We start from the raw sequence: 144,179 nt of genomic DNA, 5'->3' as shown, positions 1-144,179 counted from the left end.
ATTATGGCCGCAGCATATGCAAAGATGTTTACAAAATCATGTAGTTACAATCATGCATGGAGCTTACAATAATCAGCAATTAAATACATTACTTGATCTTCTATCTAGAGCATTTTGGACTGGGTGGGGATGGGATGACTTCCCTATGAGGAAAAGCTAAAGCAGCTAGGGCTCTTCAATTTAGAGAAAAGGCGGCTGAGGGGAGATATGATAGAGGTCTATAAAATAATGAGTGGAGTTGAACGGGTAGACGTGAAGCGTCTGTTTACGCTTTCCAAAAATACTAGGACTAGGGGGCATGCGATGAAGCTACAATGTAGTAAATTTAAAATGAATCGGAGAAAATTTTTCTTCACTCAACGTGTAATTAAACTCTGGAATTCATTGCCAGAGAATGTGGTAAAGGCGGTTAACTTAGCGGAGTTTTAAAAAGGTTTGGACGGCCTCCTAAAGCAAAAGTCCATAGACCGTTATTAAATGGACTTGGGGAAAATCCACTGTTTCTGGGATAAGCAGTATAAAATGTTTTGTACATTTTTGGGATCTTGCTGGGTATTTGTGACCTGGATTGGCCACTGTTGGAAACAGGATGCTGGGCTCGATGGACCTTTGGTCTTTCCCGGTATGGCAATACTTATGTACTTATGTCTTTGAGTCACACAGCTCCCACCTTACTTACAAAGTAGATTTCCTGCTCTGCCTGGTGCACATACCGCAGATATGCCTGGGCGCTACCATCACTGCTTATGTTCAGGGGTTGCCATAAAAGCATATTCCCCTTCACAACCATTGACGCTCTTTCTTGATGCCTTAGGCCTCTCCATTCTGTTCAAGACTGAAGTAGGGCACCGCTGGCACTCTAGCACTGGCCCCTCCCACCCTCATACAAGAGGGGGGCTTGCCCCTGGTCTTAGACGTCATCCAAGCCACTGCTGGCATGTGACCAAAACACTTCACATTTGACTTAACTTGGTCTAAGGTATACTGCTGTGCACTCTATTAGGCTAGGACCCCATCCGTTGAATGCTGAGAAGTGATCGTAGCCTATCTGAAATTTATTTATTTATTTCAGTGCATTTATACCCCACTTTTTGCCACAGTGTTGCGGTCCCAAAGCTGCTTACAATGAACTAATTGAAAATAAATAAAAACAAATACATTTCAGCTACATTTTAGTAAATTAGAGTTGGAAAACAGGGAAGGAAGGGAAAAGAAAGGGAAAAGAGAAAGGGAGACAGAGATGACCGACGAAAGTCCAGCAAAATGGTCCCCATTCCGGACTGCTGCAGGGCCCAGGTGTTACAAATGAAGCTGGAGACAAGCATCCACAGCGATGGAGTCATCAGAGCAGGGAACAAGATGGCGGACCAACGGTCATCCTCCACAGCCTCAACTGTCGGGGCACTCCAGCCAGGGACCACCACCACTGCAATTCCATCAATTCGGCCGAAGAAGAAGAGCCAGGAAATTAATCCAGCCGGCTGCCAAAAGATCACGAAGGCAGCAAACAGGGTGAAATGGGGTGAGAAGAGTGGGAGATCCAAATTGGCAAATGCACCCTGGCAAACACTGCACTTAATGCCTCCTGTGACCACCCCCCTTTTCCCCACCTCCTGGACATCCCCTCTTGCTACCTGCCTCTCCTTCCCCTACCCTCCCCCCACCGTTACCCTATCCTCGCTTCCCACTTCTAGCCTGATATCCCTGATCTATCCTGCTTAGGCCTGCCTGTTCGCCCTTCCCTAATCACCTAACCCCCTTCCCTTCCCCTCCCTTCCCATGACCTCATCTCTGACCGTGCCGAGCCGCCGCCCGTTTGTGCGTCTGACCTACACGGCTAGTTCAGCTTCGTTTACATACTTTGTGAGCTTGGGTTGTTTCTGAGGTCTTTTTTTCTCCAGTTTATATTATGTTGCTGCAGTTATGGTGCTTTGTCATACAGAGTTGCTTCTGCCATGCTTCTATATGGAAACCTGTTCTAAGCTAAATTAAAATAACACATGATTTTACCATTTAGGAAGGAATTCAATAAATGGCACCAAAAATTTGGCTCCGAAAAACTTGAGCACTAAGGGCTATTCTCTAAAGGGAGATCACTCTTTAGAGAAAAGTGTTCAGGTCAGATCCCATGCTTAGCGTTTAGGTGCTGTACTTACGTCTGCTAAAAGCAGTTGTAAGTGCTGGCACCCAACTTAAGCGCGCTTTAGGCGAATTCTATAAATCCATGTGCAATTTCTTGACCACACTCCCTTTTCAGAAATGCGCAATTGAAGTTAGGCGCTGTGCTTTATAAAATAGTGAGCAGCGAGATGCGTGCGCTAATTTTTAAGACTGCCAATTAACATCAATAATTGACAGCACCTAATTCTTGATGCTTCTGAGCTCATTAGTCAATTTAATTGCTTGCGCATCTCTGAGGCACACACAATGTTGGGCATGGAAATTTGTGTATGATTTACAGAATCTGGGAGTTAATGCCTTAACGCACAACAGTCACTAACCCCCTAAATTGTTTTAAACTAATGTACCTACCACTGTGATGATCATCAATTCCTGACAAGATAAATGCAATGGGAGAAAAGGCAGATTATCCTATATAATAATACACACCTCCAACGTTCTAACCTGCCTGGGACCGTGGCTCCCTCGGAGGTGGTCTGCTAGGCAGGCTAGAACGCACTGGTATCAGTGACATCAGTGACAGCTGATTCCAGGGGAAGGGGAGGAGTAGGAAAACATGTGGATCGTGTTTCCCTACTCCTTTCTTCTGCCTGGGAATCAGCTGTCAGTGCGCTTCACCCTGCCACTTCAGAGCAAGTGGCAGGGAGCGGGGCAACACAGACACCCCCCCTCGCCGCATCACCAAACCACTCCCCACCCGACGAACATCAACACCCCGGCCAGGCAGGGGGAGGAGTAGGGATACTCCTCTCCCTGCCTACAAAACAGCTCTCAGTGCCCCCCCCCTCGGTGCAACACCCAAGCCCCTATGCATCACCCAAGCCCCCACCCCCCCCTTCGGCGCATCACCCAAGCCCCTCCCCCCCGGTGCATCACACAAGCCCATACCCCCCCCCCCCTCAGCCACACCAACCCCCTCGCCACCCGCAGCCACCAATACTAACGCTGTCCGGCCTGTTGAGCAGCAGCAGCCTGGACAAAACGAAAAAAGCTAAAAAACATTTCAAACCTCAAACAGTGCTCCGTAGACAGCCAGCTGGCATTGGCTGTCTTCTCTGCAACCGCTCCTCCTCTCCCCTGTGACGTCGCTGCGCTCCTCCGGGGTCTTCCTCCAGGGGCAGTGACGTGCAGGGGAGAGGAGGAGCGGCTGCAGAGACGACAGCCAAAGCCAGCTGGCTGTCTACGGAGCACTGTTTGAGGTTTGAAATGTTTTTTAGCTTTTTTCATTTTGTCCAGGCCGCTGCTGCTCAACAGTAGAAGCAGCAGCGGCCGGACAGCATTAGTATTGGCGGCTGCGGGTGGCGAGGGGGTTTATGTGCCCGATGGGGGTGGGGGAGTAGGGGCTTCGGTGATGCACCGAGGGGGGGGGGGGGTTATCTTGCTAGCGCCCGTTTCATCTGTTTCGGAAACGGGCCTTTTTTACTAGTTGCATTATAAAGCTGCAACAGCTGGGAGCATGGTCAAAGAACTTATAGTCCAAACCAGTGGCGTAGCCAAGGGTGGGCCTGGGTGGGCCCAGGCCCACCCAGTAGCAGCACACCTATGATGTGGCTGGCAGAGATCCCCAAGCCCCATCAGCCGAAAACTCCCAACAACTGTTCCTCCTGCATACCTTGTAAATAGCAGATCTTTGCCTGCAGCGACTGTTACATACTGCTCGCACTGGCCTCACAGCCTTCCCTCTGAGGTATTCCCACCTATGCGGATACAGGAAGTTGTATCGGAGGGAAGGCTGTGGGGCCAACATGAGCGGTGTGTATTTGCTGCTGCTCGCTGAAAGTGAAAATCTGCTATTTAAAAGGTATACAGGGGAGAGGGGGATGTTTGAGAGACCATATGGCATGCAGGCGAGAGAGGGAGAGACCAAATCATTTGTGGGACAAGGTGGAGTTCTTCTGCCCACCCATCTTGGGCCCAGGCCCACCCAAAATTAGGTGTCTGGCTACGCCCCTGGTCCAAACAAAAAAAAAACAGCAACCACGGGCCTTTAAAAATGGAACACAGTTCTTTAATGAATGAGCCTTGACAAAAAGACCCGACACGGGCCGTGTTTCGGTGACTAGCACCTGCGTCAGGGGTCCCTACGTCTCATATAGTAAAAGCTACAAAGCACCAAGGCACTTTCACTTTCTGTGTTCCATTTTTAAAGGCCCGTGGTGCTGTTTTTTTTTTGTTTGGACTTTAGTTTGTACTTCGTTCCCTCTCTTTTGTTATATCCAAAGAACTTATAGTGACACAACCCAAACACGTATAACACTCGTGGTCAGACCTTCCACTTACTGTAGAGATCGAAGCTGATACATAACCTGCGGTATAATCAGACATTCCTTTGAAGAGTAGAAATAAAAATAGTTAAACATCTGCTGTTCTTCAAGGGAACGAGGTGGTCCCCGTGTGGTCCAACCATCCCCAACATTTTGGAGAAATTATAATAATCTGTAAATGTTTATAATATGGATGGTTTACATGTTCACTGTATTTTCAATTTCGGTCTTGTCTGTATATTTTTGGAATAAAAGATCAATAAACCTGTCTAGTCAGAATCAGCTGCCATTGCAGCCAAAGAGGTGGGATTCAGTAGTAACAGATGTTTCTTGGAGGTTGTTGTCCCTTCTATTTTAATCAACGTTCAGTTTAAAGCAGCAGGTACCTCTTAGAAACATATACAAAATGAATTGCTCAAAATCTACCCTTCTGTCATTAGGGAAAAAAAAAAAGATGATGTCTGTGTATCTTTTCCATTACTTTTTTTCCTTCATTTTATAGCATTTTTTTTTAAACATAGTAACATGGTAACATAGTAGATGATGGCAGAAAAAGACCTGCACGGTCCGTCCAGTCTGCCCAACAAGATAAACTCATATGTGCTACTTTTTGTGTATACCTGACCTTGATTTGTTTCTGCCATTTTCAGGGCACAGACCGTACAAGTCTGCCCAGCACTAGCCCCGCCTCCCAACCACTAGCCCCGCCTCCCACCATGTGGCTCTTAAAGTATAAGATGGACAAATTTCTTTTTCCAGGTCAATGTTCAAACCCCATAATTAATGTTGTTTTATAATGCTGAACAGCAAAAGTAGAGGCTGACAAATGCGCAAACCAATAGGGAGATAATCTCAAAAAAACAGTTTATTCAGAATATTCTCAGAGGTTTGACATTATTTCATTGAATTATATTTATAATTAATATGTAAATGTAATGTAGTTTTAAATGGTGTCGGATCATGATGTCTTAAAGCATTTTACTTGTTCAAGTTGTATGAATGTATTTTTTACTATTAGATCAGGATAAATATATATGTAGATATGTTGATGTTTCATCAGCCTGACCTATGCCTTTCATTTATCAGTTCATTTATTTGATAGTTATCACTTTTCATTGTTTGGTGTTTCTCTGTCCACAATATCTGCTCACATAATTATAATATATTAACATTTTTTTACATAATTTATCAGTATACATTTACAAATTTGCAATACCATTATGAATGTCCATATATGTTTGGCTACATATTTTATTAAGGCGGATATATTTTATTTGAAATCTCTTAATATTATGTTTTTAATTTGGCCTGTTTTTTTGTAGAAAGTTGATTGTGACCCCTGAGGCAGGCGCTTTGGCGCCGAAACACGGACCGTGTCGGGTCCTTGATATTGATATGAATATTCTGAATAAACTGTTTTTTGAGATTATCTCCCTATTGGTTTGCGCATTTGTCAGCCTCTACTTTTGCTGTTTTGCTTTGACTTTCCGTGGAGGCTCCTCCTGTCTTCTTGGATTTGTTTTATATTGCTGGCCACGTTGTTTAAATATTTTATGTAAATTCAGTGCCACTATCTATAGTAGTAATGGCACTGAAAATACCTACAGACCACAGTAGAGAATGACACGGGGACAAAGTTTGTCCCCATCCCCATGGGTTCTGTCTCCGTCCCCACCCCATCCCCGTAGGCCCTGTCTCTGTCCCCGCCCCGTTCCCGCAGGTTCTGTCCCTGTCCCTGCCCCATCCCTATGGGCTCTGTCCTCATCTGCAGAAGCCTCGAACAATTATGATTTTATATTTAAATCTTTTTATTAAAGTAAAAAAAGGAACAATATGCTGTGCAACCGTAGTGTATAATTTACAAATAGAAAACAATAATAACAGCGAGCAGCTATAATAACCTTCCTCACCACCACCCTCTACCCTTCCAACCCCAAGAGTAGCTAATTTTTATTACCCCCAAGGAATCCTAATCCACCTTGTTAAAATATCCAGGGGTACAAATTACAACCTGTTTTGCATGCCCTAGAGGGGACAAATATGCCTTATGAAGCACTGTTATGATTTTTTAATCTGTGGATGAATAAGAAGTCAACAATCTCAGGATTCAGTCTGGCTCTCCTGTCTTCCACAGTCCTTCCTGCAATACAAGATGTCTTCTTAGAAGATGTGCTGGTAGCAGGAATATACAGGATCCCCCATGCAAATGTGGATAGTTGTGGCCAGCTTGTTTGCTTGTTTTTCCCCCCCAAAATCAAAATATCATTGTCTGCATCACTCAAACATAAATAACAGTCCAGTTTATTAACAGGCTTCAAAGTAGAAAATGACACGGGAACAAAGTTTGTTCCCGTATGCTTTGCCTCCATCCTTGCCATGTCCCCGTGGGATCTGTCCCCGAAGGCTCTGTCCCTGTCCCCATCTCCATGGTTACTATGGGTCCCCGTCCCAGTGTTATTTTCTAGACCACAGTTGCCACTCTAGGGGGTCCTTTTACAAAGGCGCACTAGTGTTTTTAGCACGAGCTAAAAATAAGGATGCACTACATGCTAGAGACACCCACAGGGGTATATGGGTGTCTCTAGCGTTTAGTGCAGTGGTGTGCTGGAGCAGGCTCTCACAGGCTCGCAAGAGCCGGTTGTTAAGTTTTTAAGAATTTTGGGAGCCGGTTGTTAAAGTAGGGCCCTCCATGGCTACTTTAACAACTGGCTCCCAAAATGTGGGCTTGGGCCCCCTGCTGAATTCTTTTATTTTGCTGGTGGGGATGCTGAGCCCCGCCAGCCAAGTAAATAGACTACTGCTGCTCCCCGCTCTTTGTTTCCAGCTCTGCGCAGCAGGCTGGGACTTCTCGAGCATGTGAGAGAAGTTCCAGCATGCTGCTCAGAGCAAGACGTTGGGAGTGGTGGCAGTCCATTTATTGGCTACCAGCAAAGGTATGCCTAGTGTGCCCGCACGGAGGGATGGAGGAGAGAGAGGCAAATGTTGCTCCCCCCCCCCCCCCCCCCCCGGCCACCCCTGGCCCTTCCAACTGCAGAGCTGGCTACATCCGGAGAAAGAGCCTGTTGTTAAAAATTTACCAGCACACCCCTGGTTTAGTGCATACTAAAACTTAGCACAAGAGAACTAGAAGACATGAATTGAGGTTGAAGGGAGGCAGACTCAGGAGTAATGTCAGGAACTATTTTTTCACAGAGAGGGTGGTGGATATGTGGAATGCCCTCCCATGGGAGGTGGTGGAGATGAAACGGTAATGGAATTCAAACTGGGGTTCTGGGAGAGGAGGTCCACCCAAAAGAAGGACATTTGATGATGTTGGATTTGCTTCATGGGAAGTTCTAGAAATGGAGTTCAAGGAGCTACTGAGAAGGGAGGACTGTGTTTGGAGAAGAAGAAAGTTGATCGAAGACCGCCTATAGACCAGGAGAGACGCAGCAAAGGCTACAAGACCTTTTGCGCTGACTGCTCTTGTCCACAGGAATGTGGTCACTATGGAGAAAGAATTGCTGAAAGATCCCAAGAATTCAATAGACTCTAGTTGCTTGTCCTCTTTCTTGGATAATTGAATCCAAATTGTCTTTTGGGAAATCCAGACTGACTAGTGTAAGCCTTCTACTGCTGAAATTGTCTTTCAAGAAATTCATCAGTAAATTAGTTTCTGTTTGAACAGCCAAAACATCTGGATCTGAGATTTCTTTTGGCGTGACTATGTTGTCTCTGGAAGTTGGTTTGGTGTGTTCCACGGTGGAGGGCCCTGGAACGGTTATTTCCCCACTCCACCCCCTGCTCCCCCATGTCTGTAGGGATATAGGAGGTAGGATGCTTGCCCCACACCTATCCATTAGTGTGCTATGGAGATAAGATACCCCAGAGTTATGCTTGCAATTTAAGATATTTCCATATAAAGCAAACTAAACTGGGAATTGAACTGAAATAAATTTGAGGATAAAATCCGAGCGAACCAACAGTCTCTTACTTTGGTAAACATCTGCAGTATACAAAATGCTAGGGAAGGTTTCAGTATTTTAGCAGTTTCTTAATTTTAAGTATTAGGCATCCTGCAGGGTAGTATCTAAAGAATGAAACAGTAATTTCTTTAAATGCAGCATGGTGGAATGAAAGACATGGGTTAGTGTCTCTTTTCTTCCTGTATTCTGCTTTAATCCCTGTGCAATCCCGGCAGGATGATATGAGTCAGCGTCCTGCTTCTGGTGTCAGCGCTGCTTCAGCACTTTCTCCTGAATAGGAGGAGAGACATCCATCACAAAATCTCTCAGCTGGCTTAAAAAGCAAAAACCGCCAGGAAAGAAATGGGAGAAAAAGCTTCTTATTGCCAAACACTGAAGCAATTAATTAACACTGCAGAGTCTTTCCTCCCTGGATACCATAAGGTACAGCTTGAAGTACATAAATTTGTTTATTTATTTATTGGGATTTATTAACTGCCTTTATGCAGAGATTCACCCAAGGTGATGTACAGCAGGTCCAGTTTATGAGAAAATCCTCCGCGAGGCAGAGAACTCAAGACTCCCCACGGAAAACAACAACGTAGAATAAAAGTGGGAGGGCAACCAAGGATACCCGCAGCGCTTAGGCATTCAAAGCGCCCAAATTCAAACAGAATTTCTATAAATTCAAAGAGAAAAAGTAGTGGGCTCCACACAATCATCTCAGCAAGACGCCATCTTGCCCCTCACTTCCCATTTTGTAGGCAGGAAGGGCTCACGTGGTAATCCTGCACTAACCAGTATGATACTGGTTGGTGGTTGGGAGGCGGGGATAGTGCTGGGCAGACTTATACGGTCTGTGCCAGAGCCGGTGGTGGGTGGCAGGGATAGTGCTGGGCAGACTTATACGGTCTGTGCCAGAGCTGGTGGTTGGGAGGCGGGGATAGGGCTGGCCAGACTTATACGGTCTGTGCACTGAAGAGGACAGTACAAATAAAAAAAAGTAGCACATATGAATTTATCTTCTTGGGCAGACTGGATGGACCGTGCAGGTCTTTTTCTGCCGTCATCTACTATGTTACTATGTTATACTTCAATAAATTTCTCTTTTGTTCTACATCTTATCAGTCTTTGGTATCCTTGGTCGCCCTCCCACTTTGATTTTACAGCAGGTCCAGTTTAACATAAAACTTAAAATTTTGTTACCAGCATAACAATAGTAAAATGACCAACTATAAACATAAATACAATAAATGAGGTAAACGTCAAAACAGCAAATTGAAACCTAATAATAGGACAACCTTGAAACAGGATCAAAAATAAACACATTTAACAGCACTGAAATTCAAATAACAGAGATATATAATATGATGTCAGCATAATACGGGAAAATGCAGGATACAAATGTAACAAATAAAATAAAATAAAAAAATAAATACTAATGAAACTTTTAGGGCTTCTTTTACTAAGTAGGGGTAAGCCCAGTGGCGTACCAAGGGGGGGTGGTCTGCTCTGGGTGCACGCTGCTGGGGGGGGTGCCACGGCGCGCGCCTGTGGGCTCCGAGTTCGCTACGCTAACTTCGCTGGTTCGCTGCAGCTCCCTCCCTCTGCCCCGGAACAGGTTCCTTCCTGTTCCGGGGCAGAGGGAGGGAGCTGCAGCGAACCAGCGAAGTTAGCGTAGCGAACCCGGAGCCCACAGGCGCGTGCCGCGGCACCCCCCCAGCAGCGTGCACCCGGGGGGGGGTGTCATTTCGCCAGGGGGGAGGTGTCATTTCACGGGGGGGGGGGGGGGGTGCTGCACCCATGGGGGGGGCGCATCAGCGATCCGCCCCGGGTGTCATCAAGGGTAGGAACGCCACTGGGTAAGCCCAATGCAGGCATACCGCTCGCTATACAGGAAGAACCACCAGGCTACCGCAGCAGCCCGGAGGTACTTCCCACCCCTAGCGTGCCAGGGTGTACCCAGCGGTAATTGGGCAGTGCCGCACGCTGCCCAGTTACCGCTGGGTTAACACGAGAGCCTTTACCGCCACCTCTATGGGTGGTGGTAAGGGCTCCCCACCAAAATGGCTGGTTGGCAAGTGCTTTCCGTGCTGCGCTTCCATTTTCTGCAGGAAGGCGAGACTTCCCTTTTACCAGCTGCTGTAAAAGGGGGCCTCGACGCACGTGTAAAACACATGTTGACGCCAGCACCGGCCCCCTTTTGCCACAGCTTGGTAAAAGGGGCCCTCAATAAGCACACATTAGAACATTCAAATAACATAGATATGATGCTAATGCTTTTCCACAATATAGCTTACCATATAGCTGAGGGACCAAGAGCAGATATATAGATGGGTACAAGATGGGTGGTACAGAATCAGTTGGGATAAATAGATGGGTGGCTAAATTCAAGGCAAATTCTTTGTACAGTTAAAGAAGATATAAGGAACTGATCTACGTTACAGTGTGTGTAGCAAGCTAGTCCAGGTGCAGAATGAGTGTATAGTCAGTCACCCTATGTACTAAAGGCTTGGGAAAGAGCCAGGCTTTGAAATGGAGGTTGAAGGGAGGAGGAGCCATCAAATCTGAACCGTCAGGGGCAGACAGGGTAGAATACAGAACACCCAGGACCAAACTGACAAAGAAGGGCATTTTCAATATGACGTCCAAGTCCAATTGTAGATGTTTTGGTGAAAACGTCTAAAATTCTCATCCTGAACATAGCAATTTTCGAACCGGAAAACCATCTATTTTTTTTGTTTTGTTTTGAAAATCGCTTGTCAGAATCTTTATGTTTCAGTTTTAGTATGGAAAAAAGACATTATTTCTAACACATGGTTACCCCGAATAGGGATAGGGGGAGTGGCCTAATGGTTAGTGCAGCAGGCTTTGATCTTGGCAATCTGGGTTCAATTCCCACTGCAGCTCCTTGTGACCTTGGGTAAGTCACTTAACCCTCCATTGCCCCAGGTACAAAAACTTAGATTGTGAGCCCTCTAGGGAGAGAGAAAGTACCTGCATAAATTGTGTACAGTGCTGCGTACATCTAGTAGCACTATAGAAATTATTAATAGTAGAATTCTATAAAAAGCACTAATAATTGTGTGCCCAAATTGGGGCACATGCTAATTAGTGCCAATAATTGACTTTTTAAACAAACAAGTATTGGCACTGATTAGAATGAATTAAAATATACATGTTTAAATTTAGACGCAGGCTATGCGCCTAAATTTTACACATGAGTCAAAAAAGGGGGCACGGAAATGGAGGGTCATGGGTGAATCATGGGCATTCCTTTCAGTTACATGCGTAATCATAGAATAAGGCGGGATCCTTGCCTAATTTAGGTGCGAACATTTGCACCACGTTTCCATTGATGTAAATGGCCACGCCTAAAGGTATTAGATTAGTAACTACAAACACACTTGGAGGTGATTTCCCTTGGTACAAATGCACAATAACTAGAAAAGGAGGGAAGCTTCCTTGCTAAAGTATATTTCTGTCAAGTTGAAACGATTTTTACTTAAGCGCTAGACGTGTTTTAAGAGGAAAAGGCCTCGAGAAGCCCCCGGTTCAATTATAGCTTCAGGGGCTGGACCTCTTCATCATCGGCCCAAAACCTCTAGCTTGGCAGCAGTTGCGAAAGTGAGCATGCAATCTTAACAAGTCTTATAGATCACTTAGCTTGTATTGTAGCTCGCTTATTCTCTGCTCATTTCGCTTCTTATATGAATCTTGCAGTCTTTCCACCACCGTTTCGCTTCTTATGTGAATCTTGCAGTTTTTCCACAACCCGAAGTTCTAGTCAGACATGTCTAGCGTTTAAGTTAAAATCGTTTCAACTTGACAGAAGTATTTATTTATTTATGGGTTGCTTATATCCCACATTTTCCCACTCATGCAGGCGCAATGTGGCTTACAGAAAGTTAAGTAAAAATTACAAAGTGGAAAGCTTAGGAAAGTATACAAGAAGCAAATAGGGGGAGGAGAATATAACAGTATGAACTAGGCAGGGTAAGGGACAAGGGGGGGGGGGTGCATCAATCAGCGGCATAAAGTGGGGAGTAAGTCTTAGCAAAGAAGTAGGTCTTTAACAACTTCTTGAAGAGGGCATGGTCCGCTTGAGTTTTAAGGTGGTGCGGTAGAGCATTCCAGAGTTTGGGACTCCAGTAGCGGAAGGACGAGGTGAAGATCTTCTTGTACTTGACACCCTTACAATTCGGGAAGTGGAGGTGGAGATAGGACCGAGCAGCAGGGTTGGCATTTCTAGGCGGAAGGTTGATCAAGAAGAAAGTTTCCCTACTTTTCTAGATATCACGCCTAAATGTAGTCATGGTTCTTGGGCATAACCACTATTCTTAAAACTGCACCTAACTTTCAGCACTGTTTATAGAATAGCATTTAGCGCTTTTTTTCAGCGCTGATTTTATAGGCACCATTTATATAATTTAGTCTTAACTGGTTAGTGCAGGATTACCACGTGAACCCTTCCTGCCTACAAAATGGGAAGTGAGGGGCAAGATGGCGTCTTGCTGAGATGATTGTGTGGAGCCCACTACTTTTTCTCTTTGAATTTATAGAAATTCTGTTTGAACTTGGGCGCTTTGAATGCCTAAGCGCTGTAGGGAGGTAAAATATCCTCCCGCTCACCTGCTGCCTCTTCTTTAAAGCAGAAGGAGATTTCAGCATTCAAGCAGCCTGCATCTAAGTTGGGTGGACCGACTGATCCAGGTGACAGGAAGGGAAAGGGAAATGGGACTTGATATACCACCTTTCTGTGGTATTTTGCAACTACATTCAAAGCAGTTTACATATTGTAAAAAGGACACACAGGAGACCTCGTAGCACTCTGCTGACTTGCCTCCGGAACTCGACCGCTCCCACTATCCCCCACACAGGAGACCTCCTCTGGAGACTGATGCCTTTTCCACTCGGCTTTACTTTGAGTTCTCTAGTCCCCCAGAACCCCGCCGGTAGTCAGTAGGCCTTTCTGCACACTTCCCTGGGGATAAAATTATTGCCTGGGTCCCACCAACCCTCTGCTCTTCCCTTGGTTTCAACTTCCAGCCACTGTTATTCAACGGTCAAGGGTAGCAGGGATTCTCTGATGTCCTTGTCTTCAGGGGGTTATTCAACCACAAGGTTCCATCTGGGATAGTGCCCTTTGTAACTCCCACAGGGGTGCTCTGGTGTGCAGTGGCCCTCTAGTGGCTCCGGCCCGGCCTCACCAGCCTTTTACCTCAGGGAACCACCTTGAAACCAGACTTCTCTGTGACTGCATTGACTCAGGCCTCTAGGTTTGGTCCTCCCCTTTCCCTCAGGGTGACCTCTTCCTTAACCTGCAGTCCTGGCCCGGCCTCCCCGCTGTATCATCTGGTAACCGACCCACCTTACCAGTTCTTCTGGTGGGGCCCCAGGTCACCCTTCTCTGGAAGATAGCCCAGCTTCCTCTGCTTGCAAAAATATGCAAATTAGCTGGTTGTATGTAAATTCAGTTTATTAGCTAGGTTACAGTCTTGTGGGCCTGGCTTGCCCACTATTAATCTGTTACTGCGATTCACCCCCCCCTGAGACCATTTACTGGGGACATCTGGGTCTCAGGGTATAACAGCCTCCTCCCCTGGATAGGACCTTCTTTATTCACATTAACCTTACGGTCCTATCCTCCACCCCACGGCTGTTTGTTCTTTTTAAACATTTCACAGTTGCCATTGTTCATAACACTAGTACCCAGGGCCTGGTCCCCACCAGGTAAGTACCTCTTTGGGTTTGGAGGGAACCTTCCCCTGACCTTTCTCTTGAGCTCTACTTCAGCAGGCCTCTTTCTTCAGTCTTCCTGCTAGTAATCCTCAGGCTCTGGGTGTTGCAGGTTCCCCCATCTTCTCTCCCTCGGGCAAAAACTCCTCTTTTTCGGGCAAACCTCCTCCCTCTACTGAGAGGAAGCTATTTATGAGGTGTCCAATTATCCACTCCACCTTTCTTTAGGCCTCTCCCCCTGCTTCCAGAAAGGTCTGCACCCAGAACTTTCTCCACCTATCCAGCTTCCACTCAGAGAGTCCCCCTGGTGGCCTCCCCGGGAAGTACAAGTCCTATGCCAGGAGCACCCCCTAGCTGTTCCTTCTGGTCACTACCATGGACTATACTCTTTGGCTCCCTCTAGTGGCCAGATCAGGACATTTTAGGTTATCAATGGGAGAGCGCCCTCTGGCGGCCTCCTCATGTAAGGGCAGACACTGTGGTTATCACAATATATACAGGTACTTATTTTGTAGCTGGGGCAATGGAGGGTTAAGTGACTTGTCCAGAGTCACAAGGAGCTGCAGTGGGAATCAAACTCAGTTCCCCAGGATCAAAGTCCGCTGCACTAACCACTAGGCTACTACTCCACTCATTCCACCAATAAGAGCCAACCTCATCAGTGATGTCACAATGGCTTGATAACCCGATACTTGGCTCACTTCTGATATTGTGATGTCATAAGGGAAAGGGGGAAAGGGAAAATGGGACTTGATATACTGCCTTTCTGAGGTTTTTGCAACTACATTCAAAGCAGTTTACATATATACAGGTACTTATTTTGTAGCTGGGGCAATGGAGGGTTAAGTGACTTGTCCAGAGTCACAAGGAGCTGCAGTGGGAATCGAACCCAGTTCCCCAGGATCAAAGTCCGTTGCACTAACCACTAGGCTACTCCTCTACTCAAGGAAGAGCTCAGAGCTGAGGAGCGAGCCTTCACTCAGCCTTTAAAGTCCTATTATCCCTCCAGCTCCTTGGCATGATGTAGCATCACAATTGCAGCCGCTGTAACAGATGCCGTCGGCAGGTTCTGCAGGAGAAATGTCATTGGGTCATGCCCCAGAAGAGAAACTATCTGTGGCCGGTGGGGTTTTGGCTTCAGCTCCTGGAGAGGCAGAGGAAATTTGGGGAGTAACGAAAAATCCCCTGTTGGTGAGACCCTCTGAAGTTATTGTAGAGTCACTGTGGTTAGCCATGAAGTCTCTCTATACTTTGTGCTCTGGCGTGCATCCAGTAGTGGCAGAAAGTTCACAACTGCATAAAGAAACTTGACGATTTAGCTGTACAACGCACATTGAAACTGGGGGGATTGGATGTTAAGGTATCTCAGCTGCAACAAGTCCTGACTTCCTTTGATCGGGCAAAACTGATCACTCAGCTTAAGCTTGAAAATTTTGAAAATTATATTAAGCATTTAAATCTTTGAATTTTGATTTTCCCTCAGACATTGACATCCACTCCTTGGAGGAAGAACTTATATAAAGAACAGAAACTATCTCCTTTACAAATCCTAAGAAATCATCTACACCTGAGTGGCACCCTTTGGAGGTCTTATCTTAAGAGTATTATTATTATTAGCATTTGTATAGCGCTACCAGACGCACGCAGCACTGAACTCCTGACACAGAGAGACAGTCCCTGCTCAATAGAGCTTACAATCCTATATAATAAAACGCGCCTCCAACATTCTGAAGCTGACTGCATGGCTGAGCTATTCCTGCTCTCTGTATCCATCTCCTGAATTGACATCACGTACTTCCGGGTTCATCACAAGCAGAAGTGACCAACCACACGAGGTTTCTCGGCTTCAGAATGTTGGAGATGCATTCTATTAAATAGGATTGGTCAGTTCCTTGAAGCACAGCCAGAGCTCAGCGTCTTGCACAGTAACGCTCAGACACCAGAGAGAGAGGGGGGGGGGGGGGGCTGACACCAGAGAGGGGGGGGGGAGGTATCTCTGCCACATACACACTGTCTCTCTCACACACTCTCTCTCTCTCACAGTCAATGTCTTTCTCTCTCTCACTCTCACACACTGTCTCTCACACACTCTATGTCTCACACTGTATCACATTCACTCTCTATGTGTCACACAGTCACTCACACACTCTCTTGGTTTCATACACTCAGTCTCACAGAGTCTGTGTCTCACACACACACTCTCTCTCTCTCTCTCTCTCTCTCTCTCTCTCGCACACACTGTATCTGTGTGAAACACACTCTCTCTCTCTCTCACTGTGTCTCACATATGCACTTGCACACACTCTCATTCTCACACACACACCCGCTACCCCCCACCCCCATCCCCGCGACAGCCCCGTGCACATGGTCAGTTACTTTAGTTTGGTCTTTCTGGATATCTTCCGTTTTTGTTGTTTTCTTGTGTTTTTTATGGGAGATTTGGACTCTCTTTGTTGGGCATGGTCAGTTCTGGTCATTTTTACTGACCTGAAGCGCCGTTCTCCCTCCAGCACCAGTGATTCCCATAGCCAGCCTTCTGCCAGCGCGCGTCGTCGGGGCCTCTTCTCAGGCGCGTCCTGCCTACTCTGCAACTTCCTGTTTTCCACAAAGGTGGGACACAGGAAGTTGCAGAGTAGGCAGGATGTGCCTGAGAAGAGGCCCCGACGACGCGCGCTGGCAGAAGGCTGGCTATGGGAATCGCCGGTGCTGGAGGGAGAACGGTGCTTCAGGGCAGTAAAAGTCAGCAGACCACGCAGACAGGGAGAGCGGGCAGAAGACGCTGGGTGGGCCTGGAGCAAACGTGGCTGGGCCTGGGCCCGTCCAGGCCCACCCATGGCTACACCCCTGCGTCTCCTGTAAAAACGGCCTCGGTGTGCAGCAAAAGCATGAACTGCCACTAGCGCAGGGCCCCTTGTACCGCACCTTGGTAAAAATGGCCCCTAAAATGGCTGCATGCTAATGGCATTATAAACACAGGGTCATAAATAGAAAGAATAGGAAATTGGAAGACTGAGCATCCAAATGGCAGGTGAAATTTAATGTGGACAAATGCAAGGTGATGCACATTGGATAGAATAATCTGATTCATAGTTACCTGATGCCAGGGTCCACCTTAGGGGTCAGCACTCAAGAAAAAGACCTAGGTGTTGTGTGCGGTGGTAGCCAAAAAAGCAAACAGGATGCTAGAAATCTTTAGGAAAGGGATGGTGAATAAGGCTGAAAATACTATAATGCCTTTGTATCACTCCATGGTGCGACCGCACCTTGAGTATTGCGTTCAGTTCTGGTCGCCGTATCTCAAAATGATATTACGGAATTGGAAAAGGTTCAAAGAGCAGCAACCAAAATGATAAAGGGGATGGAACTCGTATGTGGAAAGGCTAAAGAGGTTAGGGCTCTTCAGCTTGGTAAAGAGAAAAATGAGGGGGGATATAATTGAGGTCTACAAAATCCTGAGTGGTGTAGAATGAGTAGAAGTGAATCCATTTTTTACCCGTTCTAAAAGTACTAAGACTAGGGGGCACTTAAAGAAGTTACATGGAAATACTTTTAAAACAAATAGGAGGAAATTTTTTTTCACTCAACGAATAGTTAAGCTCTGGAACTCTTTGCCAGAGGATGTGGTAACAGCGGTTAGCGTATCTGGGTTTAAAAAGGTTTGGACAAATTCCTGGAGGAAAAGTCCATAGTCTGCTATTGAGACAGACATGGGAAGCAAAGGCTTGCCCTGGGATTTGTAGTATGGAGTGTTGCCACGATTTGGGTTTCTGCCAGGTACTTGTGACCTGGCTTGGCCACTGTTTGGAAAACAGGATATTAGGCTAAATGGACCATTGGTTTGACCCAGGGGCGTATCTGCGTGGGGCCACAGGGGCCTGGGCCCCCGCAGATTTCGCCCTGGACCCCCCTACCATCGACCCTCTCCACCTCCCCCTCCCTCCCGCATGCCCGCCACCAACCCGTCGCCGATCTTTGCTGGCGGGGGACCCCAAGCCCCCGCCAGCCGAAGTCCTCTCTTCCGTGCAGGATGCAAGTTGCAACGCTTCCTGTTCTTCTGAGTCTGACGTCCTGCACGTACAACGTGCAGGACGTCAGACTCAGAATTTGGAACTCAGTCTGACGTCCTGTGCGTTGTACGTGCAGGACGTCAGACTCAGAAGAACAGGAAGCATTGCAACTTGCAGCCTGCATGGAAGAGAGGACCTCGGCTGGCGGGGGGTTGGGGTCCCCCGCCAGCAAAGGTAAGTGACAGCAGCGGGGGAGGGTTGGCGGCGGCGGGAGGGGCTGGAGAGTGTCATTGGTGGCGAGGGGGGGGTCCGGAAATGGCGGGGGGGGGGGGCTAAAATGTGCCCCCTCCCTCTGGCTCTGGCCCCCCCTACCGCCAGAGTCCAGATACGCCCCTGGTTTGACCCAGTATGGCTACTCTTATGTTCTTAATCAGCCATTTTACAGCTGCAGTAAAAACAGCCTTAGCAGGCAGGAAAGACACACATAAGCTTGATAGTTTGATCACGGAAGGAAATAAATCAAATGCTATAGCTAAACAGACAAAATGTACTCATTTGATCTGTTAACACAGATCATGGAGTGTGAGCTCTCGGGTGAGATGGTATTATCATCTTTATAGGATGTTCAGAAAGGATTTGACTTTAAAAATGTGCTCTATAAAACTTTGGGGGCCCTTTGCTAGTGGCGGTGGCCATTTTTGCCGTGGGCCAAGGCCCTTTAAACTGCAACAGGTAAAAAGGCCAAAAAATGAAATGGCTGTGTGGTAAGTTCGCATTTGCCGAGCAGCCATTTTGGGGAGAGCACTTACCACCACCCATTGAGGTGACAGTAAGGGCTCCCACACTAACCCAGTGGGAAACCCCTGTGGAAATATTTTTTAAATATTTCTGCTAGTGCCAGAAATGGAGTGCGCTGGGGCTGAAACCACCTCTTGCACCCAGGGCCGTGCCAACACAGTAAGTGCGGTAAGCACCGCAGGGGGGCGCCTGCCTTCAAGGGTGCCGCGCCATCGACCTGTTTTTTAAAAAACAACCTTACTCCTCCACTCCATCCCCGATTCCCCGGCGCTTTAAATTTACCTCGCTCTGCCTCCGACGTCTGTGCAGCGTCAGTGTAAGCGCTGCCTGTCTGACTTCTCTCTACCAGCCTTCCCTTCGCTCGTTTGTTCCCTCTGTGTCCCGCCCTCAAGGAAATGACGTCAGAAGAAGGCGGGACACAGAAGGAACGAACAAGCGAAGGGAAGGCTGGTGGAGAGACGTCAGACAGGCAGCGCTTTTCACTGACGCTGCGCAGACGTCGGAGCCGGAGGCGGAGAGAGGTAAATTTAAAGTGCTGGGGAATCTGGGATGGAGCGGAGGAGGCTCAGGCCAAACCCAGCCATTTCCTCCATCGCGCCCCAGACGGCAGCTTGGGGGAGCACCGCCCAGCTCTTCACGTGCCTTGGAGCCAGGCAGGTCCGGGGGGGGGGGGGCAGGTGCGTGCGCGCCAACTGATAGTCTGCAGGGGGGCGCCAACTGATGGTCTGCAGGAGGCGCCAGAGACACTAGGCATGGCCCTGCTGGCACCTGTGTTGGGCCGGCAGTAGTTCTGGGTTACCACGTGTCAACCCTTTAGTAAAAGGGTCCCTTGGTGAGAAAATATAGAAACAGAGAAAAAGATGGCAGATGAATACCATACGGCCTATCCAGTCTGCCCATCTATACCATTCATACTGTCTCTTCCTCTTCCTTGGAAATCCTATGTGCTTGTCCCATACAGTGGCGTAGCCAAGGGTGGGCCTGGGTGGGCCCAGGCCCACCCAGTAGCAGCACACCTATGATGTGGCTGGCAGAGATCCCCAAGCCCCATCAGCCGAAAACTCCCAACAACTGTTCCTCCTGCATACCTTGTAAATAGCAGATCTTTGCCTGCAGCGACTGTTACATACTGCTCGCACTGGCCCCACAGCCTTCCCTCTGAGGTATTCCCACCTATGCGGATACAGGAAGTTGTATCGGAGGGAAGGCTGTGGGGCCAACATGAGCGGTGTGTATTTGTTGCTGCTCGCCGAAAGTGAAAATCTGCTATGTAAAAGGTATACAGGGGAGGGGGGATGTTTGAGAGACCATATGGCATGCAGGCGAGAGAGGGAGAGACCAAATCATTTGTGGGACAAGGTAGAGTTCTTCTGCCCACCCATCTTGGGCTCAGGCCCACCCAAAATTAGGTGTCTGGCTACGCCCCTGGTCCCATACTTTCTTGAATTCAGATAAAGTCCTTGTCTCTAGCACCTCCCCTGAGAGGCTGTTCCATGCATCCTCCACCCTTTCTGTAATAAAGTGTTTCCTTAAATTACTCCCGAGTCTCTCCTCTTTCATTTTCATCCTGTGCCACCTCATTCCAGAGCTTCCTTTCATTTGAAAGAGACTCACCTCCTGTGCCTTTATGCCATGGACTTAAAAAAATATATATCTATCATATCTCCCCTTTCCCATCTTTCTTCCAAAGTATACACAGTGGGATCTTCAAATCTTTAAAATGTGCTAGTATATTAATTCAACATTTGCTTTTAGTTGTTGAAATAGGAAACATATGTCCCTTCTCTTTACTTAAAAGAAAATTAAAAACGAGACGCCTTCCACTAAATCTACCCACTTAATTAACTATTAACCAACATGTTTCAGATGTTGGTAGATTGCTATGCGCTTAATGTAAACTATACAACATATCGAAGATACTACAGTGTTAGGGGTCCTTCCCTACACCCCTTCCCGTGCACTCCGCTCCATGGATAAATCCTTCTTATCTGTTCCCTTCTCCACTACTGCCAACTCCAGACTTCGCGCCTTCTGTCTCGCTGCACCCTACGCCTGGAATAAACTTCCTGAGCCCCTACGTCTTGCCCCATCCTTGGCCACCTTTAAATCTAGACTGAAAGCCCACCTCTTTAACATTGCTTTTGACTCGTAACCACTTGTAACCACTCGCCTCCACCTACCCTCCTCTCTTCCTTCCCGTTCACATTAATTGATTTGATCTGCTTACTTCATTTATTTTTTGTCTATTAGATTGTAAGCTCTTTGAGCAGGGACTGTCTTTCTTCTATGTTTGTGCAGCGCTGCGTACGCCTTGTAGCGCTATAGAAATGCTAAATAGTAGTAGTAATAGTAGTACCTTTAACTAAAGGGTTGGACTGCATCAACAGGCTTGCCGTGTGCCGATCTGGCAGTAGTTCCCACCCCCAGCACGCGCCATTTCCGGCGCTACAAAAATATTTTCTATTTTTGTAGCGCCAGTGCTTACCAGGTGATAATTGGGCAGCGCCGCGCACTGCCTGGTTACCGCCAGGTTAGCGCAGGAGCCCTTACCGCCACCCCATTGAGGTGGCGGTAAGGACTCCCTTCTGAATTGTGGTTCACTTACCGAATGGCCATTTCTTTTCCAGAAAAAAAGACAGCCTTTTTACTCGCTGCGGCAAAAGGGGGCCTCAGCGTACGGCAAAAACACGCGCTGACGCTAGCGCAGGCCCCCTTGTACCGCAGCTTAGTGAAAGGACCCTATAGTGCACTGTTAGAACTGAGCCTATAAATAGAGATTCAGCTCAAATAAAAGCTGTTCAAATCGCAGCCCAAGTTATAAATCACTGGTTAGTATGTTTTGCTGTGGTTTGACTAACATCCAAGCAATGGTCAAATAATCAAATTACAGATGTGGGGACAGCAAATCTGCTTAAATTTAACTGGTGGCAAATACCCAAACTCAGAAGTGAACTTTGGAGAATACTGATATTTTTTTCCTCTTCTTCTTAACTAGTTCTACAAACGAGACAGACTTTCTAACTGCTTTTGGCAGAACATTATGGGCCTCTTGGATTTTGATTGGGTAGGGGGAGGGGGTTTATAGGACTATTGTGTGATGTAAACTGTGCTATGCTATATGATTCTTATATTCCGCTAAGTTCAAAAGAGATTCTAAGCAGATTACAAACAGTAAGTCCTTCTTCGGGAGAATTTACAATTGCATATCTAATACATTGGGGGCCACTTTTACTAAGCCACGTAAGCGTCTGCGTCAGTGGCGTAGCTACGTGGGGCCATGTGGGCCTGATCCCCTGTAGATTTGGCCCTGGATCCCCCTGCCAACGACCCTCTCAACCCCCATCCCGCCGCCAGCCCTTCCCCGCTGTCGCCATGGGCTACCTTTGCTGGCGGGGGACCCCAATCCCCGCCAGCCGAGGAGGTCCTCTTCTTCCCGCGAAGGCTTCGTTCTGTTTCTGATGTCATGCACGTACGTGCATGACGTCAGAAACAGAACGAAGCCTTCGCGGGAAGAAGAGGACCTCCTCGGCTGGTGTGGATTGAGGTCCCCCGCCAGCAAAGGTAGGCGGCGGCGGCAGGGGAGGGTTGACGGCGGGAGGGGGGGGTCGAGAGGGTCATTGGCGGGGGTCATCAAAGTTGGTGGTGGTGGCAGCAGCAGCGGGGGGGGTTGGTAATGTTGAGGGTGTTTGTCGTCAGCGGGGGGGTCGGTAATGGCGGGGGGGGGGGGGGGTCGGTGGCGTCGGGGGGGGGCTAAAATGTGCCCCTCACCTCAAGCTCTGGATCCCCCTCCCGCCGAAGTTTGGCTATGCCCCTGGTCTACGTGCGCCCAACGTGGGCCAGTTCTGACTTACCACCCAGCTACCACGTGGCCCGTTTGTTCATTTCTTTTTTGGCGTGCGTCGGACACGTGCATCTGAAAATATTTTTATTTTGGTGGTAATCGGCCTTTGGGCATGCGTAGACCATTACCGCTCGGTTACCGTATGAGCCTTTACTGCTAAGCCAATGGCTGGTGTTATGGTCTCAGACCCAAAACGGACGTGCGCCAATTTTCATTTTGCCGTACGTCCATTTTCGGCAACAAATTTTAAAAAGGCATTTTTATAGGTGCGCTGAGAAACGATTCTGAGCGTGCCCAATACACGCGCCTACATTACCGCAGCCCATTTTTCAGCACACCTTAGTAAAAGGACCCCTGAAACTTAAAAAAAAACCCATCTTTCTCATCCATTGCATACCTAAAACATTAATTACAGTTGTATATCAAATACATTGAAACTAAAAAAACACCTTTCTCATCTTATTGTTTGTTTTTCATTGTTGTAACCTGCTATGTACAGTCTTAGGGCTGAAAGCATGGGCAACGAAAACTTAAATTAAATTGATAGATATAATCCTGAGGCACAAGAATGGGCTAAGTTGAATGATGTTTTAAATAAGGGAATCGAAGAAGGGAACTAATTAGCATCCTGAAGGGTAGGGGGATGAGAGGGGGGATGGAAGAGGGAAGGGAGGAGGGAGGGGAACAGATGGAGTGGGGGTTAGGGTGGGGAAGGGGGAGGAGGTATAGAGGGTAGAAGGGGGGGGGGAAGAGTTTAAAATTGCCGAGAGGTATGTTATGTTACAAGTTGTAATGTTTTGCACAGATATGGATAAATGTAATTGTGGTAAACGTTTCTTCAATAAAAATTTATAAATATAAAAAATAAAATTTTCGGGGTCAATATTCAAAGGGGTTTAACCAGACTACAGAGGCTCCTGTCCAGTTAAGCTGGCCTGGCTGCTGATATTCAGTGGTTCTTAACCGGGCAATGCTGTTGAATATCAGCTCTAACCAGTAGTTCCTTAACCAGTTTAGAAACCCTTTTACAAAGGTGTGTAGGCACCTAAGCGCATCCGACACGTGTCAAATTGGCGCTACCACCTGGCTACCACGTGCCCTGGGTGGTAATTCCATTTTTGGTGCATGCCCAAGACATGCAGTAGAAAATATTTTCTATTTTCTACTGCGGGGCCCTTACCTGGCGGCAGTCGGCAGTTGGCATGCGCTGCATGCTCACCACCTGGTTAGCGCGTGAGACCTTACCGCTAAGTCAATGGATGGTATTAAGGTCTCAGGCTGAAAATGGACGCGTGCTGGTTTTCATTTTGCCGCGTTTCCATTTTCCGGCACCTTAACAAATCCCCTTTTTTTTTCCAGGCGCGCTCTGGAAATGGACCAGCATGCATCTCAAACACGCACCGACACTAGCGCAGGCCGCTTTTGGGCATGCCTTAGTAAACGGGCCCCTTAGTGAGAGTAGAACTCAAAAATGGAAATGAACTGAAATTCTATATCAAAGGTAATCCAAAGACTATAGTGAAGAGTTCAGTGATATATATACACTAGGAAAAAGGCCCGTTTCTGTAACCAATGAAACGGGCGGTAGGCAGGCAATCCCCCACCGTCCCTCGGTGTTCCACAGTCTGCCCTCCCTTCGTTTTCAACCACCCCCCGCGCCCACGTTATGGCCCCGTGGACCCCCCCTTCCGCGACCCTGTCGACCCCCCCTTGCCGCCGAAAACCGCCCCCCGCCGCCGTTGTCGACTACCTGTGCTGACGGGGGATTCAAACCCCCGACAGCCGAAGTGCTGTTCTGCTCTTTGCGGATCTTCTCTTCAAGTTTCTGTGCGTGCGTCTGACGTCAGACGTTCTGTCTGACGTTCTGTCGCACGCACAGAAACTTGAAGAGAAGATCATTGAGGAACCAACGCCGCGAAGGGCAGAACAGGACTTCGGCTGTTGGGGGTTTGGGTCCCCCGTCAGCACAGGTAGTCGACAACGGTGGCGGGGGGGGTGGTTTTTGGCGGGAAGGGGGGGTCGACAGGTTGCGGAAGGGGGATCCAGGGGGCCGTAATGCGGGGGTGACAGCTGATTGCCTCAGAATCAGTGCGTGCCTGCCTAGCAGACCACCTCCGAAGGAGGCACGGTCCCAGGCACATTCGAACATTGGAGGTGAGAATTATTATATAGGATAGTTTTTTTATTATTTTATTTATTACATTTACATTTTATTTCAAGTACAATTCTTGAAACCGAAAAGATGATTATAAGTCATTATTAATTCTTAGGAAAATTAGTTGTTACAATCTTATTTGCAAAAACTTGATCTATTTACTCATCTTTAGTCCACAATTTAGAGGCAATACACAATACTAAGGAAAATATAAACCTTCATTAAAGAAAAAGGCGGCTGAGAAGAGGGCCCTGTGACGTTAATACTTATTACGGAGTTGAAGTTGTTATGTTCCTTGGTTGCGGCATAAGTGATTCAGCTAGCTTAGTTTCCAGAAAAGAGTTTAACTGTTTAGAGTCAAAAAATACATATTTGATAGAATTTAACTTTAAGACACATTTACAGGGAAAGTTCAGCCAAAATAATGCGCCTAATTGCAAAGCTTTCGGACGCAATTTAAGAAACTCTTGTCTTTTCGGTGATTTTTTTTTTAACAGTACGAAATACTTCTTTAAAAACAAGGAAAAGACCTCAAAACACCCAAACGCTTAACTTTCAATTTTCAGTGTCTTTGGCTGAAAATTGAAAGTAAGCGTTTGGGTGTTTTGAGGTCTTTTCCTCGTTTTTAAAGAAGTATTTTGTACTGTTAAAAGATTATCACTGGACTCTTCACTATAGTGTTTGGGTTACCCCTTAGTGAGAAGACATTTGGGGGCGGAGTTTGGGTGCAACCACTACTTAGCCAGTTAGGGGTAAATTCTAAAATGGCACCTAAAAAATCAGCGCTGAAACCCCCCCCACTTAAACAGTATTCTATAAACAGCTCCTAAAGTTCAGCGCAGTTTATAGAATACAGGCTTAAGTAGAAAGTCACGTGTAAATTTAGGCATGGCCATTTGGACCAATAAAAGCAAGGTGCAAAAGCCCTTGCCTAAATTTACATGTGGAGCACCATTATTCTAACGTAACTCAAAGCCATACCCACGTTCCATGCCAAAATGCCCATGTCCCTCCAACTTCTGCACCCCCTTTTTTGGAATGTGTGTAAAGTTTAGGCGCAGATCCCACATCTAACTTTACGCATGTTGGTCTCAATTAAATCTTATTAGTGCCAATAACTGCTTGTTAAAAAGCCAATTATTGGCACTAATTGGCTTGTTATCCAATTAAATTGCGCCCACAAATTGGGATGCACCTAAATTTGCAAATGCAATTTTGACAACCTTTACAGAATTAGGTGTTAGCGGAAATATTCAGAGGACCTTTTACAAAGGCGTGCAAAAAAAGTGACCTGCTGTAGCATGGGCATGTATTTTGGATGCACACTGGACCATATCTCTACCGCATCTGGAAAAAAGACGTTTTTTGGGGGACCGGGAAATGGTCGTGTAGCAAAACTAAAACCAGTGCGCATCTATTTATGTCCTCAACGCCACCCATTGACTTAGCAGTAAAGGCTCATGCATTACCATCATGGTAACCTTCTAGCGCGCGCCAGCTGCCGATTTCCACTGGGAACGCCCCCACAGTAGAAAGTGGAAAAATATTTTCTATTGCGGGTTTTTGGTGTGCACCAAACTCAGAATTACTGCCAGGCGCACACGCTAGCCAGGTGGTAATGCCAATTTGACATGTGCTGCACATGTGTAGGCCCTTTCATGCCTTTGTAAAAGGGCCCGTCAGTTATCTAACTGGCCAAGTATGTGGATTTTTTTAATTTTATTTTTATTTATTTATTTATTTGTATCCCACATTTTCCTACCTATTTGCAGGCTCAGTGGCTAACATAGTACCGTAAAGGCATTCACCAATTCTGGTATGAACAAATACAGTAATGTTGTGGTAGAATAAGGTTCATGTGTACAGACACATTAGGGAATCGTAGACAGGAAGAGTTATTATATGTCCATTACAAGCTTTGGTTTCGTTGTGTTGCAGGGTACAGGCATTTAAATTGGGTCGGTAGGGTATGCCTTTTTGAACAGGTAAGTTTTTAATGATTTCCGGAAGTTTCGGTGATCATACGTTGCTTTCACGGCTTTTGGTAATGCGTTCCATAGTTGTGTGCTTATGTAGGAAAAACTGGACACGTAAGTTGATTTATATTTGAGTCCTTTGCAGCTTGGGTAGTGGAGATTTAGGTATGTTCGTGTTAATCCTGTTGTGTTTCTGGTTGGTAGGTCTATGAGGTCTGTCATGTATCCCGGGGCTTCGCCGTAGATAATTTTATGAACCAGGGTGTTGATTTTGAAAACAATACGTTCTTTGATTTGGTCTAAGATAAAGTTAGGACAGCAAAAAGACTGTCTTAACTTTATCCATAGAGTTAACTGGGCACCGGTCTAAATATCAGCCAGTGGCCGGTTAACTTCCAAGTTGGATATTCAGTGGCACATTCCAGGCATGCCCCAGCATTAAATATCCGCGATTAATTCAAGCCACAGCTGTGAGTGACTTACACACTGTTTACCACTGCGGGGAAAACATCATGCCCTCTGCTTATTGGACTTGGAGACGAGTCTGATCTCTTGAGCTGAAACTAATCCTTAAACCAAAACGTATAACACTTCTTAATATTAATCATGACTAGTTCTTAAGATTTATCAACTGACTAGGTCTTTGAAATCAGCAGATGCTTGTTTATTATCTGTTCCAGCGCTGCAGAAAATCCATTTTGACGAAACATGACAAAAGACCTTTTTTAATTGCAGACCCAAGATTGTGGAATCCTTTGCCATTACAGATTAGACTAATGACTGATACTATTCAATTTAAGAAACTGCTTAAAACATATTTATTCTGTGCAGCATATCAGAACTGAGGGCTATATTTTTTGCTTCAGTCAGATTAAGGGGTCCTTTTACTAAGGTGTGCTGAAAAATGGCCTGCACTGGAGTAGATGCATGTACTGGAAGTGTGCAGGTCCATTTTTCAGCGCACCTTCAAAAAAGGCCTTTTTTGGCCGAAAATGGATGTGTGGCAAAATAAAAATTGGCGCACGTCCATTTTGGGCCTGAGACCTTACCGCCGCCCATTGACCTAGTGGTAAAGTCTCATGCGTTAACTAGGCGGCAATGGTCTACGCACATACAATGCTGATTACTGCCTGGTTAGTGCTGTGCACCGAAAATTTTCTGGCACGCTTAGTGGACGCGCGTAAAAAATGAAATTACTGCCTGGACCGCATGGTAGCTGGGTGGTAGTTCAAAATTGACGCATTTAGTACGTGGGTAGGCACCTATGCGGCTTAGTAAAAAGGCCCCATAGAGACTAATCCTCCTGCAGGAGATCGTCTGAAAGGAGTTCTGTTTTTGTTGTTGTTGTTTTTAACGTATTAATTTGTTTTGGATTAAGTATGTGATAGTTTGTTATCCACTTAGTTAATTAGGTGGAATATAAATGAATAAACTAAACTAATTTATATTCCACTCTCACCAAAATTTTAGTTCTGAGCGAATTACAACCAGATTAATCAGTAAACATAAACTGGGAAGTACAAAATAAAATAATACCACAATCATTAGACCAGAATTAAAACAAATTATCTTGTAAGAACAAATTTCCTAAATAGAATAGTCCTAACCAACCTTCAAAAAGGATAATAAAGCTGAGCTTATAAACTAATGTTGGCAAGGTATTCCAATGTTTAGCTGTTTGATAGGAAAACAGATGAGAAAAATGTGTTTCGACCACAAACTCTTAAACGTTGGAAATGATAACGTTAAAATGTTATGAGTATTAATTCCTGAGTCCAAAACTTTGATCAGAGGGAACGTATAAGCTGATGCATATCCCTGAACTATTTTATAACAAAACAACACAATTTAAAAATTATTCTGCCCTCTACTGATAGGGGTCTTTTACAAAGCCACGCTAGCATTTTTAGCTGGCGGTAAAAATCAGTTTGCGGTAAATGCTGAGATGCCCATATGGGTGTCTCAGCAGCTGATGTTTACCGCAAACTAAAAATGCTAGCGTGGCTTTGTACGAGGCCCCCATAATGAGATGAATTCAAAAGCTACCCAGAACTACCTAAACTTTAGGAAGTCATTGAAAACAGTATTGATCAAGAAGGCTTATTCCCCAGGTTCAACATAATCAGAATTATCCCTTACTATTATAAGATCCAATAGACTCTAATTACATCTTGAGGGGCATAATCGAACAGAAACGCCTATCTCCATGGGCGTTTATCTCCGAGAACGGGTCCGTGAAGGGGCGGACCCAAGCGTATTTTCGAAAAAATTAGACATCCATGTTTTATTCGCCAAGTTGTGAGCTGGGCGTTTTTGCTTTTCAGCGATAATGGACAATGAAATCGCCCAGCTCAAAAACGAATAAATCCAAGGCATTTGTTCGTGGGAGGGGCCAGGATTCGTAGTGCACTGGTCCCCCTAACATGCCAGGACACCAACCAGGCACCCTAGGGGGCACTTTTACAAAAACAGAACAAAAGGTAAAAGAGCTCCCAGGTGCATAGCACCCTTCCCTTTTGTGTTGAACCCCCCAAATCCCCCTCAAAACCCACTGCCCACAAGTCTACATCATTACTATAGCCCTAAGGGGTGAAGGGGGGCACCTACATGTGGGTACAGTGGGTTTGGGGGGGTTGGACGACTAAGCATTAAGCAGCACAATTGTAACAGGTAGGGGGGGATGGGCCTGGGTCCACCTGCCTGAAGTCCACTGCACCCCCTAACAACTGCTCCAGGGACCTGCATACTGCTGCCAGGGAGGTGGGTATGACATTTGAGGGTCAAAATAAAAAGTTGTGAAACATCATTTTTTGTGGTGGGAGGGGGTTTATGACCACTGGGGGAGTCAGGGGAGGTCATCCCCGATTCCCTCCAGTGGTCATCTGGTCATTTAGGGCACTTTTTGGGGCCTTATTCGTGAAAAAACAGGGTCCAGGAAAAGTGCCCTAAATTCTAGCTAAAAAACGCATACTTTTGTCCCATTATCTGTGAAATGCGCCCATCTCTGTTCGGCAGATAACCACGCCCCAGTTCCGCCTTCGCCACACCTCTGACACGCCCCCATCAACTTTGTCCGCATCCGCGACGGAGTGCAGTTGAAAACGTCCAAAATCGGCTTTCGATTATACCGCTTTATTCGTTTTTGTGAGATAAACGCCCATCTCCCGATTTAGGTCGGAACTTGGGCGTTTTTCTCGTTCGATTATAAGCTGGCTTATCTTTCATATTTACTACTGATTGTTATCTATATCCTACCTCGATACCCATCGTTGTTTAACTGTTATTTTTCTTATTCTGCTAAATTTGATAAATTGTACTTCTTGCATTGCAACTTACTATAATATTTTTGTAAGCCACTTTGAGCCTGCTATCAGTGGGAAAAGGTGGGATACAAATGTGATAAATACATTTTTATTACATTTGTACCCCGCGCTTTCCCACTCATGGCAGGCTCAATGCGGCTTATATGGGGCAATGGAGGGTTAAGTGACTTGCCCAGAGTCACAAAGAGCTGCCTGTGCCTGAAGTGGGAATCGAACTCAGTTCCTCAGGACCAAAGTCCACCACCCTAACCACTAGGCCACTCCTCCACTGTTGCTACTATTTGAGATTCTACATGGAATGTTGCTATTCCACTAGCAACATTCCATGTAGAAGTCGGCCCTTGCAGATCACCAATGTGGCCGCGCAGGCTTCTGCTTCTGTGAGTCTGACGTCCTGCACGTAGGTGCAGGAGGACGTCAGACTCACAGAAACAGAAGCCTGCGCAGCCTTCTACATGGAATGTTGCTAGTGGAATAGCAACATTCCATGTAGAATCTCCAATAGTAGCAACATTCCATGTAGAATCTCCAATAGTATCTATTTTATTTTTGTTATATTTGTACCCCGCGCTTTCCCACTCATGGCAGGCTCAATGCGGCTTACATGGGGCAATGGAGGGTTAAGTGACTTGCCCAGAGTCACAAGGAGCTGCCTGTGCCTGAAGTGGGAATCAAACTCAGTTCCTCAGTTCCCCAGGACCAAAGTCCACCACCCTAACCACTAGGCCACTCCTCCACTGTTACTACTATTTGAGATTCTACATGGAATGTTGCTACGATTGGAGATTCTAGATGAAATGTTGCTACTATTGAGATTCTGTTGCTACTATTTGAGATTCTACATGGAATGTTGCTATTCAACTAGCAACATTCCATGTAGAGGTCGGACCTTGCAGATCACCAATGTGGCCACGCAGGCTTCTGCTTCTGTGAGTCTGACGTCCTGCACGTGCAGGATGTCAGACTCACAGAAACAGAAGCCTGTGCAGCCTTCTACATGGAATGTTGCTAGTGGAATAGCACCATTCCATGTAGAATCTCCAATAGTAGCAACATTCCATGTAGAATCTCCAATAGTATCTATTTTATTTTTGTTACGTTTGTACCCTGCGCTTTCCCACTCATGGCAGGCTCAATGCGGCTTACATGGGGCAATGGAGGGTTAAGTGACTTGCCCAGAGTCACAAGGAGCTGCCTGTGCCTGGTGGGAATTGAACTCAGTTCCTCAGGACCAAAGTCCACCACCCTAACCACTAGGCCACATAAATAAATGAAACACTGTCAAATTTCTTTAAAGAGCAGATAAGCCATATCACAGCTTTCTCAGTATGTTTTTAGTCCAACCTTCTTTTATGTTTGGGTTTCTGCCATGTACTTGTGACCTGGCTTGGCCACTGTTTGGAAAACAGGATACTGAGCTAGATGGACCATTGATGTGACCCAGTAGGGCTACTCTTATGTTTTTATGTTGCTCCCTTTCTCTGGAATTCCCATCCTACAGTGCTCCTACCCTGGCTTTAAGGCACTCATAACATAGTAACATAGTAGATGACGACAGAAAAAGACCTGCACGGTCCATCCAGTCTGCCCAACAAGATAAACTCATATGTGCTACTTTTTGTGTATACCTTACCTTGATTTATATCTTCTTTTTCAGGGCACAGACCGTATAAGTCTGCCCAGCACTAGCCCCGCCTCCCAACCACCAACCCCTTGATTTGTATCTGTCATTTTCAGGTCACAGACCGTATAAGTCTGCCCAGCACTAACCCCGCCTCCCAACCACCAGCCCCGCCTCATAAAGACCCACCTTTTCTACCTGGCCTTCTGTGGTGGTTTGTAGGACTGGATCCAGCGGGTGGTCTACAAACCTCCTTTCCTCTTTCCTTCCTGACCCTCTACCCCCCCCCCCCCTTTTCCTTTTTCATCTAAGCTATTGATTTTGTTACTCCTTTTCATTTCTAGATTTGTAAACCTCTTTGATTTTGAATATTCATGAGATAGATTCATATGCAGTGGAGGCAGTGCATGCAAATCTCTCTCATGAATATTCATTGTGGATATCCTGAAAGCCTGACTGGCTGGGGTGCCTCCAGGACCAGTTTTGGAACCACTGCTCTACCTTATAGAATTGCCCAATAGTGTGTAATTCGGAGGAGAAACCATTCTAAAATCGACTTTTTTTTCTGAGATATGCAAGGCCTGTGAGCCACGTCATTAATTTTTGTTTGCCTAAGGCAGCAAATGATTCTCTGCCAGAGAATTTTCTAAAGGTGAATGCTTGCCCTGTATACATGAAAGTTAAGCTGCCTGTCTGTCCTTAATTATAGGGTCAAATAGTAATTTAATAGGACAGTGTCTAGGAACATAATATGAAACAAACTCTTCCAAGAAACCTTGCAGTCATTTAGGGGGTCTTTTGCTAAGGAGCGCTAGCATTTTTAGCTCGTGCTGAAAATCAGCTAGTGCTAAACGCTGAGATGCCCAATAGGCGTCTCAGCATTTAGCACCAGCTGATTTCTAGCACGAGCTAAAAATGCTAGCGCTCCTTAGTAAATGACTCCCTTAGCTATTTTATCTATGATTTCTTCTCAAATTTGTCTTAAAGTAGAGTGACGACAGCTGCAAGAATATCTTTTGGACAAATTTTTGAAAATGTCAGGTTCAATCAGGTGTTTTACGAAAGATGGGGGCAATGAAAACCTGTTTTTTTTAATTGTTACAGTTATATTTTGTTTGAACGAGATTTGTTTGGGTGGCATTATAAGGCTCATCCATAATTTTGAAAATTTCTATTGGGGAAACTCTGGTCGCCGCATCTCAAAAAAGATTTAGAGGGGCATAATCGAACAGAAACGCCTATCTCCATGGGCGTTTATCTCCGAGAATGGGTCCGTGAAGGGGCGGACCCAAGCGTATTTTCGAAAAAATTAGACGTCCATGTTTTATTCGCCAAGTTGTGAGCTGGGCGTTTTTGCTTTTCAGCGATAATGGACAATGAAATCGCCCAGCTCAAAAACGAATAAATCCAAGGCATTTGTTCGTGGGAGGGGCCAGGATTCGTAGTGCACTGGTCCCCCTAACATGCCAGGACACCAACCAGGCACCCTAGGGGGCACTTTTACAAAAACAGAACAAAAGGTAAAAGAGCTCCCAGGTGCATAGCACCCTTCCCTTTTGTGTTGAACCCCCCAAATCCCCCTCAAAACCCACTGCCCACAAGTCTACATCATTACTATAGCCCTAAGGGGTGAAGGGGGGCACCTACATGTGGGTACAGTGGGTTTGGGGGGGTTGGACGACTAAGCATTAAGCAGCACAATTGTAACAGGTAGGGGGGGATGGGCCTGGGTCCACCTGCCTGAAGTCCACTGCACCCCCTAACAACTGCTCCAGGGACCTGCATACTGCTGCCAGGGAGGTGGGTATGACATTTGAGGGTCAAAATAAAAAGTTGTGAAACATCATTTTTTGTGGTGGGAGGGGGTTTATGACCACTGGGGGAGTCAGGGGAGGTCATCCCCGATTCCCTCCAGTGGTCATCTGGTCATTTAGGGCACTTTTTGGGGCCTTATTCGTGAAAAAACAGGGTCCAGGAAAAGTGCCCTAAATTCTAGCTAAAAACGCATACTTTTGTCCCATTATCTGTGAAATGCGCCCATCTCTGTTCGGCAGATAACCACGCCCCAGTTCCGCCTTCGCCACACCTCTGACACGCCCCCATCAACTTTGTCCGCATCCGCGACGGAGTGCAGTTGAAAACGTCCAAAATTGGCTTTCGATTATACCGCTTTATTCGTTTTTGTGAGATAAACACCCATCTCCCGATTTAGGTCGGAACTTGGGCGTTTTTCTCGTTCGATTATAAGCTGGATAGTGGAATTAGAAAAGGTGCAGAGAAGGGCGACGAAAATGATAAAGGGGATGGGACGACTTCCCTATGAGGAAAGGCTAAAGCGGCTAGGGCTCTTCAGCTTGGAGAAAAGGTGGCTGAGGGGAGATATGATAGAGGTCTATAAAATAATGAGTGGAGTTGAACGGGTAGATGTGACGCGTCTGTTCACGCTTTCCAAAAATACTAGGACTAGGGGGTATGCGATGAAGCTACAATATAGTAAATTTAAAATGAATCGGAGAAAATGTTTCTTCACTCAACGTGTAATTAAAGTCTGGAATTTGTTGCCAGAGAATGTGGTAAAGGCGGTTAGCTTAGCGGAGTTTTAATAAGGTTTGGACGGCTTCCTAAAGGTAAAGTCCATAGACTGTTATTAAATGGACTTGGGGAAAATCCACTATTTCTGGGATAAGCAGTATAAAATGTTTTGTACATTTTTGGGATCTTGACGGGTATTTGTGACCTGGATTGGTGGTCACTGGATTGGTCTTTCCCAGTATGGCAATACTTTTGTACTTATGTTAAATAACAGGTTTTTATCATATACCATGATAAATTTTGATCAACAGTTTATCCGTGGGATGTTGTTATGTACACTTAACAGATCAGATACAACGTGCTCTTAAAAGCATGCACACACACACGGGACACTCTGCGGCAGCCATGAGGAAGACTTACAAACTTCTTGTGCAAAACTTTAGGCAGAAAGCACTTTTCGTGACTGTAAACCAGGGCTCCCTTTCCAGTGTAGTTTTTTTTTACTAGTACTGGCTTGTGCCTTTAAATATTTACAGAAGAAAAGTCCTTAAAAGCCTTTTATTGATTGCCACAGTCTGTGACAGTCTATAAATAAAAATGAATGAGCGTGTCACCAGGAATGCCAGCTCTTAGTTTACTTTTGATACAATAACAGGGCTCTATTTGCTCAAGTGCTAATTGTGCGGAGCTGAACTTAGAAAACAAGAAGCCGTCACAAGAAAGAAAATCAAAGCTCATTCAACATGGGAGCTACTGTATAAAGACAAAAATTCTAGCTCCCCTTCTCTTCTGAACAGTGTCGCAGATGTTTTCGGTTTAGGCCAACCTGGAAATAAAGATGCATTTTTTCATTTTTCACTCAGGGCCAGAATCTCAACCAGTAGTATATAAACAAATGAAGCATGTTTTCCTTTGGAAAATACACAAGCCACTAACATTCTCTGTGACATTTGAAATGATATTGTAAACTTTCTCTAAGGAGCTACATTTCTTTCGGTTTCTTTGACAACAGGAAGCAAACACAATTGATGAATTTCAGTTGCTCTGTTTAAAACCCTCGAAGATCACCGTGCTGTCATGGTGATGGGACTTCAACATATGGGAAGCTTTCAGACATTTCTGAAAACTAAAAGAATCTTTTGGAACGATTTTGGTTTTGACATGGCACACTGCAACCCTGTGGTCTGGGTTTGTACTGTGTGTGGAGCTGGCAGAAGCCTTTGAATGGAAGCTTTTAGCAGAATGAGTTTGTTTAAGCTGGGCAGCTAATGAAGATTAATATGCCATAGGGCTATGTGTTGGGACCTGAGCTATGAAAGACCTGCACGGGCTGGTTATGTTGTCTGGCTGAACAGGTGATTCCTTTGTTTTTACAATAAGCCTTGCATTCCCTGAAGATTTACAGTTCTTCTCACCTCTGGAAGAGAAAAGGGGATTTTTTTTTTTCTAAAGTATTGGCTACAAATGTGGGACATGATTTGTCCAACCTAAATACACTTATTTGATTTTTTTATACACAATTTTCATGATACAGTTAAAAAAAAAGCCCACCTTTTTGAGGCTGCTTTTAACTCCTTACCCCTATTCACTTGTTCAGCACCCATGTCTGTTTTATCACTCCCACCTTAAGTAATTCCCTTATACCTTATTTATCCTGTGTTTTGATGAGATTGTAAGCCCTGTCAAGCAGGGACCGTCTCTTACATGTTTAGTGTACAGCGCTGCATACGTCTAATAGCGCTATAGAAAAGATAAATAGTAGTAGTAGCAGTAGTCTTTGGAATTCCGGAATCTTGCTACTCTTTGGGATTCTGCATAGAATCTTGCTACTCTTTGGGATTCCGGAATCTTGCTACTCTTTGTCCTTATCCCTTATTTGTCCTGTCTGTCTGTTATAATTAGATAGTAAGCTCTGTCGAGCAGGGACTGTCTCTTACATGTTTAGTGTACAGTGCTGCACGTGTTTTGTAGCGTTATAGAAAAGATAAGTAGTAGTAGTAGTAGTCTTTGGAATTCCGGAATCTTGCTACACTTTGGTATTCTGGAATCTTGCTGCTCTTTGGGATTCCGGAATCTTGCTACTCTTTGGGATTCTAAACAGAATCTTGTTACTCTTTGGGATTCTGGAATCTTGCTACTCTTTGGGATTCTGCACAGACTCTTGCTACTCTTTGGGATTCTGAAATCTTGCTACTCTTTGGGATTCTGCACAGAATCTTGTTACTTTTTGGGATTCCGGAATCTTGCTATTCTTTGTCCTTATCCCTTATTGTCTGTTATAATTAGATAGTAAGCTCTGTCGAGCAGGGACTGTCTCTTACATGTTCAAGTGTATAGTGTTGCATACATCTAGTAGCACTATAGAAATGATAAGTAGTAGTAATATTTCTTACAGTGATAGGGGAATAGGTCTGTATCTACAAACTGAGGGCCCCTTTTACTAAGCAGTGGTAAGCCCAATGCAGGCTTACAGCTCGCTGAACAGGAAGTACCGCAGGGCTACCGCAGCTTGTTATTCAGTTAAATGGCACGTGCCCAAATTTGCATATGAAATTTAAATCACTATTTATAGAATTCAGGGGAAATGGGCATCTCAGCATTTAGTGCACGTTCAGTGGCATATCAAGGGTGGGGTGGTGGGAATGGTCCGCCCCGGGTGCACGCTGCAAGGGGGTGCAGGGAGCAGACATGTGGCTGTCGGCTCCGTCAGTTTGCTGCTCCCTCTGACGTTATTTCCTCTTCCAGGGCAGGGAACCGGCAGAGCCGACAGCTGCGTGACTGCTCCTTGCACACCTAGGAGGTAAGAACGATGTGCTTGGGGGAGTGGAGGTGATGCGCCGAGGGGGGATTTGCAGGGGGTGCAGTGATAATCTGCCCCGGGTGGTAGCCTGCCTAGGAATACCACTGTGCACGTTAATTCTATTAGCGTGTGATAAGTTTTAGTAAACAGCTGCTGAACCAGCTACGGTGTAGCCAGCTCCTGAAATCCGGAAATTCAGTGGCGAAGCTTGGACATAGCTTGGTATTCATTTTCTGGGTAGAACACCAAAAGCGGTCAGCAAATTGCTGATTGCCACCAGCTGAATATCGACCCCCTAAATCTTAATGCTAGGAGCATAAATCCTTTGAGTTGTGGGCCTCAGCTGTTCATTTTTCTTAACTGCTCATTGAATTGCGTTTGCTTTACAGTACTAAACTATCTAAAAAAAAAGTGTTTTTACTCACCTTTCTTGATTGAAAATTTTGCAAACCAAAATATATGAAGCATTTCCAAGTGTCAGAAAAGCCCGGTCTGCTGATTAGCAGAACTGTTCTGGAAAGGCGACTCAACATACCTTCCTCTGATTGTGTCAGCATTGAATCAAAAGATAAAAATAGTACAGCCTTCTGATGTGTATGAAGGTCGGTACGGTGTACTGCATCTTTTATTTCAGCTATGAGTATGTGCCTTATTGTGGTGTCAATCCCAGACTAACAAAGAATTCAGAGGTCACCATGATCTAAAGAAGAAGGAATTTGTGGAAGAACTCTTTTCGAATAAGGCATTAGTGGGTAAAATTAGATCATGCTCACAAGTCAACTAGACCAAAAGTCAATTAGCTGCCTATGTTCATGCGTAGGTTTTAGAGACTAATCCTTAAGTACTGAGAGAATTCTTAATCTTTCAGTTTACTTGTTGGAATGTCCTGAGTGGATAGATATAGAGATTTGATACACATATCATTTATAAATATTAATTCCTCGATGCACCTGTACAAAATCAATGAGACACCATGTGTTTTGCCATTTATTATTTATTAACATTGATGGTTTATTTCAAGCATGTTAGACTGTCTTATTTGCAATAGAAATCAAAGTGGTTTACAAAATTAATATAAAGAGAGGAAAAGAACTCCAATGGGCATGAAAATCAGCCGGTGGTGACCAGATTTTGTTGACTGCTGCAGGGGTTAAACCTGAAAATTCAATGCCGGCACTTCACTGGTTATGGGTTAGTGCATAAAGATAGGACTGACTTTTATGCAGTTACCTTGGCTACTTAAATGTTAATGTTGGCACTTAACCGGACAAGTGCTGACTCCGCCCTTGGAACACCCCCAAAATAGACAGGTTTCAGTTTGGCGCTAATCAGTTAAACGCACCTGAAAATTAGCAGTTCAAACTGAATAGGTGATTTAACCAGCCAGGAGCTGTTTCTAGCCGGTTAAATTGCTTTGAATATCAATCCCTAATAATAATAATAATAATAATAATAATAATGACGACACAACAGACATACAACTTGTGCTTTCAAAATCTGAGACAGAGATCCCAGTTCCTTTCTCCAAATATGGGCCTCCTGAAGAGGACATAGAGTGACATGCAGCAGACTGTACCACCGATCTAGGCCCCCCATGAACCTCCAAAAGCGATACCTTAGTTGTTCTGAATTCCTTGTAAGAAGCCTCTACACTGCCCCCACTCACCAGAATGGCCACTGTCTTGATCTTATCTTCTTCTCAAACTGCTCACTCTCCAGTGTCTGTGCCTCAACTCTTCCCCTCTCTGACCATCATTTGATAACTTTCACACTTAAACACCCTCCTCCCCAGTCCCGTCCAATCTTAACCAATACATTTAGGAATCTTCAGTCTATTGACCCTTCTACTCTGTCCTCCAATGTTTCAAATCTCCTCTCTACCACTATGTTATCCAAGTCTGTCAATGAGGTTGTCTCTTCCTATAATACTAGTCTGTCCTCTGCTCTGGATACTCTCGCTCCTCCCATTCCATGTTCTGTAAAATGTACCAAACCCCAGCCTTGGCTGACCTCTAGAATTCGCTACCTACGTTCCTGTGCCCGCTCTGCAGAACGCCTTTGGCTGAAATCCCGTGCCCATGCTGACTTCAAACATTTCAAATTCTTGCTGACCTCCTTCTAGTCTGCTCTTTTACTTGCCAAACAGGATTATTACATCCAGTTGACAAATTCTCTTGGCTCAAACCCTCGACGTCTCTTTGCCACATTGAACTCTCTCCTCAAAGTGCCTTCACCTCCAACTCCCCCTTCACTTTCTCCCCAGACTCTGGCTGAGTACTTTCATGATAAGGTTCACAAGATTAAACTTGAATTCTCAACCAGGTCACCTCCAACTCTTCTTCCCTTAGTCCAGTCTCTCAACCCTCCCACCCCTGCCTCCTTTTCTTCCTTTTCTGAAATCACTGAAGAGGAAACTACACATCTTCTTTCCTCCTCAAAACTAACTACCTGTTCCTCTGATCCTATTCCCACCCATCTACTTAACACTATCTCCTACTGTCATCCCTTTTATCTGTCATATCCTCAATCTTTCACTGTCCACTGCGACTGTTCCTGATGCCTTCAAACATGCTGTAGTCACACCACTCCTTAAAAAATCTTCATTGGACCCTACCTGTCCTTCCAACTATCGCCCCATCTCCCTCCTCCCTTTCCTATCCAAGATACTTGAACGTGCTGTTCATCGCCGTTGCCTTGACTTTCTTTCATCTCAAGCTATCCTTGATCCACTTCAATCTGGCTTTCGCCCCCTTCATTCAACTGAAACAGCGCTTGCTAAAGTCTCCAATGATCTGTTCCTGGCCAGATCCAAAGGTCTCTATTCTATCCTGATCCTTCTCGATCTCTCTGCTGCTTTTGACACTGTTGATCACAACTTACTCCTTGATACTCTATCCTCACTTGGATTTCAGGGCTCTATTCTTTCCTGGTTTTCTTCTTATCTCTCCCAGCGTACCTTTAGTGTATACTCTAGTGGATCCTCCTCTACTTCTATCCCACTGTCAGTTGGTGTACCTCAGGGATCCGTCCTGGGACCCCTTCTTTTCTCCATCTATACTTCTTCCCTTGGTACTCTGATCTCATCCCATGGTTTTCAATATCATCTTTACGCTGATGACTCCCAAATCAAGGGCTTTTTTTGAGGGGGTACTCGGGGGGTACTGAGTACTGGCACCTTTTCCAGTGTCTGTTAAAATTGACCCATGGAACACAAGTTTTAATGAAAGAGCTCAGGCTCAACACATCAATTCTGCCTTGTCATAGATTCTGTGACTGGTTGCAGGGGACCTGGCTATTGTGGGGTGAGTCCCTCAGTGATCACCCCACCCCTGAAGGGTGGCCTGGCATTTGAGTACCGACACCTTTTTTGCTAGAAAAATTGCACTGCCCAAATCTATCTCTCCACACCAGAAATCTCAGCCGGAATCCAGGCCAAAGTATCAGCTTGCCTGTCTGACATTGCTGCCTGGATGTCTCAGCGTCATCTGAAACATGAACAAGACTGAGCTTTTCATCTTTCCCCCTAAACCAACCTCTCCTCCTTCCCCATTCTCTATTTCTGTGGATAACAATCTTATCCTTCCTGTCTCATCAGCTCGTAACCTTGGGGTTATCTTCGACTCCTCCCTCTCCTTCTCTGCACAAATTCAGCAGACTGCTAAAACCTGTTGTTTCTTTCTCTATAATATCAGCAAAATTCTCCCTTTCCTTTCTGAGCACACTACCAGAACCCTCATCCACACTCTTATCACCTCTCGCTTAGACTATTGCAACTTGCTTCTCACAGGTCTCCCACTTAGCCATCTCTCTCCTCTTCAATCTGTTCAAAAATCTGCTCCACGACTAATATTCTGCCAGTGTCGTTATGCTCTTCTTAGTCCTCTCCTCAAGTCACTTCACTGGCTTCCTATCCGTTTCCGCATACAGTTCAAACTCCTCTTATTGACCTATAAGTGCATTCACTCTGCAGCTCCTCACTATCTCTCCACTCTCATCTCTCCCTACATTCCTCCCCGGGAACTCCGTTCACTGGGTAAATCTCTCTTATCTGCACCCTTCTCTTCCACTGCTAACTCCAGACTCCGTTCCTTTTATCTTGCTGCACCATATGCTTGGAATAGACTTCCTGAGCTGGTACGTCAAGCCCACCTTTTTGATTCTGCTTTCAACTCCTAACCCTTGTTCAGAACCCTTATTTTATCATCCTCACTTTAATATTCCTTATCTCTTGTTTGTTCTATCTGTCTGTCTGTCCTAATTAGATTGTAAGCTCTGTCGAGCAGGGACTGTCTCTTCATGTTCAAGTGTACAGCGCTGCGTACGTCTAGTAGCGCTTTAGAAATGATAAGTAGTAGTAGAGTTCCAAAGGGAAGGTGCCACGAAAAAAAAAACACTATGTCTGGTGGATTCTCAGCTAGCGCAGGAAGCCTATGGTTATTCAGGGAGTGGAGATAACATGTAGAGATGTAGGAGATTGCAAGGGAGGCCAACCAGCATAAAGAACTCCGAGTATTAGTGCCAGTACCTTAAATGTAATCATATATTCAATGTGCAACCAATGTAATTGTAAAAGTAAACGGGTAACTGCAATCTTGCCTTTTTGCTCAAGATAAAGCATAGGCAGCTGTATTTTGTAAAGTTTGTAATCTCTTCAATTTGGTTTTAGAGATAACATTATAGTAATTGTAACGAAAGCCAACAAGTGCATGAAAGAGTGTGTGCAGTGAATCATTATCCAAGTAATTAGTACCAACCTTAGTTGGCATAGCGCCAAGAACCCGGACCGAATAACCAAAGAAATCTTTTGAGAGAAAGAGGGCTGAGGGTTTTATTCCCCCCTAGTCCAATATATTTATTTGAAAAGATAAAGAGAACAAAGTCGGCAATGCTTGTGATAGTCCACATAAATCAGAAAAGTGAAGGTGTTTTATTGTGTATTGTATTGACACTGTAAGTAGCGATACTAGGTCGTAATGTGTCTAGTTATTGGAACATGATGCTATAGCATTGTAATTGTCTATTGCCTGTGTCCGACTTATTCTTGCTGTACACACCTTGGGTGGATTTCTTCAAAAAGGTGGTAAATAAATCCTAAGAAATCAATTAAGTCAATGGACAATGGAATATGTCTTTTAAAAGAGCTATATCCAGTCGATATTCAGTCTGCTGTGATCAGAAGTTTTTTAAACGCTAACCACTGTGTCTGAGCATCAGCACCGAATATACAGAGCAATTGAGCATGCAGTGGCCACCAGGGCCTGAATAACATAAAAACGTGCCCTTTGCTCCTCCAGTCCTCCACCTTCCCACTGCTCCGGTCTGATCCCGCCTGGTGAGACCCAGACCACCTCCCTCAAGATCCACACGCCCCTCCACAAGTCCATACCCTCTCCCAACCCCCCCCAATCAGGAAGCCCCCTCCCCCAGGCCTACATAAATCCCCTGGTGGTCCACCAGTTCAATGGGGGCAGGTGCAAACCCCAATCCCTGCCAGCCGAAGTTCTCTCCTCGGCCGCACGGCGTTGCTTGCTGAATGATCTGATCAAGTTTCTGTGCATGCGTCTGATGTCCTGCATGCACAGAAACAGATTCAAACTTGATCATTCGGCAACACCGCGCGGCCGAGAAGAGGACTTCGGCTGGCGGGGGTTGGGGTCCCTCGCCAGCAAAGGTACGTGGAGGGAGAGGGTTGGCAGCGGGAAGGGGGGGATCAAGAGGGTTGCGGTGGCGGGGTGTGTGTGTGTAAAAGTTGGCGGCGGCGGGGGGGGGGGGGCTAAAATGCGCCCCTCACCTCGGGCTCTGGACCCCCCTCCCGTCGAAGTCTGGCTACGCCCCTGGTGAGCGCTATGTGTATTCTATAAACCACACCTAACTTTAAGCTATTTTTCAGCGCTGATTACTTAGACGCCATATATAGAATTTGGACTAAATAGTCTGTACTGTTAACAACACTTGTTTCGAAATGAAAAAGAAAAAGGAAAACAATAAAACAAAAATGTTCTGGCTGCCTAATCCCTGCCGACGAATTCCTGTTCTGGTGCTTGATCTCATCAGGATCACTCAAGGAAGTATAAAGCCTTATTCACAATTGACCATGAATAACCACTAATGTAAATAAACTATTATTAAAAGGAATGCAGAATATGTTGAAACATGTCATCAGGAGTGTTTGTACTGATAGATCCATAAATCCTCTTTTGGTTACACATATACCGTTCTTTTCATCAAGACAAAACTAGTTTAGAATTTATCAAGGCTCATCGGCATAGATCTTGCTAGAGCAAACAAGTTATCACTACCCTTGTGAGTAAGCAGCTACCATATCTGTGCCCCGCAGACAAGGCTGTAAAAGGTACCAGAAGACTATGGGGCTCACTTTCTTAAGAGAAAAATGTCCCAAAACTGTCATAAAGCACCATTGATTGCAATTGATTTAATCTGCCTGCGACTGTTTTATTAGCCTGTTGATTGTATTTTAAATATTTTGTTTGTGAACCACTTCGGATCCTGTTGGGAATTTAGCGATGTGGAAAACTCAGAATAGATTAGATTTCTTCTCAAAACGTCCAAATCAGTATTTTCGAAACACTGTTTATCTATTCATTTCATCTGCAGTGTGTCCAAATCACAAGGGGGGGGGGGTGTCAGGGCATTTCAAAGGGCGAGCTTATGGCATGCCTAACTCTTGGACATTTTACAGCCGTAATGGAACAAAACGAAAATGTCATACTGGGAAAGGCCAAAGGTCCATCGAGCCCAGCATCCTGTTTCCAACAGTGGCCAATCCAGGTCGCAAGTACCTGGCAAGATCCCAAAAAAATACAAAACATTTTATACTGCTTATCCCAGAAATAGTGGATTTCCCCCCCAAGTCCATTTAATAATGGTCTATGGACTTTTCCTTTAGGAAGCCGTTCAAACCTTTTTTAAAACTCTGCTAAGCTAACCACCTTTACTACATTCTCTGGCAACGAATTCCAGAGTTTAATTATGCGTTGAGTGAAGAAAATTTGTCTCTGATTCGTTTTAAATTTACTACATTGTAGCTTCATCGCGTGCCCCCTAGTCCTAGTATTTTTGGAAAGCATAGACAGACACTTCACATCTACCCGTTCAACTCCACTCTTTATTTTATAGACCTCTATCATATCTCCCCTCAGCAGCCTTTTCTCCAAGCTGGCGAAAACTTCTTGGTCAAGACCTGTTTTCAGAAAGAATAAGGAACAAAAAGGTGCCCTAAATGACCAGATGACCACTAGAGGGAATCAGGGATGACCCCCCCTTACTCTTCCAGTGGTCTCTGACCCCCTTCCACCCTCACCCCTCCAAAAAAATGTAAATAAAAATAGTACTCACCAGCCTCTATAACAGTCTCAGATATTATAGCCAAGTCCATTAGAGCAGCATTCACGTCCCTGGAGTAGTGTAGTGGTGCGTGCAGTGCACTATAGACAGGTTGACCTAGGTCCATACCTCCCCCTACCTGTTACACTTGTGATAGAATCTGTGAGCCCTCCAACATTCACCCGAAACCCACTGCACCCACATATAGGGCTATTGTAGTGGTGTACAGTTGGGGGTAGTGGGTTTTGGAGGGCTCAGCAGACAAGATAAGGGAGCAAGGATGAAATGTGTACCTGGAAGCATTTACATAAAGTCCACAGCAGTGCCCCCTAGGGTGCCCATTGCTCTCCTTGGATGTCTGAGGGACCAGTCCGCTAAAAATGCTTGCCCCTCCTACAACCCAATGGCTTGATTTTCCATGTTTTTCACTTGTACGTTTTTTTCCCCCAAAAAACGGCCTGAAAAGAGAAATGCACAGAGTACAAAAACTTGTTATAAATGGTATTTTTGTAAAAAAAAAAAAAAAAAAGAAGAAAGAAAGACATTTTGCGGTTTCAAAAATAGTCATGTTTTCTATTCAGATTTGGGACGTTTAGCGCAAAACACCTAAAGTTCGAATTAGACGTCGCATCGAAAATGCCCCTCTATGAGTTTTGTGGCAAGCTCTGTCCCTCAGACTGCAAATGTGCATAGATGGTGTCACCAGTAGGAAAGTCACTGGGGATAGGAGACCTGAAAAGTCCTTAAACTTCAGCTTCTTTTAAATTAAACAAGGGCAAAGGCTGAGTTAATATTTTCTCTCATTTAAACAAAACCAAGTGTTTGCTTGAGCTGGGTTGAGGAGGGGGAGAACGTGTTAAAGTCCACCTAGACTAATGTTTCCTAATGCAGGTGTAATCACACCTGCTGTAAAACAAAATGTGAACAAAGGTTGATTCTGGGCTAAAATAACGTTAGCTTGTTGCTTAGATTAAAATAAGATCAGAGGTCCACTGAATAAATCACATCAGATTAAGAAATAAAGGGCAGTGGCCCATGGAGGAATAGGCTAATGGTTAGAGCAGTGGGCTGAGAATCTGGGGAACTGTGCTCAATTCCAGAAACATAGCCAGGTTGTGACGTTGGAGGGAGTGGAGAGCTGATTGCAAAGGCGCGTACACATCCATGCAGGCATGATGGACCATGTGAAAAATAGGCACTGGCACTGTAGAAGTCCGTTTGGGGGAGCGGTTGCTCCCCTGGCGATCCACCTAGCTATGCCACTGCTCAGTTCCCACTGTGGCTTCTTGTGACCCTGAGAAAGTCACTCAACCTAGAGAGCTGCATGGAGACAGAAATTTCATCCCATCCCCCACTGGATTCTAACCCGTCCCCACCCACCCCACTGGAATCTCCTCCATCCCCACCCATCCCCGCAAGCAATCTCCTCCATCCCCGCCCGTCCCCACAAATAATCCTTTCCATCCCCTGTACTAAAATAACCCAACTTGTGTTAAAATAACCCAATTTAACAGTGGTGGTGGGGGGGGGGGGGGGGGGGGGGGGGGGGGGGAGGGTCAGTGAGCATTGGAAGAGAGTTTCTTGAGGCAACTCTGGGTTGACTCCCTTGTACCCAGATGCATCCTTCCTCCTTCCCTCACACAGTGTAATCCCTCCAACTCCTCCCAAGCTCAAGATATGCTTTTCTTCCTCTTGTGATTCTTCTACTTCTGAGCTCTATCCCTGTCATTACCACCTCATTTCCTTGCACTCATCAGACCAGGATTCCTTAACTCCATGTCTTCCTTCTGCCCCTCCCTCCCCCTTTGCCCTGTTAATCCCCTGGAGTTAACCCTGCTCTTTGTGTTTCTTATCAGCTGCAGGAATGTCCAAAATTTTGGCCCTTCAGCTGCCCTGTTTTGTTGTCTTGTACACCATATAGTAATATAGATCTGTTAAGAATTTTAAGGGAATGCTATCATTATTTGGATTTATCTTGGATCTCTGTATTGGTAGCTGAAGATATTTCACATATTTCCCCGTCCCCAAAGGGCCTACAATTTAAGGGGATTATTTAGTATAATGTTTTCTCCAATTTTGTTTTTGTGAGGAGGGGATATGTTTAATAAGAGTGTATGAAGGGAGCCTGAGAGAGAGAGAGTGGCTGGGCATGGGGTGGGAATTAAGAAAGGGACTCTGCCCTTGAAATGCCCGGCTTCAAGTCCAAAAGCTACAAAAGTGGTGTATATTCAGGTACAGTAGATATTTTTCTGACTCTGGATGGCACATAATTAGTTTATACTGGAGGCAATGGGGGGTTAAGGGCCACTTTTACCAAGCTGCGGCAAAAGGGTGGCCTGCGCTGACATCAGCCTGTGTTTTTGGTGCTTACCAAGCAGGGCTGTGCCAAGGGTCTGTGGCGCCCCCCTGCAAGGGATCGGGTGCCGCCCCCCCGCAGGGGATCGGGTGCCGCTGCCCCCCCCACAGACAAGCGGTTGGAGCGCGCCCCCCCCCCCCGTGAAGACGGGACGGGGCAACACTATAAAAAGCAGATTGTCTGGTAGACTCTAATCTCGCGGTGTATGGTGAGGGGATGTGTAATCGACGATCGTTTGAGGAGCTGAGAAGTCTAGGGGGCGCATATAGGGTTATTGCTAGCTCAGAGCTGGCTTTAGGATGTTTGAAGAGAGGATTTCCCTTGATTTTCTTTAAAACCTGCTAGTTTCGATTGAATTTGGAAGCAGAAGGAAAACCCTGGAAGCCTCTAAGTGCTGGGAGTGAGAAACACATGTGTGCAAATCCGAGCAAAGCCAAAAATGAAAGCACACCTTGGTGCCTGTTTTCTGCACTTAAAAACAAGCCTTCCAGTGAAAAGATATTTAAAAGGCTTATATTTAAAGGTGCAGAGGAACAGGGCCGCTGAGAGGGGGGGCAGGGGGTTCATAATTCCCTGGGCCTGGGCCTCCAAGGGGGGCCCGGCGCCAGGCTCAGGCCACCGGCGCTGCAGTCCCCGGTCTCACGTGCCTGCCTCCTCAGCTCTGGGCCCCCTGCATTCAAAGCGGCAGTCACAAATCACCTCCCTTTGGGCCTTCCCTCCCTGTGACCCGCCCTCGCGGAAACCGGAAGTTACATCAGATGAGGGCGGGACACAGGGAGGGAAGGCCAGAAGAGAGGCGATCTGCGACTGCCGCTTTGAGTGCAGGGGCCCGGAGCCGTGGAGGCAGGCAGGTGAGACCGCGGACTGCAGTGGTGGCGGGGGGCAACGGGGGCGGCAGTGACGGGGGGGAGCAACAGGGGCGGCAGGGGGGTGGAGGCGGGGCGGCCTTGCCCCGGGCCCGGCCTAGTCTCTCGGCGGCCCTGCAGAGGAATGGCACCAATGTATGCTTCACTTCCAAGTTTGCATGGGCATGCATACAAGAACCGTGCTTACCGCAAAACTCTTGCGCGCATGTGCCAGGCACATTCCTCCTCCTAACTTTCAATCTTATAGTACGCATATTATTTACATACACTAAGTGTTGAGCTTTGGGGAGTTATTTTTTTGCGCTGTTCCTGTGCTATTCCCAGGCGCTGTTTGCTATTGTGCCTGAGTTCTTAGCAAACAGCCTTTCAGTAATGTAGCAGGAAATATATAGGTGGGTGGGTGGGTGGGACAGTGATATAGGGGCAAACAAACCTACATGTACTGATGAATGTATGAACAGACAGAGCGACAAATTCGTCCTAATAGCCCTTAAGTGAAGCATGACATCCTGGGATAGACAGCATTTTCTATTTATCACAAAAAAGACTTACAATTAAAATTCTTTCCCAACAGGAGATCTATAAATGCTTTTTGGATAGGCCTAGAAGATTAATTTTGGAATCCCTCCCTCCTTCCCACCCCCAAAAGCAAACAACGATAACCTTTTCAATAGCACAGGCTTGACTTAAAGTGCAGGCTTTGTGTTTCAGAAGCTTGCTGAAATTCAGTTCAGAGGTCAAACCCACCCTGCCAACCTTGCAATGGGGACCTTATTGAAGAGCGTCTGACATCTCGCATGCCTCTGACACACAGCATTAGGCAAATGCAGAGGTTTTTTTTTGCACATACGCAAACATGTTTATCTAATTTGCACAGACGTGTAATTGAATTGTGATTTCACTAGTTATTAAGATCCCTTCTGAAAGCTTTCTTGCTTTCATCTTTATTCAGGGTGCAGCAACAGCTAAGAAATGCAAAACCAAAACGAGAGGCCTGGACTATTCCGATATTCCACTAAAATGTTAGAATTCCAAACAGATGTCTGTTATTGGTCAAATTTCTGTCAAAATGAATGGGAAGCAAAGCAACAAGGAAAGACAAAAGACATTAATAAAATGATGCCAAAATACTACTGAGGCCATTTTTATTTTTAAATGCTACTATATCATCTTTGACAGTATTTCCCTATAAAAGAAGTTTTGCTTAAATAAAACCAGAAAGCAGTATTATTACTACTTATCATTTCTATAGCGCAACTGAACATATGCAGTACTTAAGTATTTACAATAAGAGACCTTGGAGCTCACAAACTAGTCAAGGCACATAAGAGGTTTCAGAAAATGTGGAGGCAGATTCTGGAAAGGTCGAGACCATAGGAGCTGGCTTCCTGGGTGCTGTGGGTGCTTGAGTACGCCCAATATTGAGAAAATTCCTTGTATGTATCCAGGGAGGGGTTATTTCCATTGGGCTTAGCACCCCCAATAATTTTGAAAAGTTGGCTCCTATGGTCAAGACATCTCAGGGTCAACTAGTATTTTAGTAGTTTATTAGACGGGGATCCTCAGATTTTTTAACCGCCTCCACCATCCGGGAACTGTGCCCCAATGTATTAATGGTGTTGCTCACATCGTCATCGATCGACCCGTGTTCCTTCCTCTATCATAGGTCTTTTTTTTTCTTTTTTTTAAACATTTTTTTACTTTTACTTTTTCAAAAAATCTTCTCATATAATTCACTTTAAATATTCTTCTTCAATCAATATCTTCAAGTTCATTGCAAGCTTTTGTATACAAACTATATTTTATAATGTTACTACTACTACTATTTAGCATTTCTATAGCGCTACAAGGCATACGCAGCGCTGCACAAACATAGAAGAAAGACAGTCCCTGCTCAAAGAGCTTACAATCTAATAGACAAAAAATAAATAAAGTAAGCACATCAAATCAATTAATGTGATCGGGAAGGAAGAGAGGAGGGTAGGTGGAGGCGAGTGGTTACGAGTCAAAAGCAATATTAAAGAGGTGGGCTTTCAGTCTAGATTTAAAGGTGGCCAAGGATGGGGCAAGACGTAGGGGCTCAGGAAGTTTATTCCAGGCGTAGGGTGCAGCGAGACAGAAGGCGCGAAGTCTGGAGTTGGCAGTAGTGGAGAAGGGAACAGATAAGAAGGATTTATCCATGGAGCGGAGTGCACGGGAAGGGGTGTAGGGAAGGACGAGTGTGGAGAGATACTGGGGAGCAGCAGAGTGAATACATTATAGGTTAGTAGAAGAAGTTTGAACAGGATGCGAAAACGGATAGGGAGCCAGTGAAGGGTCTTGAGGAGAGGGGTAGTATGAGTAAAGCGACCCTGGCGGAAGATGAGACGGGCAGCAGAGTTTTGAACCGACTGGAGAGGGGAGAGGTGACTAAGTGGGAGGCCAGCAGAAGCAGATTGCAGTAGTCTAAACGAGAGGTGACAAGGGTGTGGATGAGGGTTTTGGTAGAGTGCTCGGAAAGAAAGGGGCGGATTTTACGGATGTTGTAAAGAAAGAAACGACAGGTCTTGGCGGTCTGCTGGATATGAGCAGAGAAGGAGAGAGAAGAGTCAAAGATGACCCCAAGGTTTCGAGCTGAGGAGACAGGGAGAATGAGAGAGCCATCAACAGAAATAGAAAACGGGGGGAGCGGGGAGGTGGGTTACTTAGCTTTAAACGACTTTCAGCAGCGATTTTTCTCCCAGCTCAAACCTCTGCCTATGGCCAGGTTTCAATATTCTTCTTCAGGGAAGAGACACGCATCACTGTATTCGCTCCTGCATATAGAGAAAATGGCTGCCAAAATGACTAGGCCAACATGGGCTCAGATATGTGTTATGTGTAGAAACAGAGAAAAATGAAGGCAGATAAAGACCACCTGGCCTATCCAGTCTGCCCATCCACGCCATCTATTTTCCCTATCACTCCCTTAGAGATACTTATCCCAAGTTTTCTTAAATTCAGATACAGTTTTCTTCTCCACCACATCCACTGAGCAGCTGTTCTCACAAATTTAATTACCACCCTTCCATGAGGGTGCCGGTTCAAATCCCACTGCTGCTCCTTGTGATCTTGGGCAAGTCACTTAACCCTCCATTGCCTCAGATACAAAATTAGATTGTAAGCCCTCCAGGGACAGGGAAATACCCAGTTTACCTGAATGTAACTCATCTTTCACCATGAGCTAATACTGAAAAAGGTGTGAGCAAAATCCAAATCCTATATAATAAAATGCACCTCCAACATTCTGAAGCTGACTGCATGGCTGAGGCATTCCTGCTCTCTGTATCCATCTCCTGAATTGACATCACGTACTTCCGGGTTCGTCACAAGCAGAAGTGACCAACCACACGAGGCTTCTCGGCTTCAGAATGTTGGAGGTGCATTCTATTAAATAGGATTGGTCAGTTCCTTGAAGCACAGCCAGAGCTCAGCGTCCTGCACAATAACGCTCAGACACCAGAGAGAGAGAGGGGGGGGGGGGGGGGGGGGCTGACACCAGAGGGGAGGGGGAGGTATCTCTGTCACACACGCAGTCTCTCTCTCACGCACTCTTTCTCACACACACAGTCTCTCTCACAGTCAATGTCTTTCTCTCTCTCACTCTCACACACTGTATGTCTCACACTGTATCACATTCACTCTCTATGTGTCACACAGTCACTCACACACTCTCTTGGTCTCATACACTCACAGAGAGTCTGTATCTCACACACACTCTCTCTCGCACACACTGTATCTGTGTGAAACACACACTCTCTCTCTCTCTCTCACACTGTGTCTCACATACGCACTTGCACATACTCTCATTCTCATACACACACTCTCACAGACACACTCGCACCCAGACTCACTCTCTCTCTCACACACACACACACTCGCACATTCACTCTCTCTCTCACACACAGTCACTGTCACATACACCCTCTCAAACATACAGACTCCGAGGAAAACCTTGCTAGCACCAGTTTCATTTGTGTCAGAAATGGGCCTTTTTTACTAGTAAATAAATATTGTTGTGCTGTTAACACAATTTACATCAAGCTATACCAATTGCACATTACCTTGAGTGAAACTCTTCATAAAGATGGTTAATAAATCACGATAAATAAATAAACAAACTATGTTATAATTGGGGCCTCACTAATTAATTGGGGGAGGGGGAAACAACAACATCCCTACCAACTAACCGAAAAGTACCCCTGGGTGCCTGCAGTCCTGCATTGCTCTTGCTCCCCACACAATGCCTGCTGCTAACCTGAAGCCTCCACTCTACTGTGTCCCACCCCTCTATGTTGCAACTTCCTTTTTCAGCCTCAGTGGGATGTGGCAGAGGGGAGGCTTCCAAGTTAGCAGCAGGCAATGCGTGAGAATCACTGTCCCTGCAGGGGACCCATTGAAGCAAGATGGAGAGTTGTGGGTGGGGTGGAGTAGGGGAGGAAAGGAGAGATGCTGTATGGCAGGGGTGAGAGAGGGAGAATTGTTGGACATGGGGTGGAGGGCGAGAGGGAGGAAGGGAGAGATGCAGCGAAGGGGTAGAGAAGAGTCTGAAAGGTAAAAATCTTGTATATGGGGTGGGGAGGGAAAGAGAGATACTTCAAGAGGGAGAGAGATGAGGGAGGGAGAATTGCTGGACATGGGGTGGAGGGGAGGAAGGGAGAGATGCAGCAAAGGGGTGGAGAGGTGCGAGAAAGGGAGAAATCTTGCACATGGAAGTGGAAGGGATGCAGAAATGCTGCATGGAGAGGGGTGAGAGAGGGAGAAATGTTGGACATAGGGGTGGAAGGGACAGAGAAATGGTGCATGAGGGAGAGAGCAGCAAAAAGACAGTGGGAAGTAGGCCAATGACTCAAGGGTCAGGTCAACAGTCTGTTGTCTAAAACAATTTATTAAGGACTTGACACAGATCTGTGTTTTGGCCACAGGCCTGCCTCAAGAGTCTTGTTGGTCACGTGGATAGGTAAATCTCCAAAGAACAATATTCCTACCATGCTGTAGTACAAAGTTGGTCTTAGAAAAGACCTTTGGTGAGAATCAGCATAAGTGCTGAAACAGTGTATTCTCGTGAAGGCCCGCTTCCCACTGTCTTTTTGATGTTATTTTCTTCGTGGGATTTCGGCGTTCATCCATGCTGAGGGAGAAAGGCAGAAACGTTGGATGGCAGTGGAAGGGAGGAAGGAAGAGAATGTTGCATGGAGGAGGGGAAAGGGAGATATTGGATCAGGGACACATGGGAGGGAGAGAGAAATGGTTGACAATGGAGAAAGGGAGAGATATTGGACATAGGGGTGGGTAAGAGGGAGGAAGAGATACACAGGGAGAAAGAGGGAGATTTTGGATCTAGGAGCAGAAGGGAGTGATGCCAGACAATGGCAGTGAGGGAAGAGAGAGGGAGAAATGCTGGACCATGGGGGAGAGGGCAGGAGGAAAGAGAGAAGGGACAGGGAGATGTCAGGCTATGAGAGTGGGGAGGAGAGAAAAAGGGAGCAGATTCTGGGCTAGAAGTGTGGAGGGAAGAAGACACTGGGAATGGTGGAACCATGTGAGAGGCCAGGGCTGCTGAGATACTGGGCCGGGCCCGAGGCAAGGCTACCCCCGTGGCCACGCCGCCGCTGCCCCCGAGGCCACCACGCCGCAGTCCCAGTCTCCACCCACCCACCCCCATCGACAGCCCCCCTCCATCCACCACCAGGCCCCCTGCATTCAAATCACAGCGCCTCACCTCCATGTGAAAGCGCAGTGGCAGATCGCCTCCGTTCGGGCCTTCCCTCCCTGTGTTCCATCCTCAACTGATGTAACTTCCTGTTTCCACCAGGGCGGAACACAGGGAGTGAAGGCTCGAAGGAAGGTGATCTGCCACTGCGCTTTCACACGGAGGTGAGGCGCTGTGATTTGAATGCAGGGGGGGCCCTGTAGCAGACGGAGGGGGGCTGTCGACGGAGCCGAGGGCAGGTGGGTGAGACTGGGACTTCAGCGCCAGGCCCCCCCCTTGGTGGCCCTGGCCTGGGGAATTTTGTCCCCCCTGCCCCCCCTCTCGGCGGCCCTGTGAGAGGCCAGGAGGGGGTGTCAAGGAAATGAATGAGAGGACAGTGATTATAGAGGGTAAAAATATGGTAATGGGGAGTACAGATGAAAGGGAATGGAGGGCTGGAGCAGGAGTGAGATGGGAAATGGGAGAGCTAGTGGGTGGGAAAAGAAGATGCAAGTTTGATAGGTGGCTGAAAAATAAAAAGGAGGAGAAGGGTGAGAGAGGGTGAAATTTGAGTTAAAAGTAGGTAGAAAAGAAAAAAAGAGAGGAAAGAGCTAAAAAGGAATAATCAATATGTCAGAGGCAGGTGTACTGAGGGAATATGCAGGAGAGAGAAGAAAACACAAAGGGACGGCAGCTGCTTGAAGGAGAATTAGCAGATGAAAGAAAGGAAAGCAGAAAAAAAAAAGAAACTGGAGCCAACATGATGGAAAAATAAAATGTCCAGACCACAAATGTAGAAAAAAAGAATTTATTTTGAACGTTGTAAAAGGAGTATGTTAGCTTTGGGAAATGTGCATGGCAAATGTCTTTGTGTTGTGTTCGGTAGAAAAGGAAGTATTTTCATTTCTCCTGTGTTGCAGTACATGCTAAGTTTAACTTCTTGGATTCACAGTTCAATTTTTTTGTCTAAATATCTTTATTTCTAATTTGCGATCCCTTGTTCTGTATTTGGTGAGGGTCTGTCAGTGTGATAGTAATGGCAGGTGGGAAAACCAGAAGGGAGGCAGGGAGAGGAGGGGGTTCAGGGCAGGGGCGTATCTGCATGGGGCCACGGGGGCCTGGGCCCCCGCAGATTTCGCCCTGGACCCCCCTACCACCGACCCTCTCCACCTCCCCCGCCCGCCCGCCACCAACCCGTCGCCGATCTTTGCTGGCGGGGGACCCCAAGCCCCCGCCAGCCGAAGTCCTCTCTTCCGTGCAGGATGCAAGTTGCAACGCTTCCTGTTCTTCTGAGTCTGACGTCCTGCACTTACAACGTGCAGGACGTCAGACTCAGAATTTGGAACTCAGTCTGACGTCCTGCGCATTGTACGTGCAGGACGTCAGACTCAGAAGAACAGGAAGCATTGAAACTTGCAGCCTGCATGGAAGAGAGGACCTTGGCTGGCGGGGTTTGGGGTCCCCCGCCAGCAAAGGTAAGTGACAGCAGCGGGGGAGGGTTGGCGGCGGCGGGAGGGGGTGGAGAGTGTCATTAGTGGCGAGGGGGGGTCTGGCAGTGTCGGGGGGGGGGGGTCCGGAAATGGCGGGGGGGGGGGGCGATCGGTGGCGCCGGGGGGGGGGGGCTAAATGTGCCCCTCCACTCTGGCTCTGGCCCCCCTACCGCCAGAGTCCAGATACGCCCCTGGTTCAGGGAGGGGCCTGCCTTCTTTTTCTGATCTGGCCCCTAGCATATCTAACACCAGTCCTGACCCTTGTTGTAGAGCTGGTGGGGATCCCCAAGCATCCCCAGCTGAGGAACTCCTCCAAAGATGGCCAGAACTGCCTTCTTCCCAGCTCTGCAGTCGACGACATAGTCTGACAACTATGCACGTCTGGGGTGCCAGCATCAGTGGCTTAGGGACATTTCTGCTGCCAGCCAAGCTGGCAAAAGGAAGTTCTGGCCACCTTCAGAGAAAGCGTATTTATATTTTGAGGTGGGGGGGGGGAGGACAGGGCAGAGAAAATCAAGGCGCAGTGCCCCCGGGTGTACGGAGCCACCACTAACATGGCGCCGTGCCCCGACAGGCGTGCGCGAAGGTGCCTGCGGGGTGCCAGCTGGGCGCGGTGGGAATTTTCCCGCTGCACAGCAACACCCCGCTGAGGTGGGCGGGAAGCCAAAAAGGGGTTTATAACCCCGGGGTGGAGCCCGGACGTCCTCTTCTGGCGTCTGGGCATCTGTTTGATTGGCTTGGGTATACTCAGTGTATTGGTGTTTGTATTTAAAATAAAGCAGCGGCCAAGTTGTGCCATGTTAAGAAATACTGTGAGTCCTGTTATTATTTCATCATCACAAATTCCCGGCAGGCCCGAGGGGTCTCAGCTGCCTATGTTAAATCAAGGCGCAGTGCCCCCGGGTGCAAGGAGCCGCCACTAACATGGCGCCGTACCCCGACGGGCATGGGCGAAGGTGCCAGCTGGGCGCGGTGGGAATTTTCCCACCGCACAGCAACATCCCGCTGAGGTAGGTGGGGAGCCAAAAAGGGGTTTATAACCCCGGGGTGGAGCCCAGACGTCCTCTTCTGGTGTCTGGGCATCTGCCTGCACCCAGCCACCCCCCCCCTCCCGAAATAATGTGGACCTGAGCATATCTGTATTATGTCGCAGCTTTGGCGGGGTACCCAAGCCTGAGGGAGTAAGCTAGGCGGCTGGGACAGCTGCGCTTACAGTTGAGCTCCCTTGCTGTGCGGCGGGGAGCTCTGTATATGATTGGTCAGTCTTGCTAATGGCGGCGGACTGTGTTGGCTAGTAAGCTGGAAGGTTTGATTGGCTTGGGTATACCCAGTGTATTGGTGTTTGTATTTAAAATAAAGCTGCGGCCAAGTTGTGCCATGTTAAGAAATACTGTGAGTCCTGTTATTATTTCATCATCACAAATTGCCGGCAGGCCCGAGGGGTCTCGGCTGCCTATGTTAAGTTTTGTGCCCAACTTTGGGCTCAGGACCACCCAAAATTGTCTGTCTGGCTACCTCACTGGACCCTCGAAGACTGACACTGAGCCACCCCTGCCCTACGTGAACAGTGACAAAAAGACTGCTGTGTGTCTTTCTGTGAAATGACCTCCAAGTTTACAGTTGGCCTCCATTTCCCAGCCCACATTTCTTTCTGCCTCTGGCCTGTGCGACAGCACTTTCCCCTTTCCCCCGATCACCTGTGGGAGCTCAGTCTAATGAGGGACAAAAATGCAGACTCTCCCTTCCCCATGTTAGTGACTGTTCAGAGAAACTATGTGGTCAGATGCCAAGGGATGGGATTTTGTTTCCCACAAATGTGTTGATTAAAACAGAAGCCACAGCAATAAACTGTCAGGCAATGAGTCAATTGTTTGTTTAGTCAGTAGCTGGTAATAGAATTGTACAATAAAAATAAAATCACAGTGTGTGTACCACTCATTCAATGGGACTCTTTTTTCAAAACAAGGCTTCTTTTTGTACCCACAGCAATAAAACTTCTGAAAACAGGGCCTAATTGCATTCCAACAATTTCATTCCATCCCTTAAGAATCAGTGCTATAAAATCAGGCTCTTCCTGCCTTTTATTACTTATTATCTTTTACTGTTGCAACTAGACTGGAGTTTTCGGAGGATCTAGCGTGCCCTTTGGTCTGTGTTCTTCCTATATGTATCCAGGGTGTATAATTATGGTACCAAACTGGAATGGGGGCGGTTAGATCAGGAATTGGATTAGCAGTCTTCAGTCAACCTACAAGGGGAAGAGGACCCTCCCTCCTTGAAGGTCTGATCCGCACTGTGTTTCTGAAAGGAAGACGCCTTCCATGGGAAGTCTTTGAGATGTGGTCTGTTCTCTAACCAACATCATTTTACTGTAAATGTGACATGCCCTTTTCCAGTCAGTTTTTGGTTACAGTAGCATCCTTTTGTCATGTACACATCCACTTCTGGCTGCAACGTTGTATTTATGGTTGACTTTACCACGGGGTCCACTTAGGAACCCGGTTTATCGTTCATTTCAAAAGAACTTGAAGTCATTTTTGTTTGAGGAGGAGTTTGATGATGTTTAGTTTTATCATTTGATTTTTTTTTTTATGTGGCTGCACAGTATTGTTTTATGTTTTTAATGTTGGGATTCTCAGAGAGGGGTGGAGGCAGGGTTGTCCAACCTCGGTCCTCAAGGGCCACAATCCAGTCGGGTTTTCAGGATCTTCCCAATGACTATTGTAACCAGGTACCTCTAGGTGCAGCCAAGGATAGAACAATCTCCTCCAGCCACAGGCTCCCGGTACAGTCACGAAATAAATGTCCACCAGCAACTTCAATCTTAAGGACTTTATTCCATGCAGGTTTCTAGTAGACCTGATACACAGTTCCAACAGCAGCATTCACCATCAATCTTATGCACCTTTAAGCTACCTGAAAGTGTGTGGCAAATAGTCCCCTTTAAGCAGTAGGCTATCAGCACATATCAGGATTCAATACAGGCTCACAGTCAGCTCCAGTCTGGGCTCTTTATCCAGTGCACAATAAGCAGTAGTTCAATTCCAAATAGAAGCAGTTCATTCAGTTCATCATCATAGTTAAATCACAAAGCAGCAGTTTCTACCTTCTACTCTCTTTACCTTCTGGAGGGGTTCCATACTTTAGGGATTTCTCATACCCCAAGGGATTCCCCTTTACATCGGCTTCACTGGTAGATTCAATACTTTAGGGATCTCTCTTACCCAAGGGTTTTCAGCCTGCAACTGCTTCTCTCTTCCCTGGGACTCCTTCCCACCTGCCTAATCAATCCCTGGCTTCTGCTACCACAACCAATCATTCTTCTTCCATTAGCTTCCCCAACACCCATACCAGCTGAGTTAAGCATTAGACTAATGATGAGCACAGGGTTTCCTAACTCTCTTTCCCCTAGTGGTAGCCAATCTACATGTCCTGCCAGCTTACACCCATATCTTCCCCTATTGCTGCTAGGAGTCCAGTCGGGTTCTTCATCTCAGCCCCTGGCTCCTTGCCTGCAATGCCTTCTGGGACTTGTATTTCAGTCTAAAACTGCCTTAACCCAACTATCCTGGATGTGACTCTGTCACACTATGCATGAGATCTATTTGCATGCACTGCTTCCATTGTATGCAAATAGATCTCAAGCATAGTCATTGGGGAAATCCTGAGAACCTGACCTGGTGAGGGCTGAGGTTGAACACCCCTGAGTGAAGGAGTAGCCTATGGTACTGGAAGGCCTGGGGTTTAAATCCCACAACATTCATTATAACCTTGGCAAGCCTCTCAATTCTCCATTGCCTTGGGATGATCAGAGGTGGTAGGATGGTGCTGACACTCACCCCACTTAGGGCCTGCTATGGAAACTGTCGCACTTGTGGCAGCCCCCATAAGCCATTCATGGCTTGGTATACGTGTGTACAGGGATCAAAGAGAGATCCTCAGAGAATTGTTGTGATTGACTTTAGAGAACATAAATGACTAGATAATAGTCAGGTCAATATTCAGGGGTCCTTTTACTAAGGTGCGCTGAAAAATGGCCTGCACTGTTGTAGACCCGTGTATTGGACACGCAAAGGCCCATTTTTCAGCACGCCTGCAAAAGGCCTTTTTTTAACTGAAATGGACGTGCGGCAAAATAAAAAATTGGCGTGCATCCATTTTGGGCCTGAGACCTTACTGCCACGCATTGACCTAGTGGTAAGGTCTCACATGTTAACCAGGTGGTAATGGTCTACCCACGTACAATGCCAATTACGCCCGGTTAGCACTGCGCATTGGAAATTTCTGGCGCGCTTAGTGGCGTGAATAAAAAATGAAATGACCGCCCAGGCACGCAGTAGCTGGGTAGTAGTTCAATATTGACTCACGTAGAACACACGTACGTGCCTATGTGGCTTAGTAAGGGTCCCTGCCAGCCAGCAGTGAACATTTTTTAAGCTCTGACCCAGGGGGCTAAGCTACGTGGGGTCATGGAGGCCTGGGCCCCCCAGATTTGGCCCTGGCTCCCGCCCAACCCTTTCTACCCCCTTCCCGCTGCCGCTAACCCTCCCCCCACCATCGGGTACCTGTGCTGGCAGGGGTCCCCAACCCCCGCCAGCTGAAGTCCTCTTCAGCCGGTCTCCGGGCCGGCACGTTGCGTATGTTTTCTACAAATTTTCTTTCTGTAAGCCACAAGCTATCCAAGTGGTGTACATTCAGACTACCATAGGTATTTTTTCTGTCGCTGGAGGGCTCACAATCTTAGTTTGTACCTGAGGTAATGGAGGGTTAAGTGACTTGTCCCAAGATCACAAGGAACTGCATTAGGATTTGAACCTGACCTCTTCTGATCTGAGCCCACTGATGTAGCCATAGGCTCTTGGCAATAAGGTTACAGAGGGAAGAGGATGTGTGACCTTGCATGTGCACAACTTAAAGTGAATACTGGTTCAACTGACCAAGTTGGTGGGCGATGACAGGAACCATAATCTGCACACGAGAGAACCCACGAGTGGTCACAAGACTCTGGTTGGTAATCCCTATCCTAAGTATCGAGGAAGGCTCTCCACAGAGTGGCGTGACCATGAAATCCCCCGGTACAAATACAAAAAAACAAAGTGGGAAGTGATTTAATTATCTTATTTTCAGTTAAGCTGTTCATTTTTTTATGCATTGATGTCACTTCATATGTTCTTTAATGTTTTTTAATGTATTTATGTCACATGTATTTTATATAAAATTTCTTCTTTTAATATGTTTTTTAGACTCCTGAGGCAGGCCTGTGGCCGAAACACAGTACTGTGTCGAGTCTACAATAAAGTTTATTCTACTTTATATTACTTTAGTCTTAGTGTCCTGAAGTCATTGGTCTACTTCTCACTTTGTTTTTCTGAATCCCTATCCTAAGCCATTCTTCCCTTTGTCTTATCCTAATGATTAACCTCTAGTGAACAGACAAATTACTTCTCTGTCCTCAGCTTCCATATTATTACTTCATGCTTCCAGAAGGTCTCCTTTGTGTTGTACATCCCCTGATGCAGGCATGAGAGGTGCCGAAACACTGATTTCTTTTTTGACATTCATACCGAACATACTCGAGTTCAATGTGGCTAACTATAAATAAACAACAGACAAGGTTTACAAAGCCATAAACAAAATATCAAATATAACCCATTGAGGCCAGTTGCATTCTACGATACTCCATCACATGGTAGAAACCTCAGTTTTACATATACTTAAATTAGTTCAGTGGGTTCCCAAACCTGGTCCTAGAGGGCACCTCAGCCAGTCAGGTTTTCAGGATATCCACGTGAATATCATGAGCGCAAAATCTCTCAGGTATGTGATTAAACTAAGTGTGCTTATTTGGGGCCAGTCTGACATTGACAATTTAAGTTACATTATATGGCACTAAGATATTTTGAAATACATGAGACCTTGAATTAAACTGGGTATTTTTAAAGGGCTACTCTTTATTAGTTCTGTGGAATTCTATTTGTTTCTCTGTAAGCTGTAATCTCTACTGGAAAAGTTTGAGGCTTAGTTGAGATGCTTCCTCACAGCATGAGTTATTGCACACAGCTCCCCTACATTCATGAGAACATGGAACTGCTGAAATAATTAAAAAGAAAAACTAAACCAAGCTATGAGTTGCATTAGCTAGATAGGTGAAATATTCCTCTTGCTTTCAACCCCATGGAGGGCCTCCTTGTCAGGCCTTGATTACTGTACGTGCTTGTTTGAGAAAGGCTGTCATGTTATCACCTGCACTGCACCTGGCCCACAGATTCAATTAATCTCTTAAATAAATAAATATTCAGCCTTTCTTAGTTAGTCTTCTGTGAGATATTTGACGAGGCTGATGAGAAACTTGGCTGCCCTCCCTGCCAACAATTTCTCCCTGCATGCACGGTCTTATTGGCCAACCCAACATCATAGTGCAATACAAAAAAGGGCAGATGCAATCATTGGATGCACCAGCTCGACATGTCTCGCAGGTACGCTTACGAGTGTATTTCATTGAAATGGCTCCAGATCTGACTTAGAGCCAGATTTAAGGATTTTGCAGGTGCTGTTCAAAATTTAAAACAAGAACAATGTTTATTACTCTTGCGGGGAAAGTCCAGTCTTGCACAACCAAAGCCTCCCTCCCTCTCCCATCCCACCTCCTCCCCCCCCCCCCCCCCAGAACTGTGGAAAAATGTGACAAAAATGTGTAGAGAATCTTCAAGCAAAGCTTTCTGTAAAAGTGCTGAAAGGGAAGAGGGACCTATCGAACACAAACGGGTAATTCTATAGAGAACCTGCCAACCTGTAAGCATCAAGAATGCATGTAAATGACCAGAATACTGGCATATATGCACATATGTATCCATGTCTAAGAACTCTTAATCAAACAAAAGGACGAACTTCGATTCAACACATAGGAGCCCTTTTACTAAGCTGCGTAAGTGCCTACGTGCATCCAACGTGCACCGATTCCAAGTTACCGCCTAGCTACCATGTGGCCCGGGTGGTAATTTCATTTTTCATGCACGCCTACTATGTGTGCCAGAAAATAATTTTTATTTTTCGGTGCACAGCTCTACCGGGCAGTAAAAGGCATTTGACGCGCATAGACCATTACCGCCTGGTTAACACATGAGACCTTACCGCTAAAGCAATGGCTGGCGGTAAGGTCTCAGACCCAAAATGGATGCACATCAATTTTCATTTTGCCGTACGTCCATTTTCAGTCAAAATTTAAAAAAGGCATTTATACAGGTGCACTGAAAAATGGATCTGCGCGCGTCCAAAACATGCGCCTAACACTACCGCAGGCCATTTTTCAGCACACCTTAGTAAAAGGACCCCTACGAAATGTGTCGACACAACTACAAAGTGTGAAGAATCCTGTACCTCAATGTCACAAATCATCATTTATTTTTAATCTTGTTTTTAATACACTTTTTTCTTCTTTATATTTGTTTTCTATAAACTTTGTTATGGGTAGAGAAAAGACCTCAGATTCCCAGAAGCATTTAAAGTGCCACAGATTATTTTACTGGCTGAAGAACACTGCAAATATATTGGTAAGATATAATCATTGGTCTAAAAATACCACCACCACCATTATTGAAAGTGCAAAACACACAAATGCTGAGTAAAAATTCTGGTGTGGAATACTCAGTAATTCTGTTCAATATTCAAAAGGCAAAACTAGCACATCGCTTTAGTTTCCGACAGGACCTGTTTCGCAGCAGTTTTGTCCAGGGATCATCATATGTGAGGTGCTGTATATCAGGGTTCTGTTCTTGGTCCCCTCCTCTTTTCTATCTACACTTCTTCCCTTGGTTCATTAATCTCATCCCATGGCTTTTCCTACCATCCCTATGCTGATGACTCCCAAATCTACCTTTCTACCCTGAAATCTCACCTTGCATCCAAACCAAAGTTTCAGCGTGCTTGTCTGACATTGCTGTCTGGATGTCTCAACGCCACCTGAAATTAAATATGACCAAAACCGAGCTTCTCATTTTCCCCCCCAAACCCACCTCCCCGCTCCCCCCATTTTCTATTTCTGTTGATGGCTCTCTCCTTCTCCCTGTCTCCTCCGCTCGAAACCTTGGGGTCATCTTTGACTCCTCTCTCTCCTTCTCTGCTCATATCCAGCAGATTGCCAAGACCTGTCGTTTCTTTCTTTACAACATCCGTAAAATCTGCCCCTTTCTTTCCGAGCACTCTACCAAAACCCTCATCCACACCCTTGTCACCTCTCGTTTAGACTACTGCAATCTGCTTCTTGCTGGCCTCCCACTTAGTCAACTCCCCTCTCGTCGGTTCAAAACTCTGCTGCCCGTCTCGTCTTCCGCCAGGGTCGCTTTACTCATACTACCCTCTCCTCAAGACCCTTCACTGACTCCCTATCCGTTTTCGCATCCTGTTCAAACTTCTTCTACTAACCTATAATGTACTCACTCTGCTGCGTACGCCTTGTAGCACTATAGAAATGCTAAATAGTAGTAGTAGTAGTAATTTGTAGGGGGCTTGCTATAGAAAACTTTATAGAAAACAAGTATACAAGTACTCAAAGTGACCAGTAACTTACCAGGTTAAATTTAAAACAAGTATGTTTATCCACTCCTACTCTAGCTGAGATAACATTTAACCATTTCTCTGACCTCATGTGCAACTTTCTTTAAATCAATCACCTTACTTTCTAACTCTTCCTACTTTCTTACCCTTCGATATGTTACATCTTTGCTTTACCCTTCGCTATCACCTATATTGTTCTATTACGTATTGTGTTGACATTGTAAATAGTAAACCATATCGTACTTTGTATTGTTTTTGAATATTTTTACTGCTGTAATTGTCTATTGCTCATGCTTGATCTATTCTTATTGTACACCGCCTTGAGTGAACTCCTTCAAAAAGGCGGCAAATAAATCCTAATAAATAAATAAATATATGTATAAATACTCACAAATATGCCAATATTCCGGTTACATGCCATTCTATAACACAGCACCTAAATGTGATGGTGTGTAGTTTGATGATAGGCACATGCGTGGATGGAGTCCTTTAATAATAATCAGTGAGTGGATCAGAATGTTGAGTGCTAGGGGGTGTAGTGGGGATTGTACAGATCAATCATAGCTTGTAAAAAGAACGCTGTACTATTAAAGACACTTGAGGCTAGATTCTGTGTATGGCGCCAAAAAATCAGCGCTGAAAAAAATGAGTGCCAATCATTGTTCTATAAACTGCACTCCAAGTTGGGCATCATTTATAGAACAATGCGGAGTGCCAGGATCTGTGCACAATTTTGGGCTTGAGGATTTACATCAACTGAAACCTGGTGTAAATTTTCACACCTAAATTAGATGCCGATCTGACTTATTCAATAAAACTGCGTGCAAATTCTAGAAACACCCTGACCTGCCCATGCCCCCAACCCCTTTGGGATTTGCATGTAAAATTTACATGCACATCTTTATAGAAAGCTGACTATAAAAATGTGCACATGAATTCCAATGATTGCCAATTAGTACCAATAATTGACTGATCGCTCCCAATTATTGGTGCTAATTAGCTCTTTATGCAATTAAATTGCATACACAAATTGTGCATGCACCCAAATTTGCATTTGCAATTTTCAGCATCATATATAGAATTAGGACGTTGAGGTCTAAACGAGAGCGTGCTGTCTAGAGTCACCCCAAGAATTCTTGTAGTATGGACTAATGGAACTGGAGTATTGCAAAGAAGAATAGGTGTGGCACTTTAACCCTTAACTTACAGTATTCTGTATGCTACGTGCATAAGTAGGAGACACGCCCATACCCTACCCCTGCTCCTCCCCCTGCGAACAACCCCTTGAATTCACATGCTAATATCGCTGAGTGTGTGACTAGCACTTACCATGCATAACTGTAACAGTCATGTGTGTTGTCAGTATTCTCCAGCTTTATATGCGCAATTGGCGCCTAACTTTGGGCGTCTTGTTATAGAATGAGAGGGAAAATGCTTTAACTCTGCTTTGTTTGTTGTTCAATCCAAGCCAGCAAGATTGTTAGCAATTTTTATTAGCACTTTTCATATCTATATGTGCTTATGGGTTGGTTCAATCTATCCATCTGAAGGCACGATAAGATCTGTGAAAATTCTACTACTACTACTACTACTACTATTTAGCATTTTTATAGTGCTACAAAGCGTACACAGCGCTGCACAAACAAAATTCTCTGTTTATGTCCACAGTTGAAGTGGTTGAGGTTACCTGTTTGAGAGTCTGCCTACCTTGGTTGCTTGAATCCTATTGAAAAATGTGCCTCAATACGTCTGAATTGGACTCCGCGACATTTATGGCTTTTTCAGAGCCTTTGGCTATTGGATTGAACATCTGTGTTGTTACCGTACCAGAGGACCCCTGACGAAGACCTTATCGTTGAAACACGGCCTGTGTTGGGTCCAGCATATTTGCCTACACTTGTTTACCACCATTTTGAATAAAGGCTCTAGTTAATCATCCTGGTTCATCTGTCTTTGTGGTTATTCCCACCCTTTGTGTTGTTGTTGTTGGTTTACCTGTGGGAGTGAACTGACCCTTCTCTCTTGGGTTGTTCTTTTCTTCTCTGGCATTTGTCTGTATTTGATATTATGAGATGTTTTTACTTGTTTATGAATCCCCTACCCTTTTGTAAACCAGTTAGACAACCTTGGATATATAGGCAGCATATCAAATAAGTTGAACTTGAAAAATACCACTGAGACCTGGATTGTTCAGTATAACAAATACAAAACATGGTGGATTTTACGTTGTTCTGGTGTCAAGGTGGAAAGCACTGGAAAATCTACGAATAGGCATGACATTGACTTCTCTGCTTCCAGAATATAATAAAGTTCTTCTTTCAGTTATAACCTGACACTATAACAGGATATTTAAATGACTCCACATTAGGACATTGATTTCTTCGTACAACTTTCATTCTAAGCTTTTCAGGGGCCTTTTCCTTTAGCAGAACCTGCATGACTAGAAATCTTATTAACATTTCACGTTGAGGGCAACATTTGAAAAACAGGAGGTTCAAACACTTTTTATTGGGTCCTTCGGTTTTCTTCTGTTCCTTCAGTTGGAGCCAGGAATGGGATCCAGTACCATGAATCTTCATTAACAACCACCTGAGGATTTTCCCTATTATATGTAACACTCTGATCCCAGCTAGTTCAGCTACTGACAGCCATGGACTGTGGCTTCATACAGAATTCCAGTTCGCATGCACCAAGTCTGTCCAATTGGTGTCGCTATTCTTCAATAGCTGAGACTCCCAATGTCTGTGAGCAGTGCAATTCATCCCAACCCCAGGTGAAGCATAGGCTAGCCTCAGAATCAAACCCAGGTCCTCCCGAAGAAAAGATGGTTAAAAAGCGTCACATAGTGGCCCTTTTACTAAAGCTTTGAGCGTGCCGACAGTGCGCGCAAAATGCTGCACATCCTATTTTACACCAATGGGCCACGTGACAATGTCTATTAGCGTGCACTAAGCTTTAATAAAAGGGCTCCATAGTCCACAAAAGAATTTCTCCATCTCTAACGGATACTTCATAGAAAGTAGATAGGTTGGTTTCAGCTAGCTCAGCCATTGACAACCACTAGATGTCACTGTTCTGCAATGGCTGAGATGCCCAATGGTTGTGAGTACTGTATGCATCATAATCCCAGTTGAATCTGGGAAGCATAAGCAAGCCTCAGGATCGAATCCAGGTTCTTCCACATGACAATTGCTCCAGAAGAAAAGATGGTTAAAAGCTTCATATAGTCAACAAAAGAATTTCTCCATCTCTAGCTCATACTTCACAGGATATAGATTATTAGATTAGTTGGGTTGAGGCAAGAGACACATGTGCTTTCAATCGCAGAGAGTACTTTATCATTTCATCAGCTCAAATTAACCAAATTTAGGGCCGTTACTGCTATGGAACTTGTAAACAAAAATTTCAGTTTTGAATATTTCTACTTTCTGCCCCAATCTTATATATTTTTTATTTTAATAAATGCAAATATAGATGATCTCGACCCGTGACTTCTTGTTATTTTAATACAATATTAAACCTTGGGAGCTTTTCTAACTCTATGCAAAAGTCAGTAGTTAATCCTATTTTTTTTTTAAAGCAAGGAACAGCTCCAAGGAGGCTTAGCGCTATTGGTTGGTGGCAACCTTTTCTTGCTACGAAAAAGCTGGATGTTTACTTTCTACAGTTCCTCCATATGGCTCAGGTTCTTTATTCTCACTCTCCAATTGGCCCTATTATTACTACCCACTATTATATAAAGGTACGCAGGTAGGGGCAAAATTGTTTTCTGCTGCTATTTGCCTTCATCGATACACTAGATCACAAGCTACACTTGAAGTTTTGAGGTCTATTGGTGGTATGAATCTTTTATCACCGATAAGACCTCTTCTCTTAATGCAGTTTAGTAAAAGGACCCCCTAGTTGGCAAATAGGCTTCACAGAGAATAATGGGGCATATATTAAATTGCCTTAACATAGTGATGCTCAACCACAGTGTCGGGACACGTTGGCGTGTCACCAAAAATTTGGCATGGACAGGAGGCCTATACTTAACAACCATCCATGCCTGTAACTGGGGAGATCAAAGATCCAGAGAGTCAGGCAGTTGAAAACGCTAATACTGGTCCCTGTTTCTGTTTCCCCACTATCCCCAATGATAACTGTTGATACCAACCTCAATTGGAAATGATGCAAGTCTGCTGTCCATAGTATTTGCTGCATAGTTTCTAAGTAGCATATTTGCAGAGCTTTGTGTTACTTCACAGTATCCGCCAATGGAAGGATTTTGTGTTGCTGTTACTGAAGTGATACCTGAATTTGATATATTTGGTTTGTATGGCAAACTGTAAGGGGAAAGAAACATCCTAGCTTTATGCACCAGAATGAGCAGCGTTTAGCGCCGGGAATTTGCACAATTTTGGGCACAAGGATTTACACCAACTGAATCCTGGTATACATCCTCATACCTAAATTAGGTGTGGAGACCCAAATTCTATATCACCACTGTGCGCAAATCCAAGAACCAACCCTGACCTGCCCATGCCCCTCCAACAGCCATGCCTTTTTGAATTCTCGCAGAAAAAATTTATGCACACATCTTTATACAATAGCGAGTAAATTCCAATTAGCGCCAATAATTGATTGTTAACACCCCAACTGTCAGCATTGATTAGCTTGTTAAGCAAATAAATTATGCACACAATCTCCTGGATTCTATATAGCGTGACTTAAGTTGTGCATGCAAATCCATTCATATTCTGGATTTGCATGCGTAACTTATTTAACAAGCCAATCAGTGATAATTGCCAATTAACAAACAATTATTGTCAGAATTTGTCACTAATGGCTTTAATTTCAACTGTCTAAGCGTATTCTGTAGTATGATGTGTGTAAATTCTAAGTCGAATAGTTGGAAAGGGGGCGTGGCCATGGGCATGGGATGGTGGGTTGTGAGCGATTCTAAAGTCTATGTGCACTGTTATAGAATATACCAGGTCGACGCCTAATTTAGGCGTCAGCATTTACACCAAGTTTTACTTAGCATAATGGCCCACAGGGCCGCCATGAGACCGAAGCGGGCCTGGGGCAGGGCCGCCCCTGCCCACCCACAATCGTTGCTGCTGCTGCAATTCAAATACCTTGGCTGGCAGGGATCCCGAGGCCCCATCAGCAGAAGATGTCTTCTTCCAGTGCTGACTCTTCACGCTTCCGATTGCCTGGCCCTGCGGCTGCTTTTCCTCTCAGGGCATGCTCAGTTTCAAAACCGAGCATAATAATCTGAGAGGAAAAGCAGCTGCTTAGCAAGCAAAAGGCAGAGTGAAGAGCAGTGCTGGAGGAAGACTTGCAGTGTCTACTCCTTCGGCGGGGGGGGGGGGGGGGGGAGCCTGGCGCAGGAGTTTTCTTTCTCTTGCACCTGTCGGGAGGTGATCACCCCGGTCCCGTCAGGAGAAGGAGAGAGAAAGAGGCCCGGGCCTGTGGAATTTTGGCCTGTGGCCCATGACTAAATTTAGTCACATGGACAGGTGTTCGACATATTCTACACACTGTGTGGAAATTTATAGAATGCGCCTATGAATATATTTCATTCGGCGCTGTTTTTAGGAATGATCTTGACTAAGCTCCTGAGGATCCATTGCCGAAGGAATGGATCCTCAGGAGCTTAGTCAAGATCGGGAGACGGGGCTGGTGGTTGGGAGGCAGGGATAGTGCTGGACAGACTTGTACGGTCTGTGCCAGAGCCGGTGGGGGCAGCGGGACTGGTGGTTGGGAGGCGGGGATAGTGCTGGACAGACTTGTACGGTCTGTGCCAGAGCTGGTGGTTGGGAGGCAGGGCTGATGGTTGGGAGGTGAGGATAGTGCTGGGCAGACTTATACGGTCTGTGCCAGAGCCGGTGGTTGGCAGGAGGGGCAGGTGGTTGGGAGGCGGGGATAGTGCTGGACAGACTTGTACGGTCTGTGCCAGAGCCGGTGGTTGGGAGGAGGGGCAGGTGGTTGGGAGGGGGGGATAGTGCTGGGCAGACTTATACGGTCTGTGCCCTGAAGAGCACAGGTACAAATCAAAGTAGGGTATACACAAAAAGCAGCAAATATGAGTTATCTTGTTGGGCAGACTGGATGGACCGTGCAGGTCTTTTTCTGCCGTCATCTACTATGTTACATAGATTCTAACTCAATATAGGTGCCTGCCCACGTTTGCACATGTAATATTGAGTACTGAATATAGAATCTGGGCATAATACATGAAGGTGGAATATAAGTAACACCAAATACAGAAAACGAACAGATAACATCAGCAGTTCAATTGTTCATTGAATTTTATTCTATTTTAATTAAAAAATAACAAAACAAAACAGTATCAGGTAAAAATACAAACACTTTGAATGGTTATCCAGCTTTGTCCCTGGTGTGCCTCTTGGAGCTCAAACCATCCCGTCAATTAAAACAAAGAAAAAAAAACCCCAACAAATTAACAAAATTTGGCAGGAGCTGCAAAACAAGCTTCACCAATTAAATTACAGTAAATATATTATACCTTTGAAATGGCTTTCAGAGCAATAAATAAAAAGGTGAAGTCAACTTTTAAAAATCACCTTGGCATTACAAAAACAGAAAGAAAAAAATTAAATAAAAATCACAATTCCAATAACAATGTGCAGTCAAGTTTTTTTTTTTTCTTCTAGGAATGATAACATGCCAGTCAGTCCCTATATAATATTTCCAGTTTGGCAATAAGCAGTCAATCATTCATTCACATTTGTTGTTATTCAAAACACCAGGCCTAGGCAAACTCTAAAAGATAATGAAATACAAATGTCACCCTCTCAGTTCTTGGGAACAACTGCATTTGTTCAAAATTTCCTTCATTTTAAAATTTGCTTTCCGGATAAAATGGTGAAAAAAATGCATACTTTCTCACTTGGTGGGAAGACGTTATGTTAGCATTCACTTCAATTAACTAACCCCCTTGTTTACAAAGCCATGCTAACAGTAGCCGCGTGGCAATGCTTTGTTGGCATCGATACGCGGCAATCGCTAGCACTAGAAGTATAGCCAAGTTGAGACGTCGGGGTGAGCGCAGGCGCACATAGGTGTTACGGACCAGCAGGACCGCATAACAAAATAGCCACTGCCAGAGGTCCGTTGGGGGTGCAGTCGCTCCCCTGGCGACCCACCTAGCTAGCACGGCTTTGTAAACGGGGGGGGGGGGGGGGGGGAAGTCACAATTTTAACTGATAATTTCAGCGTTGTGTTTTCAAAATTCTCCCCGTGATAAGACGTTGCCCTCAACGGGGAAAATGCTACCAGACAACTGGGTGAATATTGGATAGATGCAAGAACAAAGTGCTGTATCAGAGCAAAAAAAGTACTGAAATACAGGGGCACATCTTTTTGGTTAGAGGGGCCAATCAAACCAATCTTGCTGATGCTGTGTTGGGCAAAATACTGGTCGGATCATGGCCTTAGTGATCCATTCCACTCCGCTTCCTATTGTTATGTACATTAGGCTAATGAAACAAATGCTGTCTTCAGAGATCAGCTCAGACATTAAAGGGTTCGTTACTAACATCTTATCCTGGGGGGGGGGGGGGGGGTCTTCAAGCATCCTGTGGTAATTTTGGCATTGGCATGCACTTCCCATGCGCTAAAAATAGATTCTATTTTTTAGCACTGGGGGTATCTGGGTCAGAGAGTAGGCGTGCTCTGTGTTAATCATTTAGCGCAGCTACACTGCCACGCGCTAACCGATTAGCACATGGTTAGAGCTTTAGCCCTTACCACCTATATAATGGGTGGTAGTAGGGCTCACGAGTTAATGGCCATTCGCAAAATGTGAAAATTAGCGTATGTGACCCAAAAAAAGGGGGGGGGGGGGGAATACATAAACAATAAAAAATACCCAAGTATAAGATCAAAAATTTTAAAAATGAGACGCTTACTTTAGCTTCTCCAGTTGTTACAGACAGCGTTTGATGTCTTGAGTTTGAAGATCTTTGTAGTGACTGTTGACTGTTTATACAGTATGATCAAAAAGGTTCAGCTTGTTTATTCATATAGATTTCCAAACAACAAGAGAATACATACATGGTGTAAAGACTCCTGACGCAGGCCAGTTGGGCCGAAACACAGCTGTGTCGAGTCATATCACCTTTCAACAAAGCTTTTTGTGTGTCGTCTTGTTTTTTTGAAATTTTTGATTTTGATTTTTACCTTTTATCATTTTTTTATTTTTGATCTTATACTTCGGTATTTTTTTTATTGTTTATGTATTCCCCCCCTTTTTGGGGGGTCATCTTCGCTGTTTTGTGTTATTGTCAATTTTTTGCGAGGAGCAGTTTCTTCTGTTTTTTTGGACAAAATTAGCGCATGGCCATTAATAGAAAAAAAGCCAAAATTCGGGCATTTTACCCATGTGGTAAAAATGGCCTTAGCGTGTGGGAATGACCTGCGTAAGCATGTGCTAAGGCCACTTTTTACCACAGTTTGGTAAAAGGGCCCCTAAAGGTTTGCTCTTCAAGGAGCACAAATGTCACTCTGGATGACTTTCAAGAAATGTGGACACACAGAGAGAAGGACAATGTATAACATCAACAGGCTGCCAATTGAAAAGAATTGAAAATGAGTCAAACATTTGCGTTTTCTGTTTTTTAAATGTTTGCTCTTCATATTACTGGGAGTAACTTTGGATACCAGGATGCTAGGCACTGTTCCATCTAAGTTGAAGTGGGAATCCTTCAAATGCATTGCTGCCAGTAGGGGGCGGTGTATCAATATTGTGTCTTTAATCACTAGGGACAGGCAGGTTCCTTGGAGTCCTGCAGAGCTTGCCTGCCCCTCATTGTTGAAAATACGATAGCGAAACAGCAGCACCCACTGCTGTACTGTAGGTGGAGGACTCCCGCTAAGCTTAGAGGGAACAGTGAATGCCAGGGAGGTTCATACTGAAAATGTTACAATTTCTCTCTAGCCTTTAGAGCACCTTCATTTCATGGACAATAAGGTAATATTGAGGTTTATATTCAACCGTGCAATCAACATAATTTAAAATGTCTAACTTAGACAGCTTCAAATCACGCATATTCAGTGACACTATTCATTTAAATAGTGCTGCTGAATATTCAGTTATAACTTAAAACGACACAGTTTGCATGAGGAGGTAAACGTAGACTTCTATGGACTTTCTAAGCAGAGCCTAAGTTAGACATTTCAAGTTATACCTGCTATTGGTGCGGGATGCTTCAGCATTCAATTTAATGGTTTGAGTATCGCCACTTAGATGTATAAGTTAGCTAAGTGTCACTGCGATGCCAAAAAAATCCCAATTCTTTTTTGGATATATATGTCCACAATTATCTATTCAAGTGGTCGGGAAATTTTTCAAAAAGTGGTAATGCCATCAGCCTCAACTGCCAACTGCATTAAGTCCATTATTCTATAAACTTAGCACCTAAATACAAACACCAATTGCGTGTTAAGATTATAAAATACTTGCACGTATACTCGTGAATGTTAAATTTACGCACGTAAGTGGCGGTTAGGCACTAAGAGGTATTCTGCAAACCAACCCGCACAGAGCACAACTGCAAGGGGGTGTACACATGGAAGAAGCATGGATGGGTCCCACACTTAGGGCTAGATTCTGTAAATGGTGTCTGAAATCTACACGTCCAAAAAAAAAAAAGCACTTAGCGCTATTCTATAAGCCACGCCTAAAGTTAGGCATGGTTTATAGAATAATGCATAGGGCCAGGGAACGCACCTACGTTTAGGTATGGCCACTTACGCCACTGAAAACCTGGTGTAAATACCCGTGCCTAAATGTAGGCGCGTTCCCCTGCATTCTATAACAATGCACGTAACTTTGTGTAACGTCCCTGATATGCCACACTCCTCCCGTGCACCCCCCCCTTTTCAGCTAGCATGATAGGATTTACATATGCCTCTTTTTAGAATACGCCTAACAAGAAGGGCACGTAAATTCCAATTATTGACAATTAGTGAAGATAATTGGTTGCTATCGTCCAATTATCATCACTGATTGACTCGTAATTAAGGTGTGCACGCAAATTGGACAAGTAACCAATTTAATGCGCACTACTCGCAGTGCCCTATACAGAAACCGGGGGCTACGGTGCAACTATAGAGTACTATACGTTATGCGCTAAAGTGTATCATTTACGCACTCACATTTTTGTCTGTTTTTTACATGGCATGTTAGTGCCTAAATGTTCCAAAAGATGCAAATTGCACCAGGAGTCAAAGTACCTGTCACTATCGTAGATACATTATGTTTCTGTGTATAGGTAAGGTATGCTTTCAACAACTGGCATGTAACATCAAAAGGAGTGAGAAAATCAGCAGCATTCTTACTGCAGGTGCACTGTTGATTTTCTCTCCAGTGCCAAGTGAAAGCCACAACGAAGAAAATGTTTAACTCAATGTGGAAGCTCAAACGAGTGAAACCTTTCTTCCCGAGGGAAATATTTCGCAACTTAGTACAATCATAGTACTAAGCCATCTAGATGACTGCAACGGAATCTACGCGGGATGTAAAGAACAAATCATAAAGGAACTCCAAACTGCTCAAAACACAGCAGCCAGGCTTATATTCGGAAAAACAAGATTCGAAAGCGCCAAACCTTTACGAGAAAAACTACACTGGCTCCCAATCAAAGAACATAATGCGTTCAAAATCTGCACCCTGTTTCATAAGATCATCTACAGCAATGTCCGGGATACAGGATAGACCTCATAGACCTACCAACCAGAAACATAACAACACGAGCATACCTAAATCTCCACTACCCAAGTTGCAAAGGACTTAAATACAAATCAACCTATGCATCCAGCTTCTCTTAATAAGCACACAACTGTGGAACGCACTTCCGACCGCTGTGAAAACAACATACGACCACCTAATCTTCCGGAAACTCCTAAAGACTTACCTGTTCAAAAAGACATACTCAAACGACTCAACCTAAATGCCTAACCCCGCAACACAACAATATAAATGCTCATATTGAACATAACCTACTCTTCCCCTTGACCCCCAATATGTCTATCAATTCTGACTATTAGTCTGTCATAACCTCACTTTGTATTGTTCATGCCGGTATTGGCGATTGCCAGTACGGTACTATATAAGCCACATTGAGCCTGCAAATAGGTGGGAAAATGTGGGATACAAATACAACAAATAAATAAATAAAATATGCAGAAACATAACATATCAGTAATAGTGACAGGTACTTTGACTCCTGACGCATGCTGAAACACAGCCGTGTCGCATCATTTATGTACTAGGCAATTGGGCTTGCTTACAAGATTAAAGGTTCTATTTGCATCCTTTGGAATCCTCGTCTTTCTTGTTGCCTCACTTTCTTTGTTTGTTGCTAAATGTTGGCTTGCAAGTGCAGACTTACAGTCTCTTCCATAATGGAATCTGGTCACCCAGATGCTGTTAGAATTTGCAATCAGCACCCTCTGCTTTTGGCGCCTAAATTTGGGTGACCCGTATAGAATTGTCCCCTAAACGCTTTTGAATACTGACCCAATGAATACAGATCCCATTCACTATTTTGGCATTGAAGAGTTGCAGTCAATGTGACAGCAAACATTCAGGTTGCCCAGGCCTGTCTAATACGCAGTGCCAGTCTTATCAGAGGCTTCCATTTAAGTAATCCAAAAGACCCAGTCACAAATCCCTTACTTAGGTAAGTTTATAGTAATGCAAACGTTTCTCTTTCTCAATCTCTCTCTACCTTTCTGTCTATTCCTCTTTGAGCCCAGGCTCATTCATGGATATATTCATCTCTTGCATTTTTTTAATGCAAATACTCTCAGTGATCCCACCATCACCCCTTTCTACCAACACCTAAATTTGTTCTATTAGATCTGGTCTACCTCTACAAATACACGTTTTAACGTCCTTGACTGTTCCTTCTCTACATACTACAGCCCTCTATCAACATTCTGAAACCAAACTAATTCTTACTTTTCCTATAATACAACCTTACTACATTCTCAAGACAATACCATTTGCTGACAGGGAAAGAAATAGAAAGCTCCATCTTGAAATGTAAAATTACAAATCCAAGATGCCGTTTGTATACGCATAGATTTCAGACAGTTTTGGCTCGGCAGCTTACATTTCTCTACGTATCAGGAAACTCACCTACAGATTCAAAATGAAATAGTTCAAGGGCAGATGTGGAAATGCTTCAATAAAGTGCCTACCCACTGTCTCTCAAATTTTGGGGTCCACCCCTTGTTCATACTATTATTAGATCTGTTTTAGATTATTTTTTAAAGGGTGACGGCTGAAAAAGAGGGCAACAGGAAGTGAAAAATAAAGGGAAGCACTGCATGACACAGAAAACAAGTTCAACTCTACTAGATCTTTCAACTGTTCATTTTACATAGTCAACTAATGTTTAGTCATGATTAGGATGCATTTAAAAACCCAAAGTTTGATATTCAAGTGAAATGCTCTGTACAAATGTATGCACTGAGAGGAACGGGAAAGGGGTTCCTGAGCAGGAACTCTGATGCTCATCTTTACACTGTTACCACTGTCAGCAATCGACAACCAACTTGTCAATCCATCATAAAAAGTACAGAGGACAATCCTCCTCCAAATGTCCCAACATCCCCCTACCTAGTTAAGGTTGTTACAGATTTCCAGAGCTTTCTTGTAGACCTGAGTCACATCATCCATGTCCGTGAGAAGAGAAAACTGTTGTCCGCCTGTCGGTTTCGATAGCGCTTCAGGTTTTGAGGGCGGGGACATTTCTTAAGCCCTTCAAAATCTTGAAGTTGCAGGATGTTTTCCGCAGAGACGCAGCTCCGTATCCTGTGCCTAGTTGGCCGGTTCTCTGCCAGATCAAGCAGTTCAAAGGAGTCATTGGACAGGATGCTGTCATCGCTGATCACACTGGAAGGGCGGCTGTAACTACGAGATAATCCTTCACCAGGCATGACTGTTTCTTCCATGGAATCCAGGACTTGTTCAGCAGGGCTGACCAGAGATGAGTCAGTGCTGCTTGAGGAATACTTGCTATTATGTTTTAATATGCCCTTTCGCCTATAAGAAAGGCTATGAGAAACAGTTCTTGATGTTTCTATGATGGCTTGGGAGATAGTGTTGCTTCCTGTTCCATCACAGTTGTCCAGCAGTTCCGAAGACTCACTTCGTTCTGGAGATGAGTAATAGCCAGACTCTCGCTGTTGGGTTTTCTTTAAAATGCCTTTTTTAGGCATTGGGCTAGACTGCTTTGCACCAATTCTTCCTGGTACCTCTCTGTCTCCAGCATTTTTTACAGATGCACTAGTTCTACCTAGTTCTTGCTCTGTTTTAAAAGTAGGGGGTAAGCCTGGATTTACCACACCTTCAATGAACCCTGCACTGTGAGATCGATGTTCACTGTTGCTCCTTTTTTTCAAGATGCTTTTTGGTCTCTTACAGATTAACTTAGAAGTATTTTCTTCTGCCCCTTCCTGGAGGCATTGTGCAATATCATTTTCCTTTTTGGATTTTTTCAGAGATCTCTGCCGCTCGAGCATGACGTCGGATCCAGTGGGCTTAGAGAGGCACTTATTTTGCCGTCCGAATCCAGCTGCCGACTGCTTGAACGGTGGTGCCAATCAATGAATCTGGCCAGAAGTGGGACTCTGAGTCTTTTAAGCTGTCACAGTCACAAACACTACACTTGTAGCTCCAGTTTACCCACCAGTGGTTGGCTATATCTTCGATGGTTGCACGACGTTCGGGGTTCACCATCAGCATCCACCTGATCAGCCCACGAGCATCTGAAGAACAGAGAGTTTCATTAAAAAGAGTCATGCAAAATATTTGTTTCTTATTTCAAAATGTTAAGTATCAAGCTAACAGAAACAGAGAAACAGAGAAACATGACGGCAGATAAAGGCCATATGGTCCATCCAGTCTGCCCATCCTCTGTAACCCCTAACTCTTCCTTTTCTCTTGAATAAGAACGGGCAGGACATTGTATCAAAACCCAGAATCACCTTGATCCCTGTAAAATACATGCCCAAAATTTGGAGGAATCTGGACTAAGCTTAAAGAGTCTGGTCTGTAGGGTGCAATTCTAGGAAAACAGGATTGTCGGGCTGGGAAAGAGCCTTAAACTTGCTTCCAGCCTTCTTCTATGATCTCCAGATGCTACAAATCATGGAAGGAGGCAGAACACCATGAGATCCCTTCTGCTGGCTGAAGATTCAACGGTGCCCACAAAGCTAGTACCAAGAGCTCAATAGCGTTAAGGTCTGCAGAGGAAATGGAGGCTGCCATCTTCCTATTTCCTCCATCCCATTTTCTCACTCACCCTTCTTCCATTCCTCTTGTACTTCTTCCCTTGCTTTTTGATCTCCCTCTCTTCTACCTTACATATGCTATCAAATGTGTGCACCATAAAGGCAATTTTATAACAGGGTGCTTACATTTAATACATGCAAACCCCTGGATTCTAGATATGGTGCCGAAAGAACGGCAACAAAATTTAGGCGCAGTGTCATGATATGCAAGTAACTAAATTAGTAAATAAGTTATTAAGTATGAATTAATGAGCCTTAACAATCAACAATGTACCTGGCACTAATTGGAATTTGCACGCGCATCTTCTTCTGTGCTAATCTAGTACATAAGTACGTAAGTATTGCCATACTGGGAAAGACCAAAGGTCCATCGAGCCCAGCATCCTGTTTCCAACAGTGGCCAATCCAGGTCACAAATACCTGGCAAGATCCCAAAAATGTACAAAACATTTTATATGCTTATCCCAGAAATAGTGGATTTTCCCCAAGTCCATTTAATAACGGTCTATGGACTTTTCCTTTAGGAAGTCGTCCAAACCTTTTTTAAACTCCGCTAAGCTAACCGCCTTTACCACATTCTCTGGCAACGAATTCCAGAGTTTACACGTTGAGTGAAGAAAATTTTTCTCTGATTCGTTTTAAATTTACTACATTGTAGCTTCATCGCATGCCCCCTAGTCCTAGTATTTTTGGAAAGCGTAAACAGATGCTTCACATCTACCCGTTCAACTCCACTCATTATTTTATAGACCTCTATCATCTCCCTCAGCCGCCTTTTCTCCAAGCTGAGAGCCCTAGCCGCTTTAGCCTTTCCTCATAGGGAAGTCGTCCCATCCCCTTTATCTTTTTGTCGCCCTTCTCTGCACCTTTTCTAATTCCACCATACCTTTTTTGAGATGCGGTGACCAGAATTGAACACAATATTCGAGGTGACTAAATCCTGTAATGCACAACTCTAAGCGCTATTCTATAAATCATGCTTGTCTCAGAGTGCCCTTTATAAAATAGCGCTTAGAGCTGATTTTATTCCAGCGCCAATTTTTGAGTCCCATTTATGGAATTCCCCCCTTAAGTGCCAGACTCTCTATATGGCAACTTAAAAAATCCACGTGGTAAACATTTGCGCCTAAGCGCATTCTAGAAGCGGTGCCTAGATTTAGGCATGGTATATAGAATATGCTTAGTTGATATCCCAGCGCCTAAAACTACACACCTTGATTTACACCAACGAAAATGTGGCATAAATCCCTGTGCATAGATTTACACACACTGGGCCATATTCTATAACTATGTGTGTAAATTTTGGAACGCCCACAAAATACCCATTTCCCTGCCTAGAGCCACACCCATTTTGAACCGTGCACATTAGAATTTAGGCACCGTTCATTACAGAATACGCTTAGTGAGTTGTGTGTGCGTAAATTCTAATTATTGCCAATTAGTGTTCATTATTCCTTAAGTGCTGTTATCAATGCTGATTAGCTTGTTAAGCTAATTAAGTTACACGCATAAAATACACCTGGATTTTGGCACAGATCTCTAGGCATACCATATTGAATCCGGGGGCATATACATAAATGCACATAATACTGATATTAAACATGCAGAGAAAAATGAAGGCAGATAATGACCATATGGCCTGTCCAATCTGCCCATCCATGCCATCTACTCTCCTTCCTTAGAGATCCTGTGTACTTATCCCAAGCTTTCTTGAATTCAGATACAGTTTTCATTCCACCACATTTACCGGTGCCCGTTCTCACAATTCACCCACCCTTCTATGAAGAAGTACCTCCTGTGCATTTTATGCCATGGAGGTATTTAAGCGTCTCCCCTCTCATCGCCTTCTGCCAAAGAATACATATTGAGATCATTAAGTCTGTCCACATATGCTCTATGATGAAGACCACTGACCATTTTAGTAGCCACCCCTCTGACCTACTCCATCGTATTTATAGGTTTTTAAAGGTGTTGTCTTCAGAACTGTACACAATATTCTAAATGAAGGTCTACGAAATTCCCACAACTATGGCGGAGAGTCTGGACGCAGATGTCAAAAGAATCGTATATGCCTCTGGCCAGATACTTCCTCACTCCAGCTGCTTACTGACCAACTGGCAAAGCTATGCAGCCTGCTCCTGTGAGAGAGAACCTGAAAGACGTGGAGGCGCATTTTCAAAGCACTTACTCACAAAGTTACGTGGAGGGGCATAATCGAACAGCGCCGGCCAAATAGCTGTCCGGCCATCTTCGGGGCCCGCGCCGTAAGCGGGCGGAGCCAAGTGTATTTTGAAATACGCTTGGCGCCGGCCAAATCGCTCGCCGGGTTTAGAATAGGATCGCCGGTGGATTGCCGGGTTAGATGAGATGGCCGGCTTCGTTTTCCAGCCATAATGGAAACCGGACCCGGCCATCTCAAACCCGGCGAAATGCAAGGCAAGACCGATGCTTCTGTTTCTTGGGCTTTCCCCAATGCTCAGCATCATAGTCCTTCAGTGACCTCATCAAACCCATATGTACCCTCACTGTCGAGTTCAATGCTGACTGGTCCCGGAGCCTACTATCAGCGCCCAATATTCAGAGTACCCGGAACGCCCACAAGTTATCCAGTTTCAGCGCAGACACTAACCAAGAATATTCAGTGGCGCCAACCAGTTAAGTGCTGCTGAATACTGGCGATCAGCCACAGATAAGCGATTTAAGTCGGCAGGAGAGACTCCTGCCCGCTTTAATCATTTTGAGTATCAGCTGGAATGTTTTTAGGAAGTGAATTAAATTTTGGGTGAGTGAGAGTAGGTATCTGAATACTCTCTGTGTACTCAGTGTGTGCCCTGAGAATGGCAAGGACAAATCAAACTCAGGTATACATATAAAGTATCACATACTATGTACAATGAGTTTATCTTGTTGGGCAGACTAGATGGACCGTACAGGTCTTTATCTGCCGTCATTTACTATGCTACTCTCAAACATTCCATTGGGTTGGCAGGTTCTTGAATGTTATGACATATCAACAGGAGGCTTTAGGATAGTGAGAACGAATCTGAAAATAAAACCAATGAGAAAATCCTGAAGTACAACACTTCCTTCGGTTTTCTTCATGCTGTGACAGTGTACGTTGACACACACAAAAAAAAACCCATCAATCTAGGAAAGGGTATGTTTACCCGGAGAATAAATCCAACGCGAGAGTAATGAGAGGGACATACAGCAGCTGGACCAACAAACAGGAATTTCCCTCTGCTGAAATCCTGTAATTTCTCAGAAGGCTCCCTCACCCCTCCCCACCCCAGTCAAAACTACCATGTAATCCTCTGCTACCCTATGAGCAATTATTTAGCTTATATCTGTGAGCAGAGTTAACTGTCTTTGATTTGATACATGCTACATTCACCCTAGAAAACGTATCTGTTGCACTGCCCTGTGTCAGTTTTCAGCCTGTCTGAACAACTCCATCTACGACTGCCACAGACTTTCTGCTGGTCCACACATCTAGTTGAAAAGACCAACCAAAGTCTCTCCTCAAGGTAATATAGCCTATCTAACTATAAAAGCTGGATTTCAAAGGAGCTCTTGGTAAGTACTGTACCAAAGCCAGAATTAATCTCAGCTGAAGTTTTGAAGAGGAGCAGAAGGAGGGGAAGACTCTTTTCCTTGTCATTTCAAAGTAAGGGCAAAGCATGCCAAAAAAGCAACTGGATAAATCAGACACTTTCAACTCTTGTCATCTTAATGCATTATGCCAGCTCCTGTTTATACCTGATGGCTGTGTTGGCTCACGGTATTCTCCACTGCTTATCTGCCTGATTAGGTTTTTATGATCAAAGCCATCAAAAGGCATCGTTCCATAAACCAGAGTGTAGAGAAGTACACCAAGGGCCCAGCTGTCGACCTATGAGAAAGAGAAGGGGAGCGTGAGTGCCAATGGTAGGTCTGCTTCTGACATCTGCTAACAAAACAAAAGTACATTCAACAGAGGTTCAGGAAACAAGGCAGAGGTGACGAGTGCTAGAAGAGCTGTCAAAGGGACAAGCGCAGAAATCAGCAGCTCGATATTCGAATGAAAACAAACTATGAAATTAACACATCCATTATTGTGTAGGAGTCATCCTCCCCTGTTTTCATACCGATAGCGTCACTTGAGATAAGACCTGCTACAATTGAGGCACAGAGCTGTTTCCTTGTTTGGAATACGGTACCCTTAACCCCCCCCCCCCCCCCCTCAACGGCAGGGGATGTTTCAAAATGCCATATGAGTTACGTCTGCATTCTAGAGGACGAGACTGTTTTTGTTGTTCACAGCACCGTGCGTTTAACCTAGGATAAGGCGTGTTAAGCACCTTTATACACCTCTAGCCAACATGAAAGAGCTTATGAAACCCATTTTAAAAAAGTTGGTAACTCATAGAAAATAAAAACAGCAAAACGTTTTCGCCACCTATTTTAGAAAGCTATTTCGTGCTGCCGGGCACCAAAGAGATGGTTTAATCTATTCCCGCCAGTCTTGACAGAACTTAAATAACTTTTGCCTTTTAGTACTACAGTTTATACTGTTTTTTACATTTCCATGCTGCTTAATTATTGAAGATTAAAGAGTATAATAGAAAGTGTCAGCTTTAGTTAATCAGATTTATTTGGAGAGGTTGTAATCCAGCTTTTGTGATATTATAAACCCAATACCATGAATCTCTTTACACTTTCTCAACTAAATACATCAAGCAGAACAAGCTTCAAAATTGACAACTGTCCTGGATCCTGAAATTCACCTGAAAGCATCCAAGAAAGGGTATTATATAATACTAGTAAAAAAAGGCCCGTTTCTGACACAAAAGAAACGGGCACTAGCAAGGTTTTCCTCGGAGTGTGTATTTTTGAGAGAGTGTATGTGAGAGTGACTGTGTGTGAGAGAGAGAGTGAATGTGTGAGTGTGTGTGAGAGAGAGACTGAGTCTTGCTGCGAGTGTGTCTGTGAGAGAGAGAGAGTGTGTGTGTGAGAATGAGAGTGTGTGCAAGTGCGTATGTGAGACACAGTGTGAGAGAGTGTGTTTCACACAGATACAGTGTGTGCGAGACAGAGAGTGTGTGTGAGACACAGACTCTCTGTGAGACTGAGTGTATGAGACCAAGAGAGTGTGTGAGTGACTGTGTGACACATAGAGAGTGAATGTGATACAGTGTGAGACATAGAGTGTGTGAGAGTGAGAAAGACATTGACTGTGAGAGAGAGAGACAGAGTGTGAGAGAGAGAGTGTGTGTGTGACAGAGATACCTCCCCCCTCTCTGGTATCAGGGCCCCCCTCCCTCCCTCTCTCTGGTGTCAGGCCCCCCCTCTCTCTCTCTGGTGTCTGAGCGTTACTGTGCAGGACGCTGAGCTCTGGCTGTGCTTCAAGGAACTGACCAATCCTATTTAATAGAATGCACCTCCAACATTCTGAAGCCGAGAAACCTCGTGTGGTTGGTCACTTCTGCTTGTGACGAACCCGGAAGTACGTGATGTCAATTCAGGAGATGGATAGAGAGAGCAGGAATGCCTCAGCCATGCAGTCAGCTTCAGAATGTTGGAGGTGTGTTTTATTATATAGGATAGGATAGGCATTTATGCATACCTGTGATGAATACATGCACGTACACCCACGTGTGTGCATATACTTGTAAGCACTATTCTGCAACCACACAATTCATTTACATAGGGGCCCTTTTACAAAGGTGTGTAAGGCCCTATGCATGTCCAGCATGTGCCAAATCAGCATTACCACTTAGCTACCCCGTGCCCCGGCCGGTAATTCTGAATTTAGTGCATGTTGAAAACATGCGGTAGAAAATATTTTCTATTTTCTACCACGTGGCGCTTACCCGGCGGTAAACGGCAGCGGCTACCCGCTGCATACCTACCACCCAGGTAGCGCATGAAAAAAAGGTCTCCGGCCGAAAACGGATGCGCGTTGGTTTTTATTTTGCCGCACGTCCATTTTCCAGCCCCTTAAAAAAAGGCCCTTTTTCCAGGACATGGCTAAAACTGGCTCGGCGTGTGCCCAAAAAACGCGTTTGCACTGCTGAAGGCCACTTTTTGCTGCAGCTTATTTGCAAGGGAGGTAGGGACAGGTAGGGAGGGGCGGGGTTCCCACTTATTCATGTAATCCCTGCCGCAGTAAAGCGCCTGCACTCACACCAGCTCTAAGGGTGGTGTAACTGTGAATAACTAAATATTAGGCACACAAGACGCTGGGTCACACTAATATTCTAGGGGTCCATATTCAAAGCAATTAACTAGGTATGGTTAAATCGCCTCTGCAGGGCCAGTGGCATAGGCAGAAATTTTTTTAAAGGGGTGTGCCCCCCCCACCCACCCCGCACTGACAGTGGCACTCATAGGCTGCCTGCGGCCTGCACCGTGGCTTTCTCTGTTGTCAAGTGAACTGTCACGCCCTTCATAAAACAGGAAGTTGTGTCAGAAGGGGCAGGATGATTCATAGGAAAGATCCCAGTGCAGCTTATGAGTGCCACTGCCTGTGCAAAGACTGGAGGGAGATGATTTTAAGGCACAGGAGTGACTGACTGACAGGGAGTGTGTATGCAACACGTGCACCTGGAACAAATACGCCACTGTTTTTAAATATTTTTAAGTACCTTGTTATGAATTTTTTTTTAATTACATTTGTACCCCGTGCCTTCCCACTCATGGCAGGCTCAATGTGGCTTACATGGGGCAATGGAGGGTTAAGTGACTTGCCCAGAGTCACAAGGAGCTGCCTGGGCCTGAAGTGGGAATCGAGCTCAGTTCCTCAGGACCAAAGTCCACCACCCTAACCGCTAGGCCACTCCTCCACTGTTGCTACTATTTGAGATTCTACATGGAATGTTGCTATTCCACTAGCAACATTCCATGTAGAAGTCGCCCCTTGCAGATCACCAATGTGGCCGCGCAGGCTTCTGCTTCTGTGAGTCTGACGTCCTGCACGTACGTGCAGGACGTCAGACTCACAGAAACAGAAGCCTGCGCAGCCTTCTACATGGAATGTTGCTAGTGGAATAGCAACATTTCATGTAGAATCTCCAATAGTAGCAACATTCCATGTAGAATCTCCAATAGTATCTATTTTATTTTTGTTACATTTGTACCCTGCGCTTTCCCACTCATGGCAGGCTCAATGCGGCTTACATGGGGCAATGGAGGGTTAAGTGACTTGCCCAGAGTCACAAGGAGCTGCCTGTGCCTGAAGTGGGAATCGAACCCAGTTCCCCAGGACCAAAGTCCACCACCCTAACCACTAGCCCACTCCTCCACCACCCCCTTGCAAATATTGTTAAGCTTGAACTAGTTCACCTTCTGCCCAAATACGTAAGAAGCAATTTTCAGAACAATCGAAACTTGCGATCTGTGGGTTTTTGTTTATAGACTTGACATCAGTGCTCAGAGGGAAAAGACACAGCTGTTCCTTTAGAGAAATTGCCCAGGGAAAAAAGTACTCGAAGAGACCTGCACCTTGCTTTTTCTGTGCCTATTTTTCCCTTCCCAACACCATGTGCAGTTTGGAAATGTTATTTTATTTATGTATTGGGACGTATTAACTAACTTTATGAAGAAATTCAGCCAAGACAATTTCTTAGATGGCTTTCCAAAAGTAACCCCAGGCAAGTTACAATGGAAACATAAGAAATGATAACTAAAATATCCACAGTCTACTTTCAACACATTTATATTTCTATGATTTTTTATTTCTTCCTATGGATCTTTTGTTCTCCTTCTAAAAACTGCAGGAAATGAAACCTTTAAGCAAACCATGTGACACTTCATTACTGTGCCAGCAAGCTGGCTCAAGGTATACTTTTGCATTTGTTTTCTGTTCTGCTTTTGTGCAAAACTTAAATCTGGTCAGGAGCAGTGGCGTAGCCAGACAGTCAATTTTGGGTGGGCCAGAGCCCAAAGTGGGTGGGCACAAAATTTTCTCTGCCCCGCCCTATCCCCACCTCAAAATATAAATACATTAGCTAATGAGGCTCCCCAAGCTCTGTCGGCTGAAGACAGTGGTGTGCTGGAGCAGGCTCTCACAGGCTCGCAAGAGCCGGTTGTTAAGCTTTTAAGAATTTTGGGTTGTTAAAGTAGAGCCCTCCATGGCTACTTTAACAACTGGCTCCCAAAATGTGGGCTTGGGCCACCTGCTGAATTCTCTTTTACTTTGCTGGTGGGGATGCTGAGCCCTGCCAGCCAAGTAAATAGACTGCTGCTGCTCCCAGCTCCTTGTTTCCAGCTCTGAGCAGCAGGCTACGACTTCTCCAGCATGTGTGAGAAGTTTCAGCATGCTGCTCAGAGCAAGACGTTGGGAGTGGTGGTAGTCCATTTATTGGCTGCCAGCAAAGGTATGCCTAGTGTGCCCGCACGAAGGGAGGGAGGAGAGAGAGGCAAGTGTTGCTCCCCCCCCCCCCCCCCCCCCCCCCCCCGGTCACCCTTGGCCCTTCCAACTACAGAGCTGGCTACGTCCGAAGAAAGAGCCTGTTGTTAAAAATTTACCAGCACACCCCTGGCTGAAGACCTTCTCTGAAGGTGGCCAGAACTCCCTTTTACCAAGCTCGGCAAGCATCAGCAACATCCCTAAGCAACTGAAGCCGGCACCCCTGACATACTTAGTTGCCGGTGACTCAAGGATGCAGTCGCCAACTGCAGAGCTTGGTAGAAAGGAGTTATGGCTGGCTTTGGAGGAGGTTCTCAGCTGGGGATGTTGGGGAATCCCCACCAGCTATACAGCAAGGGTCAGGACCGGTCAGTTTCTTTTTTTTTTTCTGCTTTCCTGTCTGTCGTCTGTTAATTCTCCTTCTCATCTCTCACCCACTAGCTCTCCCCATTGCCCATCTCACTCCTCCTGACCTCCATTCCCTTTCATCTTTAATCTACTCCCCATTACCATATTTCTGCCCTCTGTAATCACTACCCTTTCATTCATTTCCTTGCCACCCCTCCTCCCCTTCCTGGCCTCTCCCACATGAGCCCAACACATGAAATGTGCTTAGGGAAGGACTAAGCCCTTTGAAATGTGCTAATTCAATGGCTCCCAAGGCAGATATTTCCCGGGTAAGTCAGCCGTTGTCAGAAGAAGGGGGAGGGAAGTAGCAGAGCCACAGCTGCCTGCAATGTCTGTCTAGTGTAGGGTTATCATATTTTGTCCTCTGAAAAAGAGGACACACGTCACGCCCCTATCCCGCCCACACCACGCCCCCTGCCCCACCCACATCGTGTCCCTTTTGGATCCTCGCCCCCCCTTTCTCGCTCTCACCCTGTCACATATTCCCCTCCCCCCGGGTCACATATTCCCTTCCCCTGTCCCCCCCCCCCCCGTCACCTCCCCTCCCCCTTGTCACATATTCCCCTCCCCTTACTTACTATCTACTGCCCCGGTGGTCTAGTGACCTCTTCGGGGCAGGAAAGAGCCCCCTCTTTCCTGCCCGGAGTGCTGCCTTGCCCTGCATCCTTCTCAGTCTCGGCTCGGGATTCAAAATGGCCGCCGAGAGTTGAAGTCTCGCGAGGCCGCTTCAACTCTCGGCGGCCATTTTGAATCCCGAGCCGAGACTGAGAAGGATGCAGGGCAAAGGCAGGCAGCGCGCCGGGCAGGAAAGAGGGGGTTCTTTCCTGCACCAAAGAGGTCACTAGACCACCAGGGCAGATAGTAAGTAAGGGGAGGGGAGACCCACGGTGCCGCTCGCCTGCCCGCCCGCCCGTTTGTCCAGAAATCCGGACAAACAGGCGGGCGGGCAAAACCCGCCGGACATGTCCTCAAAAAGAGGACATGTCCGGGGAAATCCGGACATATGGTAACCCTAGTCTAGTGTCCTCCCTCTCCCTCCTCCATATTGCATTGTCCTCCAATTGACAGATTTTAGGGAGTAGTGTTTCTTAACTACTGCTTTCTCCTTTGAAGTCCGAACCGCATGGAATCTTGTCCGTGGATGTTTTAAAATGCATTTATATTATGATGGGGGGGTGGGGGGAGGCCCAATGTGCTTGTTTACGTAGGACTCACCAATGGGTTAATCCTGCCCTGTGCATGATTTAGAAACAGATAGCAATGAGTTAAACCTCTCCTTGTGCTATCCTTGCCTTCTCACTTACCTCTGGGCCACGATAGGGCCTTCCGTTGACAATTTCAGGAGATGCGTAAAGTGGGCTGCCACAGAACGTCTGCAGAAACTTGTCTTTCTGATAGAGGTTGGAAAGACCAAAGTCTGCAATCTGCCAAAAAAAGGAATACTTTCAGTTTTATATATAATCTTTGGTGTTGTCACTGTCAGGTTATTTTGACCAGCAATATTGTGAACTAAAATGAGATGAAAATATCACGAGAAATCAATACTGCTTTTGTGTTTTCATAAGAACATAAAAATTGTCATACTGGGACAGACCTAAGGTCCATCAAGCCCAATATCCTGTTTCCAATAGTGGCCAATCCAGGTTACAAATACAGGTTACAAATACCTGGCAAGATCCCAAAACAGTACAATACATTTTCACAGTTCGAAAAAGGCATAGAGAAGGGGTAACCTCCCCGGAGCAACACATCAATCCTACACAAAAGCAAAGAGGGAGTAGACTGCATGGAGCAACATATTCAACTCAATACAAAGGTAAAGAGGGGGTATAACTCGGGTTCAATGTGGCTTACATTTGAAAATACAGCGAGACAGAATAATAGAATTCAGTAACATCATGGGAGCAAGTAGATGGATATGTCTGAAACATTTAACAAAGTTGAGATTACCATATATACCCAACTGGGCATTTAAAAGCCTGTCCTTTAATGAAGCTGAATGTTTGAATGCAGCAACACATGCAACCCTAAACATGCATGGAGCAACACCTATGACTCTATACAAAGGGAACGAGGGGATATAACCTACACAGAGCAACACGTACAACTCTATACAAAGACAAAGAGGGGTGTAACCTGCATGGAGCAACACATACAACTCTATACAAAGACAGAGGGGGTGTAACTTGCACAGAGCAACACATACACATACAAAGACAAAGAGGGGGTGTAACCTGCATGGAGCAACACATACAACTCTATACAAAGACAGAGGGGGTGTAACTTGCACAGAGCAACACATACACATACAAAGACAAAGAGGGGGTGTAACCTACACGGAGCAACACGTACAACTCTATACAAAGAGGGGGTGTAACCTGCACGAAGCAACACGTACAACTCTATACAAAGACAAAGAGGGGGTGTAACCTGTACGGAGCAACATGTACAACTCTATACAAAGGCAAAGAGGGCGTGTAACCTGCACAGAGCAACATGTACAATCCAGTGGCATAGACACAGAGGGCCTAGGCCACCCAATTTAGGTTCATGGCCCCCCAAGGTCTTCTGGTTTGGCTGGTGGGAGTCCCCAAGCCCTGCCATCAGAAGCTTTCCTGCGGTGATATTTGCCGCCACACTGCCTGCCCTGTTTCCCCCTCCCCCAGCAGCATGCTCATTTTTAGTATGCTCAATTTCATTAAAAACGAGCATGCGGCCAGGGTGGGAAAGCAGCGCAGGCAAGCGCGGTGGTGATTATCGTTGCGGCAAAGTTTCTGCTGGTGGGGCTTGGGGACCCCCACCAGCCCAGGTATGTGGGGTTATGGTGGGGGTCGAGAGCAGTTGGGAGGCAGGGCAATATGTGCCCCCAATTACTTTGGGCTCATGCCCCTCCAAAATCGAGGTCCGGCTATGCGTCTTGTACAATCCTCTACAAAGGCATATAGGGGGGTGTAAACTACACGGAGCAACACATATAACCCTATACAAAGGCAAAGAGAGAGTGTAATCTGCACTGAGCTATATGTACAACTCTATACAAAAGCATAATGGGGGTAACCTGCATGTTCTGCATAGCGCGGCAGGTACAACTGTAGCCACTGTACTGGGCAGAATAGATGGACAAGGCTGGTCATTATGTGCTGCAGCCAAAATTATAAAACCATTCTTAGTGGTACTGGACGCCTTGTTTTGCAGATTGGACAGGCTGCGAATGTCTTCATCTGCCATCACTTTCTATGTTACTATGCTTATGTTCAAGTCTGGCCCTTCCCACCCTTCCCCCAACATGAGTTCCTGTGCATGTTTTTATTGGGGGAGGGGGGAATATAACAGGGCATGAGCATGTGTTTTCAACATTGGCTTGGGTCTCTGAAAAGATAGGGCAAGAACGGCGGCAGCGAGTATACCGAAGAGGGATGGGCATGCTGGACACAGCATTGGAGGTAGGGAAAGTGAGAGGAGATGCTGAAGGGGTGGGTTAGATCGTGGAAAAGGGCTGCTAGCCACCTTTGGGGGAGGAGGGTAGGGAGGAGAATGAGGGATGCAGCCCACTTGGGGGAGAGGAGAGGGAGGAGACGGGGGATACTGGATTATGAGAGAATCAGGGAAGGAAAGGTAGGGCAAGAACAGCGGCAGTGGGGATATGGAAGAGGGATGGGGATGCTGGACACAGGAATGGGAGGAAGGGAAGGTGAGAGAAGATGCTGAAAAGGGGTAGTGTAGGTCATGGAAAAGGGGATGCTAGCCACCTGGGTGAGGAGGAAGACAGGGAGCAGAAAGAGAGATGCTGGACACCTGGGGGGAGGGTAGGGAGGGGATGCTGGACTGTAGAGGCTAGGGCTCTGAAACACCCTAGGATGGGTACACACAGTTGAAAGTTTACCTAGGGCAGTGGCTTCCAAACCTGTCCTGCGGGTGTCAGACACTCTTGGGCCAGCTCTGGTGACCAGTTACAAAATGATCTTCCTAGGCAATTTACAATTCAGATTTACTGCTAGTAACAGTAGACGAGAGAGCAGACACCAGTAAAACATCCTGTGAAAGATGGACTAATAACAGGTATGTGTGTGTGAAAGTTAATTGTGGATGGTTTTCCCTAGCCTCTAGAACCTAATTAACGTGGTTACTACTTGTTCTACTTGATTACGGGCTGTCATGAGCCAAGGCTGCTCCTTCATCTGTGTGAGAAGAGTCCTAAAGTGCTCTCGTAAGAACCCGGCTTTGTATTTATGGCATGCAGCAGACATTGAAACCTACATAATTGCACAGTCTGAAACCTTACTCCCAAGCGCTTGGATCATGTTTAAGTGACCTGAATTCCACTAGTCTTATCAAGGCACCGTTCCGGGGAAGTTGGACTTAAGCCCTCAGAAGTGCGCCTTGTCAATCAAGGAGAGGAATGGTGTTAAAAGTTAAGACTGCTCCATCACCTTTCCCCAGTAGTGCAGGCTGCTCTAAGGGTCAAGGCTCACACTGAACACCCGGCGTATTTTCCTTAATAAAATAATGCCGTGGAATGTAAGAGAATGTATTTGGAGGGGGGGAAAAATCCATTTGTTTTCACACAAGAAATTCATAGACTGGGCAGCCATGTTTTCATTTCAGCCATTCAGGAAAAGCGTATTTACATTAGGATCCCCTCCCATCCTGACAGACTGATGGTTATCAGCTTCACCCATTAAAGCTGTCATTCCCTCTGCAACAAGATTAATAGGCGTCAAGATTACTTTACATTTTGGGCTCTTAAATGAGAGCTGGAAGCTGCAGGTTTTTTTTTTTTAAGTTCCAAATTTGGAGGACCTGGAGAGAAGCCATAAAATTCAGATCCCAGTCCTCCTTAATGGGATCCTTTCTGTTTATTGCTAGTCAGGTCAGTATTTGGACTACGAATTCTACAAAGTTGATAATACCGTGGCTTGTTTAAATTTACGTAATAAAAAAAATCATGCAGCTAAGTAAATGGTTATTTAGAAGACAACGTGTTGGGTTAACATTTATTATTTTACTAGGAAAAAAATGCCCGTTTCTGAGCGCAATGAAACGGGCGCTAGCAAGGGGCCCCCTCCCTCCGAGCTACTTGCCTTGTTCGGGGTTCGCGTCGCTGTGTGTGGGGAGGGTTTTTTTTTTTTTGCTGCGCCTCCGTGGCCGTGCCTGTGGCGTTTCCGTTTCGGCCCTCGAGTGTCACAGCTCCGCCCTCGACGTCATAACGTTTTGACGCGAGGGCGGTGCAGACACTCCAGGGCACACCGGATATCTCGGGCGCCTCAACTTCCGTGGAGGCTTCAGAACGTTGGGGTTGCCTTTTATATAGAGAGATAATTAAATTTCTAACTTTGCTTTTCAGGACAAGAAAGGAGCAATTTACAATCTCACGAAGTGACATGTGGTACTTAAGACGGCTGTGGCGCTGAGGCCCGCTCAATTACATTTTAATTTAATCACGCATTTATAATCCACTTCGCCACCACAGTGGTTCAAGGTGGACAACAATCTTATCCTTGCATCATAAAATTATAAAGATTAAAAAAAAACAGAGAGGAAGTTTGCCAATGAAATATTAAATATCGGACGACGACAAATAGGCATCACCAATTAATCATTTGCAACCTTCGGAAAGTGCTATGCCAATGAAAAGCACGGACCCAGAACTGATAATCATTTATTCCTTTGGTAATAGTTCTTAAATAACTCTCCCCCTAATATTCAAAACTATTAGCGTATCGGCACCTAACTGTTACTGTTTAGGGTTTCTGCCAGGTACCTGAGACGTGGACTGGCCACTTTTGGCAGCAAGATACTGGGCTAGATGGACCATAGGTCTGACCCAGTATGGCTGTTCTTATGTTCTCATGGTTATCTCCGCGGAATACTGCCAGTTAGCACCTAACCAGATAATCAGCCATATCGTATTACCTGGTTAGGTGCCAATATTCAGTGCCTAACCAGATACGTTTAGTGGTCAAATAGGACCGAATAAATACCTGTCCTACCTTTAACCACTAAAAAGCTAACCACTGAATATCAGCATAGCTGGTTAACTTTTTAGCGGTTAAAACCCCCCTGGATATTCAATGCCAGTCACCAGAAATGGCCTGGCATTGAATATCCGGGAATATCCTCAGTAGTCTCCCTAGTGGCATAGCTACATGGGGTCACAGGAGCCTGGGCCCCCAAAATTTCCTTTGGGCCCCTGGTTTTCCTGGTGGGGGTCCCCAACCACCACCAGCTGAAGCCTTCGTCCAGCACCGGTCTCCGGCATCACTGCTTTGCCTGCCCTGCTCTCTCTTCTCCTCACGTCCAGCAAAATGTGCCCCCCACCTCGGGCTCTGGCACCCTCCCACCATGAGGTCTGGCTACGCCCCTGAGTCTCCCCTTCCCAATTTCCCCATCCTGACACTAGCAGTTTCCCTCTCTCTCTTTCTCAATCCCCATCATTCCTAGCTTTTTTTCCTACCTTCTCTCAACCCACCACCCTGTCTCCAGAACTTTCCCACCCTTTCTTCCTCAACCCCCTTCCCCAATAGTCTCCTCCCTCCAAATCCTCCCACCCTGTTACTAGCAGTTTCCCCGTCTCTCCTCCTCAGCCCTCATCATTCCTACTAATTTCCCACCCGCTTTCAATCCACCACCTTGTACCTATCGATCTGCTATTCTTTCTTTCTCAATCCCTTCTCCCTCGCCAGCAAAAGTGCTGTCCACCGGCGGCTAAACATCAGGCCCCATGCTTTCCATAGACGACAAAACTGCATACAATTTGTTTCTGTGCCTAATATTAAAGGAAGTATCCAGCATTCTGGTCCAATACCTTCCAGTGACCTTCTTTTCCAAACTAGTCAAAACTGAAAAATGCTGGGGACAGGAACAGTTTTGGAATGGTTATGTTTTTAAGATGATTTATGTTTTGCTTTTTGCTGCTGTTTGTTTTTTATTTTTAATTTTAGATTTGTATTTTACTGTTTTGTATTTCATTGTTTAGCACATGGAGCAGTTCTCTGGAAATGTGATACATGCATGTGAATGAATGAATAATGCATGGCCTTTGGAAACATTCTCAAACAAGTTCCAGACCATCACTTCGGGATGCTCAAAAACTGTGCCCACAAGCAGAATGTTTTCCCTGACAGGAGTTTTTGCTAACTGGAATCCATTTGTTGTAGATGTCTAGAAACTGACACCCTACCCCTGGAATCTGCACAGAAAAGCGTTTTAAATGATTTATCACAGATTGAGAAATTTTCCAAAAGGCAAGGAATAAGAGTGTCATGCTAAATTAGCAATCATTATATTTAAAACCTTACACATCTTCTTCCCAGAAAGATCCTGGCCAGTGTTTCTGACTTTCCAGGAATTTTGGACCTGACAATATTTGAGATTACATTTTTTGGAAATTTAGAGGCGTACATTATGTTTTAATCTAGACGATGTATGTTTACCTTGGATCTAGCAGCTAGCCCCAAAACACAGGGGCCACCAAATCAAGGATGAGATGGCAAATGACCTGAAAGAAGGACCAGCTGCAGAGAGCCCTTTCTACCCCCCTCCCTAGCAGTCTTCCCTTTTCTCAATCCACCCCACCGCCACCATTACTAACAATTTCCCTCTCTTTCTCAACCCCCCCGTTGTTCCTGGATATTTCCATCGTTCCTCTCTCAATCCACTCCAGCACTCTTCTACCCTTTCTCAACCCCCCCAATCCCCCCCCCCCCCATCCTGACACTAGCAGTTTCCCTCTCTCTCTTCCTCAATCCCCATCATTCCTAGCTATTTTCTACCTTCTCTCAACCCACCACCCTGTCTCCAGAACTTTCCCACCCTTTCTTCCTCAACCCCCTTCCCCAGTAGTCTCCTCCCTCCAAATCCTCCCACCCGCAGTTTCCTTCTCTCTCCTCCTCAACTCTCATCATTCTACTAATTTCTCACCCTCTTTTAATCCACCACCTTGGACCTATCAATCTCCTATTCTTTCTTTCTCAATCCCTTCTCCCTCCCCTGTAGTCTCCCTCTCAGATACCCCACTTACCCCCTTCTTTGCTGCCCTCTCTCTCTCTCCAGTGCAGTGCTCTCTCTTTCTGAGCTCCCTCACCAATAGATGGCAGGTCTCTTCCTCTGACCCAAGGACTGGACTACTTGTCTTTAGCTCATGAAGGCTGCTGACTTCCTCGTCAGCCCATGCAGATGTCAGCGCAGCTGCCTCCTCCTCCTCCTCCTATTGGTTTGTGAAGGCCTCCGATGCTGTCTTGTCCTCCTCTCAGTGGCATACCTGGGTCCTAGGCAGGACCACTTAATTTCTAGTCACCGTGGCAACCTGGTGTCTGAAGTTTATTGAACTCCGATTTATCCCTCTTGCCCACATGTCTACATGCACAAGGACCAAAGATATTTCCTGTTAGGTTAACCAGCTAGCTGTACTTTTTTTTTTTTTTTTAAACTGACAGGCTGCTCCAGTCCCTGTCTTCCTCCACAATGTGAAGAAACTTGCCTTTCTAAGATATTTTCCAAAGAACACATGTTAAGCAGCAGTAAAATATGGCTGCAGTGACACATACCCGGAAAGATCAGAGTGTGCTTGCAGTATGCCAGGTGACCGTAAAGTATGAAAGCAGCAGAACTGTCTGAACAGGCATAAGTGATTCAGCAGTGATACGGGCCGAAGTGATCCAATGAAAGATATATTCTCATAGTGACCTACGCTTGGCTGGTATGAAACATACTTTCAGGGAAATATAACAGACAAGTGCAGTGCGCCAGGGGTGACGTGTGCCCAGCAGGCACTGTGTTATTTATTTATTTCTTACATTTGTATCCCACATTTTCCCACCTATTTGCAGGCTCAATGTGGCTTACATTGTACCGTAGAGGCTTTCGCCAACTCCGGTAGAGAAACAAATACAAAGAGTTATTGTGGTCGAATAAGGTTCATATGGTATAAACATAATGGGGAGTCGGAAGAGAGGATTTATGCAGAGCTGCTTACGAGCTTTGGTTTCGTTGTGTTGCAAGGTTTAGGCATTCAAGTTGGGTCGATAGGGTACGCCTTTTTGAACAGGTTGGTTTTTAGTGATTTCCGGAAGTTTAGGTGGCCGTGCTTTTGGTAGTGCGTTCCACAATTGTGTGCTTACATAGGAGAAGCTGGATGCATATGTTGATTTGTATTTGAGTCCTTTGCAGCTTGGGTAATGGAGATTTAGGTATGTTCGTGTTGATCCGATTGTGTTTCTTGTTGGTAGGTCAATGAGGTCTGTCATGTAACCCGGGGCGACGCCGTGGATGATTTTATGGACTAAGGTGCAGATTTTGAAAGCAATGCGTTCTTTGATTGGTAACCAGTGTAGTTTCAGTCCAAACTTAAAGCCCACCTCTTTACCACTGCTTTTGACTCCTAACCACTACTCACTTGCCCTGTCCTTTAACCTCACCTATTTATTCCCTTCTCCTTAATTGTTCTGTCTGTTTACCTGTCTTATCTAGATTGTAAGCTCTTTGAGCAGGGACTGCCTTTTTTGTGTATGGTGTACAGCACTGCGTATGCCTTGTAGCGCCATAGAAATGTTAAATAGTAGTAGTAGTTTCTCTCGGAGGGGTTTGGCGCTTTTGAATCGCGTTTTTCCTAATATAAGCCTTGCTGCTGTGTTTTGCTGTAGTCTGTATGGCTTAGTACCATTGATTGTATCAAGTTGCGAAATGTTTCCCTTGGGAAGAATGGTTTCACGTGTCTGAGTTTCCACATTGAGTGGATAATTTTCTTAGTTGTAGAGTTGACTTGGCTCTCAAGTGTGAGGTTACATTCGATAGTTATATTGCAATAACACATACTTGTTAGGTACAGCATGTGACTTCCGTGATCTATACCATACTTCTAGGGAGATTCTGTGTATACTTATTTTTGGGCTCAATATTCAGTGTTTTGCTAATCGATGCTGGTGTTAAACCCAGAAATTCAATGCTGAGCTAAGCCCAGGGACCGGCACTGAATTTCCAGGTTTGCAGAGGTAGCCAGTTGTGCGATATTCAGTGCTTAACCAGCCGTGGGTTACCGCATATAGGGGTCCTTTTACTAAGGTGCACCGAAAAATGGCCTGTGCTGTTATAGGTGCGTGTATTGCACATGTGCAGGTCCGTTTTTCAGCGCACCTGCAAAAAAGACCTTTTAGGGGGGGGAGGGGGGAAATGGACGTGTGGCAAAATAAAAATGGGCGAGCGTCCATTTTGGATCTGAGACCTTACCGTCACCCATCGACTTAGCGGTAAGGTCTTCAGCGTTAACCGGGCAGTAATTGTCAGCGCGCGTACACTGACAATTACCACCTGGTTAGCGCCACACAGTAGAAAATAAAAACTATTTTCTGCCGCATGTATCGGACGCACGTAAAAGATGGAATTACCACCTGGGGCACGTGGTAGCCGGGCAGTAGTTCTAAATTGACATTTATGTGGTCCTGTTTATACGTTTAACCTAGCTGGCTAAGTCCTCAACAGGGGTGTAGCTACGTGGGGCCACGGGGGCATAGGCCCCCACAGATTACGCCCTGGCCCCCTCTACATTTGACCGCCCCCGGTACCTTGTTTGCTGGCGGGGGTCCCCAATTCCCGCCAGCCGAAGAGTCTTCTTCAGCATCGGTCGACTCCGGTGCCTTTGTGGTGTGATCATTTGTTTCTGACGCCTTACGTCCTGCACGGGGCTACATGCACGGTGCAGGAAGTAAGGCGTCAGAAACAGATGATCACACCACGAAAGCGCCAGAGTCAACCGGCGCTGAAGAAGACTCTTCGGCTGGCGGGAATTGGGGACCCCCGCCAGCAAACAAGGTACCTGATACGGCACTAGGGCAGGGCAGGGGGCGGGCAGGGGGCGGGCAGGGGGTGGGCGGGTGGCGGTTGCGGCGGTGGGGGGGTTGCGGTCCAAAGTGGCGGGGGGGGGGGGGTTGGCGGTAGCGGGGGGAGGCGGCTAAACAGTGCCCTCCCACCTCGGGCTCTGGCCCCCCCTCCCGCCGAGGTCTGGCTATGCCCCTGGTACTCTATATCGATACTTAACACCCCCAGTTTTCAGTTTAATGCTAATCGGTTATTTTCAGAGGCACAGAGCAGTTACGTGCTGCTGAAAATGACCAGTCAGCCCCAAACAGGTGATTTAAGTGTTCAGGAGCCTTTCTTGGCCAGTTAAATCACTTTGAATATCTTCCCCTTTGTGCCCCTGTCCAGAAGAGCTTACAGTCTATGTTGGTGCCCAAAGATCAAAACTTGCCAAGGGTCACAAAGGGGCCCTTTTATTAGTGTGGTAAATTCTGGGTTTAATACGTTTTAACGCAGGACGACCACACAGGCTGAGCCCAGATTTAGTGCGGCACTTATGGAGGGGGGGGGGGGTTAAAAATATTTTATGGCAGGTTGTATGCTAATGTTTTCACTAGCGTGGAGCACCCGCTTAGAATTAACATAACAACATTTCCTTCTACTAGGTGCCTCCAGGACCAGGTTTGGGAACCACTGAGTTAGGGGGGGGGGGGGGGGGGGTACATGAGATGGGGGAGGGGTGAATGGAGAATGTGTGCACTGAAGAAGAGGAATGTTGGGGTTTGACAGTGGGGGGAATGCTCCCTTATAGTTAGGACTTCTGTTTTGGGAGGATTTTAATTTGCTAATCCTCAGCACCCCAGAGGAGCTACAAGCAGCACCGACTTCTTTCAACTGTTGCCATTTGTAAAAACAACCACTGCTGTTTTTCCTAAAGTACTGACAGCTGCAGGACATTAGAGCCGCCTACAACTTTGCTTTTCTCTTGGGTTCTGTAGATTGCTCCAGTAAAAATCTCATAAACCAGCAGCCCTGACTATGGTGTGCTCTTACAGTAATCCAAGGAACATTCTGCATTTTTGAAAAAATCATTTTCTTTTGTATTACAATTGAAATGATTACTGAGAGACCATGATTGCATTGAATTATTTGGCAAACTACACCAAATGTTGCAAACTTGTGCAGAAATCCCCCAAGAGTAGCAGGCAGGCACAACAGACACCAAATTGACATATACCAGGTAGACCAGTGACTGCCCAACTGGGTCAATGGAACCCCAAGGGTTCTGCAAGTCAGTAGCATGCTTCATCGGCATGAGCATGTGCAGAAGTGCTGATGTCGGCAGCTGAAGTACGCAACCTGCTTCCTCGCTGCTCAGGCTGCGTACCTCTCTCTGGCTAAACTAAAGCAAAAGGTAAACCCCTCCAAAGGAGCACAAGCAGGGCTGCCAGGTTTAAATACATTTTCCGACCCCAAATCAGTTGAAAACCCGCCCAAAACCGCACACCCCGCCCCTGCCGTCATCAACCCCGCCCCCGCCGTCATCAGCTCCGCCCCCGCTGTCACCAACCACGCCCCCCGATGCCACCAACTCCGCCCACATCACCGACGTTGTTAACATATCGTTAACACGTCGCTGACACGTCGTTAACCACGCCCCCGCGGGGTGAGAAGACCCGCAGCCGGCGAAGAAAAAACAACCCGCCCAACGAAATCAAAAACCGCCCAAAAAACCGCGACCCACAGTGGGCAAAAATTTCCCGCTGCGGGTCGCGGAAAGCCGCCCAATTGGGCGGGAAAACCGCCCATCTGGCAACTTTGAGCACAAGGTAATCAGGGGGAGGGGGAAGATGCTGCATCAAGGGTGCGTGTGGGGGGAAGGGGATGAGAGAGAAGGGGAGTTGCCAAATCGAGGGTAAGGGGTGGGAGGGAGCAAAGAGAGAGGCACTGGAGCCAGGGGTGGGGGGAGGAGACAGAGACCTGTGATACTGGACTAAAGGGGAGGGGCAGGAGGGGTGGTAGAGGGGAAGTGGAGCAGAAGCTGGATAAGACTCGGGAGGGGGGGAAGCTCGGTGTCTGAAAAAATATTTTAGGAGTTCTGCCATAGCAAAAGTTTGGGAATCACAGAGGTAGACAAAAGAAATATCCACCAGGCAGGAATGTGTGTGTACGCTGACATATACTCAAGAGTTGTGGTGGGCCACGGTGGGGTAAAGGTTAACAGGTCAGGTAGAGGACATGGGGGTCAAGCCCCAGTAATGGTGTAGACAATGGGAATTTGTGTGTTCGTCCCCACAGGATGGTTGAAAACCAGTGAGAAAAAAAAGTCTTGTGCTGGTCAAACTGGAAAGGCCATTTTGCTCTTTGTCTGCTGTCACTTGCTACAATGTAAATACAAAGAGGACAGGCAGACATGCGTCAAGCAGGGATTAAGGGTCTTTTAGCTTCTGCAGTTAGATTTTATTTTTTTATCAAGGGTGTTTAAAAAGAAAATGCACATTCAGACTTAAAACAATGACTCCCTTCACAAAACAACATCCCCAAAGCTAAAGAATTCAGTGAAGGGAAACTCACGACACTGCAGGATTTGTCCAGCTCTGACATACCAAGACAATGATTTCAGTCTACTAATTACTCCAGCTAAAGGGGTTGCAGTGGCCTGCAGCAATCTGACTCAGTGAATGGTCTGACCTTCAAGAGTTCAGCTACAGCATGTAAGAATCCTTGGTATGCATGTGATTATCCTGCATCCCACTGCTGCCCCTTCCTCCCCCCTCCCCCCTTTTTACTACAGAAAAATTCCAAATATGCCTTTTTTTTTCTGGAAAGGAATTTTGATTAGAAATGAAAGGACTTTGGGGTTTATAGCGCATGCGGTCAATGGATCAAGAAAGGTCGACCTTACACATATGAAAAACCTAATGCCCGGATGTGATGGGGATTTTTGAAAATGTTAGTGCTTCTTCCCTTTTTAGGTTTTAAAAAATACTGGCACATTGATTCTAACTTGTTCCATTCCTCTGGGTAGTTCTGGTCCAGTCCAGCTTTTGCTGTGTACGTGTGTGTATGTGTGTACATATATTTATTTTTGTTACATTTGTACCCTGCGCTTTCCCACTCATGGCAGGCTCAATGTGGCTTACATATTGTATACAGGTACTTATTTGTACATGGGGCAATGGAGGGTTAACTGACTTGCCCAGAGTCACAAGGAGCTGCCTGTGCCTGAAATGGGAATTGAACTCAGTTCCTCAGTTCCCCAGGACCAAAGTCCTCCACCCTAACCATTAGGCCACTCCTCCACTGTTGCTACTATTTGAGATTCTACATGGAATGTTGCTATTCCATTCCATGTAGAAGTCGGCCCTTGCAGATCACCAATGTGGCCACGCAGGCTTCTGCTTCTGTGAGTCTGATGTCCTGCACGTACGTGCAGGACGTCAGACTCACAGAAACAGAAGCCTCAGCCTTCTACATGGAATGTTGCTAGTGGAATAGCAACATTCCATGCAGAATCTCCAATAGTAGCAACATTCCATGTAGAATCTCCAATAGTATCTATTTTATTTTTGTTACATTTGTACCCTGCGCTTTCCCACTCATGGCAGGCTCAATGTGGCTTACATGGGGCAATGGAGAGTTAAGTGACTTTCCTCAGGACCAAAGTCCACCACCCTAACCACTAGGCCACTCCTCCTCTGTTGCTACTATTTGAGATTCTACATGGAATGTTGCTATTCCACTAGCAACATTCCATGTAGAAGTCGGCCCTTGCAGATCACCAATATGGCCGCGCAGGCTTCTGCTTCTGTGAGTCTGACGTCCTGCACGTACGTGCAGGACGTCAGACTCACAGAAACAGAAGCCTGCGCAGCCTTCTACATGGAATGTTGCTAGTGGAATAGCAACATTCCATGTAGAATCTCCAATAGTAGCAACATTCCATGTAGAATCTCCAATAGTATCTATTTTATTTTTGTTACATTTGTACCCCACGCTTTCCCACTCATGGCAGGCTCAATGCGACTTACATGGGGCAATGGAGGGTTAAGTGACTTGCCCAGAGTCACAAGGAGCTGCCTGGGCCTGAAGTGGGAATCGAACTCAGTTCCTCAGTTCCCCAGGACCAAAGTCCACCACCCTAACCACTAGGCCACTCCTCCACTGTTGCTACTATTTGAGATTCTACATGGAATGTTGCTATTCCACTAGTGTAGAAGTCGGCCCTTGCAGATCACCAATGTGGCTGTGCAGGCCTCTACATGGAATGTTGCTAGTGGAATAGCAACATTCCGTGTAGAATTTCCAATAGTAGCAACATTCCATGTAGAATCTCCAATAGTATCTATTTTATTTTTGTTACATTTGTACCCTGCGCTTTCCCACTCATGGCAGGCTCAATGCGGCTTACATGGGGCAATGGATGGTTAAGTGACTTGCCCAGAGTCACAAGGAGCTGCCTGTGCCTGAAGTGGGAATCCAACTCAGTTCCTCAGTTCCCCAGGACCAAAGTCCACCACCCTAACCACTAGGCCACTCCTCCACTCCACCATATGCATGCACTTCAGTCTATATGTGAAGCTTGCAGTCCCTTAATAAAATTGTAGGACTGAAGGTCCTCAAAATGTCCTGTAGTGTACAAATGCAAAAGTCAGCACTGAGTCAATATTCTAATACTAGTCGTTAAGCCCGTAACAACGGGCTATTTTTTTTTCCTATGGCCTCCTCCCATCCACCAACCCTGCTCTCTCCCCTGCCCTCCCCTCATGTCCAGCAACCCTCCTCTCCCCCCTCCCAAGCACTTATACAGTGGCATTTTGATTAGCACCTCTTTTTTTTCTGCTGATTTTGCATATCCCCAGGCAGTCAAGTATCTTCTGGCCTTGGCCACTACCTTGTCACATTGTTTTTTGCCACCTTGAGATCTTCAGGAGCCTTGACTTTTACCCACGAGAAGGTTGAGCAGTTTACAGAGTTAGAGGCAGATGCACTAAAGCTTAATGAGCCTTTAATGACCCTACAACGAGGAAAATTTGATCCGTTGCATGCATCAAAGGGCTTTTACCGAGGAAGCCAGCAGCTAACGAAAACGGAATGGAGATCAGCAATTAGTGTGAAAACCCCATTGAAACGAGATGCACTAACCTTTTCCGATTGCCTTTACGCAGGAAAAAGGCAGGAAATTTAACGAGAGGTCTGGACCTCTCGTTAGGACAGCTCTGTGCCAGGAAAAATAGTAAAGTGAAAAAACAAACAAACTGTGAGCCAATCCCAGCGCATTAGCAGAGCTAATAGCGCTGTGATTGGTCAAAAGGAAACTGAAAGGCACAATCCATAAACAGAAGCCTCTACAAGCCCCAAGGAGTTCAAAAATAGTCTGATGTGCCTTGGATTGATTCCTAAGCAGCAACTGGGGAGTGGAGGAGTGACCTAGTGGATTGAATAAATAAAACACACTGAACCACCTGAGAATGCTTTCGACCCTGTTTTCGCACAGCCCCGGCCCCCCTCCCTTCCTCACTACTCTGTCTCCCCTCAGCTCCGCCTCCCGACAGCCTCCGCCCTGTGCCCCGCCCCCTCTTGGGGTCGTCGCCGCCATTCCCCTCCTCCATCGGGCCCCCCTCCCTCTTACCGGGCCCGTGCAGCGCCTCTCTCCTCTGTCCGAAGGCGCTGCACGGGCAAGAAGAAAGCTGATGCCTGCCTTGGCCCCGCTTCGGTCGCGCGTCTCTCTCCTCCTGGGCCCGCCCCTGTCTGACGTCGGTAACCTACGTAGGTTACCGACATCAGACAGGGGCGGGCCCAGGAGGAGAGAGACGCGCGACCGAAGCTGGGCCAAGGCAGGCATCAGCTTTCTTCTTGCCCGTGCAGCGCCTTCGGACAGAGGAGAGAGGCGCTGCACGGGCCCGGTAAGAGGGAGGGGGGCCCGATGGAGGAGGGGAATGGCGGCGACGACCCCAAGAGGGGGCGGGGCACAGGGCGGAGGATGTCGGGAGGCGGAGCTGAGGGGAGACAGAGTAGTGAGGAAGGGAGGGGGCCGGGGCTGCTAAAGGTATGTTTGCTTTTTAATTTAGAATGCAGGGGGAAGTGGGGGAGGGGGGAAGGGCGACCTCGGGCGGGGGGGGGGGGGGGCAAGGACGGCCATACAGGACGCTCCTGATGGGCGCCTTTGCCCCCCCCCAACCCTTTTTTATTTTTGTTTTGATTTGGGAGCCATGTGCTTGTGTTTTGACTGTTTGTGGCATGCGCAGAGCAGCTAACATAACGCTTGGCTGCTCTGCGCATGATTTGGGGGACGATTACCGATGTGTATTGTGATTCTTTGATACATTGTACGTTTCAATACCGATCTCAGCATGTGTGACTTTTTTTTTTTGGTGCACTCTTCGTTTTTTTAAAATCGTTAGGGACTTTAACGATTTAGATTTTTTTACGTTTGGTTGCTGCATCTGCCTCTAAATGTCTTTTCAGAGATTGTTGATTTATGTTGAGACAAACTTTGAGTATCTGACAGTATTGATGTCCAGTTATGTGTTCTTCAGTATTGTTCTGCAAATGGTGCTGTTGGGATCATCATGATTGTTTAAGTTTAATTATTAGTCGTCAAAAGCTAGGGGAGAGGGAGGAGCAGGAGTGAAAAACAGCGTCTTCTTGACCATCGATGGAAACGAAGTCTTGAGAAGCCGGAGGAGCGCGTGCGCGCCGGAGTTCAAGCTGGAGGGGCGGAGGAGTGTGGCGAGCGAGCTGGTGCATGGATGCGGGCGGCGGGAGAGCACGCCATCGCTCAGACGCAAGTACGGGACCTCACGCGTTCGTTAAATCGGTCCGTATTCGGTAATCACCGCCGGTTAATAATAGTGTGTGAGAGCGATAGCGGAGGTCTAGGGAACATTTGGGTCACGGCGTTACTTTTCTTACAGAATGGAAAATCTGCCCACCGCCATTATTGCCTGCAACCTGGAGGAAGGTGTCTTCTCGGGAGGCGTGTGCAGGGTGAGTCCGGGGCAGATGGCCAGGGACTGCTGCCAAGGGCCACAGTTTACAGCAACAGATGGAAGGCAGGAGTGTCCTCAGAGCTGTGGTTTGGTTAATTGATTGGGATATTGTATGTAAATGTGTGACCAGGATTTTCATCCTTTTGCGGATTTCTAATTCTGTGTGTGTTTCCCTCAGTTCCGCCCCCTCCTTCCCTCCCTGCTCCCTCCTCCTCCGATTTCCATGCCCATGGAGGCGGGGCTTGGACTCCTACACTCTCAGTGTTCGGACTCTACTGCGCATTTGCAGGTGAGTCAGTCACTTGCCATTTATATGTTTGATGTGTTATTGTAAAGAGTTAGGGAAATCCTCATAACAGTTACAGAAGTACCATCAGAGCAACAACGTAGACAGAAAACAGATTTTGGGGAAGCCTAAGAGGAAAATGGGTAGGAACTAAATGTGCTCTCCAACCCCTGCTCTGGCCCCCCCCTCGAGGTGCTCCCTCCTAGACTCAAGATTTAAAAGAAATTATAATTACCTGATCTGGCAGGGATCCCCCAAAGCTCCCCCTTGTTGAAGATCTCCCTGAAGGCGCCAAAAACTCCTGTGTTCAGCTCGGTAGTCGTCAGCTGCTTCTTAAGCTGCCGACACCAGCATCCCTGTGCGTACTCAGTTTCTGCGCATGCACGAAAACTGAGTATGTGCAGAGTACCAGCTTTGGCAGGAGCAGCTGCCAACAGCCGAGCTGAACACAGGTGTTTCTGACGCCTTCGGGAAGATCTTCAGCTGGCGGGGGCTTGGGGATCCCTGCCAGTTACTTCAGCAGGGGCGCCGAGAGGGGGAACGAGGGGGGGGGGGGGTGGCAAAATTCCCCAGGCCCGACCTTCAAGGGGGAGGGGCTAGCGCCGGGGTTTCTCTCTCTGTCTCCTGATGGGACCCAGATGATCGCATCCTGGCAGGAGCAGGAGAGAGAAAACTCCGGCGCTGGGCCCCCCTTGGAGGCTGGGGGGAGCAGGGTCTCTGATTTGGCTGGAGGGGATCCCCCCCATGCCCCACCAGCAGAAGAGGTCTTCCTCCAGCGCTGCTCTTCACGCTGCTGCACTGCCTGCCTTTCCCCTCAGGCCACGCATGCTTGGTTTTGAAACCGAGAATGCACAACATGAGAGAAAAAACAGCCGCAGGGGCATGACAGTCAATGAGGCAGAGTGAAGGCATGAGCACGCACATAACTTACAGTATAGGTCATATGCATAACGGGCTCTGCACAGACACTGCCCCTCTGTATGACTACTTGCAAATTACACGCTATGTAAGATATGTGCATATATGCTAATATTATAAACATTTATGCGTGTAAGTGGCATGTAAATTTTATTCTCCAGGTATTCAGAAGCATTTGGCAGGCTAAATGGCACCTAGCCAGCTATCTGGCGATATTCCGTGGATAATAATTATGTATAAATGGAATCTCTATAGAAATTCCATGTATGACAGAGAAGAGTATAACAGTGAAGATATACCACCATTCACCTAACCAGGATAGTGAAACAGACTGTGAAATGCTAAATGAGACCAAAGAAGCTGCTAAAACTGAAAACACTCAACTTCAGTTACCAAGTATTGATTAAGTGAATATCTCATCTAGAATCTCTAGTAACTTAACCATTGTATCATGCCATAAATAATTGATTCACTGAGCAAATGGTCCTAATGCTGATGATCTACTTATCAAGGGAATATCAGACCTGGTGCAAGGGCATTTACTGTAATGGTACAGCCGTTTAGCAGCTTTGATCAGAATGCAGTTAAATCTGATATAATCGATGAAGGAATACTAATACAACCAATGCAGTTGCTTTTAACTTTGAAAAGGAAGACTGATAACATAAAGAAATTAGTTCAGACATTTAAATAAGCTTTTATAAAGGTCAAAAGTCTGCATAAGTTATGGAGGCAGTTGAAAATTATCATTTTGGAAGCTCAGATAAAATGTATTTGGCATTAGGGACTGACCACATAAGCCTTTGTGTTTTAGATTTCTGTGCAGGCTAATGCATATTTATTTATTGCATTTGTATCCCACATTTTCCCACCTCTTTGTAGGCTCAATATGGCTTACAATACATCATGTGTAGTGGGAATATGCTAAAAGATAGACATTTAGTGTTACAGAAGGATATTGGGCAACATGATAATGATAAAAAATAAAAATAATATAACAATCAGATATTGTAAGACAGTTCTAATATGTGTAGGAGTTGTGTATATTCACATTGGTTGGTCTTTGAGGCATGCCTTGTTAAAGAGATGGGTCTTCAGTAGTTTGCAGAAGTTCGTTAGTTCGTGGATCGCTTTTAAGTTGCGTGGCAGTGCGTTCCATAGCTGTGTGCTCAGGTAGTTAAAGTTTGACGCGTGCATTAGTTTGTATTTTAGACCTTTGCAGTTAGGGAAGTGTAGATCAAGGAATGTGCGGGATGATCTTCTGGCATTCCTGGGTGGTAAGTCTATCAGGTCTGACATGTAGGCTGGTGCATCTCCGTGAATGATTTTGTGAACTAGGGAGCATATTTTGAAAATGGTGCGTTCTTTGAGTGGGAGCCAGTGTAGTTTTTCTCGTAGGGGCTTAGCACTTTCATATTTTGTTTTGCCGAATATGAGTCTAGCTGCAGTATTCTGGGCTGTGTGAAGTTTCTTGATTATTTGCTCTTTGCAGCCAGCGTAGAGTGCGTTGCAGTAATCTAGATGACTGAGCACCACTGATTGTACCAGGCCACGGAAAACGTTTCTTGGGAAGAAAGGTCTTACTCTTTTTAATTTCCACATTGAGTGGAACATCTTCTTGGTTGTGGCTCTCGAGTGTTAGGTGTCGATCAATGGTAACTCCAAGAATTTTTAGGGTGTCCGAAATTGGAAGGTGAGTGCATGATATGGAGACTTTGGTTAATGTCATTGGAAATTTCCTTTAGATCTTGTTTGAATTGGATGTATATCATTACGTCGTCTGTGTAAATGTATGGGTATACATTTTGGATGGCCAAAAGTTATCTAAGATTAGAAGGGGCCAAACATTATCTGGAACTGGCAATATTCAGCTGCAGTCCAGAAAAGTTGAGAAGTTTCATAGGACTGCACAAATAGCAGGCCTATCTTAAAGAGATAAGATCTTTTTATGTTCAGGATCACAGTTGTCTTACCTAAACAGACAGAGCTACTGAATATGAGGCATACATATAAGTAGAAAATAAGTATTGAAACACCGGGACAGACTAAAGGTCCATCAAGGCCAGCGTCCTGTTTCCAACAGTGGCCAATCCAGGTCACAAATACCTGACAAGATTCCCCCCCCCCCCCCCCCCAAAAAAAAAAAAAGTTCAATACATTTTATGCTGCTTATCCCAGAAATAAGCAGTGGATTTTCCCCAATTCATTTTAATAACGGTCTATGGACTTTTCCTTCAGGAAGCCGTCCAAACCTTTTTTAAACCCTGCTAAGCTAACCAACTACTTAATGTGAAGTAATCTAAGCGACACCATTCTATTCTGTTTCATAAAGAAGCTGAATGGAAACTCAACATACCCAGTCAAGAAATCCCTTTGACTACCTTATGAGCACAAACAGCCACTGACAGAACAAAAACTTGAGGCCACCCTCACCTTGTTTGGATAGCTGGTCACCTCCTTGCTGTGTTAATGGGTCCATGTGGCGTGACAGGTTTATTTAGAAGTTTTTGTTTATCCCCACAGGATCAAAAGACTTTTGTACAGGGCTCCGTAGAAGGCACTGCAAGCCTCTAAGCCAAGAAAGTACTTTCTAGCCTCAGCAAAGGGCTGCTACTGTCTACAGCTGTCGAAGGAAAACAGGGTAACCAGAGGATTCTTCTGGATTTTATTGTGGAATTTTACTGTTTTGTTACTTTCACTTTTTCCCTACTGACTTCCTTCAAATTTCAATCCATTCTCTGTCCAAGTGTAATAAGTCTGCCAAGCGCCTCAAATCAAGTCACATGGTGAGCATTCCTTTAATCTCTCCAGGCAGACAATTCTTTTCAGAAGAGGCAGCGTGGTGGCCCAGCTCTGAGTCTATTGGTCTGGTGATGCATAGACAAGACACTGTAAGCCAGTTATTTATTTTTGACATTTATATCCCGTATTAGCCCGAGTAGAACTCAGGGTCAATGTGGCTTACATAACAATTAGAAAAGCATGAACATGTTCAAAATATATTAACAGAAAGTAAAATACATCTTGAGTTAGGAACAGATATAATTAAATAATTCTCAACCCAGCCCGTGGGATCCACCTGGAAAGCCAGGCTTGCAGGATATCCACAATGATATGCATACGATATTACTCCTGGAGGAATCTGGCACACAAATTTTGAAACTTCTGTGCACAACACATTGCTTGGTAGCGGTTGTGGTGGCCATTTTGAGGCCAGACCCGCGATGGGCAGGAGCGAATGAGCATCAACCTCTAAAACCACCAGGGCTGGAAAAGGTAGGCCTGGGGGACCTACAGGGGGTGGGGTTGGGGAGGGGTCAGGGGCTTGGACATGGATGGAGGGGAGGAGAGAGGAGAAAAACTGCACATGGATGGAGAAAATAGGCAAAAGCTCGATCGACATTATAGCTCCTCCAGTCAATTCCATGGAGGAGGACCCAGCTTTTACTTACGGATGTATGGCAAGAAATGAAGAAGAAAGGAGGAAAGTAAAGAAATAAATGGAAAGGAAGCCCTGGAAACGGAGTTAAGAGAACAGATAGAGAGCAGCAGAATCAGAGACTGGGACCAATATGGATAGAAAAACAAAGTCACCAGACAACAAAGGTAGAAAAAATCATTTTATCTTCATTTTAGTGTCTGGAATATGTCCAGTTTGAGAATTTACATCTGCTATCTTATTTTGCCGGAGCTGTAACAGCTTACAGAAATTATTTATATTGAAAAAAAATCACAAGTTATTTTTTTTCTCCTATACTAGTATAATATTTTCAGTGATGTCTGTTTATACGCGCCATGGCTGGTATAAAGGGTGTGGCTAATGTGGGTGTGACTATCATAGGGGCGGGGCCATGTGTGGTGATCCCGCCCATAATGCGTACCGGCACCTTTTTTCCTACAAAAAAGCACTGGAGACACCAATAGGAATATATGGGCGTCTCAAGTGATGACACACGCTACAAATGGTAGTGCATCTTAGTAAACAGGTCCCTTAATGTGATATAATCTATAAAGGGGAACAATACCTCTACTGGATGTGTTGGACAACAATGTCAAAAATTGGGCACCAGGAACTACACCTGGTTTATGCGGGAATAAGTCCTGGCGTAAAAATGTGGACGCCAAAATTGACATTTAATGCTAATCCCATAATTGGCGCTCATGTTTGAGTGCCCATTCTAGAATGGCGTTGAGCACTGATTTTTTTCGTTGCCGATTTTTGAGCACCATCTACTGAAAGTAGCCCACAAAGATTAATATATTACAAAATATAATTGAGAGAATAGAAAGTGATACCTTTTCACTGGACTAACTTAAAAGATTTTTGACTTGTTTTCTGGAGATAAAACTTTTTTTTTTAATATCAGGACAGAATCTGGCAGTATTGGCTCATCACTGTATAAGGCAATCAGAAATCATCTTGAATGAAACTTCAGACTGCTTTCACCCTTTGCCCAATTTTCAGGCACTTTTTTGTGTCCTCCTTACATATTCCCTCTCATACTCCCCTGCTTCCTTTCATTCATATCATAAATGAGTTACTTATAGGGGTCTGCATTCTTGAGCATGGATTTGGTTCATTTGGGGGGGTTAAAAATGTAAACTACACAAAGAGGGGCATTTTCGAAAGAAACGTCCAAGTTGCGATTTGGACGTCTTTGCAAAACGTTCAAAACCGGGGGGCGGGGAAAACCGTATTTTCGAAAAAAGATGGACGTCCATCTTTCATTTCAAAAATACCGTCAGAGACATCCAAATCCCTAAATTTGGACGTCCCTAGATTTGGACGTTTCTGACTTTTGGCGATTTTCGAAACCAAAGATGTCCATGTCAAAAACATCCAAATGAAAGCCATTTGGACGTGGGAGGAGCCAGCATTTGTACTGCACTGGTTCCCCTGACATGCCAAGACACCAACTGGGCACCCTAGGGGGCACTGCAGTGGACTTCATAAAATGCTCCCAGGAACATAGCTCCCTTACCTTGTGTGCTGAGCCCCCAAAAACCCACTACCCACAACTGTACACCACTACCATAGCCCTTACGGGTGAAGGGGGCACCTATATATGGGTACAGTGGGTTTGTGGTGGGTTTTGGAGGGCTCGCTGTTTCCTCCACAAATGTAACAGGCAGGGCCTGGGTCCGCCTGTCTGAACTGCACTGCAGTACCCACTAAAACTGCTCCTGGGACCTTCATGTGCTGTCACGAACCTGAGTATGACATCTGAGGCTGGCACGAAATATTTTTAAAGATGTTTTTTGAGGGTGGGAAGGGGTTAGTGACCACTGGGGGAGTAACGAGAGGTCATCCCCGATTCTGGTGATCGTCTGGTCGTTTCGGGCATGTTTTTATGCCTTATTCGTAAAAAAAAAAACACGTCCAGGTGAAAACATCCAAGTGTTCGTCAGGGACGTCCTTTCTTTTTTTTGATTATGGGTCAAAGATGTCCAAGTGTTAGGCACGCCCAAGTCCCGCCTTCGCTACGCCTCCGACATGCCCCCTTGAAATTTGGACATCCTTGCGACGGACTGCAGTTGGAGACGTCCAAAATCGGGTTTCCATAACAACGATTTGGACGTCTCTGAGAGAAGGATTTATGTGGAAAGACGGACGTCCTTCTCTTTCGAAAATGAGCCCGATAGTCTTTTGCATGCACTTAAACCTATGAGTTCCGCAGTCTCACTCATATAACACATAGGGACAGGCTTATGAACCTCAACATGTATACGCTGGAAGACAGGCGGGAGAGGGGGGATATAATAGAGATGTTTAAATATCTCAATGGCATTAACGTACAGGAGCTGAGCCTTTTTCAAATGAAGGAAAACTCGGAATAAGGGGACATACGATGAAGTTAAGAGGAAACAGGCTTAGAAGGAATCTAAGAAAATTCTCTTTCATGGAAAGGGTGGTAGATGCGTGGAATGGCCTCCCGGTGGAGGTCGTGGAGGTGAGGACTGTGTCGGAATTTAAGAAACCGTGGGATAAGTATGTGGGAATCCCTTAGGAAAAGTGGGCCATTTGGCCCTTATCTGCCATCATGTTTCTATGTTGCTATGCAGCTGATTGGGTGCATTTTTAAATTCTTGGGCACATACATGTTTGCCTAAAAAAAACCAAATAGGTCAAATGAGCACAAAAACTGGAAAATTTCTTTTAAATGAGCACATTTTAAACTTTCTTTTTTGTAGTGCACACCTATAATTTCAACTGCTACAAGAGTTAAAATTAATGTAGTTAGAGCAAAACCCCCGCCGCCTACCTTAATGTTACAATTCTCATCAAGGAGGATGTTTTCCAACTTCAAATCCCGATGGACAACACCATTCTAAAAAGAAAAAAAAAAAAAAGAATGCTTGGTTACAAAGCCTCAAAGAACCAGGGTGGCATGGTGGACTCTGTATCTGGTTCAGGTCTGATTTCACCGATACTGTTACTGCTATTTCTAGGACACTAGTGACAGGGAATGGAGTAGTCACTTGTTGTGGGGCTAACAGAAGAATAGCTGCAATCTGGCTGGAATTTTTCTCTCTCTCAAGCCTATAAACCAGCAGGGGAATTCTTTTTGGAACCTAATTCCAAGTTTTCTCCCACCCCCACTGTGTAAAAGCAATATATTCTTTGCAGGCAGCAGAAAACAATGGATGTCCTTAAAAAGCTCCAGTTCTTCCTCTTTATCTATTGGACCACTTTGAATAGCTGTAATGACAGACTGGTTTGATTAGTGTACAACGGAGGAGCCTACGGTAATATCAGAGAGGATTGCCAACTGGCCGGTATTTCAATGGCTAAGTCAAAAGAAAAGCCGTTTTTTTTTTTTGTCTCCGACGCTGGAGCCTAGAAGTGCTGGCACCTCTCCTTCTCTCCCCTTCCTCCAGGTCCAGGGCTCTCCTGCTGCCTATCTCTTTCCCCCCCCCTCAGTTCTATCCGTCTCTCCCCCTCCCATCTCCCCTAGTCCTGAAAACGTGCCTTGACAGGCTCTATGGCTGGCTCTATGGCCTTTCCTCGGCCACGTCCTGCCTCTTATGATGCAACTTCCTGTTTCTGCACAGGCAGGAAAGGGCCGAGGAAGGCCCAGAGCTTACCAGAGGCTGCTTGCAGTGGCCTACCGAGGGCGGGACGGTGGGGGTGGTCTGCCCTGGGTGCACACTGCAGGAGGGGTACAGAGAGCAGCTGGGGGGGGGAGGGTTTAAGATGTTGCTTCGGGGGGGAGTGGGGTGCGCAGCGTCAATCTGCCTTGGGTACCAGCCGACCAGGGGCGTAGCCAGACACCTAATTTTGGGTGGGCCTGAGCCCAAAATGGGTGGACACGACAATCCTGCCCCCTGCCACTCCCCAACATTTCTCCCTCCCACCAGGCAATCTGGGGGAGTCACTTAACTCTACTCCCCTGCCCCCCAATACCTTTAAATTCTTTAGGTTTTCGCCAGCAGTGAACAGCAAGTCATTTCTCTTGCTTGCCACAGTGAAGAACTGAAGGATTTAAAGGTAAAAAGGTGAAGGATCAAAGGAGTGGAGTTGTGACCCCCTCCCCCCCACGATCTCCTACAGGAAGAGATGTTGGGAATCTTCAGTTAGCAGGGCTTGGGGATCCCCGCCAGCCACATCACTGCTGTACCACTGCTGGTTAGGCCTGACTCTGAGTCCAAAGTGAGTGGGCCTTTGCCCACCTGGGCCCACCCATGGCTACGCCACTGCAGCCGACCAAGGAATACCACTGACTCTGTGTCTGAGAAAAACATATAGTAAGCGAAGCCTTTTGTCACTGTTTCTGACTCTACCACCTCCACTGGTAGGCCATTTCACACATACACTGCCCCTTCTTTTTATCAGTATTTAAATTTAACCACCAACAACCATTTTCTATAGAAAAATAGTAGCAAAAATAGCTAGAAAATTTAGAAAATATTTTGAGATGTTTAATCAGCCTTCCAACAAGCAGCTGAATGTCATCATCCCTCTTACCTTATGGCAGTGGTGAACTGCAGAGACAATCTGTCGAAAGAAGTGTCGTGTTTCCCTCTCACTGAGTCTTCGCCTTTCACTGATGTAATCGTACAGTTCACCTTTGCTAGCATATTCCATGATGATCACAATCTTATCTTTATTCTCAAACACTGAGCGAGGAAAAAAGAAGAAGCAATGTGGTCATCACCATACATGTGTAAAGCTACCAAAATCAGTGGTGCATCCATTCAAGATGTGTGTGTTGCGTACCTATCGGTCCTTTCCTTCTCCCTCCCGCCGAATCTCTCCCTTCCCTTCTCGGCTCCGCACAGCTCTCACAATTCTCTCCCCTCATGCCTTAAAATAACCTCCAGTCTTCGCCAGCGGCACTCATAGCCTGCCTGCGGCCTGCACCGAGCCTTTCTCTCTGAACCATCCCGCCCCCTTCTGATGCAACTTCCTGTTTTCTGAAGGGTGGGATGGTTCAGAGAGAAAGCCCCGGTGCAGGCTGCAGGCAGCCTAAGAGTGCCGCTGACGGTCTGTTAAAATAAGCATTTAATAGTGAGGGATTATTTTGAGAGGTATTGTTGGTTTTCTTCTCTCACATTTGTTTTTCTATTTTATAAAGGCAACATAGGCTAATAAGCACCCAGAATGTGTGCAAATGCAAATATTTACACTTTTACTGAATCAGGTGTAATTGTGTGCACGTATTCTGTGCATGTGATTTACAACACAGGGACATCCATCGCAACTTCACTTCAGCTCTGCCACCAGAAATATCTACATATAGCACAAGTTTAAGTGTGTGTTATTATTAGGGTTACCATATTTGGTCCCCCCCAAAAAGAGGAAACATGCCCCGCCCCCTTTCACACCCTTGCACTGCCCCTGTCACACACCCCGCCACCCCCCTTCCCTTACCTTACTCTACTGCCCTGGTGGTCTAGTGACCTCTTCAGGGCAGGAAAGAGCCCCCCCTCTTTGCTGCCCAGAGCGCTGCCCTGCATCCTGTTGCTGATCTTGGCGCCGATTCAAAATGGCCGCCGAGAGTTGAAGTCTCGCGAGGCCGCTGCAACTCTCGATGGCCATTTTGATTCAGTGCCGAGATCAGCAACAGGAAGCAGGGCAGCGCTCCGGGCAGGAAAGAGGGGGTTCTTTCCTGCCCCGAAGGCGGAAGAGGTCACTAGACCACCAGGGCAGTAGAGTAGTAAGTAAGGGGAGGGCGAGGAGGCTAGCATAGGACGTCCCGCCCGCCAGCGTGCCCGTTTGTCCAGAAATCCGAATAAACGGGCAGATTGGCAAAACCCGCCTGGTTGCCCAGACGTGTCCTCAAAAAGAGGACATGTCCGGGTAAATCCGGACATATGGTAACCCTAGTTATTATCAGCTCATGTACTTCTTCATGGGCAAATAGCCACACAATGTTAGAAAAGCCCCCTTTCCACATGCAAAATATGCTGTATATGAGGAAAAGTCTTATGTAGGAGCAGTACGTTTTTACTAGCAAAAAAGGTGCCAGTACTCAAATGCTAGGCCACCCTTCAGGAGTGAGGTGATCACTGAGGGATCCACCCCACAATAGCCAGGCTCCCTGCAACCAGTCACAGAATCTATGAGAAGGTAGAATTGGTGTGTAGAACCTGAGCTCTTTCATTAAAACTTGGGTTCCATGGGTCAATTTTAGCAGACAATGGAAAAGGTGCCGGTACTCAGTACCCCCCAAGTACCCCCTCAAAAAAAGCCCTGTGTAGGAGAATAAATATCAGGGTTAAATTAGAAGCCTCAGTTTCAGGTTCCTAAGACTGAGTGAATTTTTAACTGGAAGCATTAAAGGGGATAAAGAGTCATGAATTTGATAAGCTGCCTTTCTGTGATACAACCAATGCAGTTTATATTTGTTATGTGTTGGTACTTTTGCTGTCCCTAGGGGGATTGAGTGACTTGCCCAGAGTCACGGTGGGAATTCATTTATTTATTTAGATTTTGCTCATGCTTTTTTCAGTGGTAGCTTGAGGTGAGTTGCATTCAGGTCCAACGGGTATTTCCCTGTTGGGATCTCAATCTATTTTGAACCTGAAGCAATGGAGGGCTAGGTGGCTTGCCCAGGATCATGGGGAGCAGTGGTGGGATTTGATATCAAGGCTGGTGCTCTAACCACTAGGCTACTCCTCCTCTCCTATGTGCACCTGCTTTGAACATAGATGAGGTAACAGTTCCTTTTCAACCAACCAACGTGATGGTTACAGATCCTGGTAAATGTATTCATAGAGACTTGAATTTTTACATGTTATAAATAAAGCTCCGTTTTGGAACTTCAAAACCCTGCACCTTAGAAGTGAAGAAAGTTGTTATTTTAGGACGCTTTATGACAAGACAGTATTCTTTTAATCCCTAAACAAAGGTTAACTCATTGATGTCTGAAAAGAAACCTTCAGTAAATTAAAACTGTTCCAGTACATCTCGTTTTACAGAGACAAGCTTAGCTACAGGGCTGACAGGTTATGACCAGTTTTAAAAAAGCAGACAATTCCGGCTGCTGTATCATATTTCACGTTTAAATACCGAGATCCTGAACAAAGAAAAAAATATCTCACCGATCACACTATGTTCACAGTCAAGTACATAATAAGTACGTAAGTGTTGCCATACTAGGACAGACTGAAGGTCCATCTGCTCAATATCCTGTTTCCAACAGTGACCAAACCGGGTCACAAGTACCTGGCAAGATCCCAAAACAGTACAATACATTTTATGCTGCTTATCCCACTTGTACAAAAAATAATAAACGCACACTAATATACAGGGCACCTCGTACTAACATGCTATCAGCAGTTAACATGAGAATTAGCACAGTGGCTTGAGCGTGTACGCTAATTCCCGCCTTAACTGTCAAACAAAAAAAAAAGGGTAGGAAATAGATGGAGGCTATCAGGTAAATTTTTGAAACAGAAGGGCGCCCATCTTCCAACACAAATTGGGAGATGGGCGTCCTTCCCGCAAGGTTGCCCATAACGGCATAATCGAAAGCCGATATTGGGCGCCCTCAACTGCTTTCCGTGGGGATGACCAAAGTTCACGGGGGCATGTCGGCAGTGCAGCGAAGGCGAGACTGGGGCGTGCTTAGGAGATGGGCGTCCTCGGCCGATAATGGAAAAAAGAAGGGCGTCCCTGACGAACACTCGGGCGACTTTACTTGGTCCATTTTTTTTCACGACCAAGCATCAAAAAAGTGCCTGAACTGACCAGATGACCACCGGAGGGAATCGTGGATGTCCTCCCCTTACTCCCCCAGTGGTCACTAACCCTCCCACCCTCAAGAAAAATCTTTAAAAATACTTTTTTGCCAGCCTCTATGCCAGCCTCAAATGCCATATTCAGGTCCATCGCAGCAGTATGCAGGTACCTGGAGCAGTTGTAGTGGGTGCAGTGTACTTCAGGCAGGTGGACCCAGGCCCATCCTACCCCTACCTGTTACACTTGTGGTGGTAAATGTGAGCCCTCCAAAACCCACCAGAAACCCACTGTACCCACATGTAGGTGCCTCCCTTCATCCCTAAGGGCTATCGTACTGGTGTACAGTTGTGGGTTTTGAGGGGGGGTTGGGGGGGCTCAGCACCAAAGGTAAGGGAGCTATGTACCTGGGACCTTTTTCTGAAGTCCACTACAGTGCCCCCTAGGGTGCCCGGTTGGTGTCCTGGCATGTCAGGGGGACCAGTGCACTACGAATGCTGGCTCCTCCCATGACCAAATGGCTTGGATTTGGACGTTTTTAAGATGGGCGTCCTCGGTTTCCATTATCGCCGAAAACCAGGGACAACCATCTCAAAAATGACCTAAGGACGACCATCTCTAAGGTCGACCTAAATTTCATGATTTGGGCGTCCCCGACCGTATTATCAAAACAAAAGATGGACGCCCATCTTGTTTCAATAATATGGGTTGCCCCGCCCCTTGACGGAGCCGTCCTGCGAGGACGCCGTCATGAAAACTTGGGCGCCCCGCTCGAATATGCCCCTCCACGCCTTACACTTAGGGGGTATTTATAAGATGGCGCCTAATTTTTTGTTTTTTTTTTTCAAATTTATCGTAATTTTTTGTAATAGAAAATTGAACAACTATACAACAGCAAAAGTAAAACGCTAAAAAGCATCAGAACAAATCCCTTGTCCCTTCCTCCCTCCCCCATACTGCCAAAAGAAACATTTGCAAAATAACAATGCTGCTACTGAGACCCACTCCCACCAGTAATTATAAAGAAAGTCAACTGGACTGAGAAACCACCACTGGGGTAGGTGACCTCCACTGGTGACAAATGTCCCAAACCTTATGAAAATTAACCACTTGACCATTCCTGATGGCTGTCAGTTACTCATCTGGTAAATATAGTCCATTTTGTAAAGCACCATGTCCGTTGTCAGCGCACAAGGTCACTTCCAGGCAGCCGCCAAGAATGATTTGCAAGCTGTAAAGAAACTGGTGGCTAGTTTATGATGTCCTGGTTTCAACCCAAAAGGCTTAAAATGGATCAAACAGCATTCCAGGCGGTGCCTAGTTTTATACTCAAGCAACACATAGGAATGGGGGTATCTTAGTCATTTATGTCTGTAAGCGGCCGTTAGTCATACACATGACCTCTTACAGAATATCGACTTAGGGAAGAGAATTCACCATGATTTGATGGTGCGTATTTAGCGGTGGCATGGACATGGGTGGAATCTGGATGGCACATGGATAGAGCATACAAGTACACATGTAAATTATAGAATACTATAATTTACATGAGCTCTAACACACAACAAAGTGAGGACATTTACATCAAGCTACAGGGCTGGTGTAGGTGTTTTGCCTCAACTCCCTAATTCTATACACTCGCATGCAGAATTCTGCATTACCCCCCAGGGCGCCGAAAGCTGCGTGCACAAATTTGGCAGTGCGCATGCAACTTAATTGGTTAACAAGCCAATCGGGGCCAATAATTGGCCAGTTGCAAGCAATTATTGGCACTAATTAGAATTTAGGCGCACAACTTTCTACGCTTATTCTGTAAAGCGGTGCATGTAAATTCTAACGTGTGCATCTCAAAAGGGGCGTGGCCATGGGAGGGGCATAGGTGTGTCATGGGCATTCCTACAAATTAAGCACACTTTTATAGGATATGCCCAATCTGTTCCTAAGTTAAGCACTGCGTTTACACCAGGTTTTAGTTGGTATAACTGGTTGCGCCTAAATGTTAGTCGGGAATGGGTGCTACATGTATTCTATAAACTGTGCTTCATTTTGTTTATAGAAAAGTGCTAAGCGTGTTTTTTCGGCGCTGATTTCTTTTTTGCACCATATATAGAATTCGCCCCTCAGCATGCAAAGTTGCATGTGCAAGTTATAGACCAGTGTCACTTAAGTGAGTAAATTAACGACTTCTTGCCCTTTAGAAAAATGCTGAAATCTCATCGGTTTAAGCAAGCCTACCCAAATGCCCCAACCTAATCTCGCCAGCTTCCACCCCCAATTCTGTTCTGACTTAAATACCAACCTCCCATCCTTCTCTTTCATCTCTCCTTAATTTTATCCCTCCTTACCCTTTCTCCCAAATTACACTATCCTATCCTGTCTACCCTCTTTTATATCCTAGTCATATATTATCTAGCTCAACTTATCAAACACTACTTAAGCCCAACTTTACATTGTTTTACTACTGTTTTATTAAAATTCTATTAACTTTGTATTTCAAATTACTATGTAAGCCAAATTGAGCCTGCATTATTATGTGGGAAAGAGCGGGGTACAAATGTAATAATAATAATAAAAAAATAATAATTGGCATTAACAACCAATAATTGGCACTAATTCGCAGTGGTAAGCGTAACTGCCCGTAGCCGGTGCTGGTGCAGTCAAACTCCACAGCACACAACTGCAAGGGAGGGCACAGACCTGGGAAGGGCATGTGTGGGTCAGGGCCATTCACAGTATCACACACAGGTTCTGAATCCTAGCAGCTATGCAGCCTTTAAATCAGTCACTGAGCTGATATAAGTGGAGTGAAGGAGTAGCCTAGTGGTTAGAGCACCAGTCTTGACATCCAGAGGTAGCTGGTTCAAATCCCACTGCTGCTCCTTGTGATCGTGGATAAGTCACTTAACTTTCCATTGCATCAGGTACAAAATTAGATTGTGAGCCTGGCAGGGAAATACCCAGCGTACCTGAATGTAACTTACCTTGAGCTACTACTGAAAAAGGTGTGAGCAAAGTCCAAAAAAATAAGTGCCCATGCTTAAAGTTAACACCTGAGTGCATGCTTAAAGTTAGGCATATAACTGCAGATTTTTTTTATTTAAATATTTTATTAATTTTAATAATATACATCCAGACAATACTCTTGAATAGCAATTTTTCAAATTCTAGAAAACCGTTTCCAAAGAAAATATACAAATATGGCAACAGCCTCAAAGAAAATGAAACTTTCAGTCCACAATATGAGGAAAATCCAAGAATAGAAAAATACAGAGATCATTAAAGTAACAAGCAATCAAAAAAGAAAAAAAAAACACTATCTAAACCCTATCAATTCTCCAAAGCTCACACATTGGCAGCGAAAGCCCCTATATCTGATTTATTTATTTTATTTATTTATTTATTACATTTGTACCCCGCTCTTTCCCACATACAGCAGGTCCAGTGCGGCTTACATAGTAAAAGAAAGCATCTTACATGGTAAAGAATACAGTAAAAACAAGGAAATGTGGGAACAATATTATAAATTGTGATGATCATAACTACTTACATTATAAAAGGCATTACAAAGGACATGTGAAAAGAACGTAATGAACTAGAATAGGGAAGGTAGACAAGGATATGATAGGTGAAAGGGAAAGAGAATGGGAGGGAAATGGTAAAGGATGGAGGGAAGAAGATGAGGGATTGAATATAACATTGGGGTCAGAGTAAGCGTCGACGTCTTAGCAGGAGTATCGTAGGTGACCTGGTGGAATTAAGCTGGTCCATTAGGGTAAACTTGCTTGAAAAAATGGGACTTTAACATTTTCCTGAAAGGTAAATAGTTATTAATAGCTCGGATGGGTCTTGGGAGAGCATTCCAAAGTTGACTACCCAGAAAGGAGAAACTGGATGCATAGTATGTTTTGTACTTGACACCTTTGCAGTTTGGGAGGTGTAGATTGAGGTGTGTTCGCGATGACATTGTTCTATTTCTAATTGGGAGGTCAATCAGGTTGTTCATATAACTGAGGGATTCTCCTGATATGATCTTATGGATAATTGTATGGACCTTGAAGTATATTCTCTCTTTGATGGGGAGCCAGTGAAGCCTCTCTCGAAGGGGTGAGGCGCTTTCAAATCTTGACTTGCCAAATATAAGTCTGGCTGCCGTGTTCTGATTTCTTACTCTGAATGAAGGTTCGCAATTGTACAGGATTATAAAATACATATGAAGCTTCTCGCATCGGCATTTCGTATTTGCAAGGAAATCTGAGAAAAAGTTTTGCTCCAAGAGCAACAGACACCTGTTTCACAGCAAGAAACGGTTTCATACATTCCTGTTTTGTTTCGTTTTTTTTACATACATATGCAAATATTCTAACCTTATAACCAAGAAATTCAACATTCTGTAAATGAAATGCAAATGAGTCACCAAGTCTTTATCTTGAGCAAACATAAATGATACAATTAAAGTTGCATTCTCAGTCACAAAATCCCCAGAAGTTTCCGAAAGACCTGTGACATCAAATGTGGAAACCTCAGGTTGTAAAGGCCTCTCCCGATCCTTAACTAATGGCAATATAATAATAAATGTTATTCAAGGAAGGCATCGTAGTTTCCGGAAATTTCAAAACTTCTTTTAAATACTTATTAAAAACTTCCCCTAGGTGCCATGGAAAACACACGTGGAAAATTTAAAATACGCAAGTTCAAAGACCTAGCTTTTTTTCCCCCATAATCTCCAAACAACGATGAATTGCCAGTTTATCAGCTACCAGGGATGACTGAGTATCGTTAATGTTTTTAAACTCTTGGTCCAAAGTCTCCATTTTTACTTTGTGAACTTGACTCAGGGCCCCTTTGACCAAGTTACGGCAAAAGGGGGCCTGCGATGGGGTCGGCGCATGTTTTGGACGCATGCCGAGGCCCCCTTTTACTGCAGCTGGTAAAAGGCTATTCTTTCTTTTCTGCAGGAAATGACCGCGCGGCAAGTAAAACACTTGCTAAGTGGCCATTTTGGGGGAGGGGGAGCCCTTGGGTGGCGGTAAGGCTTCCCGTGCTAACTCGGCGGTACAAAAATAAATATATTTTTGTAGTGCGGCGTGCTGGGGGTGGGAAGTACCACCGGGCTGCTGTGGTAGCCCGCGATACTTACTGTTTAACGAGCGGTAAGCCCACGTTGTGCTTCCCGCTGCTTTGTAAAAGGGGCCCTCAGACTCTATCAGCTGCGATTTAGCCAATGTTAAGAGTAGCGAATTGTGAAAACACTGCACAAAATTTGTGCATAGAATCCACTGCAAGCCATACTTCTTTCAAGGTGATATCTAAAGGCTTAACCCAGTGGTTCTCAAACCTGGTCCGGGAGGAACCACAGCCACTCAGGTTTTCAGGAGATCCACAATGAATATTCATGAGAGGGAGTTGCATGTACTGCCTCCACTGCATGCAAATCTCTTTCATGAATATTCATTGTGGATAGCCTGAAAACCTGACTGGCTGGGGTTCCTCCTGGACCAGGTTTGGGAACCACTGGCTTAACCAAAGGAAGAACAATAAATAATGACAAAGGAGCCACAGTACCTCCTCTTTCTGCTTCCTGTGCAGATGGAACTCCTGGTCTCCCTACTCCTTTATGCTCCAGCACTGCTCTCCCTTGAGTTGGGGCCGTCATTTAAGCCCTCTCCTGCATCTAACTCTCAATCGGGACCCAAAGTGCTGGTGGCAGAGGTGGAATAACTCGGCTCAGCGACACAGTGCTGTCCAGTGGCGTAGCAGTCTCTGCCCATGCAGCAGGAACACCCGAATCAGGCTGAGAAGCTTAACCATACTGCTCTATAGAGCCCTGTCCTGATGGCAACAGAGTGGGAGTCCATGTGGGAGAGAGGTTTCTCCTAAACTGTACTGTTCCCTCGGGTTTTTGCAGCCCAAACGCATAACCCTGCATGTTTTAGCATTAAATCTTAGCTGCCAAATTCTGGACCAATTTTGAAGCTTCGCTAGGTCCTTCCTCATGTTATCCACACCCTCAGAGGTGTCTAGTCTGTTGCAGACTTTGGTATCATTGGCAAAGAGGCAAATCCCAGAGAGCCCTAGAAAGGCATGTGAATTCTAAAATGGCAATTATGCAAGTAATTGCCATTACAGAATACTACAGTTACGCTAATAACTTTGGGCGCAAGCAACTACGCTAACTCAATGGCTGGTGTAAATCTCATGCCTAACTGTTGTCAGACGCGCAACTGATAGCATTGTATAACCTGCGCACTTAAGTGCTAGGCAGACCTCCTTACCCATCCATGCCCCTCCCAAGTCTACCCCCCCCCCCCCCCCATGCAGTTGTGGGCTATGGATTTGATATGCTCAATTTGTGGAATACCAACTAAGGGCAGTCAGACATGTGACTGCAAATTAGTGCAAATTAGTATCAATTAACACTAATTAAGGCCAATTACTGGTTAACATTAATTAGCAGCTAATTTTACAATTAAGTTACATGCACAACTGACAGTATTCTATAACTTATGAAATCAACTTTGTGCGCTAAGGATTAGATTCTATATATCACACCTAAAAAAATCCACACCAAAATGAAATACGCCACAGCTGTCTGTTGAAGCGTTCAGTGGTCCTTTTACTAAGTTGCGCTGAAAAATGAGATACGCTAGTGTAAGCATGTGTTTTTGGTGCGTGCATATCCATTTTTCAGCATGCCTGTAAAAAAAGGCCTTTTAAAAATTTTTGCCAAAAATGGACGTGCGGCAAAATAAAAACTGGCGCGCGCCCATTTTGGTTCTGAGACCTTACCGCCAGCCATTGACTTAGCGGTAAGGTCTCTCACGTTAATCATGTGGCAATCACCTTTGCGCATCAAGTCGGAGTTACCGCTCAATTTTCGCTGCGCGCCAGAAAATAAAATACATATTTTCTGGCCCTCATAGCAGACACATATCAAAAATGAAACTACCGCACGGGCCATGCGGTAGCCGGACGGTAACTCATAATTGACACGCGTTGGGCACGTGTAGGCACCTTCTCGGCTTAGTAAAAGGGCCCCTCAAATAAGAGCAACTCGTTTTTGATGTCGTAAAAGGGAAAGCAGTAGCAGTTGTTTGTTTTGTTTGATGTTGTTTTATCATTTTCAGTGTATGTATTGTGTGTTTTAATTGATGTTTATGTTTTTTATGTATGGATTTTTGCAAACCTCCTAGAAGTTAGGTGGTGTATAAATTTTCAAAATAAATAAATAATGCAGAGGTTTTACAGCTGCCATGCATTCATTTTAACCATTAACCAGTGGCGTACCAAGGGGGGGGGCGGTGGGGGCGGACCGCCCCGGGTGCACGCCGCTGGGGGGGGGGGGGGTGCCGCGCGCCTGTCGGCTCTTCGTTTTCATGCTCCCTTTGCCCCGTAACAGGTTACTTCCTGTTCCGGGGCAGAGGGAGCATGAAAACGAAGAGCCGGCAGGCGCGCGGCACCCCCCCCCCCCAGCGGCGTCACGCTGTTCCAGGGGGGGGCGCTGCACCCAGGGGGCGGGGCACATCGGCAATCCGCCCTGGGTGTCAGCCCCCCTAGGAACGCCACTGCCATTAACTAGCAGCAACTGCAAATACTTATGACAGATTAGTAAATGGGGCCAGTCACCGGTGACATTTTTCAACCTGGGCTCTTTTCAGAATAGTTTTGCTCAAGTAGCATCAGTACTCTGAAGCGCCTCAAATTTCAAGGCAATTTCTCAAATGTATAAAATGGGCTGTACCAGCTAGCAAAGCATGCATCTTTACAGAATAGTAACAGATGCGCATATTACAAGGCGCATTTACATGTACCAGCTTATGCCTGCATTGATGGTACGCTGAAACCCTCTGCTCGATGTGCAGCAGCGGCTAAGAATGCAAATAGAATGTTAGGTATTATTAGGAAAGGAAAGGAAAACCAAACTGAGAATGTTATAATGCCTTTGTCTCCATGGTGCGACTGCACCTCGAATACTGTATGCAATTCTGGTCACCGCATCTCAAAAAAGATATAGTGGAATTAGAAAAGGTACAGAGAAGAGCGCCGAAAATGATAAGGCGGTTGGGATGACTTCTCTATGAGGAAAGGCTAAAGCGGCTAGGGCTCTTCAGCTTGGAGAAAAGATGCCTGAGTGAAGATATGATTGAAGTCTATAAAATAATGAGTGGAGTGGAACTGGTAGATGTGAATCGCATGTTTACGCTTTCCAAAAATACTAGGACTAGGGGACACACAAGAAGCTACTAAATAGTAAATTTTAAACGAATCGTAAAAATATTTCTTCACTCAACGAGTAATTAAACTCTGGAATTTGTTGCCAGAGAATGTGGTAAAAGCAGTTAGCTCAGCAGGGTTTAAAAAAAAAGGTTTGAATAATTTCCTAAAAGAAAAGCCCATAAGCCATTATTAAGAAGGACATGGGGAAAATCCACTGCATATTCTAGGATAAGAAGACTAAAACAGGTTTTACTATTCTAGGATCTTGACAGGTACTTGTGACCTGGATTGGCCACTGTTGGAAACAGGATACTGGGCTTCATGGACCTTCAGTCTGCCCCGGTATGGCAATGCTTATGCTCTTATGACCTAGTGTAAGCTGTCACGCCCAACTATCTGCACGCCAAAGCAGCTTTGTGCTACTATTCTAGAACAAGTTAGGCACGCCTTAATGCTATTATAGAACTGGCACTAAGTCGACTTCCTTGCTGAACCTACATTTAGGCACCAATTTAGAGAATTGGCCCCTAACTCCCAAATTCTATAAAAAGCGCTAAAAATTGTTTGCACAAATTTGGGCATGTGCCCAATTTGCATATGCAATTTAATTGACTAATGAGCTAATTAGCACCAATAATTAGCTTGTTTAAGCAATTATTGGCACTAGTTAGATTTAATGGAAAAGTACATGCGTAAATTTAGGTGCCGGATCCATGCCTAAATGTTATGCACGAGTCAAAAAGGGGGACGTGGAAATGGGAGGGGGGGGGGGTCATGGGTAGATTGGGGACATTCCTAGGATTTACATACATAATTATAGAATAAGGGAGGTCTCCGTCTAATTTAAGCATGAGGATTTGCACCACGTTTCAGTTGGTAGAAATGGCCACGCTTAAAAGTTAGGCGCGATTCCCGAGCACACTATTCTGTAAACCGCACCTAATTTTAAGCATCATTTATAGAATAGTGGGGCGTTTTGGCACCAGTTCTAGCCCTAAGTGTTTTAGTGATGCCCTTGGGGCAATGCACAGAGTATGTCTGAACGTTTTTATGGACAAATGTATTCTACTAATGCAGGTGTGATGCTGAAACATGGCCATGTTGTGCTTTATGTACTTCTGTGTTTATATAAATATTTTTTTATGCAATCACTTATCTCTTAATAAATTACCTTTCTTTGTACTTTGACACTTACTAGTTCATACGGCTTTCTGGTTTTATCTATGGTACTTGCTCTCCTCCACCTTTTGTTTGTTCAGTGCCTGAATCTCTTTTTCTGGTTTTAATCCATGATGAATATACATGAGGTAGGTTTACATACTGTGAAATCAATGTATGCAAAACCACTACCAATCTACATTCATTATGGATATCCTGAGAGCCAAACTGGCTCAGTGCATCTCCAGGACTGGGTTGAGACCCACCACACTTGAATCACTGGAAATGTGAAGGGAAATTCTATAACTGGGGGCCCACGTTTATGCATCCTTTGTACATTTAAATTAACTGTATACTTGCACTTACACATGTAACTACTGGCAGGATGCCTAATAATGGACCTGTAATTTAATTTTTATAGTTCTATCAGTACTCTGGAGTGTACACCATCCAGGCCAGGTGATTTGCAACTCTTTAGTTTACCAATTTGCCCTATTACATCTTCTGATTTTACAGACATTTGTTTCAGTTCCTCCAACTCATCACTGATAGATGTCATTTCTGGCATGGGTATCACATCTGCCTGTGGTGAAAACTGAAGCAAAAGAATTCATTTAATCTCTCTGCTATGGCCTTGTCCTCCCTGAATGCCTATTTTCCCCCTTGATCATCTAGTAGTCCAACTAATTCTCTTATTACATTGTGCTTTGAAAATACGTAAAAAAGTTTTACAAGTTTTTTTTTTTTAACTTTTACCTCTGAGCCAAGCTTCTTTTAAAGTCTCTCATTGCCTTCCTTATCAGTGAAAAGCATGGGTGGGCAATGGGTGGGGCTCTAACTTATGCACGTAACTTACAGAATAGAGTATGCTACACGTATTCGTGCTGCATTCATGTGACTGCAATTATGCCAGGTCTATGGCTGGCACAACTGTGGGTGTGCAGATATAATGTGTACCATGTGATGAGGCAGGCTCATCTCCACAGAAAGGGCTCTGGGACATAGATACAAGGGAGAGAAGGAAGACCCGGGATGCTCTCAGAGAGAATGGAACAGGGTAGGTAACTCCTTCAGGAGTACAGCTGAACTTACCCCGGGTGTTCACTAGGGACATGCCTGGGAATAAGCCCAGTTTCTTGGGTAAAGAAACAATATACAAACTTAGATTGTGAGCCCTCCTGGGCCAGAGAAATATCCAGTGTACCTGAATGTAACTCACCTTGAGCTACTACTGAAAAAGGTGTGAGCAAAATCTAAATAAATAAATAATAAATAAATAAATAATATGGGATGTCTCCTCTCAGAGGAAGGGGAGGGGAGGAGCATTCAGACGCCCAGCTGAAAACCAGACAGAGGTGAGAAAGGAGGAGGAGGAGTGAGCATGGCAGGAAAGGAGTTGAGGTCATGGACAGCCTGGAAGCAGGGACCCCCCAGCCCTGAAGCAAAAGGTATTGAAATGGAATGGGAGACCTCATGAAGCACAATTCAAGGTACTGAAAAAGGCAGCTGTGGGAGGCCATAGGGAGATCAGAGCTGCAGAGTGGAACGTAAGCTGCCAACCCTTCTATAGTGGAAGGGCAGACTGCTGTAAGGAGATTGTTTGAACATTTGAACTGGACACCCCTGTTTGAATTATTGGACTGTGCATTTTTGCTTTCTTGTGTTTGCTGGACCTATTGGAATACTTTGCTGGCTGAAATAAAGAGGAAAAACCTGGACCGAATCAGTTTACGGCTCTGACCTGGACTTGGGGAAAATACAAAGCTGGGAGTGTGGAGCAACTGCCCGGAGGGCTGAAAGAGCCCAGGACCCAGGGTTATCACAGCCAATAGTGGGTTACTTTAGTATTCTATAATGGAATATAGGTACCCACATACCATTCTAGAACAGGCTATTGCCCTCTATGACTGATGCCAGTAACACAAGATTTCGATCAGAAATACTCTACTCTTACAATTAGCCAAATTTTTGAATTATCGTTCTATAATGCTTTTACATTCTTGATCCCTGTCATGCTAATTGATTCACTTGAAATCTATGAGGGTGAATGTACTTGGTAAACATGGGAATGAGTTTATTTATTTGTTACATTTGTATCCCACATTTTCCCACCTCTTTGTAGGTTCAATGTGGCTTACATAGTGCCGGAGAGCAGTTGCAGACTCCGGTGTAAACAATACAAGGTGAAGTTGTAGTAGGGTTCGGTTCATGTGGTAGAACCAAATAGAGGAATCGTTCGACGGGAGAGTCGGTGATGGCCATTACGAACTTTTAAGTTGTTGTGCGCAGAGATCAGGCAATTACGTTGGATCTCTAGGGTATGCCTTTTTAAACAGGTGGGGGTCTTGAGTGTCTTTCTCAAGTGCAGATGATCGTAAATGGTTTTCAAGTCTTTGGGTAGTGTGTTCCACAGTTGTGTGCTGATGTGGGAAAAACTGGATGCGTAAGTTGATTGTATTTGAGTCCTTTGCAGCTTGGGTAGTGTAGATTTAGGTACGTTCGTGTGATACGGATAAGTTTCTAGCTGGTAGGTCGATTAAGTCTGTCATGTAATCTGGTGCTTCACCGTATATAATTTTGTGAACCATAGTACAGATTTTGAAGGCAATGCGTTCTTTGATTGGGAGCCAGTGTAGTTTTTCGCGAAGGGGTTTTGCGCTTTCAAATCGTGTTTTTCCGAAGATGAGTCTTGCAGCCGTGTTTTGTGCAGTCTGAAGTTTCTTTAGGATTTGTTCTTTGCATCCTGCGTAGATTCCATTGCAGTAGTCAGCATGGCTCAGTACCATCGATTGTATCAGGTTGCAAAATGTTTCCCTCGGGAAGTATTGTTTCACATGTTTGAGTTTCACATTGAGTAGAACATTTCTTTGTTATGGATTTTACTTGGTTTTCTAGTGCAATGTTGCGGTCCAGTGTAACGCTGAGGATTTTCAGGCTGTCTGAGACAGGGAAGGTGTGGTCTGGGGTGTTGATAGTTGTGGGATTGTCCTTGGTGTGTTGGGATGAAAGGATAGACAGTGAGTTATTGAGTTTTAGTTGAAATGCATTTGCCCAAGAGTCCATGGTATTCAAGCCAGTCTTGACTTCGTTAGCCGTTTCTGTCAGTGTGGATCTGTAAGGGATGTATATAGTGACATCGTCTGCATAGATGAAAGGGTTAAGACCTTGGTTGGATAAGGCCTTGGCTAGTGGGGTCATCATTAGGTTGAAGAGGATCGGGGATAGCGGTGAGCCTTGTGGTACTCCGCAATCTGCTTTCCACGGTGATGATATGTTTGATTTTGACTCTACCTGATACGTTCTTGTGGTTAGGAAACCCTTGATCCAGTTAAGTATGTTGCCAGCAATCCCGAATTGTCAAGTAATCTTATTAATATGTTATGGTTTACCATGTCGAATTGGAGGAGGAGGATGTTGTTTCCTATTGCTATTTCCCGCTTGAATTGGCTAGTAGAGTGAGTAGTATGTTTCTGTGCTGTGTACGGGCGAAAGCCAGACTGTGATTCGTGTAATATTGAGAATTGTTTATATAGTCTGTTAGTTGTTTGGCTACCATACTTTCCATCAGTTTGACTGACAGCGGGATGGATGCTACTGGTCAGTAGTTGGTGATTTCATTTGCTTTTTGGTGGTGTCCTTCGGTATCGGGGTGTTGTAGAATATTACTCTTTTCCTTCGGGAAGAGACCTTGAGTTAGGTGGGCTTTTGAAAGCAAAACAGCATATAAACATTTATCTGCAGGAGTGGGGGTGGTGGTGGGGGGGGGGGGGCAGTTCAAGTGCATTTGCAAAAACATGGACTGATGAGACAAAGTCAGCACGGATTTAGTGAAGGGAAGTCTTGCCTCACCATCTAATGCATTTTTTTGAGGGGGTAAGCAAACATGTGGACAATGGGGAGCCGGTTGATATTGTATATCTGGATTTCAGAAGGCGTTTGACAAAGTGCCGCACGAAGACTCCTGAAGAAATTGCAGAGTCATGGAATCGGAGGTAGGGTATTATTATGGATTAGAACTGGTTGAAAGATAGGAAGCAGAGAGTAGGATTGCGTGGCCAGTATTCTCAGTGGAGGAGGGTAGTTAGTGGGGTCCCGCAGGGGTCTGTGCTGGGTCCGTTGCTTTTTAATGTATTTATAAATGACCTAGAGATGGGAATAACTAGTGAGGTAATTAAATTCGCCGATGACACAAAATTATTCAGGGTCGTCAAGTCGCAGGAGGAATGTGAACGATTACAGAGGACCTTGCGAGACTGGGAGAATGGGCGTGCAAGTGCAGATGAAGTTCAATGTTGACAAGTGCAAAGTGATGCATGTGGGTAAGAGGAACCCGAATTATAGCTACGTCTTGCAAGGTTCCGCGTTAGGAGTTACGGATCAAGAAAGGGGATCTGGGTGTCCGTCGTCGATGATATGCTGAAACCTTCTGCTCAGTGTGCTGCTGCGGCTAGGAAAGCGAATAGATGTTGGGTGTTATTAGGAAGGGTATGGAGTCCAGGTGTGCGGATGTTATAATGCCGTTCTATCGCTCCATGGTGCGACCGCACCTGGAGTATTGTGTTCAGTACTGGTCTCCGTATCTCAAAAAAGATATAGTAGAATTGGAAAAGGTACAGCGAAGGGCGACGAAAATGATAGTGGGGATGGGACGACTTTCCTATGAAGAGAGGCTGAGAAGGCTAGGGCTTTCAGCTTGGAGAAGAGACGGCTGAGGGGAGATATGATAGAAGTGTATAAAATAATGAGTGGAATGGATCGGGTGGATGTGAAGCGACTGTTCACGCTATCCAAAAATACTAGGACTAGAGGGCATGAGTTGAAGCTACAGTGTGGGTAAATTTAAAACGAATCGGAGAAAATTTTTCTTCACCCAACGTGTAATTAGACTCTGGAATTCGTTGCCGGAGAACGTGGTACGGGCGGTTAGCTTGACGGAGTTTAAAAAGGGGTTAGATAGATTCCTAAAGGAACAAGTCCATAGACCACTATTAAATGGACTTGGAAAAATATCCGCATTTTTAAGGTATAACTTGTCTGGAATGTTTTACGGTTTGGGAGCGTGCAGGTGCCCTTGGACCTGGATTTGGCCACTGTCGGTGACAGGATGCTGGGCTAGATGGACCTTTGGTCTTTCCCAGTATGGCACTACTTATGTACTTATGGATACTTTCCCACACAAATAGGCAGTGCAAAGTCTGCAGGTATTTCTATTCTTGCACGGCGGATTTTCAAACTCGCCTCCTATATGTTTTAACTCCTCCATGATGTACAAAGTTTCATCTTTAAAATCCTACTTGGAAAGATCTCGAATCATTGCTCTTTAATATTAGAATCTGTCAGAGCACACAGGGGTTCTGGACAGAAATCAATTTAAAAAAATAAAGTTATTAGTTTGTGATCCCAGCTACATTATTCAGTCATGAAGACAGAAAACTCATATAAGGTAAAACCACTGGTGGCATATTTTGATTAGACAAACTTTTTTCTACTTTACAATGTTCGGCCTGAACCAATGTTATACTTCTTTTTGAGACGTTTTCATGTATAGGGGTTTTTCTGCCCTTTCCTGTATACTTTAATCTTCATCTGGTACTTGCTGAGATACAATTCTAATATCTATGTATAGCAAGTAATACTCTCTCAAGCACGTTTATGCTACGTTATTATATAGAGGAAAAAAGAGACTTCAAATGCTCGGCATTCTCCTCTAGTTTCTCCTGTGTGAATGCCTCGCTGCACAGAGTTCACCACTTGAAAATCAATTTCTTGAATGTGAACTTCTGGCGAGCTTCTACACGAGTTAAAAACCTCTGCATAAATTGCTTTGCTAAATATTTCATACATTTTTTATATTATGTTTCTATTATCCTTTATCAATGTCTTTATTTAAAGAAGCAAAAGACACTTATCTCGTTTGTGGCTTGAACTATTAGGTACGTTCTACAGAGAGCCCCTGTTTCACCAGGCATCAGGACTCACAGCACAGCATCAGTGAAGTGAGCAAACGCACCGGAGACCGGCGCTGAAGAAGACTAAGGCTGGTGAGGGTTGGGGACCCCCGCCAACAAAGGTACCTTGCAGCAATGGCGGGGGATCGAAAGTGGCAGGGAAGGATCGGCGGGGAGGGGGGTCAAAAGTGGAGGGGGCCCGGACTAAATCTGTGGGGGCCTATGCCCCCTGGCCCCACCTAGCTACGCCCCTGGTTATATCCCATCAGACCTTCATATGCCTGATGCAGGCCAGTGGCGTTCCTTGGTCGGCTGCCACCCGGGGCGGATTGCCGCTGTGCACCCCCTTCCCCCGGGTGCAGCACGACACCCCCCCCCCCCCAGGTGCAGCGTCATCCCCCCAGCACAGCACCTCCAAGCCCCCCCCCCCCCCAGGTGCATTCTTCTTACCTGCTGGGGTGCTGGGAGCAGCCGCACAGCTGTCGTCTCCGCTGGTTCCCTGCTCCCTCTGCCCCGGAACAGGAAGTAACAGCAGAAGGAGCAGAGAACTAGCTGAGCTGACAGCCACGCAGCTGCTCCCTGCACCCCTCCTGCAGCGTGCACCCAGGGCGGACCACCCCCACCGTCCCGCCCTCGGTACGCCACTGATGCAGGCATAGCTGCCGAAATACGGTCATGCCGGGTCCTTGGAACTGTTTTTTGGATTCTGAATAAGGCCAACTTTCACTGGGATTCCGGTCCTCTTCAGTCAGTCCCTCCAGGTCCTCCCAGCTTTTTTGGCAGGAACGAAAGAAGTTCAGTACCTCTTAGTGAGATAACTCCATGGTAAGAAGTTCAGTTTGCTGGTTTAAGAGGTGTATGGCTGAGTTTCGTGCTTTGGAACAGTCAGAACTGTCCATGTGCTCCTTAGGTCTGATTCTGGCACAGCCTCCTAAATTAGTTCCAGTATGTTGACATTCCTTCCATGGGCTGCCCTTCCACAGGATGGTATTTTTATTGCTCTCCTAACAGCCACAGAAAGAAGTACCTTTTGCACTGTTACAAACTGCTCCTTAAAGGTCAGCCAAAATCAAAAGAACAAGCCTCGTTTGTGTTTAATTTTAGGTGCACATGGATTGAATAACCTTTACTTTCAATAAAATCATTCGAAGCCCAATTAGGTTGCTCAAGCAATAAAGCACAACGCATTATTTTTTTTTAAGGCCCACAGATCATCAGAAATAGCATGTTATGCAGAAATATTCTTCCATAGTCTGGCTATTGGACCAGCTTCCAACTTCTCCAAATAACAATGCCACCTGACCCACGGTTTGATACCCATTTAGGGCCAGATAGAAACAAGTATCTATCGGAAATACACTTAAGACATCTGGCTGTTAAAAGGATGCACTGCACATAATGCAAATTGCAGAAACGTACTCTAACCTCTCGACTTAACCAGATTCAGACCAACAAGCCAAGATGAATGACACGGTCACTTTCACACAGTTACTCACTGATGTGCCCACTCACACTTATAGCAGAATTCCAACCACTAGCTCGAAGGAACTATTTTTTTTAATAGTGAAAAACAGCCTGTGCAGGGTAAGGACAAAGGAAAGGGAACGGAGCTTGGTATACCGCCTTTCTGTGGTTAAAATCAAAGCTGTTTACATATTGTATACAGTACTTTATTTTGTACTTCCATTGCAGGGTGCCTATTAAAGGTGCTGGTGATTACACCTCCTTTAAAGCTATTCTATTAAAAAAGTAGGTGCCTGCTTTTTTTTTTTTTTACAAAATACTAGCATTAGTAGCTATAAATACATTTACATTTAAGGCACGATCACTTACCACAGCCCTACAGCTTGTGTAAATCTCGCACCTAGAAGTAGGCTCAGCCGGGGCCCACCCATTTTGGGCTCAGGCCCACTCAAAATTTGTTCTCTCTTAGTGTGGCTGGCGGGAATCCCCAAGCCCCACAAGCCAAAGACCTCCTCCCTGCTGAAAGAACTTACATTTTGTGCAGCCGCCGGCACTGTCCCTGAGCTGCTGCTTCCAGCCGCAGACCCCCATCCCTCCCACTCACCCACTCATGCTCAGTTTAGTGCATGCGTGAAACTGAGCACACATGGAGGCCTGGAGCTGACAGAAACGGCTTGGGGACAATGTTGGAGGCTGCTCAAGATGTAAGTTCAGTTGGCAGGGAGGAGGTCTTCAGCTGGCGGGGCTTGGGGAGGGGGGGCAGAAATTAAATCTGGATATATTCTTAGCCTTTTTGCTGTCCTAATGTTATGCGCTTGCACAGCTGGGTTAGTGGACACAATATAGCTGCTAACCAGGTAAGTGCTGGCTTGCCGAAGCTCCACCCCCAGATCGCCTCTAACCTAATCAGTTAGGGATTGGCCACTAAGCGGAGATATTCAGTGTCACTACCTGGTTAATTGCTGTGGAATATCGGAGGCCGGCCAGCTCAGCGCAGTTTAACCAGGCAGGGGCCTCTCCTGCTTGGTTAAACAATTTGAATATTGACCCCTATGTTTCTCTTTTCCATTATTGGTCACTTGGATATCAGTGGCATAGCTAGGTGGGGGCCAATGGGGGCCTGGGCCCCTGGTTTTGCTGGCAAGGGTCCCAACTCCCGCCAGCAGAAGTATTGTTCAGCGCCGTCTCCGGTGTCGCTGAGTGGCCTGCCCTGCTCTGTCTTCCCCTCATGTCCGGCACGCTCCTTTTAGTGAAACTGGCATGCTCCATTCACTAAAGGAGTGTGCAGGTCATGAGGGGAAGACAGAGCAGGGCGGCAACATGGCGGCGCCGGAGACCGGCACTGATAACACGTCAGCTGGTGTGATTTGTGACCCCCGCCAGCCAAGGTATTTGCTTCGGCAGTGGGTGAGGTGCACAGGCGGCAGCGAGCGGTGGGGGGCGGTGTGGCGGCAGGGTGGCAGAGCAAAATGTGCCCCTCCCCCACCTCAGGCTCTGGTCCCCTCCCACCGCAAGGTCTGGCTACGCCCCTGCTTGATATACTGCCTTACGAGCGAACACACAAAGTGGTTTATAGACTAATGTGAGCAGGAAAAAAGGGCCATCAACGAACAGGACAAAATAGAGAAACCAAGGAGAAGAGTGGAAGACAGTCAAGGAGCAGGCCCAGATCCCTCAATGTACAGCCAGTTCTACAAAAATCCCATCAAGAGCTTTTTTAAAAAAGATAAGTCTTCAAGCCTATGTGTCTTTATAAATTAGTTTGCAAATGGGTGCCCTTTTGTTCTTCTTACATAAAATTACCCTCTAAGGAAAACAAACTGAAAGAGGAGGGGCCATAATTTGATGGTGGAAGAGGGGGGGAGAATGCGCCTCAGAGGAAATACGAAGAAACACTTTTTTTTTTTTTGTGGAGAGGATGGTGGGTGCTTTGCCATATATCAATCTTCCAGTTTTCACAGGAATTTTCATTTGGGTTTTCACATGCCATTGGCAGGCAGGACAGGCCTCTCTATAGGATTTGTAACAGCACTCTGTCAGTTTTCCTTGGCAGCCCTTCGCCAGTGGTTTATTCCAGTATGAAACAGCACACTTTGTGGAAAAACTTGCTCAGTCCTACTGCTTGGTCAGTCATCACTAGATCATTTTCTTAAGGCTAGGGCTTGCAATATGCTGAAACACTCTTAGGCTAGTTAAATGGTCTCAACTACTGGCTTTATTTCCCAGCACTGCAACAATAAGAAGTGGGTATCTACCCAGGTAAACCCCTCCAGTTCCTTGAGAGATCATAGAGACTTATACAACAGCTAGCATGACCCAACACAAAGGTGAGCTGTAGAGGGCAACGGTAACCAAATGGCAAGGAAAAATGAATTTTGGCCCCCTGATATTCAACTGGCGGCAGCGAGTGCTTTGCGCTATTCCCAGATATTCAATGCCAGGCCCTGTCCGGGCCTCCTCACTGAAAATCCATTTTTGTTTTTGAGCCGGCTAACACATAGCCGGCTAAGTCAATATTCAGACCTTGACCGCATAGGCCAAACCGCTTAAAGATAGGACTGCTTACTTATGTGGCCTGATTTAAGTGGTTTACTTAGGCAGTGAAGGGCAGAATATCGGCACTTAACCCGATTCCGCTCCAGAATGCCCACAAGTTAGCCGCTTTTGAATTCAGCGGACGGGTCATTTTCAGTAAAGATAACTGTGTAAGTGCCACCACTGAAAATGACCCGATAGCCAAGAACAAGCTATTCAGTGGCGTTCCTAGGGCGGGGGGCGGTCCACCCCGGGTGCACGCCGCTGGGGGGGTGCCGCGCGCCTATCCGTCGTTCGTTCCATGCTCCCTCTGCCCCGGAACAGGGAGAGGAAGTAGCCTGTTCCGGGGCAGAGGGAGCATGGAACAGGCGCGCGCGCGGCACTCCCCCTCCCCAGCGGCGTGCACCTGGGCGGGGGGTTCTTTCGCGGGGGGGGGTGTCCTTTCGCCGAGGGGGGATCGCATTGGCGATCCACCCCGGGTGTCAGCCCCCCTAGGAACGCCACTGAAGCTATTTAACCCATTGGCGGCCATTTCCGGCCAGTTAAATCATTTTAAATATTGGCCACCAGATTCCACATTGATTTGGTTTCAAACATGCAGTTTCCATAATGGGAAGAGAAATGAAGCGATTGGGTCTGTGAACCTCGAAACTCACAGACGGCCCCCACAACGTTCAGTACCCATCATAATCACGGACTGATGACATCTGAAGAAAATCAGAGCTGCAAAGCCTTCCTTTGCCAGGGTCCCCTTAGACCTTAACCAATAAAACAAATATATTTTCTGTGGCAAAACAGTCTAGCTATGTTCCCAAGTAGTTTCCTGTTTTGTTAACTTTGCTTTGACTTTTGAGTGAAATACATTTTTCGTTGTTTTCTTATGATAACACCCAGCCGTTCAACACTGTTATTCTAGAGGCTAGTTATTAGTGATAAAACAAGTCCAAACTATCTACTGCTTCCAGTTTGACATACCCCACCCATCTCGGATTTCCTTGAGTTGATTATGATTAAACACCTAAATATCAAGCCTGCTAAATAAACCTTGCAAAATGTTGTAACTATATGTAGTTCCTCCTTCTCCTCCTCCTCTCCCCCGGCTGTTCAGGCCATGCAAACATTCACTTTTCATGCAAGGGTTCTTCCCCGGGGGCCTCCCAGTGTCTTTGCTGTTTCTCAGATTTAATAACCGGTTAGCACAAACATTTTGTGGTTCTCCGAGAACCTGACACTTTACTTGAGGTTTAAAGCAGGTAATTACATCTTCCAGTTATTTCAGTATGCATCCAGAACATAACTAGTTACAGTTTTAAACATCAACCTCTATCTTTCCTTTAGTTTGGCTTGTACAGCTATGCCTGAAATTTGCAACAAGGTCCCTGCAGAAGTCTCACAAGGCCGCCACAGTGGTTGAAGTCTCGGTAGCCATTTCGAAGTAGGGCCAGCAGCGAGCAGGTCTGTGGCAGCGCTGGGCAGGAAAGAGTGGGATTCTTTCCCGCACCGAAGACTCAAAGAGGCCACTAGACCACCAGAACGTGATGATATGGTACGTGAGGGGAGGAGAGCACCCTGAGCCCCACCTGCCAGCAAAACCGGACAAACGGGCAGGCTGGATAAGCCTGCCCGGATGCCCTGTGGTGCCTCCAAAAAGAGAACATGTCTGGGGAAACCCAGACATATGCTAACCCCCAAACCCACCTCCCCACTCCCCCCGTTTTCTATTTCTGTTGATGGCTCTCTCATTCTCCCTGTCTCCTCAGCTCGAAACCTTGGATCATCTTTGACCCTTCTCTCTCCTTCTCTGATCATATCCAGCAGATTGCCAAGACCTGTCGTTTCTTTCTTTACAACATCCGTAAAATTCGCCCCTTTCTTTCCGAGCACTCTACCAAAACCCTCGTCCACACGCTTGTCGCCTCTCGTTTAGACTACTGCAATCTGCTTCTTGCTGGCCTCCCACTTAGTCACCTCTCCCCTCTCCAATCGGTTCAAAACTCTGCTGCCCGTCTCGTCTTCCGCCAAGGTCGCTTTACTCATACTACCCTCTCCTCAAGTCGCTTCACTGGCTCTCTATCCATTTTCGCATCCTGTACAAACTTCTTCTACTAACCTATAAGTGTACTCACTCTGCTGCTCCCCAGTATCTCTCCACAGTCGTCCTTCCCTACACCCCTTCCCGTGCACTCCGCTCCATGGATAAATCCTTCTTATCTGTTCCCTTCTCCACTACTGCCAACTCCAGACTTCGCGCCTTCTGTCTCGCTGCACCCTACGCCTGGAATAAACTTCCTGAGCCCCTATGTCTTGCCCCATCCTTGGCCACCTTTAAAATCTAGACTGAAAGCCCACCTCTTTCACATTGCTTTTGACTTGTAACCACTCGCCTCCACCTACCCTCCTCTCTTCCTTCCGTTCACATTAATTGATTTGATTTGCTTACTTTATTTATTTTTTGTCTATTAGATTGTAAGCTCTTTGAGCAGGGACTGTCTTTCTTCTATGTTTGTGCACCTGCGTACGCCTTGTAGCGCTATAGAAATGCTAAATAGTAGTAGTAACCCTACCTGTTTCTCTCTCGTGTCTCTTCAGCACCATCCAGCATTACCTACTATCTCTTTCTGTGTCTCTTCTCCCTAATCTGGCGTTACCCGTTTTCTGTCTCTTCTCCTCCATCATTACCTCATCTCTTTTCTCTGCTTTCCCCCTTTCTCCCAACCCAGCATCACCGCTTTCTCATCTCCCCTACTTCCCGCCCACTCACCCTCTTGTAGTGTTGCGTCGAAGGTGCAGGCCGGAAGCAGTCAGCATTAAAAGCAACGCAAGACAGCCAGAAGTAGCCTTCTTCAAGCGCCACCGCTAACTCTGTCAGTCACGCCCCCTCTGATCTAAACTTTCTGTGCAGAGGGAGTGACCGGCAGAGACAGCAGCAGTGTGTGGAGGAACCTGGTCCCATGCGTCTTTGTATTGCTGTTAATGCTGCTGTCAACCCGGGAAGACAAAGTCCCTGCAGCGGTGCCAGCAGAAGAGAAGGAAAGGTGGCAGTTGGGGCTGGGGAGGCATAGAGGGGCATAATCGAACAGAAACGCCTATCTCCATGGGCGTTTATCTCCGAGAACGGGTCCGTGAAGGGGCGAACCGAACCGTATTTTGGGAAAAAATAGACGTCCATTTTATTCGACAATTTGTGAGCTGGGCGTTTTTGGTTTTCAGCGATAATGGAAAATGAAAGCGCCCAGCTTAAAAACGAATAAATCCAAGGCATTTGTTCGGGGGGGCCAGGATTCGTAGTGCACTGGTCCCCCTCACATGCCAGGACACCAACCGGGCACCCTAGGGGGCACTTTTACAAAACAAAAAAAATGGTAAAAGAGCTCCCAGGTGCATAGCACCCTTCCCTTGTGTGTTGAGCCCCCCAAATCCCCTCAAAACCCACTGCCCACAAGTCTACACCATTACTATAGCCCTAAGGGGTGAAGGGGGGCACCTACATGTGGGTACAGTGGGTTTGGGGGGTTGGACGACTAATAAGCATTAAGCAGCACAATTGTAACAGGTAGGGGGGGATGGGCCTGGGTCCACCTGCCTGAAGTCCACTGCACCCCCTAACAACTCCTCCAGTGACCTGCATACTGCTGCCAGGGAGGTGGGTATGACATTTGAGGGTGAAAATAAAAAGTTGTGAAACATCATTTTTGTGGTGGGAGGGGGTTAGTGACCACTGGGGGAGTCAGGGGGGTCATCCCCGATTCCCTCCAGTGGTCATCTGGTCATTTAGGGCACTTTTTGGGGCCTTATTCGTGAAAAAACAGGGTTCAGGAAAAGTGTCCTAAATTCTAGCTAAAAACGCATACTTTTTTCCCATTATCGGTGAAATGCGCCCATCTTTGTTCGGCAGATAACCACGCCCCAGTTCCGCCTTCGCCACACCTCTGACACGCCCCCATCAACTTTGTCCGCATCGCGACGACGGAGTGCAGTTGAAAACGTCCAAAAATCGGCTTTCGATTATACCGCTTTATTCGTTTTTGTGAGATAAACGTCCATCTCCCGATTTAGGTCGGAACTTGGGCGTTTTTCTCGTTCGATTATAAGCAGGTTAGCCTCCCCAAGCCTCTTCTACAGGGCGCCTATGATTACGCCCATAAAATACTAGAAGAAATCATGAGTAAAACAAAACCACTGAGAAATGAATATGCATATTTTAAAAGGATGCATGTAAATCACGACTCTGCCTGCAGTTTGTACAAACTCCACCCCAGAATACGCCTAACGCCATCGTCACGTACACGTACGTCATTCTGCAAATACTTGTACTGGTGGGGTAGATTTTATAAGAGGCTTTTACACAATATATTGGCATATATATGTGTGTGTGAAAAATTCCTTTGTAATTTTCCCTTGCATTGCTGGGCTACGTTTGAGAAACAGAGGCTTAAATTGTGAGTGAGCGCATTCTTGCTTTCAAGACTTTAAGCTTCAGTCCACCCAATATTCAGCTTGCAGCAGAAAGTGGCGTCTGAGCCGCTCACGGTCTGAACTGACTTCATATATTCATTTGCTCTGGGACCAATATGACCACCAGTAAGTCCTGTGTTAAAAAATGACCAGGTCACTGTTATTTGTAACACAGTTTAATTGCTTACAATCTGTTTGCTTGTTAAGCTCAATTTTCTCTTTCACAGAAGAAATAACTCTTCTGTTTGGGTAGATAGATAGATAGAAGATAGATAGATAGATAGATAGATAGATAGATAGATAGATAGATAATAGATAGATAGATAGATAGATAGATAGATAGTAGATAGATAGATAGATAGATAGATAGATAGATAGATAGATAGATAGATAGATGTAAAACAAAAAAAAAGGTTAAATGTTTCTTAGAGAAAAACCAGTACCAACACACTGACACGAAGAATGGAACCTCTTACAATATTTAACTTTTTCTACAATTAATTAGTTCCAGATGGGATGGTTTTAAAGTAGGTTACTGCATAAAAAAGGTTCTTTTTCTGTTCTTAAAAATGTAATATATGGGGACCTAGGGTGTTCATGAAAGGTGAATGCTGCTCTGGGAGTGAAATTTATGCGCTGGAAATTCTGGCCTCGTCCGTTGAAACGAATCTGTTCTATTTAGAGTCGGCTGTCACTTCAAAAGAGCTTGTCCCCCTTTGCCAATTACCATCACGGCTGAGAAGACAGAATTTCTCCTAACTGAGAATTAAAGGTCTTTACTTGACTTTCCAATAACTGGCAAAAACAACTTCCATTTCTATTGGGTTTCAAAAAAAAAAAAAAAAAAAGATAATATGCATAAAGGAATCCTGTGCAGAAGGAATGGATCCTCAGAAGCTTAGCCGAAATTGGGTGGCGGAGCAGGTGGGGAGAAGAGGGGTTGGTGGTTGGGAGGCGAGGATAATGGAGGACAGACTTATACGGTCTGTGCCAGAGCCGGTGATGGGAGGCGGGACTGGTGGTTGGGAGGCGGGAAGTACTGCTGGGCAGACTTGTACGGTCTATGCCCTGAAAAAGGCAGGCAAATCAAGGTAAGGTATACACATATGAGTTTGTCTTGTTGGGCAGACTGGATGGAGTGCAGGTCGTTTTCTGCTGTCATCTACTATGTTACTATGTACGTAAATGAGCTGAAAGTCTATCTATGCCTATGCTGGATTTAATATCTGGTTTATTTTTGGCCAATTTCAACTTAACCAGCCATGTCAATATTCACAAGTTGAAGGTAGACCTGTTATTTTGCAAGAGATAATGATCATCTATTTTATGATGTTGTCAAGGTTGGGGTATTTTGTTTGTTTTTACGATTTATGTTTGTTCTTTTGTAACCCGCTTAGACAAGTTTGATAATGTGGGATATAAATTTGATAAAGAAAGAAAGAACCACAAGATTTGCATATTCAAAACAAAACCGTGTGATTAGAAAATGGGAAAGACGAGTGCTGGGCAGAAAGAGGAAGAACCTTGTATATAAGCCTCGATAGTGGAGCACAAATGAGGAACAGAAATTGTTGTGGTTACAAAGAAATGTTGCAAGAAGCCAGAATTCTGTTCTTCTGGGCCAGTCACGTCTACCTGGAATCCCTCAAGGCCAAAACAAATTAAGCCAGTGTGAAAGCCAATTAATAAAACAGAAGTCTGTAAATATAATATGATTCAATATTTATGAATCAATTAAATCATTTTTTTCAATAAATAAAACTTAAATTGTATTAGAGGAACCTTCAGAAAAATATCTCACCCAATAGTATCCACCATACAGGTAAACAGTAAACACAGTAAATGACGGCAGATAAAGGGCCGCACGGCCATCCAGTCTGTCCAACAAAGGAACTTTTATAAAGTCATTTTCAGGCATAGGCACTTCGGGGAGAAGTGGCCTAATGATTAGCGCAGCAGGCTTTGATCCCAGCAACCTGGTTTGATTCCCACTGTAGCTCCTTGTGACCTTGGGCAAGTCACTTAACCCTCCATTGCCCCAGGTACAAAAACTAATTGTGAGCCCTCTAGGGACAGAGAAGTGCCTGCATATAATGTGTACAGTGCTGCATACATCAATAGAGCTATAGAAATGATTATTATTATTAGCATTTGTAGAGCGCTACCAGATGCACGCAGCGCTGAACACCTGACACAGAGAGACAGGCCCAACTCAACAGAGATTACAATATTAAATAATACAGAAGACAAGACAATTAAGGGTGAGGGAAGTACTGGGTGAGAAGGAACAAGGGGGAGGCAAATGAGTAGTGGCTAGAGCCAAAAGCAGTAGTGAAAAGGTGGGTTTTCAGCATAGATTTGAAAACAGGTAAGATGGAGCTAGACGTACAGGCTCAGAAAGTCTATTCCAGGCATAAGGTGCTGCGAGAGAAAAGGAACGAAGCCTGGAGTTAGCAGTGGAAGAGAAGGGGGATGACAAGAGAATTTGTCCAGCGAGCGGAGGTCACGGGGAGGAATGTAGAGAGAGATGAGAGTGGAGAGGTAATGAGGGGCTGCAGAATGGATGCATTTAAAGGTCAGTAAGCGAAGTCTGAACTGTATACGGAAGCAGACAGGGAGCAAGTGAAGTGACTTGAGGAGTGGGCTAGTGTGGGTATAACGATTTTGGCGGAAAATAAGCCATGCTACAGAATTTTGGACAGACTGGAGAGGAGAGAGATGACTGAGTAGTAATATATGCAGTCACATCTGCACCTAAATGACTTGTTATGAAATACCAACCAGCATAAAAGTATGCGCCACAAGGGCGGAGCATGGGAGGAGTTTACAAGAAGACTCATGGATTATACAGTATGCTAACGTACCTGAATAACCTAAATGCAGATATTCAGGAGGAAAATGAGCACGCTCTGGCTTGAATATTTATTTTGTCTCTCAGGGGTCCTTTTACTAAGGGTGCCAAAAAATGGCCTGCACTGGTGTGGATGTGTGTACTGGATGCACGCAGGTCCATTTTTCAGCGCACTTGCAAAAAAGCTTTTTTTTTTTGGCCGAAAATGGACGTGCGGCAAAATTAAAATTGGCGTCCATCCATTTTGGGCCTGAGACCTTACCGCCATCCACTGACCTAGTGGTAAGGTCTCACACATTAACCGGGCGGTAATGGTTATGCGCGTACAATAACGATTACTGCCCGGTTAGCGCTGCGCACAGGAAAATTTTCAGTGCGCTTAGTGGACACGTGTAAAATGAAATTACCGCCTGGGCCACATGGTAGCCGGGCGGTAGTTCAAAATTGACGCGCGTCGGACACACGTACGCGCCCTATGTGGCTTAGTAAAAGGGTCCCTCAATGATCTATAAATATGGGCTTTAAGGAGGGAATCGAACAGGGTGCCCATCCTTAAGGGCGCCCATCTCTAAGGAAGTCCAGGTGAAGGGGCGGGGCATCCCGTATTATCGAAACAAGATGGGCGTCCATCTTTCGTTTCGATAATACAGGGGGACGCCCAAATCTTGACATTTAGGTTGACCATCTTGACATTTAGGTCGACCTTAGAGATGGGCGACCTCGGTTTTCGGCGATAATGGAAACCGAGGACGCCCATCTCAAAAATGACCAAATC

At 45.6% G+C, this 144,179-nt stretch overlaps 1 protein-coding gene across 1 annotated transcript; it reads right to left on the bottom strand.

Moving 5' to 3' along the window:
* Nucleotides 1–75,254: 75,254 nt before the first annotated feature.
* Nucleotides 75,255–126,719, bottom strand: LOC115477792 (NUAK family SNF1-like kinase 1). The gene is given in 9 exon segments (XM_030214875.1): nucleotides 75,255–76,217; nucleotides 76,220–77,066; nucleotides 77,069–77,148; nucleotides 77,151–77,288; nucleotides 81,573–81,705; nucleotides 87,915–88,034; nucleotides 111,861–111,926; nucleotides 113,564–113,715; nucleotides 126,635–126,719. Coding segments are annotated over 9 exon segments (1,701 nt in total). The 3' UTR covers nucleotides 75,255–76,137.
* Nucleotides 126,720–144,179: the final 17,460 nt, after the last annotated feature.

Source organism: Microcaecilia unicolor, chromosome 9 (genome assembly GCF_901765095.1).
Source record: "Microcaecilia unicolor chromosome 9, aMicUni1.1, whole genome shotgun sequence".
Taxonomy (NCBI): domain Eukaryota; kingdom Metazoa; phylum Chordata; class Amphibia; order Gymnophiona; family Siphonopidae; genus Microcaecilia; species Microcaecilia unicolor.
Note: the sequence above shows the minus strand (reverse complement) of the source record. Positions and strands in the feature narration are given on the sequence as shown.